Below are 144,179 nucleotides of genomic sequence, written 5' to 3'. Positions count from 1 at the left end.
TTTTTTGGATAAAAGTTCTTTGCATCTTATATTCTGTAACCAGTGTGACTTTCAGCTACTAGTGACTTTCTCTCAGGCTGCATCTCAAAAAGACAATAGTCTAATCTTTAAAACAAGACCAGGATTGTGGTACTAGCTGTGAAACATCCAGAGATACAATCTCGAGAAACTAGGTTGGGAGTGAGATCTGCAGCGGGGAAGCAGATTGGAAACGTGTGAGGCATATGTGAGTATAAAGTAATACAAACCAGCGGCTCAACCTATAGACCGAGTGGATGTGGGTGCTCACCTCTCGGTCCACCCAGATCGCACGGTAGACAAAATTAGAAAGTAGAAATAGTGAGTAAACTTCCCCCCAAGTAACTACAAGTGACCGAGAATCTCCTATTGAGGTGGCGCTTACAAGGAAAAACAAGTACGTCAACCTTTGCCTCAGCCGGGGAGTCACGTGAGACGTCACGTTTAGACTCCATACCAAGTGGGACGCCGCGTTGAGCTGCGATTGGCTGTCTTTGACTCACCGCATTGAATCCAGGCAGAGGGTAAGAGACGTTCTGATACATTTTGTTACAAACACATGAAAAGAGACTCTCCTTAGGATTGGAAGCAATTTTGCCCTCCTACATTGAAAGTTGCAGTTGGAGAGTGTGCTATACCTGCTATTTGATGCTGCAGACACTGCCATTTGGAGCCATATTTAGGTGGATTTGCACCTGCTGGGACTGATCCTATTGTGGGGAGTGTTCACACTTATGAACTCTTGAACCTCTACCACCATCCAGTGTTTCTCTAGGACCCTGATCCTTGGACTTGTGCTTATATATAGATTTTATAGATATTTGTTATTTTAATGTGATTTTATATGGACATATGTGAGTATAGCTAACTTTTTATGGACAGGATAACCACTTTGAACTGAGGTCTGTGAGATTAAAATGCAACAAAAATGTATTAAAAGGCACATAAGTTTTGCACATTTTGGTCTGTCTTAAAGTCAGGATAAATGATGTCAAATTATGCATTTGTGTTCTGCAAAAAAATTAAAAAGAACATGACATAAAGGTCAAATGGATTTAAAAGTTTAATCTTTGGACTTGGATTGCCTCGTAACCCCCTGAGGGATATGTCTGAATGCTGTGCTCAGGTAGTCATATGTATTTCCTGACAGAAAGCTCAGCTGACAGCAGAAACATAGTGTGAATCCAGCCTTAGGCCAATTTCACGCGAGGGTATTCTGAGCGAGAAATACGTTTTGTGTGTCACAGGTACATCCTGTCGTGAATGCTGCTCCTATGACATGGACCCACAGACCTGTTCTTAGAGTAGGCATTTTTACAGTAGGGTGGGACGTGCAGAACTGGAAAATGTGGGATACACACGGCCAGTATCCGTGGTTTGTGGACCGCAAAACAGAAAATGTTATGCACAGGTTTCAGAGAGTATTTTTTGCCACGTGTGAAAGCACCGTAAGAGCCCCTTCACACAAAAATTTGCAATGGCATTTTTTGCTCACCAAAAAAAAAACACCCTAGAAAATGGGTTGCATTTTTATACATATATACAGACAGGCACCCAAAAAAGCCATCAAATTAACAAAACCCCATAAATAGGGGAAAAAAAGATCCTGTGTTTCATAATGGATGTTTTACTGCAAAATTACCCACCAAAAAGTGCAGATGATAAAAACTCCATTAACATGTAAAAGTGCACAAACATGTAATTAAAACCTCTCGAGTAAACATTTGACTGCAGAGTTGTAGCTATGAAAAAATAAAATTAGACAGCAAAATCGCTGACTTTGTGTGAAAGTGCCCTTTGACCACTTGCATTTTTGGTGCAGATTTTGTTAGAATTTATTTCTAGTCTAATATAGCTGCTGTTGAAGAGCAAAGCTTTCCACGTTTCCTCCGAGAGCAGATAGAACTGTGAAATGAAGTAGTTAAAATCTGACCTACTTTATAGATTCAAGTTTCACCCATTAATCACCAGCAAGACTATGTCCTGTAGATAAAGCCTGAACACAACAGATTGAGCAGCAGATAGGTCCTGCACATCTAACTAGAGTTTCAGGAAGTTCACCGATGCCTTACATTTTAATTTCTATAGTAAAAATTATTTCTAGTGAATATTAATTTGCACTTATGAGAGAATTATCTTAAAAAAAAAAAAAAAAAAAAAAGGCAAAATCCAACATTAAAAAAAAATTGTTCAGAAAAAAGGCATGTTCACATTTCCTGGAGTTTTCCCTCAAAGTTGTAAAAAACTTCTAGCTGCATTTTAGTTATATCAGGGCTACCACTCTGCTAAATCTGGAATAAAGGGGTTGTCCGGGAATAGAATACTGATCAGTGAGGTTCCAACTTCCGGCACCCCACTGAACAGCTGTTTGAAGAGGCAGCAGAGCTCCAATGAGCGTTGAGGCCTCTTCCTAGGCCAATGACGTTACTTTTATCGGTCATGTGGGCTAGACGCAACTCAATCCCATGTGATTGAAAGGACTTGAGCTGCAATACAAAGCTCAGCCGCTGTACAATGGAGGCTTACCGGAACAACCAGGCCCTTCAAACATCTGATCTGTGGGGATGCCAGGAGTTGGACCTCCACCAATCAATATTGATGACCTATACTGGTATACTACTCATATTCTACTCCAGGAAAACCCCTTCAATGAGTTGAAGATCTTTAGTTTTCAACTGTGTCTGTCTTTGTATTCTATATTACAGTCCATGTGCTAGCAGCTAAGGATGGTACCAGGAGGTCCAGCAGACATGACATAAAGGTTACAGGAGGAAGAAATCCTAGCACATCATTCTTGTTTTCCTATAAGGGTGAGGTCACATATTGTAATCAATACGACCACAACATTTGAAAAGTTACCCTCATGATGCCTAGAACAAAGGGGAACCTTCTCCTTCAAATTATTTTAAAAAAATGCCACCTGTGAACAGGTGTTGTGTGGATAGTGGTACTATATTAGAATAACACAGAATGATCTGTGGCCCATTTGTTCTAGGTATGATGGAGGTCCTGGGTGTCTAACCGCATGATAAAACGTCAATCACACAAAGTTATAAACAAACAAAAAGTCCTACCTAGATATGGATATCATTATTCCAGTTCTGGGCAGTGGTGACCATTTTACTTTCTCTTTTGTTCTGGAGTTGTAGAATATATGGTCAAAACTCTCAGACTGTAATTACATAGGGAAATAGTCTAGAGGACTGGTGTTCTCTAAGAAGATGCCCAGTATACAAAGTACCATCATACCACTAAAACTCTGTCTCAAAAAATACGGTCTAGATAAAGTGGTCTTCTTAAATAGGTGGTCGTTTGGAGAAGTTACACTCTATATACACTGACCTGCAATAACATTAAAACTATTGAAAGGTGAAGTTCAAGTACATAACTGTGATCATCTCGTGACACAGGCACCTGTCAAGTGGTGGGATCCATGAGGCAGCAAGTGTACAGTCAGTTCTTGAAACGGATGTGTTAGAAGCAAGAAAAATGAGCAAGTGTAAGGACTGGAGTGACTCTCACCAAAATTGTGATGGCTAGGCGACTAGGTCAGGGAATCTTTAGAGGTACCTGCATCCGATGCAGATTACCAGCTGATTTTCGTGCAGCAAAACCGCAACGTAATACAATACAACCAAAGAGTATGAGATTAGACACATCTCATGTACACATTGCTTTTTTCAGTGCAGAAATTGTGGATTCTAAAATCCAAAGCATGTCAATCGCAAAAAATTTTTTGTGTGTGCAGATTTCACCCGTTGCAATGCAAGGTTAATATTTGCATTAACACTGCGGCTTTTGGTGCGGAAACGTGTGGGTATCCTAAAACACCATCCTTAGGATGTTCCCCATATGCAGTGGTTAGAAGCTACAACAGGTTGTCCAAGGAAGGAGAACTGGTGAACCATTAAATGATTGAAGTACACCTTATGCCTTCTTCACATTTCAGTTTTAAAATTATGTGCTATCTGAATTTTCCAGACAGCACAAGAAGCTATTAATTTTAAAGTGTTTGTTCACACATCAGTAGTTTTTCAAAAAATCACGGAGACATGCAGTACCTTGGTCCGTGATGCAGAAGTCTAAGGGTCTGTGAAAAACCACTGACAACACAGATGACATGGTGTTTGATCAGTTTTTAACTACAGGTAGGAGATGCTCCGGAAATCAAATTTTCAGGTGAGCTGTGTTCATGGAATATGGATGACAGACAGAGGGAAAAAAATGGACACCTGGACCAAACATGGATCCTTCATGGACCTCTTCACGGATGAAACACAGATGGCTTTATCCACTGACATCAAACGGACATGGAACTGTGGCTTAATGCTGGCTTCGGTATAAAGGTTTCAGAAGACACAGGGCATCGACGGCTTGATGAGTATGGGACTGCATAGTTCGGTGTCCTCTCAGTTATTGTGGGTTACCCTACGTCATATAGTCATGTCCTCTTCTGCTTTGTACAGTACAGTTTATCTTTTGGAACAGTGTATTACGGTCCTACAATGAGCTCCTAGCAGAGAAGGGGTCAAAGCTGCTGTCTGACTACCAATCTCATCGGCTCTCACTGCTGGTAGTCAGTAACATCGCTGTTCTTAGGGATGTCTGCTATGACTGTATAGGACGTCCATCATTTCTGCTCGGATTCCTACTGATGTTCCTCATGATATTGACACATTCCAGTTTTGATTAAACACATTTCTTACGTTGGATATGTTCTACTCTAGTTCTTTTGCAATATGTATTTTATGACTGCGCAGTATTTTATTTCCTCGGTTTGCAAATTTATGGCAATTACACGTTCAGAAATGAGCATTCCTATAATTTCTTCCAGACAATCAATCAATTTCTACTGCAGTTATGTCTTGTTCATGATGGAAAACACTTTCAATGTAATAAAGTAAAATAAAAAAATAAAAAAGACCATCTATATAAAATAACACAAAATACTATTTCTGCCACAACACAAGCAAACTTGTATAATTGCTTAGAGCTGTATTAAGGGAGATTTAATTTCATCATGAAAAGTTCTGCAACCTTCTGACAGACCTTGGTCCAGATTTACTAATGTATCTGCACACCTCGAATCTGTCTAAAAAGTAATGCAAATTGGAGCAACTGGGGATTCTCCAATTTTTCAGACTAGTCCCAAAAGAGGGAGGATTAGCGGGAAGGGGACAGGGACTAAGATGAAACATTTTGCCCCCAAATTGGGCCTCAATTCTGGAAAAAAAATGGTTTTGGTATAGAGCAAGACAAGCATGCTTCTTGTTTAGCCATACCTCACATTTATCATCCAGCCTGAGCCCCTTTAATAGATTGGGTGCAGGTTCGGAGAGCCTTTGTAAGGCAACATCATCTATAGGATTAGTAAATCTGGACCCTTGTGTCTTAATTCCTCTGCTTGTTGTCAGGGAACAAACATATCAGAAGCTGAAAATTAACATAGTCCTTTTGACTACAACTGCAGTTTATTACACTGTAGTTGTAACACTTTAGAACTTTTTAGTAACCCCATGACAATCAGCACAGTACACATACAGTGGAAGTCGTCACCGCTCGCAAACAGCCGAGGCTGAGAGCTAATGTCTGCAATCGGCGAGAACACCAATTGCAGACATTTCACCCTTCAGATGCAGTGGTCAAATGTGAGCCACGCGCTCCTGATCCGGTAACAGCTTCCCCAAGCTGAGAGCGGGAAGGCCGTTACCATGTAGTGATAGGTCGGAGTCTGCTTGAGGCTCTGATGCTTATTACTGGTATCTTCCAATACAGGCCTGCAGTTAACAAGAATGCATTGGAATATACAGAATTCTGTCTTCTGTAATGGATAAAAATGAATTACAAAATACAAATGGCAATCTAATGATTTTAACATAAAAATAAAGACTACTATTTGTTCCAGCTTCATCATGCTCGAGCAATGCATGGGCTGAAAGCTGCAGAAGACCTGTTACAATTACGAAAGTAATGGCACTGAAAAAAAAAAAGCCAATTTTGAGAGATTTTTGTAGTGGCATATTTCAGCCAGATCTGCTACAGAAAATTTGCAGTCGACTTGCCACGTGTGGCCATACTCTCATATATCTTAGACATCTTGGCTATCACAGGTGGTCAGTCTGTCCTTCTTCAGTCCTACAGAACTACAAGACCTGTCTTTTTGCCTCAATATAGCAAGGTTTCTAGGGTTTGCGGTTTCACGATGGCAGAGGACCTGAGGACACAGGATTTGTCACCCTGTCATAGCTCCATCCTAAGGAATGTTTTGAGGATGACGGAAGATTTCCCTCTGTCATGTCTCCAATGATTCCTCAGGAAACATGCAGCTTGTTTTCCTAGTTAGATGAGCATTTTGCATGACTAAGTTACATGTTCTTTGTTCCCTCGCTGCTAAGAAAAAAAAAAAATCATTGCCACGCAGCTCATATATTTATGACCACGACCAAAGTTCAAAGCCAACAGACTTGTTTGGGCCAAAGTTCATATTTAGTAATAAGGCCAGATTTTTCTAGTTTCTTTATAATCCATGAGAGATGAGATAAAGCTTCTTCTTTACAGCCTCTCAGATAAATGGCACTAAAACAGTTTGTCCACTTACTAAGTCTCTTCCCCGACCTTATTATGGTAACCATAACCAGTATGTGCTACTGATAAAAGGTCTCTGAGTCAGCATTATTATATGACTTTTAACTATCTGTAGGTATCACATGCTCCAGCCATGGATAAGAATCAATGAAGCATTAGATTGACCATGGATGACTGTAGACAACTTCTACATTGGTACTATTCATCATAAAGGATACTTTCTGAACAGGTTTTACAGCTCGATAAATAATTTATTTTTAAGGTACGGCTTTTAATGGAGGGCTCGTTGCCATACGAGTGTATAGGAAGGAGTCGGCCCATAGAAATAAAGCCGCTGCAATGTCAAAGGCAAGCTTGTAAAGAATGAAGGGAAGGCTGCTCTCGCATGGAGTGTGGCCTTCTCTTCAACCAGCTGATCCGCTGGGGTGCCGGTTGTTGGAACCCCCCGCCGATTTGTTATTGATGACCTTTCCTGAGGATAGGTCATCAATATTAAAATCCCAGAAAACACCATTAAGCATCAGATCGTTACATACCCAGCTGGTGGCCCTGAAGAAGGCTTCGGTGACCTCCTGGGCATCGGCTCGCTGGTAAATTTCCCTGTAGGTTCTATGGCCATTCCTCCCCTGCATAAATATTCCAATCACCACATACGTCTATACCACCACTGTTTAACCCCTTAAAGGGGTATTCCCATCACAGACAATGGGGGTATATCACTAGGATATGCCCCCATTGTCTGATAGGTGCGGGTCCCACCTCTAGGACCCGCACCTACAACGAGAACAGAGCGGGGAGAGTTGTGGCCGGAGAACCCTGGCCACCACATAGCGCTGCTCTCATACAAGTGAATGGGAGCACACCGCACATGCGCGGCCCCCGCTCCCATTGATTTCTATAGGGCCAACGGAAATAGCCAATGCTATCAGAAATAGCAGGCTCTGCCCCATAGAAATGAATGGAGGGCGGCTGCGCATGCGCAGTGCACCCTCCACTACTTTCTCCGTCCCTTTCTCCAAGTAGGGGCGGGTCCCAGAGGTGGGACCCACACCTATCAGACAATGGGGGCATATCCTAGCGAATGCGATATTACCCTATTGTCTGTGATGGGAATACCCCTTTAAGGATAAAGGCTATTTTGGCCTAAAGGACGGAGCCCTGTTTTTCAAACCAATGTGTCACGTTAGCTGGTAATAGCTTTGGAAAGCTTCTACATATCCAAGCAATTCTGACACTGTTTTTTGTGACATATTATACTTCAGGTTGGTGGCAAATTTGGTTTCCTATGATTTGTGTTTTTGTTTAAAAAAAAAAAAAATTAACAAAAATTTGGAAAAAATATGAATTTTGAAGATCTGAAACTGTATGCTTTTAAGGCTAGTTACAGACAAGCACATTATATGTGGGAAGCTCCTGAATTGTTCTGACATTATGCCAACAGTGTAGTTCAATAGATACAGGTCTAGCAGGGTCACACAGCATTATAAATCATTATAATGCCATTTGATCCTGTCAGGGGAGCAGAGGACAGAAAATGGTAATCAGGCTGCCACACACAGAGTGTTTCTCGCATTGAACTTGCTCATCCGTAACTAGCCCAAGACAGATACCACACCAAATAGTTATTTTTAACATTTTCCATGTGCCTATTTTATGTTGGAATTATTTTTGAAAAGTACTTTTATTTTTTGGGGGGCCATCAGAGGGCTTATAAATTTAGCAGCAATTTTACAAATTTTAAAGATAATTTCCAAATCCTATTTTTCTAAGGACCAATTCAGTTCTGAAGTGTGTTTGAGAGGCCCACACATAATAACCCCCATAAAAATCACTTATTTAAAAAAAAACTACACCCCGCAAGTATTAAAAATGGCTTTTAGAACGTTTGTTAACCCTTTAGGTGTTTCATGGGAATTAATATAAAATGGAGGGGAAATTTAAAAATTTCATTTTAATTTGCAGATTTTCAATTTTAAGGCTAGACAGGCACGAGTGAGTTGAACTCGAGGAGCTTGCAGTGTGTCAGTGAAAGCTCCCATTCTGACCTCCCCCTCCTCTCACAGGATCCCACGGTGTTAGGGCTCATGCACACAAACCTATATTTTTTTTCTGCATCTGATCTGCATTTTTTGCGGATTGGATGCAGACCCATTCACTCCTGCAAAATAATAGACCAACAAAAAAACTGAACATGTCCTATTCTTGTCCGTTTTACGGACAAGGATAGGACAGTTCTATTCTGGCATGGGCATTTTGCGGAATGCACATGGCCAGTATCCGTGTTTTGCCGAATTTGCAATTTACTGACTGCAAAAACGGCTATGGCCGGGAGCCAATATACTGATTTATAATGCTGTGTGACCCTGAGAGTCCTGAAATCTATTTTATAACACTGACAACATAATGTCAGTGTAAGCCCTCATACAAACGAATGTTGTTTGGGTCCGCATCCAAGCCGCATTTTCTGCGGCTTGGATGCAGACCCATTCACTTCAAGGGGGCTGTAAAAGATGCGTTTGCTGTCCACATCCGTTGCTGTGTTCCGTGGCCCCGTTTGGTGGACAAGAATAGGCATTTCTATTATGAGCGGCCCATTCCATATTCCATTCCGCAAATGTGTGACATCCATATTTTGCAGATCTGCAATTTGTGGACCACAAAACGCAGAACGGTTGTGTGCATGAGGCCTAATTCAGTAGATTTTAGGACTCTAATAGTGGATTTACACATGCCAATAGTCGGCCAGATTATCGAGGACAAACATTCCTGCGATCTCTCGTTCCCGAAATCTGCCCATCTAAAAGGTGCGGCCGATCACCCGATAAACGAGAGAAACACTCGTTCATTGTGTGAAACTAATTCGTGCAGGCACTTAAATTATCGTTTCTGGGCAGCAGATCATGCTGTATAAACAGCACTCTGCTGCCCAGAAACAATGCAGCTGTATGAGGACGAGCGATCGTAATAGCAAAGTCAATGCAGTGCTTCACTCCTAACTGAACGAGCAGCCAGTTGTCGCGAAGGAACAGCAAAATTGCCTACTTCTCGGCATGTGTAAATCCACCATAAGCGTTACACAGCATTAGAAATTATTATAATGCTGTGCGGTCCTGTCATAGGAGGGGAGGTTAGAACGGGACCTCGCCACTGACACACAGTGTGAGTTCCTCGCATTAAACTCATTTATGTGTGTCCAGCCTAATACATTTTTTGGAACACAGGAGGTGGAACAAAGCAGGCCAAAATGGAACTAATAATAGTAGCAGTGAGCATTCTAACCCCACAGGTGTTTCACAGAATTTATTACAATTGGGGCATGAAAATCAAAAATTGCATGTTAACAATAATATGAAGTTTTAGCTCAAATTTTTTTATTTTTACAAGGGTTAACAAGAGAAAAAGCACATCAAGAATTGTTACACCATGTCTTCCAAGTATGGCAATACCCCATATGTGGTCGGAACTAGGGCTAAAACGATGACTCAATTGAATTGAGTAATTTGACACAAAAAAAATCCTTGATGCTAATTTTTGGCATCGAGGATTCGTTTGGGTCATGTGACCACGAAGCGGGAGTGAAGCACTTGCTATTACTTACCGCTCCATGGTCACCCGCCGGCCCTTACCGCACTGCACTGGTTCGTGACACATCGTCAGGTCATAATGCATATAAGCGCGCACTATGACCCGACCCTGTGTGATGTCAGGTTCCAGTGCAGAGCGCGGAGAAGAAGAGGAAGGAGCTGTGAAGCGGCGCCCCTAAAGGAAAGGTAAGTATTTTATTTCACTGGCGCTGGGGACCTGGCACTGAAGGGTGACAGCCGGCAATGGATGGCACGGAGGGCAGATGGCAGTGGGGGACATGGAGGGGCTGATCTGATGGCACTGGAGGAGTGGGGGACATGGATGGGCTGATCTGATGGCACTGGGGGAGTGGGGGACATGGCAATGGATGGCATGGAGGGGCACGGCACTGGGGGAGTGGAGCTGAACGCATTGGGGGAACGGAGCTGATGGCACTGGGGTGGGGGGGAGCTGATGACACTGTGGGAACTGATGCACTGATGCTGATCACACAGGAGGGAATGAAGGGTGTTGGGTACTGATGGCAGGGGGTCTGATGAGATTTTATCAAGGAAAACAGTCTATTAATTAATTTTTTCTTATTAGATTACTCGATTAATCGTAAGAAATATTCAATAGAATACTCGATTACTGGAATAATCCTTTACTGCAGCCCTAGTTGGAACTTGCTGTTTAGGACACACAGCTGGGATCAGAAGAAAGGAACGCCATGTTGAACTTGCAGCAACCCTGAGGTGCAATTTCTCCTGACTACAGATATACTCCATATGTGGTCATAAACCGCTGTGGGGGAACGGGAGCCCTCAGAAGGGAAGAAGCGACATCTGCAGTTCTAACATGGAACTTGCTGAAAGAGTTTTTAAGAACCATAACTTTTTTTATCTTTTGTTTTGGCTCCTTTAACACTCCTTTAATCAGTGTTTCCGTAAAAACCTTCAGTTTTTCTTACAAAAGTGCATCAACATCCATTCCGTGTTTCCTCAAAAATAAAAAAGGAAGGAGGAATAGATGCTACTAGGGTACCACAAAAAAAAAAAAAAGATGTTAAAAAGGAAGGAGGAATAGATGTTGCTAGGGTACCACCAAAAAAGATGTTAAGCCTCTTGCACATGGTCCACAATGCATGGGCACCGACCGTGGGAAAGTCGCATGCGGATTGTGAAACCATTCACTTGACGATCCGCATCCAACGGTCCAAAAAATAGTTTCGATTAGGGACTCACAAGAGATTGAGGACCCTTGACGTGGGCTTGTGAGGTATTGTGTAAAATCCAATAAAAAAAAAATAATTGGTGTAAATACCTTCTAATACCTCATTTTTAATTACGTCAATTAACATTTTTTATATATTGTGCGGCCGTTCCGTGTATTGAGGACCGCAAATTGTGGTCCCCAATGCACGGAACAGATTCACAACTTTCTTGTACATGAGGCCTTATTTAATAATAATGACCTAGTTACATAATATGTAATCAATATTAAAAACAAACATAATTTTAAATTAAAAAATTAGAACTTTTTTTATTAATAATTTGTAATAAAAGATTAAAAGTATATATTTTTTTATTATTAACAAAAAAATGTTTTTTAAAGGTCATACAATTCCCTCATAAAAGGGCCCGGTGCTTGCATAATTGGTGGATCAGGGCGATGACAGGAAGGAAGATTAAACTGTTCTCTTCTAGATGTATTGAGATATTCTTCCAGGTGATGTGGCTCCTGGGGGGCATCGAACCGATCAAGAACTTGAACCATAGCAGAAATGCACCGTGCATGCCGCTCTTCTGGCACACAACGCAAAAGGTAACCTAGGCTTTTTAACAAAGTTTCCTCTTTGGCTTCAGAGCGATTCCGGGTTAGATATTCCATCACCATTGTATCCACCTGGGTTCGAAGATCTACACCGGGATCATTCTGTTGCTGTTGCTGTCGTCTGCCAGAACGACACACCGGATCATTAGCTGCTACAGGAGTTACTTGTTCTGGACGAGGAATTTCTTCTGGTATTTCCTCGATTACTACTGAAGGCTGCAGTGGTGGATCTTGTTCTGTAGCCTCCTGGTTATCCTCTCCAATTATTTCCTCCATATCGGCAGACATTTGTTCAGATCCGTGTGCTTCTGACAGAGCATGAGATTCTGAAAGAGCTTGAGATCCATGAGCTTCTGACTGAGCTTCAGATCCAGTAGCTTCTGACACTGCTTGATGAGATCTCGTAGCTTAGGAAAGATTGTCCACGGTTCTGTTTAAAAAATATTATAATTAATACATTTTATATTACAATTTTTAGGGCTCATTCACATGACCATTGGTGTTCCGTTCCCGTTTTGCAGATAGCATTTGCGATTCTGCAATACACGGCCACCGTTCCATTGTTGCTCCGCATCATGGATGTGGACCTATTCATTTCAAATCCGGAGATGCAGGACGGAAGCACGGAACGGAACCCTACGGAAGCGGTATGGAGTGCATTCTGGGGTTCTGTTCTGTGCCTGGGAACATGCTCTATCTTTTTGCAGAGTTGAGGGATCGGGAACCTATTCAAGTGAATGGGTCTGCGATCCCAATGCGGCTGGGCCACGGAAGTTGCCCGTACATTGTGGACCGCAATTTGCGGTCCACAGCAAGGGCTTCACACGGTTGTGTGGACAAGCCCTTTTTATGTAATGTTTAACATTCTTAAATAAACTTTACTTACGCTCTCATTTCCATTATTGGCTTTAAAAATCCAAGAAGTCGGGGTATACATGTGTGGTTTCTTGTTTTTTAAACCTTCTTCACTCTTTTGTTTAGCATTTATTTCTCGCCGGTATTGGTCCCGGCTGGTGTTCCACCGCTTTTTTAGTTGCTGTACTATAAAAAAAAAAAAAGAGAAATATTATAAATAAAATTTTTTAAAAATAATTAAGTGTGGGTTCACACTAGCGTTAGGGATTCCGTTATGGCTTTCCGTTATAACATAACGGAAAATAACGGAATTCCCACACATAATGCAAAACAGAAGCCTTTAAAAGGCATTCCGTTTTGCATTCTGTGTGGGGGAATTCCATTATGTTATAACGGAAAGCCATAACGGAATCCCTAACGCTAGTGTGAACCCACACTTACAAAACAACATATGTATTGAAAGTCAAAAGGCAATGATATTTATAAAAAAAAAATTTTTTATACCTTGCCCCAAATAAAGTGTAATATAAAGTAACCAAAAATAGTACCTACAAAATTGCAACCTCATCCCGTAAATTCCAAAATGGAGTCACTTTTCTAAAGTTTTTTACTGTAGGGGTGCATCAGGGGGGCTTAAAATGTGACAAGGTGTCATAAAACCAGTACAGCAAAATCTGAATTCCAAAAACAATATGGCGTTCATTTACTTCAGTCCCTGCTGTTTGGCCAAACAGCAGTTTACAACAACATATGGGGTGTTTCTGTATCAGGGCAATTTACGTCGTTTTATTTGGCTGTTAACCCTTGCTTTGTTACAGTATAAAATTCATTAAAAATGTTAAAATGTAGCTGTTTTCACACCATTTTTGTATTTACAACGTTCACCTGACAGGTTAGATTATCTGTAATTTTTATAGAGACTTTTTTTAATTTATTTTAATTTAAATAAGAAAGCATTTTTGAAAAAAAAAATGTGTTCATTTCTCAACATTAATAAAGCCAATTTTTTTGTGGGGGGCAACTGCCTCATAGGAGCTCATTTTTTGTGGGATGAGTTGAAGGTTAGATTGTTAATATTTTTGGGTGCACACAAATGATGCATAGCAACTAATGACGCCGTGCACTCCTGCACTCAGCAGCATGGCAGGCCGGGTTTTCCGGAGCCAGCATCACGGAAGTGCGGATGCGGACAGCAAATCCGCATCTTTTACTGCCCCATTGAAATGAATGGAATCGCACCCGTTCTGAAAAATTTCAGAACGGATGCGGATTGAAAATTGCGGACGTATGAATAGAGCCTTACTGAGCAGTGTGGGGGTCATTTTTGTGGTAGTTTTGATTGGTATCATTTTTTAATACATTTTTTTTTTTATTACTTTTTATTTCATTCTTTTGGGCGGTGAGGTGGGCTGATTCTGTCATAGTTTTATTTAAAAAAATTTATGCGGTTTCCCATGCAGTATTTATGATAGGGTTTAAAGGATCATGGTGATACCAGATTTAAGAAAAACAGTTTTTCCATGTTTTACTACTTTTGCATCATAAAATCACTTTTTTTAATTTGAAAATCTGTTAATTTTTTTTTTTCATATACTAACATCCACAACATTTTTATTCTTCCATCAACATAGCTGTCTGAGGGCTTTTTTATTTTTTACTGGACAAGCTTTAGTTTTTATTGGTATCATTTTGGGGTGCATATGACTTTTTGATCTCTTTTTATATTATTTTTGTGGGAGATGAGGTGACGAAAACAGCAATTCGGTCATTTTTTTTACAGGCAAGATAAGTAACAATCTTTTTACAGGGCATTTTTTTTATTACGTTAAGGCCTCATGCACACGGCCATTGTTTTGGTCCGCATTCACTTCAATGGGGTCGCAAAAGATGCGGACAGCACTCCGTGTGCTGTCCGCATCCGTTGCTCCGTTCTGTGGCCCTGCTAAAAAAAATAACATGTCCTATTCTTGTCCGCGCTTTGCGGACAAGAATACACATTTATATTGAAGGCTGTCCGTGCCGTTCAGCAAATTGCCAACGCAAAACACACCACAGTCGTGTGCATGAGGCCTAATTTTTATTTATTTATTTTTACTTTTTTTTCCCACTTGTGGGATCATGTGTATAATACACGACAACAGTCATCTATTGCAGTGTATTGTACTGTAATTTTTTTTCACTGATATTTTGTCACACCAAGCACTGCCTCTGGCAGGGCCTGGCACGATTACATAAATGCAGAGGCCTTTGTAAGGCCTTAAGCCGCCATGGCAACCATTAGGACCCTGCGATTGCATCACAGGGGCCCATGGGGGAGAGAGGCAGATTGCCCCCTCTGTAAACCCCTTATAAATGCAGGGCCTGGTGTGGTATTGTTCAGCTTGCCATGCCATACATTTATGGCACGGAGCCACAAGGGGTCATACTGTACTGAGTTGGAAGTAGTTATTGTTGTACTTAGGATATGGATCCACAGGAGGTGTCCAAGACAACATATCTGAAATGTTGTCAGTTTTTCAGTAGTGCAGCCTTAGGCTTAGGTCTCATGCACACGACCGTTGTGTGCATCCGTGGCCGTTGTGCCGTTTTCAGTTTTTTTTCGCGGACCCATTGACTTTCAATGGGTCCGTGGAAAAATCTGAAAATGCACCGTTTTGCAGCCGAGACCGTGATCTGTGTATCCTGTCTGTCAAAAAAATATGACCTGTCCTATTTTTTTGACGGACAATGGTTCACGGACTCATTCAAGTAAATGGGTCCGTGAAAGAACACGGATGCACACAATATTGGCATCCGTGTCCGTGATCCGTGGCCGTAGGTTAATTTCATACAGAAGGATCCGAAGATCCGTCTGCATAAAAGCTTTTTCAGAGCTGAGTTTTCACTTCGTGAAAACTCAGATCCGACAGTATATTCTAACACAGAGGCGTTCCCATAGTGATGGGGACGCTTCAGGTTAGAATATACTGAAAAACTGTATACATGACTGCCCCCTGCTGCCTGGCAGGTGCTGCCAGGCAGCAGGGGGCAGACCCCCCCCCCTATTTTTAACTCATTGGTGGCCAGTGCGGCCGGCCCCCCCTCCCCCTGTAGTTAACTCATTGGTGGCCAGTGGGCCCCCCTCCCTCCCCTGTAGTTAACTCGTCGGTGGCCAGTGCCCCCCTCCCTCCCCTGTAGTTAACTCATTTGTAGCCAGTGGGCCCCCCCCTCCCTCCCCTGCAGTTAACTCGTTGGTGGCCAGTGGGCCCTCTCCCCTCCCTCCCCCTCCTAATTAAAATCTCCCCCCCCCTATCATTGGTGGCAGTGGAGAGTACCGATCGGAGTCCCAGTTTAATCGCTGGGGCTCCGATCGGTAACCATGGCAACCGGGACGCTACTGCAGTCCCGGTTGCCATGGTTACTTAGCAATTTGTAGAAGCATCATACTTACCTGCGAGCAGCGATGTCTGTGACCGGCCGGGAGCTCCTCCTACTGGTAAGTGACAGATCATTAGGCAATGCACCGCACAGACCTGTCACTTACCAGTAGGAGGAGCTCCCGGCCGGACACAGACATCGCAGCTCGCAGGTAAATATGATGCTTCTACAAATTGCTAAGTAACCATGGCAACCGGGACTGCAGTAGCGTCCCGGTTGCCATGGTTACCGATCGGAGCCCCAGCGATTAAACTGGGACTCCGATCGGTACTCTCTACTGCCACCAATGATAGGGGGGGCGATTTTAATTAGGAGGGGGAGGGAGGGGAGAGGGCCCACTGGCCACCAACGAGTTAACTACAGGGGAGGGAGGGGGGGGCCCACTGGCCACCAATGAGTTAACTACAGGGGAGGGAGGGGGGCCCACTAATGAGTTAACTACAGGGGAGGGAGGGGGGGGGGCCCACTGGCCACCAATGAGTTAACTACAGGGGAGGGAGGGGGGGCCCACTAGCTACAAATGAGTTAACTACAGGGGAGGGAGGGGGGGCTGGCTACCAACGAGTTAACTACAGGGGAGGGAGGGGGGCCCACTGGCCACCAATGAGTTAACTACAGGGGGGGAGGGGGGGGGGCCGGCCGCACTGGCCACCAATGAGTTAACAACAGGGGGGGGGGTCTGCCCCCTGCTGCCTGGCAGCACCTGCCAGGCAGCAGGGGGCAGTCATGTACACAGTTTTTTTGTATATTCTAACCTGAAGCGTCCCCATCACCATGGGAACGCCTCTGTGTTAGAATATACTGTCGGATCTGAGTTTCACGATGTAACTCATATCCGACAGTATATTCTAACATAGAGGCGTTCCCATGGTGATGGGGACGCTTCAAGTTAAAATATACCATCGGATTGGAGAAAACTCCGATGGTATAAAGGGACTCCTGTCTTTACATTGAAAGTCAATGGGGACGGATCCGTTTGCAATTGCACCATATTGTGTCAACGTCAAACGGATCCGTCCCCATTGACTTGCATTGTAATTCAGGACGGATCCGTTTGGCTCCGCACGGCCAGGCGGACACCAAAACTACTTTTTTTTCATGTCCGTGGATCCTCCAAAAATCAAGGAAGACCCACGGACCAAAAAACGGTCACGGATCACGGACCCCGTTTTTGCGGACCGTGAAAAAATACTGTTGTGTGCATGAGGCCTTAGTTCACACTTGGTCAGTGATTTCCATCAGTGATTGTGAGCCAAAACCAGGAATGGAGTCTACACATAGATAAGGTATAATGAAAGATATTCACCAGTTCTTTGTTTTTGACCAGCACCTGTTTTTGGCTCAAAGTCTCTAATGGAAATCTCTGATCAAATCACCGAAGTGTGAACTGGACCTTAGGCTGCTTTCAGACAAGCAATCTGGGAATTGTCCATGTTCTGGCTACAAAAACAGACGATTCTTCAAACAGACCACACACAATGATGTCCACGTGTTGTCCGTTTTTCTCATAAACCTCTTTGTTTTTATGGGCAAGTCTGGCATGAAAATGGGACCAAAATACTAGAGATGTGAATTGGTCCAATGACTATACTGTGTCAGTGTGCTGTCCGTTCTACACTTAAAGTTCACAGACGTGAACATTCCTTGTCTGAAAGTAGTCTCATGCACACGGCCATAGTTTTGGTCCGCATCTGATCCTCGTTTTTTGTTTTGCGGATCTGATGAGGATCCATTCATCTTAATAAGGCTGCTGTACTGTCAGCATCCATAAGTCATTTCCGCGGCCCCGCAAAAAATTGCGGACAAAAATAGGAAATTTGTGAAGTAACACAAAAAAATGGCAGCAGGCTCTCAGTTGGTATCTGTGTTTTGCGGACAGCAAAATTGGATACGGTCCTGTGCAGGAGCCCATCCCAAACCACAATGTAGTCATGGATCTGTCAAATGATGGATCCTCTAAATGTCTGGCAACCCTGATGGAAAATGGGCGCTGCATGCACAGCTATTTTTATTTTCAAAAGGGACATAATCTGTGTCAAATCTGATGGAATCTTCTTCCTCCTGTAGCAATTTTTTTTTTTTTTAATAACTACATTTGGCAATTTGTTAGTTTTCACACTAGCGCTAAACCGTTCCGGCAGGGGAACAGCCTGGTGGAAATCATAGTATCAGGCATAGCTGGATAATACCTTTCCCCGCTGGCGTTTATTTTGCCCTGTGCATCGACTGATAATTTGTGTCCAAAAAAAAATTCTCTGTGAAATCAATGGCAGGCCTAAAAATTACATCAAAATCTGTATGCATAAAAAAATGCATAAAAAATAGCACAGAAAATACAGATTCCACACCTAGGTTTTCAATGTGCTAATGTAACAGTGTGAATATACCCATACAGTACCAAAAAAGTAGACGAGATAAAAATCCACAAGTAACATCTACAGGTTTTGCGGCTATATAAAGGTTTTTAGTGTACGGACCCTCAAGTGGAAAAAAAAAAGTGCTTAGCGAGCTTAGTGAGCGAAGAGGAGAAAATGCGCCAGAAAGGTTCCCCATTGTGTTATGTTACATCCACCACCAGTCGGGGTGAATTCCCTTATAGAAAAGGCTGTCTGTATAGAAATGCATAGAATTGCTAATCATTAACATAAGCAACTGGAATGGGAATGAGAAGAAAAACACAGTAGTAGGGCATGTGCGCTCAGCGCTGGCAGAACACATTTATTGTATAGACAATAACCCTTTAAATATTTGCTGTGATAATCTCTGTCCTCCCATGATCCCACGAGTTTGTTTTTCTACATACCAGTAAAGTGGCATTACACCATTACTAGTGATGAGCGAGCATGCTCGGCCGAATAGCGGTTCGGCTCGAGCATCGCTATGCTCGGCACATGGCCGAGTACAGCATGTGCTTGAGCGCCATGCTCGAGTCTCCTCCCCGCACGTTTCGCGGCTGCTAAGCAGCCAATAAACGTTCTGGTAAGTACTACCATCACTAATGCCGTAGCCATGTTGGCTGCTGGCATTACAGTGATTGGCTGGCCGGAACGAGTCATCGGATGCTATATATCAGTCATAGTCAGGGAGAGCAGAGCGTAGGAAGGAAAGGCAGTGTAGGGAGCAAAATTCACAGTTATTATTCTAAGAAAGCCTTTCAAAGTCCCCAAACTCCTTTTAAGGACTAGTGTGTGTGTGTGTGTGTGTTTGACATCAGCAAGATATTTTTCTTTAATACCTATTACTGACATACAGTTGCAAGAAAAAGTATGTGAACCCTTTGGAATGATATGGATTTCTGCACAAATTGGTCATAAAATGTGACCTGATCTTCATCTAAGTCACAACAATAGACAATCACAGTGCGCTGAAACTAATAGCACACAAAGAATTAAATGTTACCATGTTTTTATTGAACACACCATGTAAACATTCACAGTGCAGGTGGAAAAAGTATGTGAACCTCTAGACTAATGACATCTCCAAGAGCTAAATGGAGTGAGGTGGAGGTGTTTGTTACATATGCCCTGCCCTATAAAAAACACACACCAGTTCTGGGTTTGCTTTTCACAAGCATTGCCTGATGTGAATGATGCCTCGCACAAAAGAGCTCTCAGAAGACCTACGATTAAGAATTGCTGACTTGCATAAAGCTGGAAAGAGTTATAAAAGTATCTCCAAAAGTCTTGCTGTTCATCAGTCCACGGTAAGACAAATTGTCTATAAATGGAGAAACGTCAGCACTGCTGCTGCTCTCCCTAGGAGTGGCCGTCCTGTAAAGATGACTGCAAGAGCACAGCGCAGACTGCTCAATGAGGTGAAGAAGAATCCTAGAGTGTCAGCTAAAGACTTACAAAAGTCTCTTGCATATGCTAACATCCCTGTTAGCGAATCTACGATAAGTAAAACACTAAACAAGAATGGATTTCATTGGGAGGATACCACTGAGGAAGCCACTGCTGTCCAAAAAAACCATTGCTGTACGTTTACAGTTTGCACAAGAGCACCTGGATGTTCCACAGCAGTACTGGCAAAATATTCTGTGGACAGATGAAACCAAAGTTGAGTTGTTTGGAAGAAACACACAACACTATGTGTGGAGAAAAAGAGGCACAGCACACCAACATCAAAACCTCATCCCAACTGTGAAGTATGGTGGTGGGGGCATCATGGTTTGGGGCTACTTTGCTGCGTCACGGCCTGGACAGATTGCTATCATCAAAGGAAAAATAAATTCCCAAGTTTACCAAGACATTTTGCAGGAGAACTTAAGGCCATCTGTCCACCAGCTGAAGCTCAACAGAAGATGGGTGTTGCAACAGGACAACGACCCAAAGCACCGAAGTAAATCAACAACAGAATGGCTTAAACAGAAGAAAATACACCTTCTGGAGTGGCCCTGTCAGAGTCTTGACCTCAACCCGATTGAGATGCTGTGGCATGACCTCAAGAAAGCGATTCACACCAGACATCCCAAGAATATTGTTAAACTGAAACAGTTCTGTAAAGAGGAATGGTCAAGAATTACTCCTGACCGTTGTGCACGTCTGATCTGCAACTACAGGAAACGTTTGGTTGAAGTTATTGCTGCCAAAGGAGGTTCAACCAGTTATTAAAGGGAGTCTGTCGCCAGCATTTCACTTTTTTAACCCTTCCCACAGCTCCCTAGCATGCTTACAGTTAATAAAAACGTTACCTCTGGCATCAATCCTGGACTTATAGAACCATCAAAAATGATCTTTATAAGATATGCTAATGAGGGCTCGCAAGTGCCCAGGGGCGGCGTTACTCTCTTAGGTGCCCTGCTTGCTCAGCCTTTTCATTGCGTCCCCCCGCCCCTTCCTACCCTCCGCCCGCCTATCCTTTCCCTCTGACCGCCTTTCTACTAACTTGTTATTCTGCCGATATCCTGCGCCTGCGCACTCATTCCTTTGGCCGGCGCATGCGCACTGCGATGCCCATTCCTTGTACGCCATCACAGTAACTATTGCGCATGTGCCGGCTAACTACGCAAAAACACAACAAAGGAGGCGGTCCATCGGCGCATGCGCATTAATTACTGTGATGCCATACAAGGAATGGGCATCGCAGTGCGCATGCGCTGGTCAAAGGAATAAGTGCGCAGGCGCGGGATATCGGCAGAATAACAAGTTACTAGAAAGGCGGTCAGAGGGAAAGGATGGGCGGGCGGAGGGTAGGAAGGCGGGGGGACGCAATGAAAAGGCTGAGCAAGCAGGGCACCTACGAGGGTAACGCCGCCCCTGGGCACTTGCAAGCCCTCATTTGCATATCTTATAAAGATTGTTTTTGATGGTTCTATAAGTCCAGGATTGATGCCAGAGGTAACGTTTTTATTAACTGTAAGCGTGCTAGGGAGCTGTGGGAAGGGTTAAAAAAGTGAAATGCTGGTGACAGACTCCCTTTAAATCCAAGGGTTCACATACTTTTTCCACCTGCACTGTGAATGTTTACATGGTGTGTTCAATAAAAACATGGTAACATTTAATTCTTTGTGTGTTATTAGTTTAAGCAGACTGTGATTGTCTATTGTTGTGACTTAGATGAAGATCAGATCACATTGTATGACCAATTTGTGCAGAAATCCATATCATTCTAAAGGGTTTACATACTTTTTCTTGCAACAGTATACTGTACATCATCCGCAGACTGTCTTTTTGCGTAAATTCAAATAATCAGTGCCACATTTATTGTCTATAGTGTGCTTATCATACACATCCGTGACATATACAGTACTCTATCCGAAAACCGTTTCTTTACCGTAAATTCCAATAATCTGGGCCTAATCTAGTGTTCATAGTGTGTTGTTTTCTGTGACATATACAGTACGCTATCCGAAAACTGTTTCTTTAGGGCAAATTTAACTAATCTGGGCCTAAGGCTTTCTGTGATATATACAGTACGCCATCCGAAAACTGTTTCTTTAGGGAAAATTCCAACAATCTGGGTCTAATATAGTGTCCATATTCTGTGGGTTTCTGTGACATATATACTGTCCTGCTATCGAAAACTGCGTCTTTAGCGGACTGTAAAACAATCTGCGCCACATCTAGTGACAAAACCATTAATATGAAGAAGGCGAGCACTAAGGGACAGGGAAGTGGGCGTGATGCTGATGCTGCACGTAGAGGCCGTGGCCCTGGGCGCAATGAAACTGTGCCTGCTGCCAGTGCACCAGAAAAAAATTATAAAAAACTTCCACCATACCCAGCTTCATGTCCAACTTAGCTGGGCGGCGCAGGACAACACTGTCCAAGTCGGACCAGTGTGAACAGTTGGTCGGTTGGATTGCTGAAGATAATGCTTCCAGTCGGTTAAGCACCACCCACTCTTCCACTAAGTCCGGTCTCTGTAGCCAAGAGTCTGGTCAACCGAATCCTCAGTCTGATCATCCTTCCTCCCACCATGGAGAGGCTTGCCAAACGAGTGATCCCACGCCGAGGAGTTCTTTCCAACACCTTTATTACATTTGGCCCTCGCGCCCAGCACGCTTGAAAAGGGACCCGAGATATTGTGTCCTGATTCCCAACCTCTTGAGCCTTCACAGTCTCAAGAAGATGAGGGTGGTGAACGGCAATCATTTGTTCATGAGGTGGATGATGAGACACAGTTGTCAATCACTGAGGTTGTGGTTAGGTCAAGTCAGGAGGATGAGCAGAGTGAGGAAATGGAAGAGGAGGTGGTTGACGATGAGGACACTGACCCAACATGGGAAGGTAAAAAGCCGAGCAAGGACAGCAGTACAGAGGGGGAGGAATCCGCAGCACCACAACAGGCTGGAAGAGGCAGTGGGGTTGCAAAAGGGAGAAGTCGGCCCACACCAAACAGGCCTGCAACCGTTACACCGAGCACCCCTATGCGTAAATCTACCTTGCCAAGAGGTAAGTGTTCCGCAGTATGGCGCTTTTTTGATGAAAGTGCAGACGACAAAAGAGTGGTAGTTTGCAACCTGTGCCGTACCAAAATGAGGCGGGGCGTGAACACTAGCAACCTCAGCACCACCAGCATGATCCACCACCTGGCATCCAAGCACCCTAATAAGTGGGCCGAACGCATGGGTCCACAATCTGGGTCAGCGGGCCACACCACTGCCTCCTCTTCCCCTGTGTTACGCACTGCTGGCCAATCCCCTGTCGAAGGTGCAGGCCCGGATGCCCCTCGCCCTGCACCTGGACCTTCAGCAAAAACATCCACTTCCCTGTCCCAGTGCAGCGTACAAATGTCCATAACACAGTCATTTGAACACAAGCGCAAATACCCACCCACAGGCCATAGCACTAAATGCGCAACTTTCCAAATTATGGCCTTTGAAATGTTGCCATTTAGGCTTGTGGACACTGAGGTATTCCGCAGCCTGATGTCGGCGGCCGCCCCTCGGTACACAGTCCCCAGCCGCCACTATTTTTCACGGTGTGCCGTGCCCGCCTTACACTAGCATGTCCTAGAACATCACCCGTGCCCTGACCAACGCAGTTATTGGGAAGGTCCACTTAACCACGAACACATGGACAAGTGCTGGTGGCCAGGGACGCCACATTTCCCTGACCGCACACTGGGTGAATGTTGTGGAGGCCGGGAGTGAGTCGTACCCTGGGATGGCACAGGTGCTACCCACGCCCAGGATTGCAGGCCCTACATCCATCCGGGTCTCCGCCAGCAGCTATGTTACTGGCTCCAACCCCCACTTCTCCTCCTCCTCCGCCGCCTCCTCCTCTACTTTCACCTCCAGCAGCAGTCAGCCATCAGTCGCTTGCTGGAAGCAGTGTAGCACTACTGTGGTTAAGCGTCAACAGGCCGTGCTGAAGTTGATCTGCTTAGGGGACAAACAGCACACCGCCACAGAGCTGTGGCAGGGTATAAGGGACCAGACCGAGCTGTGTCTCTCGCCATCAACCTACAAATCCGTTTGAAGATGCCACAATATGGCTCAATCTTCAGGCGGATCCGTCCCCCATTGACTTTACATTGAAAGTCTGGACGGATCCGTCCGAGGCTATTTTCACACTTAGCTGTTATATGCTAAAATAATGCAGACGGATCCGTTCTGAACGGAGCCTCCGTCTGCATTATTATGATCGGATCCGTTCAGAACGGATCCGATCGAACGCTAGTGTGAAAGTAGCCTAATATACGAGATAGACTCAGTATATGCAAAGTGACATATTTTAAACCTTTATTTGTTATAATTTGGATGATTATGGCTTATAGCTTATTAAAATCCCAAAGTCACAATTTTCAGGTACCCTTTGCTCAGGGGATATGGATTAATTAGCTGACTAGAGTTTGAGCTTTGAGCCTAGAATATTGAACCTTTTCACAAAATTCTAATTTTAAGCTGCATTAATGCAATTCCTTTTAAGTTGCATTACTGAAATAAATTGACTTTTGCACGATATTCTAATTTTTCGAGTTTCACCTGTATATGGTTGAATCTTGTTTTCTCCTCCTCCTCATCCAGATTGTATATATTCCCTCCACTCTAATTTTTTTAATAGGGTCAGCTCATCTGCAGGCCCTCAACTCAATTTTTTTTATAGGGTCAGCTAGGGTTGGGCGATATACCGGTGTTCACGATATACCGCGGTATTAAAAAAACGGCGATATGGCGATATCGCCGTTTCCTAATTACCGCGGTATTTTGTGACGTCATTGAAGCGGTCATGTGCGCTGACCGCTTCAAAAACTGCATCCGCGCCCGCCCTCCCCTGCATCATTACATACCAACTGCTTCCCGCAGCGGCCGACCAGGCTGCTCCTCGCTTGCTCCCGTGGTGCAGTCTCCACCCACCGACGTCTAACATCGGAATCAGCTGACGCCCAGGCTGAGCAGTGCAGTACAGGAGCGAGTGGCGGGAAAGTCAGTTAGAACTTAGTCCCACTCCGTCCGACCCCCACAGAATTCACTTCGCCTGCGGAGAGAGACCCTATATATCACAGCTGCCGGACGGGCAGCTATTAAAGGTGTAATGTCTCTGCCTATCAGATCATCCCAATTATATGTCTTCTGTCCAACCTTGGCCTACTCAGTCCTTCATGCCTGCCTGCCTGCAACTAGCTGCATGCTCCGCATTGCACACTGAAATAGCAGCCAGCAGGCAGGCAGGGAATGAGCCATCATGAGTCCCTCCCTCCCCCATGACATGACCAACAAGAAGGAATTACTGTATGGTAGTGGCAGGCAGGTCACACAGGTGGCCATAAGACATGGGGGGGGGGGGGCAGCACCTTGTGTCTGCTGCCCTCACTGTAATGCGTCCTTGTGGCTGTGCTGCTGCCCCCATACTGTATTGTCTCCTTGTGGCTGCTGCCCCGGCGAACACTGCCATACAGTGTGACAATTAATGTCTCCAAGTTGTTGCTGCCTGGCCGCTACACCAAGCCAATGTCTCCTTGTGGCCCCCATTATCCCCATAAAGTATAATGTCTCCTTGGGGCTGCCCTCATATGTCTCCTTGTGGCCCCCATACAGTATAACGTCTCCTTGTGGCCAGCCATACAGTATAATGTCTCCTGCTGGCTGCCCTATACAGTATAATGTCTCCTTGTGGCTGCCCCCATACGGTATAACGTCTCCTTGTGGCAGAGTTTTATCGCCAGTCGCAAAGACTGCCATAGGTGCGCCCCGGTGACAGGTTCCCTTTAATGATCCCTCTGTCATTTTCCCTACTTCCTTAGGGGAGGGACAACAAGGCTTCCTTTCATGGCTGTCCACTTTAAGGGCTCATGCACACGACCACTGGGTGTTTTGCAGTCCGCAAATTGCGTTCCACATATGGACAGCAAAAAAAAATAAAAAATGGAACATACATGGAAAAAAAAAATGTTCGTGTGCATGAGCCTTAACTCGAATGCACCAGCAAAAACGAAATAACGGTCAAGAGTGCATGGAAACTAGTAAATGTAAAACGCTAAAGTGGAGCTTAACCCCTTCAAGACTAAGCTAGTTTTCACCATAAGGACCAAGCCACATTTTGCAAATCTGACATGTTTCACTTTATGTGAGATTGTTTTCTCGTGACATATTGTGCTGGTGGTAACTTTGAGTCAATATGTTTCACCTTTATTTATTTTAAAAAAAAACTCCACTCCCTTACTGAAAATTTTGAAAAATTCACAATTTTTTTAATTTTGTCTCTGCTTTTAAAGTAGTTTTCAAATAGTTGTTACTATACATTTCCCAGATGTCTCTTTCATGTTGGCATCATTTTGTAAATGTCATTTTATTTTTTTAGGACGTCAGAAGGCTTCGAATTTTAGAAACATTTTCAAAACCCACTTTTTAACCCCTTAAGGACACAGCCCTATTTCACCTTAAGGACCAGGCCATTTTTTGCAAATCTGACCACTGTCACTTTAAGTGCTGATAACTTTAAAACGCTTTGACTTACCCAGGCTGTTCTGAGATTGTTTTTTCGTCGCATATTGTACTTCATGACACTGCTAAAATTGGGTCAAAAAAGTTAATTTTTTTGCATAAAAAAATACCATATTTACCAAAAATTTTGAAAAATTTGCAAATTTCAAAGTTTCAGTTTCTCTACTTCTGCAATACATAGTAATACCCCCAAAAATTGTGATGACTTTACATTCCCCATATGTCTACTTCATGTTTGTAGCATTTTGGGAATGATATTTTATTTTTTGGGGATGTTACAAGGCTTAGAAGTTTAGAAGCAAATTTTGAAATTTTCGGAAATCTTCAAAATCCCACTTTTTATGGACCAGTTCAGGTTTGAAGTCACTTTGTGAGGCTTACATAATAGAAACCACCCAAAAATGACCCCATTCTAGAAACTACACCCCTCAAGGTATTCAAAACTGTTTTTACAAACTTTGTTAACCCTTTAGGTCTTCCACAACACTTCATGGCAAATGGACATACATTTTTAGAATTTAGATTTTTTGGAAAATTTTCCAATATAATCAATTTTTTCCTGGAAAAAAACAAGGGTTAACTGCCAAACAAAACTCAAAATGGGTTGCCCTGATTCTGTAGTTTGCAGAAACACCCCATATGTGGTCGTAAACTACTGTTTGGCCGAACGGGAGGACATAGAAGGAGGGGAACACCATATGGGTTTTGGAAGGCAGATTTGGCAGGACTGGTTTTGTTTATACCATGTCCCATTTGAAGCCCCCTGTTGCACCCCTAGAATAGAAATTTCAAAAAAGTGACTCCATCTAAGAAAGTACACCCCTCAAGGTATTCAAAACTGGGTTTACAAACTTTGTTAACCCTTTAGGTGTTCCACAAGAGTTATTGGCAGATGGAGAAACAATTTAGAAATTTCTATTTTTTGGAAAATTTTCCAATATAATCAATTTTTTCCAGGAGTAAAACAAGGGTTAACTGCCAAACAAAACTCAAAATGGGTTGCCCTGATTCTGTAGTTTGCAAAAACACCCCATATGTGGTCGTAAACTACTGTTTGGCCGAACGGGAGGACATAGAAGGAGGGGAACACCATATGGGTTTTGGAAGGCAGATTTGGCAGGACTGGTTTTGTTTATACCATGTCCCATTTGAAGCCCCCTGTTGCACCCCTAGAATAGAAATTTCAAAAAAGTGACTCCATCTAAGAAAGTACACCCCTCAAGGTATTCAAAACTGGGTTTACAAACTTTGTTAACCCTTTAGGTGTTCCACAAGAGTTATTGGCAGATGGAGAAACAATTTAGAAATTTCTATTTTTTGGAAAATTTTCCAATATAATACATTTTTTCCAGGAGTAAAACAAGGGTTAACTGCCAAACAAAACTCAAAATGGGTTGCCCTGATTCTGTAGTTTGCAAAAACACCCCATATGTGGTCGTAAACTACTGTTTGGCCGAACGGGAGGACATAGAAGGAGGGGAACACCATATGGGTTTTGGAAGGCAGATTTTGCAGGACTGGTTTTGTTTATACCATGTCCCATTTGAAGCCCCCTGTTGTACCCCTAGAATAAAAATTTCAAAAAAAGTGACTCCATCTAAGAAAGTACACCCCTCAAGGTATTCAAAACTGGGTTTACAAACTTTGTTAACCCTTTAGGTGTTCCACAAGAGTTAATGGCAGATGGAGAAACAATTTAGAAATTTCTATTTTTTGGAAAATTTTCCATTTTAACCCATTTTTTCCAGCAATAAAGTAAGGGTTAACAGCCAAACAAAACTCAATATGGGTTGCCCTGATTCTGTAGTTTGCAAAAACACCCCATATGTGGTCGTAAACTACTGTTTGGCCAAACGGGAGCACGTAGAAAGAGGGGAACGCCATATGGGTTTTGGAAGGCAGATTTTGCAGGACTGGTTTTGTTTATACCATGTCCCATTTGAAGCCCCCTGTTGCACCCCTAGAATAGAAATTTCAAAAAAGTGACTCCATCTAAGAAAGTACACCCCTCAAGGTATTCAAAACTGGGTTTACAAACTTTGTTAACCCTTTAGGTGTTCCACAAGAGTTAATGGCAGATGGAGAAACAATTTAGAAATTTCTATTTTTTGGAAAATTTTCCATTTTAACCCTTACTTTATTACTGAAAAAAATGGGTTAACAGCCAAACAAAACTCAAAATGGGTTGCCCTGATTCTGTAGTTTGCAGAAACACCCCAAATGTGGTCGTAAACTACTATTTGGCTAAACGGCAGGACATAGAAGAAGGGGAACGCCATACGGTTTTTGGAAGGCAGATTTTGCTGGACTGGTTTATTTACACCATGTACCCTTTCAAGCCCCCTGATGCACCCCTAGAGTAGAAACTCCATAAAAGTGACCCCATCTAGGAAACTACGGGATAAGGTGGTTGTTGATTTGGTACTATTTTAGGGGTAAATATGATTTTTGGTTGCTCTATATTACACTTTTTTGAGGCAAGGTAACAAAAAAATTAAATTCTAAAATTTTTCTACATTTGCTATTTAGTTTTGTGGAACACCTAAAGGGTTAACAAAGTTTATAAAGTAACTTTTGAATACCTTGAGGGGTGTAGTTTCTTAGATGGGGTCACTTTTTTGGAGTTTCTAGTCTAGGCTACATCAGGGGGGGCTTCTAATGGGACGTGGTGTCAAAAAAAAAAACTGTCCATCAAAATCTGCCTTCCAGAAACCATATGGAGTTCCCTTCGTTCTATGCCCTGCCGTGCGGCTATATAGCCATTTACGACCACATATGGGGTGTTTCTGCAAACTACAGAATCAGGGCCATAAATATTGAGTTTTTTTTGGCTGTTAACCCTTGCTTTATTACTGGAAAAAAAGGATTCAAATGGAAATTTTGCCCAAAAATGGGTGTTTTGGCACCGTTTTTATTTTATATTTTTAACACCGTTCATCCGAGGGGTTTGGTCAAATGTTATTTTTATAGCGACGACTTTTACGCACGCGACGATGCCCAATATGTATGGCTCTCAGACTTTGGAGACACTAAGCAGGCATCCTAAAACTGCGGCCCTCCAGATGTTGTAAAACTACAATTCCCACCATGCCCTGCTGATGGCTGTAGGTTGTCTGGGCATGCTGGGAGTTATAGTTTTACAACATCTGGAGGGCCGCAGTTTGAGGATGCCTGCACTAAAACTAATATTTTTTGGGGGAAAAAAAATTGTTTCTGTGTCTCCAAAGTCTGAGAGTCATAGTGTTTTATGTTCTCTAGGGGACTGTTGGAGATTATAAAAATTTAGTACTCCATGGAAGTGTGATACTCCCTGAAGCAATCGATAATGCAGAGGCCCGGATGATCGGGGCAAGTGTCACACTGAGTAGTGGTGTCCTTCCGTATCCCCCTCTTGTGACACACTCTGCATCTTTTTTGGGTTCGTCCCTTCTTTCCAGTATGGGGGACCACACCTGGAAAGTGTTGGCCAGGGACGATCCGGGCGCCTCCAGTTCCCGAGGTACTCCGGCCTGCTCTTTCCCGGTCCGAAAAGATCAGGTCTTTGAGGACTGCCTCATAGAATTGGAGGAATGTCCCTGTGCTGCCAGCGTTTCGGGATAGTACAAAAGAGTTGTACATGGCAACCTGCACCATGTAGACCGCAACTTTTTTGTACCATGCCCGGGTTTTGCGCATGGCATTATATGGCTTGAGGACTTGATCAGAGAGATCAACTCCTCCCATATACCGATTGTAGGCGACGATACAATCGGGCTTGAGGACCGTTGCCGTGGTACCTCGCACAGAGACTGGGGTGGTGCTGTTACCGTGGATTGTGGACAGCATAAGGACATCCCTCTTGTCCTTATACCTGACCAGCAACAGGTTTCCACTGGTAAGTGCACGGGTCTCACCCCTGGGGATAGGTACCTGGAGGGGGTGGGCAGGGAGGCCGCGTTGATTTTTCCGCACGGTCCCACAAGCGAACGTGGATCTGGCGGCAAGGGACCTGAACAAGGGAATGCTGGTATAAAAGTTGTCCACGTACAAGTGGTAACCCTTATCCAGCAGTGGGTACATAAGGTCCCACACGAGTTTCCCGGTAACACCCAGAGTGGGGGGACATTCTGGTGGTTGAATCCGGGAATCTCGCCCCTCGTACACACGAAATTTGTAAGTGTACCCTGAGGTACTCTCACAAATTTTGTATAGCTTCACGCCATACCTCGCCCGCTTTGTGGGAATGTATTGGCGGAAACTGAGTCTCCCCTTGAACGCAACGAGAGACTCATCAACCGCGACCTCCCTTCCAGGTACGTAGGCCTGCTGAAATGTGGCCCCAAAGTGATCGATGACCGGCCGTATCTTGTACAGCCGGTCATAGGCAGGATCACTTCGGGGGGGACATGCTGCATTATCGGAATAATGCAGACATTTCCGGATGGCCTCAAACCGGGAGCGTGTCATGGCCGTACTGTACAGTGGGGTCTGGTATAGGACGTCCCCACTCCAGTACAGCCTGACACTGGGTTTTTGCACTAGACCCATATGCAGCACGAGGCCCCAAAATGTCCTCATCTCGGCTGCACTGACCGGCGTCCAGCCACCGGGTCTAGCCAAAAATGAGCCCGGGTTTTGAGCGACGAACTGTTGGGCGTACAGATTCGTCTGCTCCACCATCAGATTCACCAGTGGGTTACTGAAAAAAAAACTAAAAAAGTCTATTTCAGTAAACCCCACTGTGGGAATCTGGATTCCAGGATTGCCAGCGAAATCCGGAATCTCAGGCTCAAAGTCCACTGGGGGACACCAGCTAAGTTCATCGGCAGGGGGCTCCGGTGAACTTATTTGGTGGGCCGGGAAACCAGTACGAACCCCAGGGCGGCTCGTACTAGGGTGGGCCACAGGATCCCTAGCATGTGTGGCCCCTGGCTCCGCCTGGCGGCGTCTCCGCTGCCTTGGTGGCTCATCGTCATCCGATGATGATGAGGAGGATGCGGATGACAAAAGGAACGTGGGGTCATCCTCATCCTCACTGGGGCTCTCAGAGTCGGAGGCAATCTGGGCATATGAAAAAGAATCTGGGCATATGCCTCCTCGGCCGAGAACACCCGGCGGGCCATGGGTGTGTGTGTGTGCGTGTGTATGTGCGTGCGTGTAAACCTTTATTCTATGTGCGTGTGTGTGGGGGCACGGGTGTTCACGTACTAAAAGTCCAGGCAAAAAAAATGGGCAAGTGTTAGAAAAAAAAAAAAAAAAAGTTCAAACTTGCTGATCAGCGGTTCAACGCTGATCAGCGGTCGGTGGGGTGGTGGGGCGGTGGGGCGGGCGATGCGCTAACAGTGGACGGACGCTAAAAAGTGCCGGCCAGTCAGCGCACGCAGAAAAAAAAAAGTGGTGGTGGGGGGGTCTGGTGGGGGGGGGGGGGGGCGGGTGGGCGGGGGGGGCTGGTGGTGAGGGGGGGGCTGGTGGTGGGGGGGATGCGGGGGGGGGGCAAGTGGCAGGGGGGTCTGGGGTCTGGTAGCTGAAAAAAAAAAGTTTGGAATAAATGTGATTTTTTTTTTTTTTTCTAACTTTTCCCTTCTATCCCTGCCTAAAGGTGCCTCTCCCTCACTGACCCTAACCTACCTGGGTGGCGATGGGTGCAGGAGGGTGATGGATGGCGATTAGGGGGACACAGGAGCTGGTGCTGGACGATGCTGCCGGGTGCTCGTGCAGAACAGGAAGAGGAGGGGAGAGAGGAGCGCAGGAAGTTTGAATCTCGCGCCTCTCTCCCCTGCACCAATCAGCACCCTGGACAGCGGCGTTCAGCATCAGGGCCAGCTCCGCCTCTGCAAATCCTCGGACTGCGATTGGTGGTGTAAAATTACGCCACCGATCGCAGTCTTTTTCCGGTTCATCGGGTCACAGGACACCCGAATGGACCGGAAACGCAGAAAACCGCAGGTCTGAATTGACCTGCGGTTTTCTGCGATCGTCGATGCGGGGGGGTCAAATGACCCCCCCCTGCATTGTTACAGGATGCCGGCTGAATGATTTCAGCCGGCATCCCGTTCCGATTAACCCCCGCGGCGCCGGCATCGCTATTTAAAGCCATGACGTACCGGTACGTCATGTGTCCTTAAGGACTCGGGAAACATGCCGTACCGGTACGTCATGTGTCCTTAAGGGGTTAAGGACCAGTTCAGGTCTGGAGTCACTTTGTGGGGCTTACATAGTAGAAACCACCCATAAATGACCTCATTTTAGAAACTACACACTTCAAGTTATTCAAAACTGATTTGAAAAACTTTGTTAACCCTTTAGGTGTTCCACAAGAATGAAAGGAAACTGGAGGTGAAATTTCAAAATTTCCCTTTTTTTGCAGATTTTCCATTTTTATCTATTTTTCCCTGTAACACAGCAAGGGTTAACAGCCAAAGAAAACTCAATATTTATTACCCTGATTCTGCAGTTAACAGAAACACCCCATATGTGGTCGCAAACTGCTGTATGGGCACACAGCAGGGCGCAGAGGGAAAGGAGCGCCTTATGGATTTTGGAAGGCAGATGTCGCTGGGATAATTTTAAGTTGCCATGTCACATTTGAAGAGCCCCTGATGCACCCCTAGAGTAGAAACTTCCAAAAAGTGACCCCATTTTGTAAACTATGGGATGAAGTGACAGTTTTATTGGTACTATTTTTGGGTACATGATTTTTGTTTGCTCGATATTACTCTTTTTGTTAGTCTCAGGTAACCAAAAAATGGCACAGTTATTATTTTTAGTTTATTACAGAGTTCTCTTGACAGGATAGATCATGTGTTGCTTTTATAGATCAGGTTGATACAGACGCGACAATACCAAATATGTGTATTTTTTTGTTGTTTCAGTTTTGCAGGGGCTCTTTTTTTGCAGGAAGAGCTGACATTTTTATTGGTACTATTTTTGGGTACATATGATTTTTTTGATCATTCATTATGACACTTTTTGGGGGCAAGGTGATCAAAAAAAGACTATTTTGGCACAGTTTTTATTTATTATTTTTTTAACAACGTTCAACTGTGGGGGTAGATTATGTGATATTTTTATAGGGCAGGTCATTACGGACATAGCAATACCTAATATGTCTATTTTTATTTTATACAATAAAAGCATTTGTGTCACCATTTTCTGAAAGCTATATATTTTTCTGCTGATCGCCTTGTGTGGGGGCTCATTTTTTGCGGAAAGAGTTGACGTTTTTAAAGGTAGCATTTTTGGGTACATATGATTTTTTTTAACACTCAATATTACACTTTATGTGGCAAAGTGACCAAAACTAAGATTTAGACTTACCGGTAAATGGTTTTCCAGAAGTCCGACATGACGGCCCGATTGGACAGGTACTGTCATGTCGGACTCCTGGAAAACCATTTACCGGTAAGACTAAATCTTAGACTCCAGGAAGTCCCTCCATGACAGCACCACTGGAGAACTATCAAATTAAACAGAACTAGGGGGGACCACTGCCTGGAGGACTTTCCGTCCAAATGCCAGGTCTTGGTTGGCTAGTACGTCTAGCCTATAATGTTTAGCAAAAGTAAAACTAGACTAAGTAGCTGCCTTGCAGATTTGGTAAACAGAGGCCTCAGCTTTCTCTGCCTATGAGGCGGCCATGGCTCTGGTCGAATGGGCTCTCACAGTCAAAAGGCAGGATACACCCTGAAGTCTGTAGGATTCCATGATTGTCTCTTTTATCCATCTAGCCAAGGTCTGTTTCGATTAGCCGATTTCCCCCAGGATTCTGTTCTCTCAAGATATGCCAGGATTATTTTTCTGATGTCTAGACAATGGAAACGCTCCTCCTGCACCTTTTTTTTTTTGGGGGGGGGGGGGGGGGGGGGCACAAAAAGAAGGAAGAATTATTTCCTTTTCTCTATGAAAAGGAGAGACCACCTTTGGTAAGAAAGACGGATCCAGCCTTAGTATTATACGGTTCTCTAAGATCTTCAAGTATGGTTCAGCAATCGACAAGGCCTAAATCTCTCCTATTCTACGGGCCGTAGTTATAGCTACCAGGAACGAGGCTTTGAGGAACAAAAGCTTATCAGATATATGTTCTACTGGTTCAAACAGTGTATTACAAAGGACATTTAGGACTACATTTAAATCCCACGCTGGAACCATTTGTCTAAATGTAGGTCTCATCCTAGACACTGCCTTTACAAATCTTTTTATTCATCTACTTTCTGCCAACGGAGTGTCCAGAAAACAGGCTAACGCCGAAATCTGAACTTTTAGGGTACTAGGTTTTAGCCCCATATCTAATCCCATCTGAAGAAAATCCAGAATGTTACCTATTGAGGGGAAAGCATTATCTGGACGATTAAGAGACAGCCATGATTTAAACTTCTTCCAAAGGGATTTCCCACTGGTCCGCCAGTGCCAAATGTTTTAAACTGGGGAACCAGCTCCTCTTGGACCAGAGGGGAGTTATCAGGATTATTGTGGCGGTCTCTCTTTGGATCTTCTGAATTATCCGGGGGATAAGGGGTATTGGAGGGAACGCGTATGCTAGCTTCCAATTCCAGCTTATTGAAAAAGCGTCTACTGCCCAAGGCTTGTCCCTTGGATTTAGGGAACAAAAGAGATCTACTTGGGCATTTTCTTTTGAAGCAAATAGATCTATTTCTGGGAGGCCCCATCTGGAGACTATCCTCCGGAAGATGCCTCTGTTTAGAGACCACTCTATTGCCTCTATTCTTCTCCTGCTGAGGTAGTCTGCCTCTATGTTCTCCGAACCTTTTAAGTGGATTGCAGATAATGATAGGGAATTTTCTTCTGCCCAGGTGAGAATCTTCCTTGCTATTTCTTCTAATGGGGTAGATCTTGTACCCCCTTGGTGTTTTAGATAGCTACTGTTACGTTGTCGGACAGAACTTTCAGATGCTAACCTCTTAAAAGCCAATCCCCTTTCTTTAGAGACATGAGGACCTGAAGTTGGAGGAACTTCTCTTTATGTTTTCTGGCCAGGTGCCCTGAAAGAAACAGATGCTTGCATCTGTTATCAATTAAACTTCTGTCTGTCTGAACCAACTCACTCCCTGGAGCAGTGGAAACTCCTTCTGAGTTTCCACCAATCGAGATCGGAGTTCACCCGCTGAGGTATCTGGATCTTCCTGTCCAAATCCAACTGGCTCCTGTTCCATTCTTTCAGGATCAAACTTTGAGTTATTCTTGAGTGTGCCTGGCTCCAAGGGACAGAAATTAAACAGGCCATTAAATTCCCTAGCAGACTCATTGCTTCTCTTATTGAACATTTGTGAGCTTTTTGAAATCTTAAATTTTTTGGGATAAGACCTTCTGCTTTGTCCGGTGGTAGGATGGTTTTTTGAGAGTCCGAATGTAATTCTACTCCAAGGAATCTTATCCTTTTTGATGGAGTGAGGGAAGACTTCTTTTAGGTTTATAATCCAACCCAATAATTGAAAGGATGTTTAGGAATCTTTGGGTTGCTGCAATATTCCCTTCCTTTCATCGGGCGATAATCAGGAAGTCGTCGAGGTAGGGAATAATGATTAAACCTTCTTTGCGAAGGTAAGCGACCATTTCTACTACTAGATTCGTGAATATTCCGGGAGCGGAGGAGATGCTGAATGGAAGGGCAACATACTGGAAGTGATGTAAGGTGCCTCTTGGATCCTTTATTGTAAAATAGAGGAATTTTCGTGAGGGATGGTGGATGGGAATGTGATAGTAGGCATCTTTGAGGTCTATTGAAGACATGAATGCCCCTTTCGGAATGAGTGGTATTGTAGATCTGATGGATTCAATTTTGAATCTTCTGTACAGAACAGATCTGTTTAGCGGTTTTAGGTTTATAATGGTACGATAGGACAGGTCTGGCTTTTTTTTACTAGGAAAAGGTTTGAATAGAATACAACCCTTTTTCTAGATCTGGGACTTTTTGAACTATGCCTGAGCTACTGAATCCCCTTCCATAACTTGAGTAAGTCTGACCTGTCCCAAGGCGAGCTAAGGAATCTGAGGGGAACTGAAGAGAATTCTATCTTGTATCCCTGTGCAATAATATTTAATGCCGAGGGATTTGATGTGATCTGCTCCCATAAAGATAGAAACCCCAACAGTCTGCCCCCCACTTTGCTGTCATTGCTTATTAAGCTGTCTGTTTTGAGGGTAAAGGATGAAACCCCTAACTCTCCCCCATTTGGGGTATCTCCATCTGCCCCTTTACCTTTTCCCCTATAGGATCTCTGCTGGGGTTGAAACTGACGAAAGGGCTTTTTCTTTAAATAGCTATCTTCCGGAAAACCTTTTTTCTTGTTCGCTGCCTTCTCCCAAATTTTGTCTAAGGTAGGGCCAAAAACAAACTCTCCTGAGAAGGGGATTGAACACAACGTAGCTTTAGAAGCTTTGTCACCGGACCAGGCTTTCATCCATAAAGCCCTATGGGTGGCATGTGATAGTGCTCCCTCTTTAGCGGAGAAACAAATGGTTTCTGCAGAGGCGTCAGCTAAGAAGGCAGTCGCAGATTTAAGTAAAGGGATTGCATCTCTTATGTCTTCTCTTGGCGTTTTGTTTTTAAGATGTTCATCCAGCTCCCCTAACCAGATATACATGGCCCTAGCAACATATGTTGCAGCTATGTTGGCCTTAACGCTAAACATGGATGATTCCCAGGCCTTTTTTAATAAGCCATCAGCTTTGCGGTCCATGGGATCGCCTAGTTGGGAGGAGTCCTCAAATGGAAGTACAGTTCTTTTAACTACTTTCGCCACTTGAATATCTACCTTAGGGGTCTCATTAAAGATTTTACACTCAGACTGGTCGAAACAAAGCCTGTTTCTAAATTCTTTAGAGACACCCAGCCTCTTCTCTGGATCTAGCCACTCGTCCATGATCATCTCTCTAATGTTCTCATTTATCAGGGAAACAATAGATTTTTCTTTATCTAAGACCTCCTTCCTGGACCGTGCTTGGTTTAGGCGTGTCCTCTATCCCCATAGTTGATCTAACGGATCTTAAAAGTTCGTCCATTTGATCGGATGAGAAAAAACACTTCTTATCCTCCTCTATAACTTCTCCCTCAGATAAGGGATCTTCCTCCATAATCTGTTTAGATGAGACCGAGATCTCCTCTGCCTGATCTGCGTCAGATGAGGACTGGACAGAAAGTTTACGCTTTTTGGGCGGATGAAGGGGGCCCTCGGGCGCGGATATAGAGGCTAAGGAGGACTTTATTTCATCCTGAATAAAGGATTTCATCTCAGAAAAAATACTTGGTTGTCCCTCCTTCCATAACTCAGAAAGATACGACTTGCAAAGTTTTTTTCTTGTAATTCTCAGGAAGCTTTTTAGAGCAGGCATTACATTTTAGTATCCTAGACTTTGATCTAGGTTCCTTTGTGCCCTGGAAACAAGGAACAACCAAGCATACACCAATTAATACCGCTAGAACGTCTGTCTACAAAAGAGGAATCTAGCATTAAAAAACCCCCGCAGGGAACTCACAGTACATGTGCTTGTAGAGGGGTCCCGGACCTCTTGACGGGGAGTAGGTGTCTCCGACATCATGGATGATCTGCAGGCAAGTGCTGAGAGGAGCCCGCGATCTTTTCAAATTTCCGGCGTCTTACGTCATCAAACTGCGCCTCGGCTGCCGGCTCGTTCATGCGCCGCATTGCCCTCAGCCTCAGCGCTTCATGCGCCACACCTGCTCCCCTCACTGGTCACTTGTTGTAATAAGAGGACGCCGCACTCGCGCGCGCGTGCCTCTCAGTGAGTCCGGCGCAGCTGACTGCTTCCTCCAGAGGAAGGAGGTCTGTTGAAAAGGAAGGACCGCAGGCCCCAGCATAAGCCGGAACGAGGTTCCTCGATGCTCCAGCTGCCCAGCCTAAGCCCCTGCCGCGGGAGGACAGCCGGAGATCCGGTAAAGGAGTGGAATTTATTTTCTTCTTCCCTCCATCAGGAGGGCTCTCTCCATGTGTTAACCCCCGTAGGGGCAGGAAAACACTGAGAGGGTCGAGGGGTGGGGGGAAGTTAAACTCTCTCTGTGTGTTCCTGCCCCTACAGAGATCAAGGGTTAATCTAATTGTGGCTGTCATGGTGGATGAGGTGGAAAGATTCATTGCTCTGGCTACTGTTGTGTTGTTAGACACAGCCGAGGATTCCCACGCTTTCCTCAATAATCCATCTATCTTACGACCCATTGGATCCCTAATCCGAGGCGAGTCTTCAAAGGGAATCGTGGCTTTCTTTGCCACCTTTGCTACTTGAATGTCGGCTTTAGGGATCTCTTCCCATATTTTTGTCTCTTCCGGATTGAATAGAAATATGCATTTAAATTCACGCGGTAAATACAGTTTCTTTTCCGCATCTTTCCACTCCTCCTTTATTAATTCTTTCAAATTTGAGTTTACTGGAAAGAATTTCTTCTTTTTCGCTCTCAGGCCTCCGAACATCTCATCCCAAATAGTTCAGGCCTGTTCCTCATCTTCTACCGCCATAGTTTGTCTTACTGAGGTTAGAAAGGGATCTACCGTAGATCCTCGCAGGAAAAGAGGTACCTCCTAGATTCTTCTGAAAAGGAGGAAGGGAAAAGCTGATCATCTTCCTCCAATTCTCCTTCTGAATACTATAAGCCATCGTCTTAAGAGTCGGAACCCATTTGAACCCTGGGTCTTTTAGAGGGTGGCGAGGAGGGAACTGGGGATGGAACCAGGTTAGACACAGACGCCTGAACTTCCTCTCTTATCATAACTGTCAAGTCCGACAAAAAAAAGGCTGCTCCTCTTTAAGAATTTTTATAAGGCAGTCAGGGCATAATTTCTTCTAGTAAGACTTCAGAAGCCTTTTAGAACAGGTCACACATTTTCTTCTTTCTTATTTCTACATGGGACTTCTGTCCTATCTTTTTCTCAACCTAAAGGGGGGAGAGAGAGAAAGAACAAGAGATTCCTATAGTCCATACATTATGCCGGACAAACAGGACAGGGAAAGTAACTTACATAACCCTGGGCAAGGGAATCTGTACTAGCCTCCTGCTTTCCAGATACCTGGACCTCCATGATGCACAGACTGAACCCCTCAGCTGCTGTCATATAATTGGACTTACCCAATTATGTCCGCCCCCCTGCCCCTCCTCCTCTTCCTGGGGGACTCATTCCATAGGGAAGAGTCGACCCCCCCATGCAAGACCTCACTAAAGCAAGGCCTCCAGCATGCAACGACGGGCGCCACCATCTTCTTCCGTCGCATGCGCCTGCTCTTCTGCACACGTGACCTGCGCGCACAGATGAGACGAAGGAGCCGCAGCCAAGCCCTGAGCTCCCTCAAGAGGAGAGGCAATGGCTTACCCGCTACTGCGTCTTCCTCCAAAGAGATGATGCAGAGGTTTTGGATCGGACACTTCACCAAGCTCCCTACAAGTATCAGGGTAGAGCTAGGGGACCCCTTCCCAGAGGGGTGCTAGCTCAGGCTACCGGAGACTGTGAGGAGAGGCATAAACCCCCCGACCCAGCCTCAGCCTTCTTTTCCTAAATAGGGTACTTCTTCTCTGCTTCCCTATCCCTGTAGGGACAGGAAGAACACTGGAGAGTGGGGACGGGGAGGGGCATTTTAATCTCTCTTGCTTCCTATTCCTACAGATATCAATAGGGCGTCATCTAGTGGTGCTGTCCTGGAAAAATTGGTTGTTTTGGCAGAGTTTATGAATAATATTTTTTTATGGAATTCACCTTAGATCATGTGATATTTTTATAGAGTAGGTTGTTATGGATGCGGCGATACCTAATATGTCAACTTTTTTATGTATTTCAGTTTTACACAATAAAAGCATTTTTGAAAAAAAAATCATGTTTTAGCAACTCTATATTCTGAGAGCCATATTTTTATTATTTTTTGGGCGATTGTCTTTTTTGCAAGAGATGAGATGACGGTTTGATTGGTACTATTTTGGGTTGCATATGACTTTTTGATCACTTGGTATTACACTTGGCATTTTTGGCACAGTTTTTTTTATGGTGTTCACCTTAGGGGGTAAGTCATAATATTTTTATAGAGCAGGTCATTACGGACGTGGAGATAAGCAATACGTCTACTTTTTTTGAAATTTATTTCAGTTTAACACTATAAAAGCATTTTTGAAGGGAAAAAAAATAAATCATGTTTTAGTGTCTCCATTTTCTGAAAACCATTTTTTTTAAACTTTTGGGCGATTGTCTTATGTAGGAGCTCATTTATTGCAGAAAGAGATGACGGTTTGATTGGTACAATTTTGGGGTGTGTAGGATTTTTTAATTGCATGGAATTCCACTTTTTGTGATGAAGGTGACCAAAAATAAATAATAAGGCATTTTTGGCACCGTTTATTTCACTGCGTTCACCGGAGGGGGTAGATCATGTGTTATTTTTATAGAGCAGGTTGTTACAGTTGCAGTGATACCTAATATATTTTGTACATCTATTTCAGTTTTACATTATAAATGCATTTTTGAAGACAAAACAAATCCATGTTTTAGTGTCTCCATTTTCTGAAATTATTTTATCTTTTGGGCGATTGTCTTAGGTAGGGTCTCAATTTTTGCGGGATGAGAAGACGGTTTGATTGGTATGATTTTGGGGTGCGTATGACTTTTTGATCGTTTGGAATTGCACTTAATTTTTTACAGAGTTCATCTGAGGTGGTAGATTACAGTATGTGACATTTTTATAGAGCATGTCGTTACGGATGTGGCGATACCTAATATGTCTGTTTTATGGTCAGGGGGCTATTTTTTTTTTTTTACTTGAAACTCAGATTTTTTTTTATTATAGAAAAACACTTTTTTTTGCATTTATTGTTGTCCCACTGTGGGATTTCACCTTTTCAGGGTTTTATCCCTGTTTCAATTCAGTACAATACATTATGTATTGTACTGAATTGTACTGTCAGCGTCTTACACAATAAGATGCTGACAGTCGCCTAGGAGGCCAAACATGCAGGCTGGATCTCCTGGGCTTCCGTAGCAGGCAGGCTCCGATGCCTGTGTAAGGCATCGGAGCTGCCATGGCAACCATCGGTCCCCTGTCACCGCAGCATGGAGGGCCCATGGAGTCAGAGGGAGCCCCCTCCCTCTGCAAACCCCGCTGTCAGCGCTGACCGCGGCATGTGAAAGGTATGTGGTGATGCCGGCAGATGGAGCAGGGGTATGGCTATCAGTAACATCCGGGTCCGTGCTGCTGATCAGGAGGGTGCAGCTACTGTACACATGCATATACGTATGCACGCACGCGAGGATGCGGAAATAAGCATGAAGGGGTTAAAGGGGTTGTCTCACTTAAGTAAATGACATTTATCATGTAGAGAAAGCTAATACAAGGCCCTTACTAATGTATTGTGATTGTCCATATTGCCTCCTTTGCTGGATAGATTCATTTTTCCATCACATTATACACTGCTCGTTTCCATGGTTACGACCAACCTGCAATCCATCAGTGGTGGCCGTGCTTGCACACTATAGGAAAAACACCAGCCTATATGCACTCCCATGGTCCTGGCCACTAGAGAGGCTGGCACTTTTTCCTATAGTGTGCCCGCAAGACCACCACTGCTGGATTGCACGGTGGTCGTAACCATGGAAACGAGCAGTGTATAATGTGATGGAAAAATGAATCCATCCAGCAAAGGAAGCAATATGGATAATAACAATACATTAGTAACTGCCTTGTATTAACTTTCTCTACATGATTAGTAGTTAAAGGCTGACATGTCAGCCTGCATTTGTGGGAGGGGCGTAGGCTCGCTTAAAAGGGAGCACGCCCCCTCCTTCACTTGCGTGCGTTTTCGGTGCTTTTCCCGCCCTGAAGCGTCACGCCTCTTGCTGCCGCACTGCTCGTTAGGTAAGTGTCTCCCTGCTCCCCCGAGGCTCGCCTGCCCATCCGGCTGTTACGGGTAAGTAATCTGCGTCTCTTTTTCAGCGCTGCTGTCACAGCCCCCCCCCCGGCTTGCCTGCCCGCCCGCTCCATCACCTCCGCTGTTCCTCCTCGCCGCTTCGGCCCTCGGCCCGGCGGCCGGCGCTGTCTCCACTCCCGGCGCCGGTCACGTGGGTCGTCATACGGGTTCGCGGCTCAGCGTCCTCGTTGCCGCGCAACAGCCGGCGTCTCTGTCAGCTCCCGCGGGTCTCTCTTCGCTTCCTGTTTGGCCGGGGTCACGTGGGAGCTGGGGGGCGTTTCTCCCATCAAGGCGCCGGTGCATTCCATGGCCCGGCGACCTTGGCATGGGGGTCGGAGCCGGCGTGGAAATGAGGCGCTCATGCGGCCGCGCCTCCGGTCCCCGCCTGTTCTCACGCCGGGGGCGGCGTTCCGGCCAGGCAGGCTCGGGGGTGGGCAGGCTGATTCTCCAGGCGGAGGCTTCGTTGCCTCGCCACCCTGCCCCGCGGCATGCTTGAAGCGCCCCCTCCTGGCTGGCAGGCGTCATGTCTGAAAAAAAAAAAAAAAAAAAAATTTCTAATAGATTTAAAGGAGGCTTGTTGTTGGTAATTGGGTGGACGCGTGCAGGTCCACGGTTCTCCCCCTCACGGCTTCTAATTCTTTCCCACACCACAGGTGCCACGCGTTTTCGGTGCGCATTAACCCCTTTTTTGCTCTCACTCGATCCAGTCCGAGCCGTCCGTCGCTCTGTCACTTCACGTTCCACGGAGTTTTGGTAAAATACCGTTATTTTGTTGGTTTTCATAATCTGTTGCCGGTTACGCTTCAGGCTTACGTTGTTATTCATAAATCTGCAGCCTGGTACGCTTCAGGCTTACGTTTTTCTTCCAGGTTGGGTGCCGTCCCGGTACAAAAAAAAAAAAAAAAAAAAATTGTGTATTTGTTATCTGTTGCCTGTTACGCTTCAGGCTTACGGTTGTTTTTTTCATAATCTGCGGCCTGTTACGCTTCAGGCTTACGTTTTTTCTTCCAGGTTGGGTGCCGTCCCGGTACAAAAAAAAAAAAAAAAAAAAATATATATTTGTTATCTGTTGCCTGTTACGCTTCAGGCTTACGGTTGTTTTTTCATAATCTGCGGCCTGTTACGCTTCAGGCTTACGTTTTTTCTTCCAGGTTGGGTGCCGTTCTCGGTTCAAAAAAAAAAAAAAAAAAAAATTAAGTTAAAATGTGTATTTGTTATCTGTTGCCTGTTACGTTTCAGGCTTACGGTTGTTTTTCATAAACTGCGGCCTGTTACGCTTCAGGCTTACGTTTTCCTTTCCAGGTGGGCCATCTGTCTCGTTTCAGGGTTAAGATAACTTGTTTCCGTTACCTGTCACGCTGCAGGTTATGTTTTACATTTATCATCATCATCTACTACCTATTACATTCAGGCACAGGTACCAAAACCCCGCGATTTCTATCTCGCTCTCGGGTCAGGCTCTCATGGCTAACGTACCATGTCTGTCATCTGTCTTGTGCCCGTTCTGCACCAGGCTTACGTTCATGTTTTGTGTTTGGCAAACTGTTGCGTTTCAGCATTGCTTCGTTATTTACCAATTCTGTCGCTTTTACGTTTCAGACTCGTTCCAATTGTCTCGTCGGTACTAATCCAGGTTTGATGTTTTATAAAAAAAAAAAAAAAAAATTTTTATAACAAAAGGGGTTAATTTCACGGCCTGGTAGCTGGTACGCCACTGCACACCTTAGTCGGGCAGGGTCCCCCACGGTAACGCCGTTTGTAGTACTAGGCACTAGCCACCTTAAACTCCTCATCCACCAGTCACGCCTCGGGTGTCGCCTGTCAGTACGGGGCCTCCAGCTCAGCTCCTTGTTCCTTTTGTTTTGGTTGTCACCCCACAGCTGCAGCATGTCGCATATCTCCAACATCGAGGAGGCCTCATCCATCCCCGAGACGCCCGCATCCGAGCAGCCCAGCTCCTCATCTCTAAGGAGTTGGACTATTGCAAAATTGGTCGCAGAGTTGAACAGAAGAGGGATTCAACACCCGGCTTCCGCCCGAAAAGCCGAATTATATAGGCTGCTCATGGCAGAACCGGCTGCCCCGGACTTGGAGCAAGTCTCTATGTCCACGTTGCAGGTGTCATTGACGCAGCTGCACGCCATGATGAACACTATTGCCTCCTCAGTCTCGGACGTGCAGTCCAGGCTCCTGGCTGTCGAGTCTCATCAGGGGCTGGCATCCGTCCATCCAGGGTCTCCTTTGCCTGTAGCCTCCACTTCCGGGCTCGTTCCCCCAGGTAGGGTCCCTTGCGCTCCCGAGGTAGCTCCGGCATACTTCATCCCCGGCAGCATCAAAAAGGACATTCTAGAGGGCAAGGACGTCAATCTGGCGTCCATCCTAATAGCTACTCATGACACAATAGAGAGCAAGACCATAGCCTGCGGCGACATGTCAATTGTTCTCAAAGCTAGGGATCCCCGCCTCAACAGGAAGCTATCCATCACGGAGTTCGTCCTGGCCTTTAGCTTGTTCAGGGATGTCATCTGTTCTGTCCATCCTGAGAGGCGGGAGGAGCTAGATACTTATCTTTACAGGGTCACGGACTTGGGCCACAGGTACGGGGGGCACGCCTTCTACGATTACCATCGCTCCTTTTCGGCCAAAGCGGCAGCCGCGCTGGTTCAATTCAAGCATATCACGAATTGGGCCGCTATGGACATGGAGCTCTTTTGCCGGCATTTCGCTGGGCTCAGGGCCCCAGCGTGCGCCTCCTGCCAATCAATTGCCCACTCCGCAGAGTGGTGCCCCAACTCAGGTCCCTCCACGTCCCAGGGCAGGTCCCTCCCCGGCAGCTCGGGGGCCCCTCAGCGGGCTGGCCCATCCACAGACAAGCTAGGGCGGCCGATAGTGTTCCTGGGCAACAGCCAGGTTTGTAATAACTTTAATCAGAACGCGTGTTATTACAATAAATGCAGGGCCCTTCACGTTTGCGCGGGCTGTTTCAGGGCTCACCCCCAGTTGGCTTGTCCTCAAAGGTCCAGGCCTTCCTGACTAAGCAGCGTCAATGTGGTTCTTCTAGCATCCCTGCTACAGAACCATCACAACCCTCAGTTCGTTCAGTTCCTGGTTTCCGGGTTCACAGCAGGGTTCCACACAGGCCTGATAGCTCTCCCTCAAGCTTCTTGGGAAGGGCCCAACCTGCTGTCGGCAACCAGTGAGCCTGAGCCGGTGGGTGCGCTGATCAGGTCTGAAGTAGAAAAGGGGTTCCTCATCGGCCCCTTTTCCTTCATACCCTTTGACCTTTGGAGGATAAACCCCGTGGGCATCGTGTCCAAACAGTTTTCTAATAAAAAGCGCTTAATTTACGATTTGTCCGCTCCACATGGCTCCAGCACACCCAGTCTGAATTCTTTGGTGCCCTCCGAGGAGTTTTCAATGAGCTACGCCACCATAGATGAAGCCATTCAGTTGATCCTCAAAGTAGGTCGGGGGGCGTGGTTGGCGAAGGCGGACATCGCCGACGCTTTTAAATTACTGCCCATTCATCCACAGCTCTGGAGGTTCTACGGCATCCGGTGGGAAGATCAGTTTTTCTTTGCCAATCGCCTAACGTTCGGGTCCAAGAGCAGCCCCTGGCTGTTCGACCAGTTCGCTCAGGCATTGCATTGGATCCTGGTCAACCACTGCGGTTGCCCTCTGGTCATCCATTACTTGGATGACTTTCTGTTAATTGAAAGCCCAGACTGCCGGCCAAGCAAGCTCCAGGCGCTGCTTCAGCTGTTCGACCAACTCAACGTTCCGGTGGCATCCTCCAAAACAGAAGGCCCGGCGACGGTAATCACTTTCCTGGGCATAATCCTGGATACAGGGAGGATGGAAGCTAGGTTGCCAGCCGTAAAGTTGGAAAAAATCAGGGAAGCCATTGCCAGGTCAGCGGGTAGCAGGACTTGCACCAAGGTAGAGTTGCAGTCCCTGCTCGGCATGCTCAATTTCGCCACCAGAGTCAGGCCCCAGGGCAGGGCCTTCATGTCCAGACTCCTGCAGCTACTCCCTTCTGCCCCCGAGCAAGACAGCCTCGTCACCTTGGACACCCAAGCCTTGGCCGACCTGGCCATGTGGCAGGACTTCATGGCCTCATGAAATGGGGTCTCCTTGTTCATACCTCAGCCGGGCCCAGCTTCCACATTGGTTTTTTCGGACGCCGCCGCCTCTAGAGGTTTCGCGGCTATCTGTGGAAACCAATGGTTCGCGGGTACCTGGCCAGCAGAGGTGTCATCCGCTAGAGCCGCATTGAAATCTTCCCCCTTGCTGGAAGTGTACCCGATTGTAGCAGCGGCCCAGGTTTGGGGCAGTACGTGGGCCAACTCTTCAGTAGTGTTTGTAACCGACAGTCAGGCAGTGGTGGACATAGTCGCCAGGGGCAGATCCCAGTCTCCCCAGATCATGTCCTTCGTCCGCAGGTTAGTCTGGCTTTCATTGGAACATAACTTCCATGTGGCTTGCAGACACATTCAAGGAGTGCATAATGTGGCCGCGGACGCCTTGTCACGCTTTAATTTCGACACTTTCTTTCAGGTCATGCCGGAGGCAGACCGGGTGGGGCTATCTCCTCCGTTGTACCAAAACCTGGTGATGGATTAAACTTTCTCATTAATTCAGCTAAATCTCTGATGCAGGAGTCTTTATCTCGTAACACCGCCAGAAACTACAGGACCGCATTGAACACCTTCAACAGGTTCACGGGTCTGCATCCGAGACGAGACACCGATATGACCACGTACATCACAGCTTTCATCGCCTACTGTCACCAGGATCTCAAGCTATCCTTCAACACTATCAAATTGTACTTATCCGGGGTCCAACATTTCGCCATGTTAGAAGACCCCGAAAGCAGGTCGGTTTTCCTTTCCCAGGCAGTCAGGGCAACCCTCAGGGGCGTTCAGAAAAACAACCTCGTGACCATCCCGTCCAGGCAGCCGGTGTCAGGGGATTTGTTCAGAAGGCTTTCCTCCTCCCTAGACGCCTTTCCTTTTGGGCTCCTTTCCAGCACAGTCATCAAGGCAGCAATGTACCTCGGTTTTTACGGGTTCTTAAGACCCGGTGAATTCACCCGTAGTTCAGCCAGGGCCAAGGGTTTAACCAGGGGTCAGCTGGCCTGGCATGACGACCATTTCTCCTTGTACCTCCTTACGTCCAAAACCATGCAGGTAGGTCCACCGGTGGAGGTACGCTTCTTCCAATCGGCCAACGCTTGGTGCCCGGTCCAGGTGCTGGGGAATCTGCTAGCAGCCTTGGGAGACGTGGGCCCGGACAGCCCGTTGCTCCCGTTCAAGGCCTTGCCCCTCACGACCTCCCAGTTCGTCTCGCACGTGCGCACTCTGGCTTCGGGTTTGGGTTTCGACCCAAAGGCCATTTCAGGGCACTCCTTCCGTATTGGAGCAGCATCCGCGGCTTCCAAGCATAACGTGCCCGGCCACGTCATCCGGAGAATGGGCCGCTGGCGCTCCTCTTGCTTCACTCGCTACATACCGAACCCCCAAGCTGAGATTTCACGGGCTTTTCATAGTTTGGTACTGTAATTGGTCATCACAATAAAAGGTCTCCCCTCCTACTCAGGTGTGGTTTTTGCCCCCTTTTAGGTCTACCCTCGGCATGGCTAAGGGCACACCTCCAGCCATTTTAGTCAGGTAACAGGTTCCTCTCTGACAGGTTCCCGGTTCGTCATAGCACTGGCTCTCGGCTGTAGCCTCGACCACAAGTAGTTAAAGGCTGACATGTCAGCCTGCATTTGTGGGAGGGGCGTAGGCTCGCTTAAAAGGGAGCACGCCCCCTCCTTCACTTGCGTGCGTTTTCGGTGCCCCACCCTCCCTCTCCTTTTCTCTCCTTGTTCATCAGGGTATGCCCCCTTTTAGGTCTACCCTCGGCATGGCTAAGGGCACACCTCCAGCCATTTTAGTCAGGTAACAGGTTCCTCTCTGACAGGTTCCCGGTTCGTCATAGCACTGGCTCTCGGCTGTAGCCTCGACCACAAATGCTATTAGCTGAAGTGAGACAACCCCTTTAATCTTCACCTTAAAGACCAAGTAGAAAAACAACTGTGATGATCCAAACAGACATATTACTCTCGGAGCAACAAACTCCCACAGCTCCCACCTTCCTAGATAATTAAAAAACCCTTATAACAATACACCCCTGTAACGTTACACATTGCTACTCCTGGAAATCTCTTAAAAGGGTTGTGTCACAAAACATATCCTACATTTTTCAAACCAGCACCTGAATGCAAATAATTTTGCAATTGCATGGAATTAAAAATTCAGTACAGCAAGTGAGATATTCACTGAAATCTATCTGTATAGCGCCACCTGCTGTTTGTTCTTGCCCATCTCACTGAGCTGATAAAACGTGCTCAGGTCAAATCTTCAACGGTGGCAGTTACAGGGAGAGAGCTGCAGCGGAAAGGACACGACCCATGAGCTGCCAGGCTAAAGATAATCTAGCAGAGCAACTGGAGAAATGAAGGTGGAGATCTCTGGATCCATGTGATTAGAGCTTTGTTGGAAAACTATTGTCGTGTACTATATGATACCTGATTTTTGATTTTTTACATCAATATTGGCATAACCCCATTAGTCAGTGGCACCGCCCCCCCCCCCCCTTATCCCTACAAACAAATATAGCAATGGTGCCAAAACATAAGCTGCCGACTACAGGCCCATATCAGTGCTGAATGTGGACATACTGTAACATGACCGGTAAAAACCTTAGCCGCCCCTGACCACATACCTGGGGTTATTCATTGACCCACATAGATGAGAGCAGAAGTCCTGGACGTAGGTTTCTCTCTAGATATCCATAAATCTTCAGACATAAATGTATATACTACGTAAATGAAATATCCGCCAGCGCTTCCTCTTCCACAAGGATGCGAGCACCGTACAATAGATCCGCAATCCTATATGAACACCATGATCCGGTCAGGGCAGTAGCAGTCGGCCCGGGAGATGAGGTCCTGTTTCCCGGGCCGATAACGGTCATGTGAATCAATAATCTGTTATCTCTTTCTCTCCATCCCTCACATAATAAGGCCTCATTTACATGACTGTCCAGCATCCATTCTGCATTTTTTGCATATAAGATGGGGGCCCATTCATTTCAAAGGGACCCAAAAAAAGCAGACCGCACACCGCGTGCTGTCCGCATCCGTATGTCCGTCCCGTGGCCCCGCTAAAAAGATAGAGCATGTCCTATTCTTATCCATTTTGCGCACAAGAACAGGCATTGTTACAGGAGTCCATAAAAAAACAAAACAAAAAAACGAATGCAACGTGGACGTCATCCGTGTTTTTTTGCAGACCACAAAGTACATACAGTTGTGTGAATGCACCCTAAACTTTCCGCTCAGAAAAATGATGATTTCTTCAGTTGACCCGTCTCAGTGCCTTGCAAAAGTATTCACCCCCCTTGACTTTTTTCGTGTTTTGTTACATTACAGCCTTAAAGGGAACCTGTCACCGGGATTTTGTGTATAGAGCTGAGGACATGGGTTGCTAGATGGCCGCTAGTACCTATAGCTCTGTGTGCTTTTATTGTGTAAAAAACCCAATTTGATACATATGCAAATTAACCTGAGATAAGTCCTGTCCCTAAGAATAAGTCCAGCGTGAGGGAGCGCAGCATCACCCCGCATCCTCAGAATCTCCTCCTTGCTCCCCGACGTCACAAAGCTAGAGTGCCATAATCTCACGATGCGCGAGCTAGCGCATGCGCTGTGTCAGCATAGTGTTCCTTCCCTGTGCTGGCATCAGCATCAGGGAATGAACTGCGCATGCGATAGATTACGGCGCTCTAGCTTTCTGACGTCGGGAAGCAAGGAGGAGATTCTGAGGATGCGGGGCGATGCTGGGCTCCTTCACGTTGGACTCATTTCACGTACAGGACACATCTCAGGGTAATTTGCATATGTATCAAATCGGGGTTTACATAATAAAAGCACACAGAGCTATGGGGACTGGGTATTGCGGATGTGCTAGCGGCGATCTAGCAACCCATGTCCTCAGCTCTATACCCAAAATCCCGGTGACAGGTTCCCTTTACGTTCAATGTTTTGTAAATCAGAATTTTATGTGACGGATCAGAACACAATGGTCTAAGTTGGTGAAGTGAAATGAGAAAAATATATAAATAAAACTATTGTTTAGAATTAGAAAACAGAAAATTGGCATGTGCGTATGTATTCACCCCCTTTGTTAGGAAGCCCATAAAAGGCTCTAGTGCAACCAATTACTTTCAGAAGTCACATAATTAGGGAAATGATGTCCACCTGTGCGCAATCTAAGTGTTACATGATCTGTCATTACATATACACACTTTTTTTGAAAGGCCCCAGAGGCTGCAACACCTAAGCAAGAGGCATCACTAACCAAACACTGCCATGAAGACCAAGGAACTCTCCAAACAAGTAAGGGACAATGTTGTTGACAAGTACAAGTCAGGGTTAGGCTATAAAAAAATATGCAAATCTTTGATGATCCCCAGGAGCACAATCAAATCTATCATAACCAAATGGAAAGAACATGGCACAACAGCAAACCTGCCAAGAGACGGCCGCCCACCAAAACTCCCGGACCGGGCAAGGAGGGCATTAATCAGAGAGGCAGCACAGAGACCTAAGGTAATCCTGGAGGAGCTGCAGAGTTCCACGGAAGAGACTGCAGTATCTGTACATAGGACGACAATAAGCCGTACGCTCCATAGAGTTGGGCTTTATGGCAGAGTGGCCAGGAGAAAGCCATTACTTTCAGCTAAAAACAAAAAGGCACGTTGTGAGTTTGCGAAAAGGCCTGTGGGAGACTCCCAAAATGTATGGAGGAAGGTGCTCTGGTCTGATGAGACTAAAATTGAACTTTTCAGCCAAAGAAAACGCTATGTCTGGTGCAAACCCAACACATCACATCACCCAAAGAACACCATCCCCACAGTGAAACATGGTGGTGGCAGCATCATACTGGGGGATGGGACTGGGAAACTGGTCAGAGTTGAGGGAAAGATGGATGGTGCTAAATACAGGGATATTCTTGAGCAAAACCTGTACCACTCTGTGCGTGATCTGAGGCTAGGACGGAGATTCACCTTCCAGCAGAACAATGGCCCCAAACACACGGCTAAAGCAACACTTGAGTGGTTTAAGGGGAAACATGTAAATGTGTTGGAATGGCCTAGTCAAAGCCCAGATCTCAATCCAATAGAACAGGGGTGGCCAACCTGTGGCTCTTGAGCCGCATGTGGCTCTTTGCTTCTTCAAGTGCGGCTCCAGCTGTGGTGCCGGGAAGCAGTCAGGCCGGCTCACTCTCCACCCCATGCTCATCTCTTTTCCTGATCGGGCACTGTTGCTACTTTGCAGCTCCATCTCACTCCCCAGTACATCCTGATGCACACAGTGTGAGAACGTAGTATGTGGGGACACGCACTATGACCTGACGTTGTGCTCATCGGGTCACAGTAGAAAGCGTGCCAGACCTGCAGAGTAGCAGGTGCCCAAGCAGGAGACCAGTGCCTGATCAGGAGAGGGAAGAGATTTTTTAAAATCATAGAACTGAGCATGGGGGGTTCTGATCTGAGCATGGGGGGTCCTGGTCTGGGCAATGGGGGTCCTGATCTAAGCAATGGGGATCTGATCTGAGCAATAGGGATCTGATCTGAGCAATGGGGGTCAGATCTGAGCATTGGGGATCAGATCTGAGCTTGGGGGGTCAGATCTAAACATGGGGGGGAGATCTGAGCATGGGGGGAGATCTGAGCATGGGGGGAGATCTGACACTGGGAGTCTGATTTGTGTTGCCCGATCCGAGCATTGGGGGTCTGATTTGGAGGTCTGATGAGGTTTGGGGATCTTATTTTAGGTCAGATGAGGATTGGGGATCTAATTTAGGAGTCTGATCTGAGGTCTGATAAAAAAAATATATTTTTTCTTTTTTTCTCTGCTAATGAAAAATAAGAAACAAATATTTTTTATCAGACCTCAGATCAGATGAAAAAAAATTTCTTTCTCTTATTTTTCTTTGTTAAAACCTAGGTGCATCTTGTAGGGCAAAATATATGGTGACTTGTGTGTAAATGTATAGCTTGTGGCTCCTGGTAGTCATACGTTTTTCTGTGGGGGCTCTTTGTGTCTGTAAGGTTGGCCACCCCTGCAATAGAACATCTGTGGCCAGAGTTAAAGATTGCTGTTCACAAGCGCAAACCATCCAACCTGAAGGAGCTGGAGCAGTTTTGCAAGGAGGAATGGGCAAAAATCCCAGTGGTAAGATGTGGCAACTGCTCATAGAGACTTAGCCAATACGACTGGGAGCTGTCATTGCCGCAAAAGGTGGCTCTACAAAGTATTGACTTTAGGGGGGTGAATAGTTATGCACATTGACTTTTTCTGTTATTTTGTCCTATTTGTTGTTTGCTTCACAATAAAAAACAAACAAAAACATCTTCAGTTGTGGGCAATCCATGTTCTGTAAATGACATGATGCAAATCCTCAAACAATCCATGTTAATTCCAGGCACTAAAATACGAAAAAAAAGTCAAGGGGGGTGAATACTTTTGCAAGGCACTGTACTTGTACCCCCCATGTAGTAATTCAGGAGCATCTATTCTTATGACTCTATGTTGTACCATTCCTGTATTATTCCTGCTATAAGTTTACAAATACATTTCCAGCAGTCCGCAGTAAGGGTACCGCTGGGTGTTACCAATAGGGGGGGTGTTCTGACTCTGTCCAATCAGTGATGCTGGTGTCAGCCCCAACTGGTTACACCTATCTGGACCTTTATTGCAAGCTGCTGACAATTCATTCATAAGAGTAGAGGCTCCAGAATTGCTATTACATGGGGAATGCAAGTAGTTACTAAACCAGTGTTTCCCAACCAGTGTGCCTCCAGCTGTTGCAAAACTACAACTCCCAGCATGCCCGGACAGCATTTGGCTGTGCGGGCATGCTGGGAGTTGTAGTTTTGTAACAGCTGGAGGCACACTGGTTGGGAAACACTGTACTAAACAGCCTTGTCTTGAGAGGTGAAAGGTTCTCTAACCCATTCCGGGCATGTTATACACAGCAGAGGCCCAGTGCTAATGTCTGTGATCGGCGATAATGTTGATTGTGGACATTTAACCTCTCAGATACTGTGGTCAAATGTGACCACGGAATCTGAGAGCTCTAAAACTGGGAGTTGCCTCGTTGCCAGCCCGGGTCACCTTCCCCCTGACTGAGATCAGGGAAGGCTATCTGTACAAGGCTTGGACCTTGGATAAACACACATCTATCCTAAGATTAAAAACAAATCTATAAATAAATAATCAGATCAGACTAGTACCAGGTGGTCATTTTCTGCCGTCGATCTTCTGTTTTTCTAGGGGCCCATTTCTGTTCGGAAAGGATGCGGACCCATTAAAGGGGTTAACCTCTATAATGCCCCCCCCCCCGCCCCAAATGCCCGATGCCCTTGTATAGATTATACTTAACCCGCTCCCTGGCACCTGTGTCGCTCCTGATCCCTGCATCCCTCAATGACGGGTAACGCCAGGGAGATGCAGCGGGGGCCGTGTAGAGATCAGGAGCGACACAGGTGCCAGGGAGCGGGTTAAGTATAATCTATACAAGGGGACCGGGCACTGGGGGGGGGGGGGGGGATCATTATAGGATTTAGAACTCCCCTTTAAGGCTACTTTCACACTCGCGTTTGGTGCGGATCCGTTCAGATAATACAACCGTCTGCATCGGTTGAGAACGGATCCGTTTGTATTATCTGTAACATAGCCAAGACAGATCCGTCTTGAACACCAATGAAAGTCAATAGAGGACGGATCCGTTTTCTATTGTGCCAGATTGCGTCATAGAAAATGGATCCGTCCCCATTGACTTACATTGTGTGTCAGGACGGATCCGTTTGGCTCAGCTTTGTCAGACGGACACCAAAACGCTGCAAGCAACGCTTTGGTGTCCGTCTCCAGAGCGGAATGGAGACGAAACGGAGGCAAACTGACGCATTCTGAGCGGATCCTTTTCCATTTAGAATGCATTAGGGGCAAAACTGATCCGTTTTGGACCGCGTGTGAGACCCCAAGATTGATCTCACAAACGTAAACCAAAACGCCAGTGTGAAAGTAGCCTACGTTCAAGAATACCGCAAAAGATGCGGACGGCACACCGTGTCCTGTCCACATCCGGAATTCTGTTCCATGGCCCTGGAAAAAAAATGGAACATGTCCTATTCTTGTCTGTTTTGTGGACACGGATAGGACATTTCTGCAGGCTAGGCTGGGATCCGTGTTTTGTGGATCCGTGATTTCCGGACCGCACAACACTTACAGCTGCATCCGTGAGCCCTTATCGTCTGCTTGGATTTTAGTCGTTCTCTTTCCCTTTTCCATCTAAAATGTAGCCTAGAAAAAAGGTAAAACCCTCGCCACGTGAAGCCTGGAACACAATACACCGACGAACAACAATGGTGCCACATGGACTCTCCTATCGCACAGGGGCCAGCGGACACAACCACGGACATTGCCTTTCTCTAAGTAGAATCTCTCTCGGAGCCGTCAGCCAGATCCAACAAAAATAAAATCTACAGTAGGTGGAACTTCTTTGTGGATTCAAGCAATTTACGGATTGTTTATAATAAGGTTTTATTATTTATTTGCTATGAAATCAGACATTAATAAAACATATATGCTGCAATTTATTATGGCATACGACGCGTTTCATGCCTGCATGGGCACAAAACACATAGTACGGCTCCTGTAGATACCAGGTGGGGCTCCAGCAAGTGTAAACCATCCCCTCCCCCGAATAACAAGAAGGAATCTGCTCCAGCCATAGGAAAGCAGGAGGAGGGTATTTATAATGTCCTGGCCAGAGATGACCCCATGTATACGGCATTACCGCCAGAGATGACCCCATGTATACGGCATTACAGCCAGAGATGACCCCTATGTATACGGCATTACAGCCAGAGATGACCCCTATGTATACGGCATTACCGCCAGAGATAACCCCCATGTATACGGCATTACAGCCAGAGATTACCCCTATGTATACGGCATTACAGCCAGAGATAACCCCCATGTATACGGCATTACAGCCAGAGATGACCCCTATGTATACGGCATTACAGCCAGAGATGACCCCTATGTATACAGCATTACAGCCAGAGATGACCCCTATGTATACGGCATTACAGCCAGAGATTACCTCTATGTATACGGCATTACAGCCAGAGATGACCCCTATGTATACGGCATTACAGCCAGAGATGACCCCATGTATACGGCATTACAGCCAGAGATGACCCCTATGTATACGGCATTACAGCCAGAGATGACCCCTATGTATACGGCATTACAGCCAGAGATTACCTCTATGTATACGGCATTACAGCCAGAGATGACCCCTATGTATACGGCATTACAGCCAGAGATGACCCCATGTATACGGCATTACCGCCAGAGATGACCCCATGTATACGGCATTACAGCCAGAGATCACCCCTATGTATACGGCATTACCGCCAGAGATGACCCCTATGTATACGGCATTACAGCCAGAGATGACCCCTATGTATACGGCATTACAGCCAGAGATGACCCCTATGTATACGGCATTACAGCCAGAGATGACCCCTATGTATACGGCATTACAGCCAGAGATCACCCCTATGTATACGGCATTACAGCCAGAGATTACCCCTATGTATACGGCATTACAGCCAGAGATGACCCCTATGTATACGGCATTACAGCCAGAGATAACCCCTATGTATACGGCATTACAGCCAGAGATGACCCCTATGTATACGGCATTTCAGCCAGAGATTACCCCTATGTATACGGCATTACAGCCAGAGATAACCCCTATGTATACGGCATTACAGCCAGAGATGACCCCTATGTATACGGCATTTCAGCCAGAGATGACCCCTATGTATACGGCATTACAGCCAGAGATGACCCCTATGTATACGGCATTACAGCCAGAGATTACCTCTATGTATACGGCATTACAGCCAGAGATGACCCCTATGTATACGGCATTACAGCCAGAGATGACCCCATGTATACGGCATTACCGCCAGAGATGACCCCATGTATACGGCATTACAGCCAGAGATCACCCCTATGTATACGGCATTACCGCCAGAGATGACCCCTATGTATACGGCATTACAGCCAGAGATGACCCCTATGTATACGGCATTACAGCCAGAGATGACCCCTATGTATACGGCATTACAGCCAGAGATGACCCCTATGTATACGGCATTACAGCCAGAGATCACCCCTATGTATACGGCATTACAGCCAGAGATTACCCCTATGTATACGGCATTACAGCCAGAGATGACCCCTATGTATACGGCATTACAGCCAGAGATAACCCCTATGTATACGGCATTACAGCCAGAGATGACCCCTATGTATACGGCATTTCAGCCAGAGATTACCCCTATGTATACGGCATTACAGCTAGAGATGACCCCTATGTATACGGCATTACAGCCAGAGATAACCCCTATGTATACGGCATTACAGCCAGAGATGACCCCTATGTATACGGCATTTCAGCCAGAGATGACCCCTATGTATACGGCATTACAGCCAGAGATGACCCCTATGTATACAGCATTTCAGCCAGAGATTACCCCTATGTATACGGCATTTCAGCCAGAGATTACCCCTATGTATACGGCATTACAGCTAGAGATGACCCCTATGTATACGGCATTACCGCCAGAGATGACCCCTATGTATACGGCATTACAGCCAGAGATGACCCCTATGTATACGGCATTACAGCCAGAGATGACCCCTATGTATACGGCATTACAGCCAGAGATGACCCCTATGTATACGGCATTACAGCCAGAAATTACCTCTATGTATATGGCATTACAGCCAGAGATGACCCCTATGTATACGGCATTACAGCCAGAGATCACCCCTATGTATACGGCATTACAGCCAGAGATAACCCCTATGTATACGGCATTACAGCCAGAGATGACCCCTATGTATACGGCATTACAGCCAGAGATGACCCCTATGTATACGGCATTACCGCCAGAGATGACCCCTATGTATACGGCATTACAGCCAGAGATGACCCCTATGTATACGGCATTACAGCCAGAGATAACCCCTATGTATACGGCATTACAGCCAGAGATGACCCCTATGTATACGGCATTACAGCCAGAGATAACCCCTATGTATACGGCATTACAGCCAGAGATGACCCCTATGTATACGGCATTACAGCCAGAGATGACCCCTATGTATACGGCATTACCGCCAGAGATGACCCCTATGTATACGGCATTACAGCCAGAGATCACCCCTATGTATACGGCATTACAGCCAGAGATCACCCCTATGTATACGGCATTACAGCCAGAGATCACCCCCATGTATACGGCATTACAGCCAGAGATCACCCCCATGTATACGGCATTACAGCCAGAGATTACCCCATGTATACGGCATTACAGCCAGAGATGACCCCTATGTATACGGCATTACCGCCAGAGATGACCCCTATGTATACGGCATTACAGCCAGAGATGACCCCTATGTATACGGCATTACAGCCAGAGATTACCCCTATGTAAACGGCATTACAGCCAGAGATGACCCCTATGTATACGGCATTACAGCCAGAGATGACCCCTATGTATACGGCATTACAGCCAGAGATGACCCCTATGTATACGGCATTACAGCCAGAGATCACCTCTATGTATACCGCATTACAGCCAGAGATGACCCCTATGTATACGGCATTACCGCCAGAGATGACCCCATGTATACGGCATTACAGCCAGAGATGACCCCTATGTATACGGCATTACAGCCAGAGATGACCCCTATGTATACGGCATTACAGCCAGTGATGACCCCTATGTATACGGCATTACCGCTAGAGATGACCCCTATGTATACGGCATTACAGCCAGAGATGACCCCTATGTATACGGCATTACAGCCAGAGATTACCTCTATGTATACGGCATTACAGCCAGAGATTACCCCTATGTATACGGCATTACAGCCAGAGATGACCCCTATGTATACAGCATTACAGCCAGAGATCACCCCTATGTATACGGCATTACCGCCAGAGATTACCCCTATGTATACGGCATTACAGCCAGAGATGACCCCTATGTATACGGCATTACAGCCAGAGATGACCCCTATGTATATGGCATTACAGCCAGAGATGACCCCTATGTATACGGCATTACCGCCAGAGATGACCCCTATGTATACGGCATTACAGCCAGAGATGACCCCTATGTATACGGCATTACAGCCAGAGATTACCTCTATGTATACGGCATTACAGCCAGAGATTACCCCTATGTATACGGCATTACAGCCAGAGATGACCCCTATGTATACGGCATTACAGCCAGAGATCACCCCTATGTATACGGCATTACCGCCAGAGATTACCCCTATGTATACGGCATTACAGCCAGAGATGACCCCTATGTATACGGCATTACAGCCAGAGATGACCCCTATGTATATGGCATTACAGCCAGAGATCACCCCTATGTATACGGCATTACCGCCAGAGATCACCCCTATGTATACGGCATTACCGCCAGAGATGACCTCTATGTATACGGCATTACAGCCAGAGATTACCTCTATGTATACGGCATTACAGCCAGAGATCACCCCTATGTATACGGCATTACAGCCAGAGATAACCCCTATGTATACGGCATTACAGCCAGAGATCACCCCTATGTATACGGCATTACCGCCAGAGATGACCCCTATGTATACGGCATTACCGCCAGAGATGACCCCTATGTATACGGCATTACCGCCAGAGATTACCCCTATGTATACGGCATTACAGCCAGAGATAACCCCTATGTATACGGCATTACAGCCAGAGATAACCCCTATGTATACGGCATTACAGCCAGAGATTACCCCTATGTATACGGCATTACAGCCAGAGATAACCCCTATGTATACGGCATTACCGCCAGAGATGACCCCTATGTATACGGCATTACCGCCAGAGATGACCCCTATGTATACGGCATTACAGCCAGAGATTACCTCTATGTATACGGCATTACAGCCAGAGATGACCCCTATGTATACGGCATTACAGCCAGAGATGACCCCTATGTATACGGCATTACAGCCAGAGATGACCCCTATGTATACGGCATTACCGCCAGAGATCACCCCTATGTATACGGCATTACCGCCAGAGATGACCCCATGTATACGGCATTACAGCCAGAGATTACCTCTATGTATACGGCATTACAGCCAGAGATGACCCCTATGTATACGGCATTACCGCCAGAGATCACCCCTATGTATACGGCATTACCGCCAGAGATGACCCCATGTATACGGCATTACAGTCAGAGATCACCCCTATGTATACGGCATTACAGCCAGAGATTACCCCTATGTATACGGCATTACCGCCAGAGATGACCCCTATGTATACGGCATTACCGCCAGAGATGACCCCTATGTATACGGCATTACCGCCAGAGATCACCCCTATGTATACGGCATTACCGCCAGAGATGACCCCTCAGTGGTCGCTGGTTGCAGCTCCCTTATTACAGAGCGGATGATCTCCCCGGCCCCTGCGTCACGACGTTCTGTGTGGGCGGAGCTTCCTGCCCCTGACTGCTGGCTCCGCCCTCCGGCCTGGGCTGTCACGTGCAGAGTCGGGGACTCTCTCCCCTCCATCACTGCCCGGTGAGTCAGTCCGTCCGGCCGCACCGTCCAGAGGAGGAGCCCCCATGGGCTGACACTGGTCGTGGGTGTTTAGGGAGAGAGGTGAGCAGTCCAGCGCTGGGGACTACCTCCTCTAGGCCGTACATGTACGATCACTTGCTATGGAGGGGTCTTTCCCGTCAGTGACCAGTCAGGAGACATTGTGCGCATGTTACTGAGGGTAAGGGTTCACACTGAGGTTTTTCAGCTAAAGCCAGAAGTGGGATCTGAAGGAATGGGACATAAGGGAAGGCCTTCCTTCTACTTCCTCTGGACCCACTTCTGGCTTTGCAGGAAATTCTTCCTCAAAACCTCCTCCAAAAGACTATGTGAACCTCAGGGCGCAACCATACAGGTGAGGTCATGTGGTGTCCGGGACGCGGCCGTGCTGCCGTCAGGAACCGCACCGCCTTAGGCCTCTTTCACACGACCGTGTCCGTGCTGCTGACTGCAAAATGCACGGACCGTGGGGCAGCCGCATGCGTATCGCAAACTCATTCACTTGAATGGGTCTGCGTTCCGCAAAAAGATAGAACAAGTTCAATTTTTTTTTTTTTTTGCGGAACGGAAGCACGGAACCACTCCGTAGTGCCTCCATGGGTTTCCGTTCCGTGCTTCCGTTCCGCACCGCATGTCCGGATTTGCATCGGTGATGCGGAATGCACACGGCCGGCGCCCCGTGTATTGCGGAACCGCCGTATACGGCCAGCACGTGGTCGTGTGAAAGAGGCTTTAATCAAACTAACGAGGCGGCGCTGTTCAGCCGGTCGGCCATGTTGCTGGTGCTGACCTTCGGATGTTACACCTGAAGTCGCTCCTTTATGATACTGTGCGGAGATCCGTCTCTGTACAGTGCTAGAATGTATGGGCTCCGATGAGCCGAAGTCAGTTATTCACTTCGTGACTTTGTTGAATAACTTCAGTAATTGATTTTTAAAGTGCACTTGGAACCGAACTCGGCCTCGGTTCTGACCGGTACCTCGGAACCGATGAAGCGTTTGGTTTCCAAGTGGTTTTCCACTTTAAAAATAAATTACTGAAGTTATTCAACGAAGTCACGAAGTGAATAACTAACTTCGGCTCATCGGAGCCCATACGGTCTAATACCGTACGGAGACGGATCTCTGTATGCTGCTATTCCGAAATTTTGAACGAATGAAACATCTGCAGCTCGCTTCGCTCCACACCAGTAACGGCCCCTGAGATACAGCGCGACCGTAAACAATGCAGGGCAGCTGAGACAGTGCGCGGTCATTAGTTCACCTAGCGCCTGAGCGGCCACACCGTCAGTAGCACCACGTTCGTACGCTAAGAGCTCATGCACATGGGCGTTGGTGTTTTGCGGTCCGCAAATTACGGCCGTGTTCATTCGGCGTTTTACGGAACGGCCGGCTACAAATGGAACTGGTCCTATACTTGTCCGTAATGCAGAGCATGATAGGACGAGTTCTATTTTTTGCGGAGCAGACATATGGAAACGGAATGCACACATTCAGTTTTTTTTGCGGCCCCGTTAAAGTTAATGGTTCTGCGTATAGGGCCACAGAATAAAAATAAAAAAAACGAACGGACATGAACAAAAAAAATACGTTTGTGTGCGTGAACCCCAAGTGCACAGTCACACGCGGCGGGTCCGCTGCAGATTTTATGTAATTTAAAAGGAATCTGTCACCAGATACGTCGTAAATCCACCTTATAGTTCCGGAGACAGCGCACACCGAGAGGCGTCAGGACTAAAAGTACTGCATGCGTGTGCTGCCGCCGAAACTATAGTCAATGGGGACATAGCGGCAGTCCGGGGGCACACGTGAACTAGCGGCAGGACGGATACAACAGGCTGTTCACCCGCCAGAACAGCCTGACAGGATTCCTTGCCGCTTGTGTGAAAGTAGCCTAAGGTAGTAATTAATCAAACCGTTGTAAAGTAGAACTGGCTTAGTTGCCCATAGCAACCAATCAGATTTCACCTTTCGTTTTTGACAGCTTCTGAAATGAAAGAAGGAATCTGGTTGCTAGGGGCAACTAAGCCAGTTCTACTTTACACCGGTTTGATAAATGACCCCCTAAGGCTAGGTGCGGATCCGTCTGGTATCGGCACAGACGGATCCGCACCTATAAATGCAAACAATGGTATCCGTTCAGTGCGGATCCGTCTGCATAACAGCTTTTTCAGATCTGAGTTTTCACCATGGGGGAACGCCTCTATGTTATAATATACCTTCGGATTTGAGTTATTCGGATTTTATCGTGAAAAAAAACTCTGATCCGACAGTATATTCTAACACAGAGGCGTTCCCATGGTGATGGGGACGCTTCAAGTTAGAGTATACTAAGAACTGTGTACATGACTGCTGCCTGGCACCACCCGATCTCTTACAGGGGGCTGTGATCCGCACAGGGGTTAATTGTGCGGATCTCAGCCCCCTGATCGTGTGCTGCCAGGCAGCAGGGGCCAGACCCCCCCTCCTTCCCCAGTATTCAAAACATTGGTGGTCAGTGCGGGCTCCCTCCCCAGTATTAAAAGCATTGGTGGCCAGTGCGGCCCCCCCTCCCTCCCCAGTATTAAAAGCATTGGTGGCAGTGGCCACAGGCTAACAACCCACCCCCCATCATTGGTGGCAGCGGAGCGGCATTTCCAATCGGAGTCCCAGTTTAATCGCTGGGGCTCTGATCGGTTACCATGGCAGCCAGGACACTACTGCAGTCTTGGCTGCCATGGTTACTTAGCTTATACTTGCCTGCACTATCTGTGGTCAGCCGGCGCTCCTCCTACTGGTAAGTGACAGGTCTGTGCCACTCCGCTGCCACCAATGATGGGGGGGTTAGCCTGTGGCCACTGCCACCAATGCTTTTAATACTGGGGAGGGAGGGGAGTGCGGCACCTGAGGGATTAATTGTGCGGATCACAGCCCCCTGTAAGAGATCGGATGCTGCCAGGCAGCAGGGGGCAGTCATGTCCACAGTTCTTAGTATATTCTAACTTGAAGCGTCCCCATCACCATAGGAACGCCTCTGTGTTAGAATATACTGTCGGATCTGAGTTTTTTCCACTATCTAACTCAAATCCGAAGTTATATTCTAACATAGAGGCGTTCCTATGGTGATGGGGACGTTTCAAGTTAAAATATACCATCAGATTGGAGAAAACTCCGATGGTATATTAATAGGGACTCCTGACTTTACATTGAAAGTCAATGGGGGACGGATCCGTTTGCAATTGAGCCATATTGTGTCAACGTCAAACGGATCCGTCCCCATTGTCTTCCATTGTAAGTCAGGACGGATCCGTTTGGCTCCGCATGGCCAGGCGGACACCCGAACGCTGCAAGCTGCGTTTTGGTGTCCGCCTCCAGAGCGGAATGGAGGCGGAATGGAGCCAAACTGATGCATTCTGAGAGGATCCGCATCCATTCAGAATGCATTGGGGTTGAACGGATCCGTTCGGGGCCGCTTGTGAGAGCCTTCAAACGGAACTCACAAGTGGAACTCCAAACGCAAGTGTGAAAGTAGCCTAAGACTGGTAGAATTAGTATACGCATAGAAATGTGGCGCATGTGAGCTGAGAATAGCCGCACGTTTCCTTGAAAGTGCGACTTCTTGTGCAAAATGTGGCTCAACTTACCGCTCAAAACGGACGAAGAAAAATACACCAGCCCTGTAGTGGAGTAGAAATTAGACGGTTTTTGAGACTAAAACAGGCATAAAAAAAAACGTACCTACGTAAAAAAGAATAGGTGAACGAGGCTCGGAAGCCTCCAAAACAGATGCAATTTCAGTAGTAAAAACATAAAACTGTCTAACTCCTAAAATCAGGTGCAGACACCATAGTAGATGTGCCCCAGCGCCCCCTCGTTTCATTGTAGTTGAGCGGCCCCTTTCACTAGTGGGATCATTTGTGTAGTTACCGTGCAGTAAGGACCGCACTAAGCAGACTGGGCCCCATAGCACATTTCTGCACCAGATCTGCCACATGTGAATTTGTCCCCTTCATCTGAACGGGGTATGCAGGAATCCATGCCCAGCGGGGGATGTGCCCACTGACCTGTCACCTGACCTTGCCGGCAGGGCCACCAACCAGAAATTTTCTTTCTTCTGGACAACTTATTCCAAAATCACAGACGGACAAAAAGAATTTCTGGACAAACTGGAAAACCATAATGAGTGATAAAGATAAGTAACTAGCAGAAGGACCCGGCTTAGGTCGGGTATATTCCTCTATTTCATGTAATGTTTGTGTGATATCCACAGTATCCCCCCCTAACAGTGACCTGTACAGTACCCGCCCCACTGTCTGCTGAGCTGTGTATCTAATCCTATCCTGTGTGATACTGTCTGCTGAGCTGTGTATCTAATCCTATCCTGTGTGATACTGTCTGCCGAGCTGTGTATCTAATCCTATCCTGTGTGATACTGTCCGCTGAGCTGTGTATCTAATCTTATGTTGTGTGATACTGTCTGCTGAGCTGTGTATCTAATCCTATCCTGTGTGATACTGTCTGCTGAGCTGTGTATCTAATCCTATCCTGTGTGATACTGTCTGCTGAGCTGTGTATCTAATCCTATCCTGTGTGATACTGTCTGCTGAGCTGTGTATCTAATCCTATCCTGTGTGATACTGTCTGCTGAGCTGTGTATCTAATCCTATCCTGTGTGATACTGTCTGCTGAGCTGTGTATCTAATCCTCTCCTGTGTGATACTGTCTGCTGAGCTGTGTATCTAATCCTATCCTGTGTGATACTGTCTGCTGAGCTGTGTATCTAATCCTCTCCTGTGTGATACTGTCTGCTGAGCTGTGTATCTAATCCTATCCTGTGTGATACTGTCTGCTGAGCTGTGTATCTAATCCTATCCTGTGTGATACTGTCTGCTGAGCTGTGTATCTAATCCTCTCCTGTGTGATACTGTCTGCTGAGCTGTGTATCTAATCCTATCCTGTGTGATACTGTCTGCTGAGCTGTGTATCTAATCCTCTCCTGTGTGATACTGTCTGCTGAGCTGTGTATCTAATCCTATCCTGTGTGATACTGTCTGCTGAGCTGTGTATCTAATCCTATCCTGTGTGATACTGTCTGCTGAGCTGTGTATCTAATCTTATGTTGTGTGATACTGTCTGCTGAGCTGTGTATCTAATCCTATCCTGTGTGATACTGTCTGCTGAGCTGTGTATCTAATCCTGACACGTCGTATGACTGAATATTTAAGGACCTGTGAACTGCTAAAACCTGTGATCAGTTGTTATGGAAACCTGGAGTAGGACCTGCGAGCTTCTATTGGCTGATAAGGGACATGTGACCGTGTGTATGGCAGTTGGCATATCAAGAGAAACACTTGCAGGCTTTTTATTAGCTAATGCAGGTAATATCTTAGGAACGGTAGGTCCTAGAGAGCTAAGACCCGGTCTGAAACCTTCCCGGACACATCATGTACCTGTGTGCTAAATTTGGTGAAGATCGGTTCAGTCGTTTGGTCGCGCATAAAGAACGTCTAGACAGATAGACAGACAGAAACTAATTTTTATATATATGAGACTAGTAGAAGGACCCAGCTTCGCACACGTATATTTAATCTATTTCATTTCATGTTTCTGTGTGTCGTAAAAAGATATCAACAGTTTCCCCCTTTAACAGTGACCTCCGCGGTGCCCGCCCCTTTAACAGTGAAATTCACAGCGGCCATCCATTTAATAGTAGCCTCTTACCCCCCCCTCCCCCCGTGCATGTAGCAGTGTAGTTTTGCCGTCATACGACTGAATATTTAAGGACCTGCAAACTGCTAAAACCTGTGATCAGTTGTTATGGTAACCTGGAGTAGGACCTGCGATCTTCTATTGGCTAATAAGGGACATGTGACCGTGTAAATGGCAGTTCAAATTTGAGTGAAAGGCTTGCTGGCTTCTATTGGCCAATGCAGGTAATAATCTCAGGATCGGTAAGTCTTAGAGAGCTGACACCCGGTCTAAAACCTTCCCGGACACCTCATGTACCTGTGTGCCAAATTTGGTGAAGATCGGTCCAGTCGTTTTGGTCGTGCATAAAGAACGTCTAGACAGACAGACAGACAGAAACTAATTTTTAGAATATATGAGACTAGCACAGGTATATTTCATCTATTTCATTTAACGTTTCCTTGTGTCGTTAAAAGATATTGACGGTATCCCCCATAACAGCGACCTCTACAGTACCACAGCCCCTTAACACTGACCCCCCCCCCAGTTTCCTGCCTCCTTAAAATGGGACCTCCACAGCAGCCCATCCCCTTTAACAGTGAGTTTCACAGCAGCCCACTCCCTTTAAGGCCTCATTTCACGGTCCGCAATAACGGGGTCCGTAGGTCCGTGATCCGAGACCGTTTTTACGTCCGTGGGTCTTCCTTGATTTTTGGAGGATCCACGGACATGAAAAACATGAAAAAAAAGTTGTTTTGGTGTCCGCCTGGCCGTGCGGAGCCAAACGGATCCGTCCTGAATTACAATGCAAGTCAATGGGGACGGATCCGTTTGACGTTGACACAATATAGTGCCATTTCAAACGGATCCGTCCCCATTGACTTTCAATGTAAAGTCTGGAGTTCTTTTAATATATGAGCTAGATCGTGAAACTCAGATCAGACAGTATATTCTAACACAGAGGCGTTCCCATGGTGATGGGGACGCTTCAGGTTAGAATATACTGAAAAACTGTACATGACTGCCCCCTGCTGCCTGGCAGGTGCTGCCAGGCAGCAGGGGGCAGACCCCCCTCCCTCCCCTGTAGTTAACTCATTGGTGTCCAGTGGGCCCCCCCTCCCTCCCCTGTAGATAACTCATTGGTGTCCAGTGGGCCCCCCCTCCCTCCCCTGTAGTTAACTCATTGGTGTCCAGTGGGCCCCCCCTCCCTCCCCTGTAGTTAACTCATTGGTGTCCAGTGGACCCCCCCTCCCTCCCCTGTAGTTAACTCGTTGGTGGCCAGTGGGCCCTCTCCCCTCCCTCCCCCTCCTAATTAAAATCGCCCCCCCTATCATTGGTGGCAGTGGAGAGTACCGATCGGAGTCCCAGTGTAATCGCTGGGGCTCCGATCGGTAACCATGGCAACCAGGACGCTACTGCAGTCCTGGTTGCCATGGTAGCTTAGCAATTTGTAGAAGCTTCATACTTACCTGCGAGCTGCGATGTCTGTGTCCGGCCGGGAGCTCCTCCTACTGGTAAGTGACAGATCATTAGGCAATGAGCCGCACAGACCTGTCACTTACCAGTAGGAGGAGCTCCCGGCCGGACACAGACATCGCTGCTCACAGGTAAGTATGAAGCTTCTACAAATTGCTAAGCTACCATGGCAACCGGTACTGCAGTAGCGTCCTGGTTGCCATGGTTACCGATCGGAGCCCCAGCGATTACACTGGGACTCCGATCGGTACTCACCACTGCCACCAATGATAGGGGGGGCGATTTTAATTAGGAGGGGGAGGGAGGGGAGAGGGCCCACTGGCCACCAACGAGTTATCTACAGGGGAGGGAGGGGGGCCCACTGGACACCAACGAGTTAACTACAGGGGAGGGAGGGGCCCACTGGACACCAATGAGTTAACTACAGGGGAGGGAGGGGCCCACTGGACACCAATGAGTTAACTACAGGGGAGGGGGGGGGGGCCCACTGGACACCAATGAGTTAACTACAGGGGAGGGGGGGGCGGCGGCACTGGCCACCAATGAGTTAACTACAGGGGAGGGAGGGGGGGGGGGCGCCGCACTTTGCCACCAATGAGTTAACTACAGGGGAGGGGGGGGGGGCCGCCGCACTGGCCACCAATGAGTTAAAAAGCAGGTGACATCTACATTATATGTACTCAGAGCTATCATTGTGTTATCTGTGGTGTTACATAGGACTGCAGGTAACGTCTCCCCCCTTTTCCTGCTACCTCTACATTGCTGTGTCCCTCAATTTATCATCTTGCTGCTTTCTTAACACATTAATTCCTTTTAGAATTTGGAGCGTATATGTTTGATAAATGGGGGCCCAGAGCCCCCGCCGATCATCACACTGAAGGTAACATGGCGCTCCTGTGAGTCCTGCGCCCCCTTCACCCATGTACTTATGGCTGGATCTGTGTGTTTTCACTTTAAAGGAATCTGTCACCAGGTTTATGCTGCCCGATTCAGTCAGCGCGTGCCAATGAGTCCTGATATTCATGAGCTCACGGCTCTCCCCGCCCAGCTGTCTCTGACAGATTTTTCCAAGTGAATCGGCAACAGGTGGGCGGGGAGAGCCCAGAGCTCATGGATATCAGGACTCATTGGCACGCGCTGGTGCTTTTCAATACAAGTTTTTAGCAAAACACTTTGTGTGAATTAAAAAGTGACCCAGCATTTTCCTAAGGGTATCTGTCAGTAGTTTATGCTGTTCTTAGTTAGGACACCGTAAAACTGCTGTCAGTTTCCCTATAAGAGGACAAGATGCAGTGTTCGGCACAGTCCTCATATGGAGGAGCCACTGGGGGACAATTATTAAAACTGGTGTAAGGATATCTGGCTTAGTTGCCCATAGCAACCAATCAGATCCCACCTTTCATTTTTCAGGGGTTAACTGGCGCGGTTCAGCTGATCGCAGCGCCCTGTCATAGAGGCCGGGTATGTGATACGACCGGCACCCACAGCCTACATTTGTATTTTAAGGTTAATCATATGGATCAGTGGCACAGTGGCCTCCCCCCTCAGTATTATAAACATGTTAATTATCTTTATTGGTGGCAGTGGCCACAAGGTCCCCCCCCCCTCAGTATGTTCATTGGTGGCAGCTTCTGATCGGAGCCCCAGCAGTGAAATTGCGGGGTTTCTATCGGTTACCATGGCAGCCCGGATGGTACTGAAGCCATCTATGGCTGCCATGGTAAGCTCCCTACTGCTGTGTGCACAAAGCCCCGGGCAGCAGGGACAGTGTGAGGTCCTATTCACCCTAAAATATGGATTGCTTTTTAGGCGTTTTATTTTTGTCGCATAGTATCGACTCGAGTATCTCAATACTTTTTTATGGGATTGAAATAGAATAAAAATGTTGGTATCATGACAACCCTATTAGTAAGAGCCTTGTATTAACATCCTCCACATAGTAAATGCTATTTGCTGAAGTGAGACAACCCCTTTAAGGCCTCATGCACACGACCCTAGTGCCTTCCGCAATTTGCAGAACTGAACGATCGGGCCATTGTAGAAATGCCTATTTTCATGTACATCAGTGCTGTCCGCATCTTTTGCGGCCCTATTAAAGTGAATGGGTCCGCACCCGAGCCACAAAAACTGTGGCTTGGATGCGGACCCGAAAAAACGGTCGTGTGCATGAGGCCTAAGGAGCTGACTAGCCTGTGCCCACCATATGGTGTTCATTGTGCGGTTTCTTTTTTGCTGCTGTAAGGCCATTTAATATCTGTCCTGGATAACTGTTAGCCAGATCTTCTAGTCTGGTCCTAAAGCTCCTCTTCGCTATCTAACAGCCGTCAGTGCGAGAGATGAGGCTGGAGACTGTCAGTGACATCCAGGCGTCTGGCAGAGATGACTCTAACGTCATTTTGTGCTCCTTGAATTTAGTCCAGCCCTGATGTGTGTGCACCCCTGATATTCCTCAGGGCCCTTCTGTTAGACCTTCTAGCCATCATCTGCCGTGGTCTGCACTGGCCTCAATAAAGGGGTCTTTGATGTCCATGTGGCCTAATAAGTCATAAAGACACAAGTTTTCTACTCCCTCCTTGAATTCACCAATCAAAAGCATTTAAAAGTTTTCCAGGATTTCCATATTGGGATATGTCATCAATATGAGATCAGCGGGGGTCCGATGCCCAGCACCCATGCCGATCAGCTGTTTGAGGAAGCAGCGGCACTTACCGGAGCTCTGGTGAGCGCTGCAGCCTCCTTGCAACTCGCCAAGCACAGTGCCGTCCATTGGATAGTGGCCGTGCTTTGTATTGCAGCTCAGCCCTGTTTACTGAAATGGAACTGAGTGGCGTTTAGGTCATTTGACCGATGAATGTGACATTAAAAGTCTAGGAAGACGCTACAGCGCATACGGCTGATCAGTCAGGAGTCAGACCACTGCTGATCTTATATTAATGACACATCATGAGGGTTGGCCATCTATATGAAAATCCCAGAATACACCTGTAAAAGTTATGGACACCTTTGATAATTACCTTTTACTCATTTTGGGCTAAAATCATTTTTTTAATTGGTCTTTATTAAAAATGTTCAGCCGTTTCTGAGATACAAGGGTTAAAATTCAGTCTATTTGCAAGCTTGTCATTGTGTTTTCTTTCAATCCCGTCATCTGATGGCTCACATGTAGCTCTTACCTCCTGACCTCATAAACACTCATTATAGCGCAATTCGTATCACACTGATAAGAATACGGCTTAAAGGGAACCTGTCACCGGGATTTTGTGTATAGAGCTGAGGACATGGGCTGCTAGATGGCCACTAGCACATCCGCAATACCCAGTCCCCATAGCTTTGTGTGCTTTTATTGTGTAAAAAACCTGATTTGATACATATGCAAATTAACCTGAGATGAGTCCTCTATGTGAGATGAGTCAGGGACAGGACTCATCCCAGGTTCATTTGCATATGTATCAAATCGTTTTTTTTACACAATAAAAGCACACAGAGCTATGGGGACTGGGTATTGCGGATGTGCTAGTGGCCATCTAGCAACCCATGTCCTCAGCTCTATACCCAAAATCCAGGTGACGGGTTCCCTTTAAATAAGTGTTTGAGGTCAGGAGATCACAGATGAAAGCTACACGTGAGCTGTCAGATGATGGGATTCTCAGAAACAGCTGAATGTTTTAAATAAAGTCCAATAGAAAAATAAATAAAATTGTAGCCCTAAATGAGTAAAATGCAATCATCAAAAAATGCCCCTGAAGGTGTGCATAGCCTTAAAGGAGTTGTCTCATGAAGGCCACCCCTGTCCTTATGTCCCATTTTTAAAGACCACCTGTCAGCAGGATAACCCTTATTAAACGAGCACACAGCCTTGACAGGGTTTATCCTGCTGATTAAAATGATACCTGGCCATAACTTCCCCAGCAAAATAATCTATTTACCGGGGGATCAGGAACCTGGGCGATCAGGTGATCACCTCGACAGCCACTTTTTGAATGTGTTGCCAATTTGCTGTGTTGAGAAGACTTACGGTCGTGCTTCCTCTACTGTAAGGTCATTTGCCGTGCCTTAATACGCGATACCATCCAGCTCTATTCTGAGGTATAACCCTCAGCATGTTCTCCTGTAGGTGGACATACACATCCATACAGAAAGTTCCTAACTACTCTGATAAAGCTACATCCAGGTGATGGTGAACCATAGGAGACCACTGAGTGTGATTTGTTCTTTAGATTTATATCCATTTTTATCCAGGTCACTAATGTACAGCGGCGCAGCCCGAGGATGTATGCCAGAACCTTTACGTGGTGACACAGCAATTACTCATTGACTATTTTAACCAAAGCAGTCGCTGCCGCACTCATGATTCATTGATATTTAACAATAAATAGAAATGTTGTTGTGCAGGGGTTTTTCTGGGGAAATTCTCCTGAATGTCAAGCCCTTCGGCGAGCACAGTAAATTACCAGCGCTTTCTTACAAACATTAAGTGCTTTTGAAACAATGGGATGTGTTTTTTTGCTAATGACTCCAGGTACAGTCGCCTCGAATTTGTTTTCTCACTTCAGGAATAATGGATTGCTAAATACAAAAGTTTCTTAAAGCCTTCTTTTCCGCACCACTTAACAGTTTATATATAGGCACAGTCTACGTCAGGCATGCTCAACCTGCGGCCCTCCAGCTGTTGCAAAACTACAACTCCCAGCATGCCTGAACAGCCTACAGCAGGGCATTGTGGGAGTTGTAGTTTTACAACAGCTGGAGGGCCGCAGGGGTTGTCAGGGTTAAAAGTTTATTACACTAATCTGCTGTGGGGTCACCACCTTCACCCACCCCACTCATCCAGCACTGCTGCTTCTTCCTCACCCCCGGGCTGCAGCAGTAATATCCTGTATACCGCTGCAGCCAATCCCTGCTCCAAGTGATGTACCGCTCACCAAGACTGCTGAGGCCAACGATCGGCTGTAGCAGCATACAGGCTGTCACCACTGCAGCCTGGGGAAAAGGAATATATATCGGCGCTGGATCGGAGTAGCTGGTAAAGGTAAGGCTACTTTCACACTAGCGGCACGGACCTCCGGAATGCGGTTTTGTCGGGTGAACAGCCTGTCGGATCCATCCTGCCGCTAGTGAACATGTGCACCCGGACTGCCGCTCCGTCCCCATTGACTATAGCGGAGGCGGAGTTCCAGCAGAGGCACGGTGAGAGGCTGCAGGAATAAAACTACGACATGTTCGACATTTATTCCGCCGGAACACCGCCCGCCCCCATTATAGTCAATGGGGACAGAGCTGCAGTCCGGGGGCACACGTTCACTAGCGGCAGGACGGATCTGACAGCCTGCCGGAGGTCCGTGCCGCTAGTGTGAAAGTAGCCTAAGGGAAGTTTATTTTATCATTTTACCACTCCCAAATGAGATTAGTTTGATAAGATTGTAACGCGGAGAACCCCTTTTACAAGGATTGTCCTCAAATGAAATAAACTCCTTAACGGGGTTTTCTGAGACTTTTATACTCATGACCTATCCTTCGGATAGGTTATCAATCTGATCGTTGGGGGTCTGACATCCAGAACCCCTGCCGATCAGCTGTTTGAGAAGGCACCAGAGCTCACAATAGCGCCGTGGCCTTCTCTTAGCTCACCACGCACAGCGCCGTACATTGTATAGTGGCTGTGCTTGGTATTGCAGTTTGGCTCCATTCACTTCAGTGGGACTGAGCTGCGCCTAGGCCATGTGACCGATGAAGGTGAAGTCACATGGCCTAGGCAAAGCTGCGAGAAGGCCGCGACACTACTAGTGCCTTCTGAAACAGCAGATCGGTGGGGGTCCTGGGTGTTGGACCCACACCGATCAGATTCTGATGACTTATCAAGAGGATAGGTCATCAGTATAAAAGTCTTGAAAACCCCTTTAAGCCTCCGTGATGTCATGGATCGGCTTGTCGCAGGATCCCTGCTTTGACTGACAGCTAGGTTCCCGCTGTAACAACCGGGATCAGAAATAACTAACGACCGTGGCATCTAGATGATTAGACAGAATGCAAGATTTTGATTGTTGCCATGGCAGCCAAGGGTCTTCCCAAATGCCCCCTGGCCTGCCACAGCTGTATGTCTGTGAGGGCACGCCCTAATAAGATCTATTTATTTTTTTTGCGGTGCAGAGGCACGAAGAGAAACCCCATGGAATGCTTCTGTGCCTCCGTTCCACGCCGGATTGCGGACCCATTCAAGTGAAATACGGGCTGGTACGTGGCCGTCCAGATGAGCCCTTAAACTGACAGACAATAATGCTTCGGGACACTACGCTAAAGCATTATAAAAAATTATACGCTGGACACTACAGGGCCTTACGCTAGACAGGGAAGAGCAGGGGCTCAGCTTTCCTATGACAGCTGAATGCCTGCTCTATAGGCCAGATCGACAGGACTGCCAGTCTGATGTCAGGCAGGGACACACAGCTTTATAAAGCTGTAACATTACGAGAGCAGAGAGCGCGGAGCTTGTATCTAGCAGTCGGCTCGTCTGTTGAAACTGGCCTAAGAAATGCAAAAACTGCAGGAATGCACCAACCAACTTTTGCATTCAAGTATTAGAATTCTGTAGTGTATAATTTCCCATCGCCTGTACAAACAGTAATACCAAGTAAGGGCTCTTTCACATCCGCGTTAATTATTACCATTATTCAGCTCTGTCATAGGAGCAGAACAACTAAAATAACGGATGTGCCAGATTCGGCACATTACTGAAGCAAACAGACCCCATTGAGTATAATGAGATCTGGGGTTTTTTTTCCACTCGGGAGAACACTTTTTTAGCAGAGGAAAAAGTCCTGGATGCAGGACTATTTTTCTGTGCTATTTTTAACTAATTCTGTGATGGAGGCCCAAACGGTGTGAACATAGCCTAACAATGCAAAATTCCTAAAATGACACACATCTGAATACTGTTGTGTGTTTTTTTTTTTTTACTATATAAATTGAAAATGCTCATTTATTGTGACCTTAAATAAGCATTTGTCAGAAATAGATTAAATTCCTCTATTTTACTCTATAGATCCCCATAGGTGACAGTCTTGATGGGTGAAGGGGTTTAATAACATGCACAGAAGTCCATGTTTCCCTCCCACAGGGAGATCTACATTTACACAGGGATAGACACTGTCTCTTAGGCTAGGTCTACACGACGAAATTTGTCGCGCAACAAAAAGTCGCGCGACAGATAGGGCGCAACAGTTGTCGCGCGACATTTTGTTGCACCAATGTCGCGCGACAATTTTTATAATGGCGGTCTATGGTGTCGCACTGCAACATGCGACATGTTGCGACTGCGACGCGACAGTCGCAGAAAAATCCATCTTGAATGGATTTTCTGCGACTGTCGCGTCGCAGTCGCAGCATGTCGCATGTTGCAGTGCGACACCATAGACTGCCATTATAAAAATTGTCGTGCAACAAAATGTCGCGCGACAAATGTCGTCGTGTAGACCTAGCCTTACTGTGCAGCCTCTCAGCACCACTGGCCTTTCCTCTCCTCTTGCACACTGGCTGACAGCTCAGCTGGCTGAAGGGGGGGGGGGGGTGATTTCTATTGGTTTATGTTTGGCGGTTTCAAGCCAAGGCTTGTTTTAAAGACGACAATCTTAGCTTCAAAACAAGACCAAGATCACCAGTTACAGCTCTTAGAAATCGACTCAGGAACGACGGGTGCAGGTATCTTATTGATTAGAAAAGATATGACTTTTCATGGTAGACATAGCTGCGTTGCTCAGGTGTTTACATGGCCCCTCATCACTCTCTGTGCAATGTACAGGACGCCCAAGAAAGGGTGTCCCTGGTGCGGGTGTGTCATATGAAAGTTTGACTAGCCTACAGCAGGGCAGCCTTTTGTGTGAAATGCATGGGTGACCAGTACTTGGCACAGAGAGTGAGAGGGGCAACACCTGAGCAGCACTGCTATGTTTACATCTAGCAGCTTCAGGTCAGCGGGTGTAGGAGGAAAGTTTTTTTTTTTTTTATGGGAAAAAAACCATTCGCCACTTGATTGCGGCTAGTTACGCTTAATGAGAAATTTCTTGGGGTTTATATTAGGACTAAATTTTCAACCGTTCTTTATCCTTGTTGAAGGCTAATATTTCTGGTAGTAGTTTGATGGCTTGACGCCAGGATATTGGGGGTTGTCCTTGGTTAATAAATAATGGCTGTGTGAGTTTATATCAAACATTTCCAGGTACAGACAGTTTGAAGTGAATACCGAAGGGAACAGACCTGCGATGATAACATTTTGATGTCTCAACCGCTGGCACTGTACCAGTATAAAGCTGGGGCGATAACCTGGTGCACGATGAGGGTTGTGGGGGCTGACCACTCTGGTTCACTCGCTGTGTTTATAAACAGACGAACGTTTAATGATTCATTTTTTCATTTTCTGGTTGAATGCGCAAAGAAAATGCTGTGAACGAGCACGGTGAGCTCCTGTCGCTGCTGCTCCGGCCGGGCAACATGATCACTTTTGATGTCGCACCCTCTGCACTTTGACAGGTGCAGATGGTGAAAAAATCACACCTAGCCACAATAATCAAAGTGCAGAGGGTGGCGGCAGTTGCACAGATAGAAGAGCCTCTAGGTGCAACGTCCTGCTTGCTCCTAAAGGCTTTGTGGGTGTTCCTGTTGATTTCACATGCACAAGCGCTGCTGCCCCTCCCCCACATCCTGTTGATTTCACATGCACAAGCTCTGCTGCCCCTCCCCCACATCCTGTTACACAGCACAGCTTTAATGCCCCTCCCCCACATCCTGTTACACAGCACAGCTTTAATGCTCCGCCCCCACATCCTGTTACACAGCACAGCTCTGCAGCCCTGCCCCCACATCCTGTTGCACAGCTCTGCTGCCCCGCCCCCACATCCTGTTGCACAGCTCTGCTGCCCCGCCCCCACATCCTGTTGCACAGCTCTGCTGCCCCGCCCCCACATCCTGTTGCACAGCTCTGCTGCCCCGCCCCCACATCCTGTTGCACAGCTCTGCTGCCCCGCCCCCACATCCTGTTGCACAGCTCTGCTGCCCCGCCCCCACATCCTGTTGCACAGCTCTGCTGCCCCGCCCCCACATCCTGTTGCACAGCTCTGCTGCCCCGCCCCCACATCCTGTTGCACAGCTCTGCTGCCCCGCCCCACATCCTGTTGCACAGCTCTGCTGCTCCGCCCCCACATCCTGTTGCACAGCTCTGCTGCCCCGCCCCACATCCTGTTACACAGCACAGCTTTAATGCCCCTCCCCCACATCCTGTTACACAGCACAGCTTTAATGCTCCGCCCCCACATCCTGTTACACAGCACAGCTCTGCAGCCCCGCCCCCACATCCTGTTGCACAGCTCTGCCGCCCCGCCACCACATCCTGTTGCACAGCTCTGCTGCCCCGCCCCCACATCCTGTTGCACAGCTCTGCTGCCCCGCCCCCACATCCTGTTGCACAGCTCTGCTGCCCCGCCCCCACATCCTGTTGCACAGCTCTGCTGCCCCGCCCCACATCCTGTTGCACTGCACAGCTCTGCTGCCCCGCCCCCACATCTATCAGCTACTTACATACAGACTGCTTGTAATCAGCAGATCTATTTCTCACTTTCCATTCTGTAGAAAGTTCATAATTTGTAGGCAGCAATAGATATTTCTGCATAACTAGAGATGAGCAAATTTCATATTTTGAAGAGTCCTCTCCTGCATAACGGAAATTGGACGTATCCATTATACAGGCCATAGACTTTTATTATGACAGAATGAATAAGGGAAAGCCTCTAAAGGCATTCTGTCATGGAATTGCGTTATGGATTCCGTTACCACGGACCATAACGCAATTCACTAAATACCCCAAAATGAACCGCAAAAAATTTCAAAATGATATCATTAGTGCAGCGATCTACAGTTAGAACCGTGGCGTTATAAGCAGGATATAGATCTCACCACTGACGCTCTCCCTACCTGCACTCTTCTGAATACAGTATTGTGCTCACTTGTCCCACACAGATCAGTACAGTGTGATGACACACAATGCCATGTACACATAGAAGTACACGGGGGGATTTAATAAAAATTAGTGCAAAGGAAAACTGGCTTGGTTGCCCATAGCAACCAATAAGATTCCTCCTTTCATTTTCCAATGAAGCTGTGAAAAATGAAAGGTTGAATCTGATTGGATGCTATGGGCAACTAAGCCAGGACTACTTTACACCAGTTTGAAAAATGACTATATAGAAAGAAAAAAATGTCCGCACTCTCAAATACTATTCACCCCTGTGGTCGCACTGTTTTCAGCTCATTCGCAGCTTTTTTAATTTTTTTTCAAGCTATGAGCTAAAAAGTTGCGACTAGTGTTGAGTGAACATGTGTTTCAAGTTCGGCGTACAAGGCTCAGGTTATCTAAGAATTCCGCTACCACGGACCAGAAGTTATGGTCCGTGGTAGCAAAATCAATAGCTGAGTTCTTAGATACCCTGAACCTTGTACCCCGAACTTGAAATCACAAGTTCACTCTTCACTAATTGCGACCACAGGGGTGAATAAAGTGTTTTCTCGCCCATATTCATTGGGGGACACAGAAACCGTGGGTATAGCTATGTCCTCTAGGAGGCGCTGAAACTAGTAAAAGCTGTTAGCTCCTCCCCTGGCAGCTACACCCCCTCCAGCCTGGAGAGAGAGCTTCAGTTTTTTCTAGTGTCAATAGGAGGCAAGAGCTCCCTGCTCTGCAGGGATCTTCAGAAGATTTCTTATTTTAGTTTTATTATTTTTTTTCCTTCTTTTTTTCAGATGGGACAACAGTGGTCGCCTCGCCTCCCTGTTTTCCCGGGGTCGAGTTGCGCCAGTGCCGGTCATCCGCACTGCTGCCTCCCCCACAGAAGACAAGGTGGACCAGGGCAGCCTCGCTCCCCTGCCTCCTGCCAGCCAAGGGGTCCCGTCCAAGCCCCTCTTTCAGCTTCCTGCCACTGGACCAGAGGAAGGGTGAAGATGGCGGCTGGACAGAAGATGAGGTGAGTACACGGGACTAGGTGAGTATTAACCTCTTCCCCCTCCCTACCTCCCTCTTGGCTTAGTTTTCCCCTGGTGCCCTCAAGAGAAGGGGACACAGCAAGGCACAAGGTGCCTGGGAACCCCTCATCTTAACCCTGAACAAAAGGGATAATTTTCCTGGTCTTTTTATCCAAGAGAGGAGTGCTTAATTCAGTCCCTCACACTCCCCCTCTGGGGTATGGGGTTAATGGATGGGGATAATTGTTTCACACTCAGCGGGAGAGAGAGGAGCGCAACGGCTCCCTCTCCCCGCTATCCAGCTCATATTCCACCCCTGTCGGGAGCGGGCTCCATGCGCGCCGCTCCGAAGGGGTTAATAGCGGAAGTAAAGATAGGCCCCGGCTTGCGGTATATCGCGGACGCCTCGTGTGCCGCAAAATGAGTCGGCTGCGGGGGTGACTACCTGAGGGAATCACTTTCCTCACTGCCCGACTGATTCTGCGGCAGTTTCCTGCTCCTCCCGGGGGCGGGCACCCCAGGCCGGTGGGGGCGATCGCCGATGGGGGCCATCTGGGCACCGCCCCCAGAGGCCATCTGGGCACCTTTGTCTTAGCCACTTTTTAACCCTTCCTGGCCAGCCATTGTCTTGGGCTGGCGCCTGGCCTTCAAGGGGTTACATAAAAGTGCTGTTGCTTACTATAAAAAGTAACCCTTCATTTTCTTCAGTTAAAAAAATAAATAAAATTAAATAAAAGGGGAAAGAAAAGAGGAGCATTTCATACGGGCCTGCCCCCCTCAGCACACATCATAACCGCGCTGTACAGACGGGGCCCGTACCCTGTCCATGTCAGGAGGAGTCCCAATCCGCCCTACACGGCTGCTTGGTTGATACTTCTGCATGCACCTGCGCAATACAGGGAACCCTGAGGGATTCCCAATTCGGTCTCCGGGGTTGTTGGCTGACAATCCTCCACCTGCGGGGTCGTTTGGTCGATATTCTCCACCTGCACAATTTAATTGAGGACCTCTGACTTCCCAATCCACCCTTTTGGGTCGTTTGGTTGATAGTTCTCCACTAGCGCAATTCAATAGAGGACCCCTGACATTCCCAATCCGCCCTCCGTGTCGTTTGGTTGATATTTCTCCACCAGCACATTCACTAAAGGACCTCTGATATTCCCAATCCACCCTCCCTGGTCGTTGGGTTGATAATTCTCCACCAGCGCAATTCAATAAGGGATCTCTGGCACTCCCATCCACCCTCATGGGTCGTTTTGGTTGATAATTCCCTACCTGCGCAATCGAGTAGGGGTCCGCTAGAACTCCTAGTCCACCCTCTGTGGTCGTTTGGTTGATGTTTCTTCGCCGGCGCCATTCAGTTAAGGCCCTCTGACATTCCCAATCCACCCTCCCAGGTCGTTTGGGGGATATTTCTCTACCTATGCTTCCACACTGGAGTCGCTTGATTGATACTGCACCGCCTGCGAAATCCGGTAGACAGACCTATTCAAGTTCCCATCCCACCCCCTGGGTGGTTTGGCTGATAAGTCCCCGCCACGCAGTCCACTCCTGCCAGGGGCGAGATTCTGAGGAGTACACCTATGCGCGAGCGGAACACAGTACATCTTTTTCCTTGCAACCCCACCCTTCCTCCCTGGGTCACACTCAGACACACCCTCCCTCACTGGGGAGGGTCCGTCCGGAGGAGGGGGGAGAATCACTGATTCAGACCCTGACGTGAATCCAACGCAATCTCTTAAGATTGCGTCTAAGGTGGCCTGTAGTACTTGGAATGCATTAACCCTTCCTTAGGTGGAGTAATTGCCTTATACATTATCCCCTGCCATAGATGGACTCAGTACAATGACATGAGTTTCGGGACCTGCTCTGCATATCCATTCATGGCACGATGACGTTATCACTGGTACATAGTGCGCTGTATGCATTACCCCCTTAATTAGGTGCAACAATTGCACTCCCATGGGGTGCAGGACTCTCCATATGCACTAGTTTTGCCGTGGGCATTCGCCCACGTCATAGGTGAAGTATTCTCCCTAGTACTTGCCGTATGCATCCACCTTCCTTAGGTAGCTTGCACTACCATTATATACGGTTCCGACTGTCGCACTATCCTTCCATAGACGGAATGTTGCACATCACCGTGATTTCTGTCGCATTTCCCCCTTCCGCTAGTGCTCCACTAGCGGGGAAAAACTAAACATCTTCGGATGCTGCAATTCTGCGGCGCCACTGCTCGAGGTGCCTTCACTTATTTCCTTGGGGGGCGTGGCAACAGCCGGTACTCGCAGGTGCCCAGCACTCTTACCCTAGTGCTATATGGGTGCCACCAGTTGACACGGTGTCTATTCCTTCCTTTGGTGCTGGTTTCGTGCTTGGTTATAACATCTTCTGTCTTCTCAGGGGGTTCCTAGCATCACTTATGTCCTAGAGTACCTCCATCTCCATGGGCCTACGTTGTTCCAGTCGGTCATGATATTGTCTGCATCAATACGTAGTACGTACTCCATTGCACATATATGGTGAGTACGTTCCAGCGAGTCGAGTGTTTCACTTACTCGGTATTCTCTATCCACCAATTCCCCTTCTCTGGGAAAGTGGTTATGCTGGCACTCAGGTTTAGCTCCTACAGCTTGTTCTACTCCACAGATGCAGATTTTCGTTAATGCTTGAGTTCGTGGTCACTCCAGTGGGACATCCCCTTCAGGTAGGGGTCCTACCCTGGAGCTAGCTTGGCAGTTACGCCTGTTCAGCGCTCTTCCGGGTAGAGTTTTGAGGTTAGCTCTACTTCACTGGGGCAGTGTGGTACGTGGCTTCTACGGATAGTCTTAGGCCTCCCCCTCGGTTTCGCGCTGACTGGGCAAGCGCTGGCTATTACTGTGGGAACAGTGTTGCTTACCACTACATGCTTGGTTCTTACTGCACAGCTCTTTCGTCAGGCGGTGGACTCTTTAACACTGAATTCGGTGGCCTCCACGGGGGCCCCCTCCTCTGCTGGGGTATAGGGCTAGCAATACAGTGTGTCTCCTCTTGCTTGGCTTCCTCCTCAGGCTGTGTTTTTGCACAGCCATTTTGTCCTAGGCTACTTTGGTACGGTGCCGGTCTCAGACGGGGAATGGGCTCAAACCTAGCCTATTCTTATCCTGTCTTTCCCCCCCCTGGCTCAGGGTTCATAGCCGTCCCGCATGCCTTGGTAGTTCCTACGTTGCTACTTTCCCTCGTCTGCATTTGCACAGGGTATTAGTTTGGTGGACTTCCTTTCCAGGCTCGATCCGGTCCAGACTGGTGGACTGTGGCGCCCTCCACATTCCTCCTTCTACGGGGACTCTTCCATTGGTCCGGGTGAGCTAACGGTATCTACACGAAAGCTTCCCACCTTTTTTCTCCAGAGCCAGAGTTCTGGAAGTGTGCGACGGGACGCCCTGATTCTCCTTGGTGGGAGTTCTCCCTCCTTACGTGCTTCTTCTCTCCCTTCCCAGGGTTCTACGGAGGATTCAGATGGAGGACATTCCGACAAATCCTGGTCACTCCAAGTTGACTCCGTAGCGTGTGGTATGCTGACCTCGTTCTCCTTCCTGGAGACGTCACTGCCACTCAGAGACGCTCTTCTTTCACGGGGTCCGGTCTTACATCTGCATTTCAATGTCGGCGTGGCTATTGAAACCTCCGTTCTGATGTGAAGAGGGTTTTCGGCGGATGTCTTCCGCACTATGATTCAGGCAGGAAGTCTGCATCGCCCAGGGTCTATTGGGGGACCTGGAGGTCCTTCCTGGGCTTCTGCAAATGCCGAGACATCCCCTTCCTTCCTGTTTTTTCTCTCCCCACGGTCCTATCCTTCTATATTCAGGGTTGGACCTTCGTTTAGCCCTTAGTTCCTTGATGGGTCAGGTGTTGGCGCTTCTGTCCTGGGGCAGCTTCCAGCGTACTCTGGGTTCCCTGGTGCCTATGGAAACCTTCCTTCAGGGGCGGCTCATACGGTTACTCTGTACCGTCCTTACAGCCTTGGGATCTATATGTAGTTGTCTCAGCCTTCCAGTCTTCTCCACTCGGGCCCTTTCCTGTCCTGGATGGTAGTTTTTCTTGTGGCTATCACATCCATCAGGCGGATGTCTTAGTTGGGGGTGCTCTGTTGCAAGATCCCCTTCCTGGTTCTTCTCAGGGATACGGCAGTTCTCCAGCCCATTCCTTCTTCTCCCGAAGGTGGTCTCTGACTTCCATATCAATGAAGTAATTGTCCTTCCTTCCCTTTCCTTCGCACCCTACGGAAGGGAGTTACATTATTGGACGTTGTCAGAGTTCTACTCCTTGTTAGCAGCCTCCAGTCCCTCTCGGTGTACGAACCCCCATTTCGCTCCGAAAGGGCCTCGCTAGGGGTTGGCGGCCTCCAAAGGGCGATTGCGCGTTGTATTCGGTCTGCAAGTGCCGACGTATACCGCGCCCGGAGCAGGGTTCCACCCTTAGGTGTCATGGCTCGCTTCTTGGGCTCTGGGGCATCGCGCCTCAACTTCACAGTTGTGTAACGAGACTACCGTTCCTCCTTACACACATTCACAAAGTTTTTTCCAGGTGCATTCTTATGCATCGGCTGCCGCTGCTTAGCCCACAAGGTCTTGCAGGCGGCAGTTTCCTAGCTACCAGCAGGGACGCTTGCTTCCATGGGTCTGTGGTTTTTCCCTCCCCGTGGACTGCTCTGTAACGTCCCACGGTATCTGTGTCCGCCAATGAATATGGGCGAGAAAAGGAGATTTTTGTATAACTTACCAGTAAAATCTATTTCTCGCTCTTCATTGGGGGACACAGCACCCACCCGGTATTGTTGTCCGGCCACAGTGTGGCTGTTGCTGGTTTGGGCTCCGTTAGGTCCTTTGACATGGTTGGTTTTCCACGTGTTTTCTCTTTGGTTGGCTTGCTTCTCACAAACTGAAGCTCTCTCTCCAGGCTGGAGAGGGTATAGCTGCCAGGGGAGGAGCTAACAGCTTTTACTAGTGTCAACGCCTCCTAGAGGGCATAGCTTTACCCACGGTTTCTGTGTCCCCAAATGAAGAGCGAGAAAGAGATTTTACTGGTAAGTTATACAAAAATCATCTTTTTCTCTTCGCTAATTTTTTGTGAGTGCTGCCATATTTTTTTTTTTATTCTTATATTGTCTTATATTTGTTGCCAGATCCATTGGCCTGCTCCTCCATATTTATATTTGGCCTGATGCGCTGCCATTGTTATATATAGATATATAATTATTTGTTTCTGGGAAAAAAAAAAAAATATATATATATATATATATATATATATATATATATATAAATGAAGAAAAATGGCGGCACTGGCTCCCAAGTGAGAAAACGGGTGCACGTCCCAAAGGGAATGGACTGACTTCCCTGATGAATATTCTAGGAAAAATGAGCGGCACTCCAGAAGTTATATAATCACTGTCATTTGAGTTGTTTCTTTGCTTGAGGAAGGCTCGCGATCTGAGCCGAAACGTTGCACCACTGGTGTGAATAAAGGGTTCACCACTTTTACTTCTGGAGTGCCGCTCATTTTTCCTAGTGTATATATATATATATATATATATATATATATATATATATATATATATATATATAGCTAAAAAAGGGCAGCATTCCAAAAAATGTAAAGAAAACTATTTATTCACCCTGTGGTACATCAACGTTTCAGCTCAACAATAGAGCCTTTCTCAGGCTCTATTGTTGAGCTGAAATGTCGCTGTACCATTGGGTGAATAAATAGTTTTCTTTAAATTTTTTGGAGTGCTGCCCTTTTTCGCTTTTTATGTGTGGGTAATTGCTTATTGCCATTGGGCCTTGCACCTGTGTGCCATTAATGTTTATGCTGCCATTTTTTCTTTTGTGTGTGTGTATATGTGTATAATATATATATATATATATATATATATATATATTATATAATATTATATTAGGGATGTCACGATACCAGTATCAGGACCGATACCGGACATTTGCACGAGTACTTGTACTCGTGCAAATGTTCCCGATACCTGGTGGCCGTACAGTGGCGGGTCCAGTGTCATCTTGCCGTGATTCCGCCTCCCTTACTCACCGCCTTCATTTTGCAGACTGCGCATGTGCTGTTCAGTTCCATCGCGCTCGCGCCCGGCCGTTGCTACTCGTCTTTAGTATGAGCGTGATCACTGGCTTCAGGTGCTGGAGAACGCAAGCCAGTGATCACACTCATGCTAAAGATGAGAAGCGCCGGGCGTGAGCGCGATGGAACTGAACAGCGCGGTCTGCAAAATGAAGGCGGTGAGTGAGGGAGTCGGGATCGCGCTGTAACAGACGGCGCAAGCGCGAGAAGAGCGTGGTCCTGGCATCACGGCAAGATGTCCATCACAATGTAGAAAGGAGGGGTAAGGGGCTGACTTATCGTGCTTTAAAGCAAGGAGGCCGCCGCCCCCTTGACTTCAAGACTGACTTGGAGAAGGAGCCAACAGACATTAAAACTGCGATTTTAACAAATATGAGGAGACAGAATGAGGAAAGAAAATCCTGATTAGCAACACACTGGGGGATACTTTAAGGTACTGTGGTTGGTTTAATATGTGTTTTCCAGGTGACGGGTTCCCTTTAAAGCCACTTCCTCCCAGTACTCTGGTGCATCCGCATGGGAAGGATTACAGCAGGCCAGGTGGGTACGGTGCATGAAATGGAGGAGAAATCCAGTTATTCTCTCCATTTTATGTTCAAATAGTGAATATAAAATAAGGTGGTGGGGGGGGGGGGGGGAAGGGCATATAATAGTGATTCCGAACCAGTGTGCCTCCAGCTGTTGCAAAACTACACCTCCCAGCATGCCCGGACAGCATGCTGGGAGTTGTAGTTTGGCAACAGCTAGAGGCACGCTGGTTGGGAATCACTATTATATGCCCATTTATTAACCCTTGTACAAAGGAAAAGTAAAGCAGTTGTCCATAGCAACCAAATCCCAGCTTAAATTTTTTTCATTGCAATCGGCAACTGCGCCGCTGTTATAATTGGTATCGGTGAGTACTTAAAAAAAAAGTATCGGTACTCGGTCTTAAAAAATTGTATTGGGACACTATATATATGCGGAACGAAATTGCGGACGTGTGAATGGAGCCTAATTTGTGTAACTTGACGCCTCAGCCTCTGATCACACCAGAGTGGCGTTTGTCTGCAACTTTTGTGCTCTCCAACTCCCGCTCATTTCTCATGGACACACAGAAGACTTTTCTTGCAAAGACCGATATGTGGCACTTACCATATATATGTGAACACAGCACGTGTTCTCCATGACAGATTCATGACTGTATCTCAGATGTTCTCTGTGGAAGATCGGGGCGCAGATCACATGTAAGCACTATAATAGGGTGTGTCTAGATCTGATGGTCCAAGGGGCACCTTATCGTAATGACCACGGCTTGTGTTAAAAAATGACACTCAGCCAGGTCCAGTTCACTAGTCCTATGAACATTTTATTAGAATTAGAATGTTTTCTTACAAAATGACAAATGCAAAATCTTTTTTTTTTTTTTTTTTGGTAGTGTGAGGTCCTGCCGTGTCCCCACCACATTGTGTCCTGGACCACCAGCCACAAAAGAGGTAAGAGCTTTCTAGAGAGGCTGCAACTACAGTTAGGTATTTGGTTTTGGATGCAGCCAGCCCACTTACATTTTTAATTACCGTATATACTCGAGTATAAGACGAGTTTTTTGGCACATATTTTTGTGCTCAAAAAGCCCCCTCGTCTTATACTCGAGTCTAGGTCTGTATTTTCTTGATTGCGAAAATTCGCAAAAAAAAATCGCATTCAAATTTTCGCATAAAAATTTGCATGAACTGGTATTTTCCCAGAAATCGAATATTCGCTTTAGTTGGTTTTTGTACTGTTAAAGTTATTGTTGATACCATATTGTTTTTCTTTGAAATAAATATTCAAAAACCTTTAACCTACTGATGCCTCAATTAATGTAATTTTATTGGTACGGTATCTATTTTTATTTTTCAAATTTACCAGTAGCTGCTGCATTTCCCACCCTAGTCTTATACTCGAGTCAATAATTTTTCCCATTTTTTGGGGGTAAAATTAGGTGCCTCGGCTTATACTCTAGTATATACGGTATTTATTTTTTGCAGGTACATTGCTCAGTAAGTGACCATACACAATAATAATACTAATCTTTATTTATATAGCGCCAACATATTCCTCAGCGCCTTAAAGTTCAGGGGTTTATGTCAAATAACATAGCAACAGACAAGTCGATTACTACAACAAGAGGAATGAGGACCCTGCTCGCAAGACCTTACAATCTATGAGGGGATAGGGGTGACACAAAAGGTAGAAGTGCTTGTTATGTATGATAGTCCAGCCATCTTTGTGGACGAGCAAATTGAATTGGATTCTATAGTGTATGGGTAGCGAGTGCAATGACTGACACAGGGCGGAGGCATCAGGGTAGCGGCTGCTGCATTAAGAATAGATTGGAGAGGGGAGAGTCTGGTGAGGGGGAGGCCAATTAATAGTGAGTTGCAGTAATCAAGGCAGGAGTGGATCAGGGCAACAGTGAGAGTTTTCTGTTTCCATAGTGAGAAAGGGGCGGATACTAGAGATGTTTTTGAGGTGCCGGCGGCATGAGCAGGAGAGCGATTGAATATAGGGGGTGAAAGAAAGATCAGTGTCAAAAGTCACCCCGAGACAGCGGGCGTGCTGCCTAGGAGTGATGACGGTGTTGCACACCGAGAGGCAGATATCAGGTTTAGGTAGGTTAGTAGATGCAGAGAACACAAGAAGTTTAGTTACACAATGTGACAATACGCAATGCTTTTAGAAGTTATTGCTTCCATTTTTTGTAAAAAGAAACGCAAGAAAAAACCTGTGTGTTAAACCAGAGCTACATTGTGGTCTTATTGGTGTTATGCTGTCACACCTGTGACAGGTGTTAGAAGGTCTGAAAGACTGACTGCACATTAGTGATCTGACAGCCTCTTTTGGTTTCACTTTGTCTATGTTTTGCTGGTATGTCCACACCTCCTGTTCAGGTGTGGATCATGTGACCTTTACCTATCCCTATTTAGTCTGACATTACCCAGCACTCCTTGCTCTGGATAGCTTCAGTTGGTCTTGGAAGAGCTGGAGTGTGGAGCTCATAGAAGTCCTGTTCATCCATCATCCTTAGAAGTTGTGTTCCGCTTGTTGTGTTTTGTCTTCTCCCCCTGGTTGTTGTTGTTTACTAGGCCTCAGCAAGACGCTGGTTCCTTCACCTGGGAAGGAGCTGGTTGTCTCTGCCCTGTCATTACCTTAAGGGCATTCGAGGGTCTTCAGGGTTTTCTAGGTTACAGTGTATGGGCATCTCTACTATCGAGGGGTGCCCATACGGATAGGTGTTAGGGCCAGGAACAGGGTTTTATAGGTGGTGACCCTTTTCCTTCCCTAGCGGTTAGGCCTAGTGTCTTTCACCTTCCCTCTTGTTGTTTTATTGGTGTTTCTCCCCTACTACATCCGTGACACATGCTTCCCATCATTTTGACACTGATCCTGGATACTACTGTGTGCATGAGGATTAAAATGTTTTCTCCTTCTCTTCTGTGTATCGCTGACCGAATATAGTACAGCACTAGCTAGAAAGCTAAACCATGGGACTAATTGATCTTCCAAATCTTGCCTCTTTGCAAACACTCTAGAACAAATGTTGCTTCATGTGGCGGTTTTCCAGCATCTCGAGCAAATAGGTGCAAAGTACAATCAGGCATCAGACAAATATCTTCTGTGTAATTGTTTTGTTAGGTTTTAGGAAATTGATTGTAAGGTATAGAAAATAATTTAAAAAGATCCCGAACAGCAGTTCACATGTGGTTCTCAGTCCAAAAAAGGTTTAGCGGTGGGAGACTTTTTGATCAGGTTCACAAGGGTCGGGTTGGTGCTGTTTTTGGTGTATTTACATTTAATTATTTAACTGTATCCAAATGCCCAACATAAATTTATGCTGGGGGTCGATTGTTTAAATATGGCTGCCGGGTACCTGCTGTTTGAAAAGGGCTTATGTATGCAATCAATGACTTGAATGGGTCCACAATCCAGAAGGAGCGCTTCTGCAGGGTTTCTCTTTGTGCCATGTTAAATTTTTTGGGTGGTGCGGACGGATCACAGACCATTTAAAAAATTGCGGTCCTCCATGCACAGAACGGCCGACCAACGGCCGTCTGGTTAAGCCCTAAGGGCCCATGCACATGAATGTCTTTTCTTTCCGTGTACGGAAGTTACTCTGGGTGCATTCTATGTCAGTTTCCGTATGTCTCCGTTCCGCAAAACAATAGAACATGTCCTATTATTGTCCACATTAGGGTTGCACCTGTGTGGAGGAGGGGAGGGGCTGTGGCCACTGCACCACCAATGAAGATAATTAACCTGTTAGTACAGGTATTGGATGCGGCTGCCGGCGGTATCACATACCTGGCACCTGCCCTCTATGACGAGGTGCTGCAATCCGCCAGACCGTAGCAATTAACTCCTCAGGTGCTGCATCTGAGGGGTTAATTGATGAAGTTCTCAGCACCTTGTCATAGAGGCCGGGTATGTGATACCGCCAGCACTCTCATCCCACATTTGTATTATCTTCATTGGTGGCGCAGTGCACCCCCCCAGTATTATAGTCATTGGTGGCAGTGGCCACAGGATCCCCTCCTCTTTGGTGGCAGTGGCAGCTTCAGATCGGAGCCCAGCAGTGAAATTGCGGGGCTCGGAATGGTTACCATCAACTTGCTCATGTGTGTCTGACCTAAGGGAGGAAAAGCAAGGTCTCGTTCATGGGCCTTAGGCCCCTTTCACACTGGCGAGTTTTCCGCGCAGGTGCAATGCGTGAAGGGAACGCATTGCACCCGCACTGAATCCGGACCCATTCACTTCTATGGGGCTGTGCACATGAGCGGTGATTTTCACGCATCACTTGTGCGTTGCGAGAAAATCGCAGCAGGCTCTATATTGTGCGTTTTTCACACAACGCAGGCCCCATAGAAGTGGGGCCCCATTGTGCGATTTTCACTCACGGTTGCTAGCCGACAATAGGCATGGGGACCCGATCATTATTATTTTCCCTTATAACATGGTTATAAGGGAAAATAATAGCATTCTTAACCACCTCCGGACCGCCTAACGCACATGTGCGTTCCGGAGGTGGCAGGCTGGCGCACAGTCACGCATATACGCGTCATCTCGCGATACGCAAGATTTCCTGTGAACGCGCGCACACAGGCGCGCGCGCTCACAGGAACGGAAGGTAAGCGAGTGGATCTCCAGCATGCCAGCGGCGATCGTTCGCTGGCAGGCTGGAGATCCGAATTTTTTAACCCCTAACAGGTATATTAGACGCTGTTTTCATAACAGCGTCTAATATACCTCCTACCTGGTCCTCTGGTGGTCCCTTTTGTTAGGATCGACCACCAGAGGACTCAGGTAGGTCAGTACAGTCGCACCAAACACCACACTACACTACACCCCCCCCCCCCCCCCCGTCACTTATTAACCCCTTATAAACCCCTGATCACCCATGATCACCCCATATAAACTCCCTGATCACCCCCCTGTCATTGATCACCGCCCTGTCATTGATCACCCCCCTGTCATTGATCACCCCCCTGTCAGGCTCCGTTCAGACGTCCGTATGATTTTTACGGATCCACGGATGCATGGATCGGATCCGCAAAACGCATACGGACGTCTAAATGGAGCCTTACAGGGGGGTGATCAATGACAGGCGGGTGATCACACATATACACTCCCTGATCACCCCCCTGTCATTGATCACCCCCCTGTCATTGATCACCCCCCTGTAAGGCTCCATTCAGACGTCCGCATGATTTTTACGGATCCATGGATACATGGATCGGATCCGCAAAACACATGCGGACGTCTGAATGGAGCCTTACAGGGGGGTGATCACCCATATACACTCCCTGATCACCCCCTGTCATTGATCACCCCCCTGTAAGGCTCCATTCAGACGTCCGCATGATTTTTACGGATCCATGGATACATGGATCGGATCCGCAAAACACATGCGGACGTCTGAATGGAGCCTTACAGGGGGTGATCAATGACAGGCGGGTGATCACCCATATACACTCCCTGATCACCCCCCTGTCATTGATCACCCCCCTGTAAGGCTCCATTCAGACGTCCGCATTTTTTTTGTGGATCCGTACAGGAGCCTTACAGGGGGGGTGATCAGTGACAGGGGGGTGATCACCCTGATCACCCTGATCACCCCCTGTCATTGATAACCCCCCTGTAAGGCTCCATTCAGACGTCCGCATGTTTTTTGTGGATCCGATCCATGTATCCATGGATCCGTAAAAAATCATGCGGATGTCTGAATGGAGCCTTACAGGGGGGGTGATCAGTGACAGGGGGGTGATCACCCTGATCACCCCCTGTCATTGATAACCCCCCTGTAAGGCTCCATTCAGACGTCCGCATGTTTTTTGTGGATCCGATCCATGTATCCATGGATCCGTAAAAAATCATGCGGATGTCTGAATGGAGCCTTACAGGGGGGGTGATCAGTGACAGGGGGGTGATCACCCCCTGTCATTGATAACCCCCCTGTAAGGCTCCATTCAGACGTCCGCATGTTTTTTGTGGATCCGATCCATGTATCCATGGATCCGTAAAAAATCATGCGGATGTCTGAATGGAGCCTTACAGGGGGGGGTGATCAGTGACAGGGGGGTGATCACCCCCTGTCATTGATAACCCCCCTGTAAGGCTCCATTCAGACGTCCGCATGTTTTTTGTGGATCCGATCCATGTATCCATGGATCCGTAAAAAATCATGCGGATGTCTGAATGGAGCCTTACAGGGGGGGTGATCAGTGACAGGGGGGTGATCACCCTGATCACCCTGATCACCCCCTGTCATTGATAACCCCCCTGTAAGGCTCCATTCAGACGTCCGCATGTTTTTTGTGGATCCGATCCATGTATCCATGGATCCGTAAAAAATCATGCGGATGTCTGAATGGAGCCCTACAGGGGGGGTGATCAGTGACAGGGGGGTGATCACCCTGATTACCCTGATCACCCCCTGTCATTGATAACCCCCCCCTGTAAGGCTCCATTCAGACGTCCGCATGTTTTTTGTGGATCCGATCCATGTATCCATGGATCCGTAAAAAATCATGCGGATGTCTGAATGGAACCTTACAGGGGGGGTGATCAGTGACAGGGGGGTGATCACCCCCTGTCATTGATCACCCCCCTGTAAGGCTCCATTCAGACGTCCGCATGTTTTTTGTGGATCCGATCCATGTATCCATGGATCCGTAAAAAATCATGCGGATGTCTGAATGGAGCCTTACAGGGGGGGTGATCAGTGACAGGGGGGTGATCACCCTGATCACCCCCTGTCATTGATAACCCCCCTGTAAGGCTCCATTCAGACGTCCGCATGTGTTTTGCGGATCCGATCCATGTATCCATGGATCCGTAAAAAATCATGCGGATGTCTGAATGGAGCCTTACAGGGGGGGTGATCAGTGACAGGGGGGTGATCCGGGAGTCTATATGGGTGATTACCCCCCTGTCATTGATCACCCCCCTGTCATTGATCACCCCCCCTGTCATTGATCACCCCCCCTGTAAGGCTCCATTCAGACATTTTTTTTGGCACAAGTTAGCAGAATTTTTTTTTTTGTTTTTGTTTTTTCTTACTAAGTCTCATATTCTACTAACTTGTGTCAAAAAATAAAATCTCACATGAACTCGCCGTACCCCTCACGGAATCCAAATGCGTAAACATTTTTAGACATTTATATTCCAGACTTCTTCTCACGCTTTAGGGCCCCTAAAAAGCCAGGGCAGTATAAATACCCCACATGTGACCCCATTTCGGAAAGAAGACACCCCAAGGTATTCGCTGAGGGGCATATTGAGTCCATGAAAGATTGAAATTTTTGTCCTAAGTTAGCGGAAAGTGAGACTTTGTGAGAAAAAAACCAAAAAAATCAATTTCCGCTAACTTATGCAAAAAATAAAAAATTTCTAGGAACTCGCCAGGCCCCTCATTGAATACCTTGGGGTGTCTTCTTTCCAAAGTGGGGTCACATGTGGGGTATTTATACTGCCCTGGCTTTTTAGGGGCCCGAAAGTGTGAGAAGAAGTCTGGGATCCAAATGTCTAAAAATGCCCTCCTAAAAGGAATTTGGGCCCCTTTGCGCATCTAGGCTGCAAAAAAGTGTGACATATCTGGTATCGCCGTACTCAGGAGAAGTTGGGGAATGTGTTTTGGGGTGTCATTTTACATATACCCATGCTGGGTGAGAAAAATATCTTGGTCAAATGCCAACTTTGTATAAAAAAAATAGGAAAAGTTGTCTTTTGCCAAGATATTTCTCTCACCCAGCATGGTTATATGTAAAATGGCACCCCAAAACACATTCCCCAACTTCTCCTGAGTACGGCGATACCACATGTGTGACACTTTTTTGCAGCCAAGGTGGGCAAAGGGGCACACATTCCAAAGTGCACCTTTCGGATTTCACAGGCCATTTATTACAGATTTTGATTGCAAGGTACTTCTTACACATTTGGGCCCCTAAATTGCCAGGGCAGTATAACTACGCCACAAGTGACCCCATTTTGGAAAGAAGACACCCCAAGGTATTCCGTGAGGGGCATGGCGAGTTCCTAGAATTTTTTATTTTTTGTCACAAGTTAGCGGAAAATGATGATTTTTCTTTTTTTTTCTTTTTTCCTTACAAAGTCTCATATTCCACTAACTTGCGACAAAAAAAAAAAAAATCTAGGAACTGGCCATGCCCCTCACAGAATACCTTGGGGTGTCTTCTTTCCAAAATGGGGTCACTTGTGGCGTAGTTATACTGCCCTGGCAATTTAGGGGCCCAAATGTGTGAGAAGAACTTTGCAATCAAAACGTGTAAAAAATGGCCTGCGAAATCCGAAAGGTGCACTTTGGAATATGTGCCCCTTTGCCCACCTTGGCAGCAAAAAAGTGTCACACATCTGGTATCGCCGTACTCAGGAGAAGCTGGGGAATGTGTTTTGGGGTCTCATTTTACATATACCCATGCTGGGTGAGAAAAATATCTTGGTCAAATGCCAACTTTGTATAAAAAAATGGGAAAAGTTGTCTTTTGCCAAGATATTTCTCTCATCCAGCATGGGTATATGTAAAATGACACCCCAAAACACATTCCCCAACTTCTCCTGAGTACGGCGATACCAGATGTGTCACACTTTTTTGCTGCCAAGGTGGGCAAAGGGGCACATATTCCAAAGTGCACCTTTCAGATTTTGCAGGCCATTTTTTACAGATTTTGATTGCAAGGTACTTCTTACACATTTGGGCCCCTAAATTGCCAGGGCAGTATAACTACGCCACAAGTGACCCCATTTTGGAAAGAAGACACCCCAAGGTATTCCGTGAGGGGCATGGCGAGTTCCTAGAATTTTTTATTTTTTGTCGCAAGTTAGTGAAATATGAGACTTTGTAAGGAAAAAAGAGAAAAAAAATAAAAATCATCATCATTTTCCGCTAACTTGTGACAAAAAATAAAAAGTTCTATGAACTCACTATGCCCATCAGCGAATACCTTAGGGTGTCTACTTTCCGAAATGGGGTCATTTGTGGGGTGTTTCTACTGTCTGGGCATTGTAGAACCTCTGGAATCATGACAGGTGCTCAGAAAGTCAGAGCTGTTTCAAAAAGCGGAAATTCACATTTTTGTACCATAGTTTGTAAATGCTATAACTTTTACCCAAACCATTTTTTTTTTGCCCAAACATTTTTTTTTTATCAAAGACATGTAGAACAATAAATTTGGCGAAAAATTTATATATGGATGTCGTTTTTTTTGCAAAATTTTACAGCTGAAAGTGAAAAATGTCATTTTTTTGCAAAAAAATCGTTACATTTTGATTAATAACAAAAAAAGTAAAAATGTCAGCAGCAATAAAATACCACCAAATGAAAGCTCCATTAGTGAGAAGAAAAGGAGGTAAAATTCATTTGGGTGGTAAGTTGCATGACCGAGCGATAAACGGTGAAAGGAGTGTAGTGCCGAAGTGTAAAAAGTGCTCTGGTCATGAAGGGGGTTTCACCTAGCGGGGCTGAAGTGGTCATACAGAATGCTTAGTACAATAGGGCTGGAGGGGTTAAAAAATAATAATAAAAAATTTAACTCTCCTTAATCCACTTGTTCACGCAGCCGGCATCTCTTCTGTCTTCTTTGAGGAAAAGGACCTGTGGTGACGTCACTGCGCTCATCACATGGTCCATCACATGATCCATCACCATAGGGGCTGCGTGAACAAGTGGATTAAGGCGAGTTAAATTTTTTTTATTTTTTTTTAACCCCTCCATCCTTATTGTACTATGCATTCTGTATTAACATTTTCACATCCAATGCTGCATCCAGTAACTGGCTTCAGCAGTGACATGACCCAGCAGTAACATGCCACTTGGGGGTATGTCACTGCTGAATCCGGTCCATAAACTGGGAACCGGAAGATGGCCAAGATTCACCTTCCTGCCCAGGCCTATTTTTCCAAATCCGACTTCACTTTAAGTGGTAAAACTTTGGAATACTTTCTCAGAATCTGTTAGATAAGTAATAGTTTTGTTGTGATACATTGTACTTCATGTTAGTGGTAAAATTGGGTCAATATTTTTTTCCTTTACTTAAAAAATAATAATCCAATTTCGATGAGCCGAAATTAGTTATTTGCCAAGTCGCGTGTGACTTCGTTAAATAACTTTGTTAGTTGATTTTTAAAGTGGAAAACTAGTTTAAAACTTTAAACTGAACTCTATTTCGGTTCCGAGTTACCGAGTTCAGTTTCAAGTGTTGTAGTGGTTTTTAACTTAAAAAATCAACTACCGACGTTATTCAATGAAGTCACGCGCGACTTTGCGAATAACTAATTTCAGCTTATCGGAGCCCATACATTTTAATACTGTACGGAGACAGATCTCCATACAGCATTAAAGGGGTTATCCCGTCTTGGACAATGGGGGCATATCGCTTGGATATGCCACCATTGTCTGATAGGTGCAGGTCCCATCTCTGGGACCCGCACCTACAAGGAGAATGGAGCGGAGAAATTTGAGGCGGGCGCACTGCGCATACGCAGCCGCCCTCCATTCATTTCTATGGAGCCGACGAAAACAGCCGGCTATTTTAGTCGGCCCCATAGAAATGAATGGGATCGGTGGCCGCGCATGAGCACTGCGCTTCCATTCACAGCAAAGGGAGAGGCGAGGAGCTGCACCTGGTGGACGGACCTGGGGTCATCCAGCCACAACTCTCCCCGGCTCCGTTCTCCTTGTAGGTTCGGGTCCCAACGGTGAAACCCGCACCTATCAGATAATGGGGGCATATTTTAGTCGGCCCCATAGAAATGAATGGGAGCGGTGGCCGCGCATGAGCACTGCGCTTCCATTCACAGCAAAGGGAGAGGTGGGGAGCTGCACCTGGTGGACGGACCTGGGGTCATCCAGCCACAACTCTCCCCGGCTCCGTTCTCCTTGTAGGTTCGGGTCCCAACGGTGAAACCCGCACCTATCAGATAATGGGGGCATATTTTAGTCGGCCCCATAGAAATGAATGGGAGCGGTGGCCGCGCATGAGCACTGCGCTTCCATTCACAGCAAAGGGAGAGGTGGGGAGCTGCACCTGGTGGACGGACCTGGGGTCATCCAGCCACAACTCTCCCCGGCTCCGTTCTCCTTGTAGGTTCGGGTCCCAACGGTGAAACCCGCACCTATCAGATAATGGGGGCATATCCTAGCGATATGCCCCCATTGTTTAAGGTGGGATAACCCCTTTAGGCCTCATGCACACGACCGTTGTGTGCATCCGTGGCCGTTGTGCCGTTTTCCGTTTTTTTTCACGGACCCATTGACTTTCAATGGGTCCGTGGAAAAATCGGAAAATGCACCGTTTGGCAGCCGCATCCGTGAGCTGTGTTTCCTGGCCGTGAAAAAAATATGACCTGTCCTATTTTTTTCACGGCCAACGGTTCACGGGCCCATTCAAGTCAATGGGTCCGTGAAAGAACACGGATGCACACAAGATTGGCATCCGTGTCCGTGATCCGTGGCCGTAGGTTTTAGTTTCATACAGACGGATCCGAAGATCAGTCTGCATAAAAGCTTTTTCAGAGCTGAGTTTTCACTTCGTGAAAACTCAGATCCGACAGTATATTCTAACACAGAGGCGTTCCCATGGTGATGGGACGCTTCTAGTTAGAATACACTACAAACTGTGTACAAGACTGCCCCCTGCTGCCTGGCAGCACCCGATCTCTTACAGGGGGATATGATAGTACAATTAACCCCATCAGGTGCGGCACCTGAAGGGGTTAATTGTACTATCATATCCCCCTGTAAGAGATCAGGGCTGCCAGGCAGCAGGGGGCAGACCCCCCCCCCCCCCCTCCCCAGTTTGAATATCATTGTGCGGCCCCCCCCCCTCCCCTGTTGTTAACTCGTTGGTGGCCAGTGTGCGCACCCCCCTCCCTCCCTCTATTGTTTTAATACATTGGGGCCAGTGTGCGCACCCCCCCAACCCCCCCCCCCCCCTCCCTCCCTCCCTCCCTCTATTGTAATAATAGCATTGGGGCCAGTGTGCAGTTGAACTCAATGGCTTAATATCTTCATAATCGAGACGGGACTCATCGCTACATTAGCCATTCACTGGGTTCAGAGCGTAAAGGTGCATCAGGAGGCGCGCTCACCCCCCCCCCCCCCCCGGCAGAGACAGACCCCAGGGCTGCACTGGTACCTGGGCATCAGCGTTACTTGCTTTACATCGCATCGGTGGCAGCGGAGTAGAAGATTTTCATACTTACCTGGTTGCTGGCTGCTGCGATGTCTGCGTCCGGCCGGGAGCTCCTCCTACTGGTAAGTGACAGCAATGCGCCGCACAGACCTGTCACTTACCAGTAGGAGGAGCTCCCGGCCGGACACAGAGATCGCAGCAGCCAGCAGCCAGGTAAGTATGAATCTTCTACTCCGCTGCCACCGATGATCGGGGGGGGGGGGGGGGGGGGCACACTGGCCCCAATGCTATTATTACAATAGAGGGAGGGAGGGAGGGGGTGCCGCACACGGGCCACCAACGAGTTAACAACAGGGGAGGGGGGGCCCACTGGCCACCAATGAGTTAAAAACAGGGGGGGGGGTCTGCCCCCTGCTGCCTGGCAGCACCTGCCAGGCAGCAGGGGACAGTCATGTACACAGTTTTTTTGTATATTCTAACCTGAAGCGTCTCCATCACCATGGGAACGCCTCTGTGTTAGAATATACTGTCGGAAATGAGTTTCACGATGTAGCTCATATCCGACAGTATATTCTAACATAGAGGCGTTCCCATGGTGATGGGGACGCTACAAGTTAAAATATACCATCGGATTGGAGAAAACTCCAATCCGATGGTATAACAGAACTCCAGACTTTACATTGAAAAGTCAATGGGGACGGATCCGTTTGAAATGGCACCATATTGTGTCAACATCAAACGGATCCGTCCCCATTGACTTGCATTGTAATTCAGGATGGATCCGTTTGGCTCCGCACGGCCAGGCGGACACCAAAATGACTTTTTTTTCATGTCCGTGGATCCTCCAAAAATCAAGGAAGACCCACGGACGGAAAAACGGTCACGGATCACGGACCAACGGAACCCCGTTTTGCGGACCGTGAAAAAAAACGTCCGTGTGCATGAGGCCTTAATCTGAAGTTGGGAACGAAGCAACTTCAGGTGTATCATCTGAAGCTCTCTTCGTTCCTCACCAATTACAATCCCGGAAAACCCCTTTAAAAGTTGTTTATTTTTCATGGACGATAAATTGCGCCAGTGTCTAGCTGTCGTCATCTTAAAGATGTTCTAATGATTCTTTATTTGGATGATTTCCTGATTTCTGCAGATTCGTGAGAGAATCTTCGTTTTCATCTCAACTGATCCAGCAGACACCAACTGGGGTGGTTAATGAATCTGGAGAATTTGGACCTGTGTCCTAGCAGGTGAATAATCTTCTTGGGTGTACGTAGTTGCTCATAATTAGAGATGGGCGAATCAAAGCTGACTATATGGAATTAGATCCGAATTTCAGGAAAAATTAAATTTGCAATAAATGCGAATTTCCTTGTGCTTCGTGGTAACAAATCACATTTTTCCTAAATTGGCTGTTGCATGTGTGATGACATGGAGAAAGGAAGTATGGGAAGGCGGGATCACCCAGACTGACATGCATGATGCAGCCAATCAGCAGCAAGCCAGCCCTGTGTTGTCACAGCCCTATAAATACGGCGGCCATCTTAGATTCAGACATTTTCCAGCGTTCTAAGTGCAGGGACAGATGTGAGAAGACACTAGGAACAGCAATAGGAAAAACCTCATTGTGAAAAAAACTGAAAAAACGATTTATAAGTGCAGGGAAAGGATTAAGAAGGAATCATTTCACAGCATCTTGGTGCAGGGAGAGACGTCAGAAGGCGCTAGGGATAGTGCTAGAAAAGCGATTTACAAGTGCGGGGAAAGATTATTTGGGGATCCAATTAGCCATTATACAGCTCTGTCATTCCAGCAATTAGTTTCTGCTATTGGGGTGCAAGTTCTATGTTGAAAAGCCTTTAGTGGCCTATTTTAGTACAGAAAGAAAAATATATACGCACTTCACTTCGGCGGTTATATGTATCGAAAGCATGGCTGGGAGTCAGCAGGACTTTGGCGGTTATATGTATTGAAAGCATGGCTGGGAGTTAGCAGGGTGGCAGCAGTGCGAGGTCAGGAGCCAAACGTGCCCGGGGTAGACCACCTGCTTCGCAGCAGTCTACCTGCCCGGGAAGTAGTGGTGCAGGGGTTCACGGAAGCAGCGGCGGTAGCAGTCAGTCAGTGCGGACTGTTGGGAGGGGAAATCACCTACTTGGTGGTGTGGCAGTTTTTTGTTAAACCGCCGGAGAAGGTTAACATGGCCATATGTAGAATATGTGGGCAGAAGGTGAAGTGTGGCCAGGGTGCCAATGTTGGCACCACAGCCCTGTGTCAACATATGCAGCGTCACCATATGTGGTATGCTGCTGCTACTGCCATCTCCACACTGTCACCTTGCCACTCTGTGGTATCCTCCTGATGCTGCTGTCGCCACCTCCAGACTCTGTCATTGGCCACTCTGTGGTCTCCTCATGCTGCTGCCAACTCCAGACTCTGACACCTCCACAATCTTTCATCGTCGTGCCACTCTGTGGCCTCCTGATGCTGCTGCCCCTTCACTACTATGTCATAGGTCCACTCTGTGAACTTCTAATGCTGTTCCAACACTCTCCATTTCATGACTGGGCCACTATTTTGCCTTTCGGCCTGGCTGACATCATTTATTTGACCTTTCTTCTGACCTGTCAGAAGGAAGGAAAAATGAGACACACAATGAATCCTGCCTGTGTAGCAGCTGTAAGGCCTGTATGGTCCTATCAGAATTGGCTTGTGATTTGGTAGCCAAAAGCAGGAGTGGGTACAAAACATAGAAGACATGCAAAAATTCTATTCACGTGTCATCTCTGTTTTATATCCACTCCTGTTTTTTGGGGGCATTAGCAATACTGATGTATTACTGACCAAATGCTGAGAGAAGGCTTATGCTCCACAGACGGGATCTGTTTTTTGTGGGTTATTATTCTGACTGATCAGAGGAAAGGCAAAATAATCAGTGATGTCAACACAAACTTACTGCTGACACCCTCTCCACTCTGTTGGGGGGGCTCTATTTGTATAAGCGTTTAATAGAACAGGTTCTGTAGACATCTATGTGGAATCGGCTGACGACGGTGTAAAAGGAGTGTGCTTCTTCTTGGCTCTAACGTTGACCTGTAAGGCTGAGTTCACACTTGAGTTATTTGGTCATTTTTGACCCAGTGACTGCACAAATAAGTGAAGTGTGCAGTGATTCTAAGAGCGACACCTGTCATCTGCATGTCATACTGACTCACAGTATTATTTCACTACCAGAACAGACTCCCTATGCGTGTTAGTGCAAGGCACAGTGTTCTACACCGCTATTACGGCTCTCTGCAGCCAGGAAATAGCCGTTTTTTTTTAATGTAATTTGCCGGGAATATATTCGTATAGAACCACATTTTTCCCAAAAAATTAGGCGAACTTTTGAAAAATTCACTCATCTCTATCCATAATCCATAGAATATCTTCCTTCCTGTTCAGTTTCCGTCAGAGACGTCATTACCATTCTGACATCAATCATTTCCGCTTTCAAGTGAGCTCAAGCTCACAGGTGAAGATCCCTCACCATTTTAATAACTTTTCTGTTGATGGCTGATCAAGGGAGAACAGGGGGTACAGTGCCGGCATTAAAAATCAGGTGGCCACAGATGCCAGTATCAATTTTTTTTGCTGCATATTCAAATGAGTCCTATGTTATTACGGGTTCAGGTAAGGACGAGGATGTTCAAATTGCTGTTCTCAATTTATTTTCTTGTCCCTAGGGAGGCAGGGATACCCTAGGGTAGTAATGGCTAATGCGATTGTGGAGGCTATTGGAAAAGAAAATTACCTGTAAGATAAATTGTCATCATTTCTCATCCGTATCATTGGAAGGCACAGGCTTGACCATAAGTATAGCTGCTGCCACTAGGAGGCGGACACTAAGCACAAAAGTGTGAGTTCCTCCCTCCAGCTATACCGTTCCTACAGGGACTAGGGTAAAACCGTTTTAGCCGAGGAAGTCTTAGCACGGCTGTGTGTCTCTTCTCTCCCTTCAGGGACGGGATGGAGCGGACCTGCCGCATCCACACGTGATCCCCAGGCCGACATTCGTTCATGGGGATGGGGCATGAGGTGCATCCCCCCCCCTTCCTTCAGTCCATCTTCTTCTGGTGCGAATTCTTGGCGCTCTTTTCTGCACTCCGCCCGCCTCCTGCTTAAAAAGGACCTCTGCAGGACTCTAACACTCATCCTCTCCACATGGCGCTCTGAACAAGCTACATTAAGGGACACAGGCCAGGTAAGCTACTCTCCCCTTCCTACAGGGTATAGCCTACCCCCTCATCCTCCTACTTGTCACTGCAGGGCAAGCACTATGTCCGAGCCCAGGCCCCAAAACAGGAGGCAACTTCTGCGCGCCATTTTCCATGTGCTTCTTGTCGCTCTAAATTCCCATGAGGTCAGTTAGATCCCCTCTGCGCGTCGTGCTTTGCCCCACCACCAAGTAGCTCTGACCCTGACCCAGTCGCCCATCCTGCTCAGCCCATAGTAGAACCGGAGTGGGCACGTTCCCTGTCAAAGATAGTACAGGACTTCACCCATACCAGCAAAGCCATCGTGGAAATACTGGGGCGTTTGTCCGCTAGGCAGTCCTCTGATCAGTCTGACTCTGAAGATCCTGTTGCTAATGCCCATCGTGGTCGCCCTGCAAAACGGGCCAGACCATCCTCCACCAGAAGGATGACTGCATCCCCCGTTTCTTCTGTCTCATCACCGCCTCCCAGAGAGTTTCGCTCGGATGTGTCCTCCCTGGAAGAGGCTTGTTCCAGGGAGAAATTTTTAGATGCTGACTTGGTCTCCTGAGGACCAGTCTTCAAAACTGTCCTCTATGGTAGACAATCTCATTTCAGCGGTTGTAGAAACCTTACAGGTTGAGGACCCTGCATCCTTATCGTCCGGCTCCAGTTTTTTCTTCAGGCGTTCCTGTCGCTCGCCAAAATGTTTCCTCTTCCACCAGCAGTTTGATTCCTCTCTTTCCAAGGAGTAGAATTTCCTTGACAGACTTTTTACACTTAGACTTCTTATACCCTTTTCAGGAAGATTTGACAAAGAAGTAGTTGTCCTCCCCTATTGTGGACCCTCCTGCATCCCGCTTGGCTAAACATACCACCTTGCCTATGGCGGACAGGGCTTTCTTTTCCGACCACAGGGATCAAACATTGGAATCTTTTGTGAAGTTATCCTTTGAAGCAGTGGGCACAGCACTTATTCCAGTTTTTGCCTCTACATGGGTGAGCAAAGCTATGGGTGAGTGGGCAAATAAACTATGCCAGGGCCTCTCCTCTGGGGACCACTCGGAAGAACTTTCTGAGATTGCCCTGCAGCTTTCCCAGGCCAGTCCTTAAGTTTGTGAAACCTCTCTAGACGTGCACAGACTTATGGCCTGCTCATCAACTTTCTTGGTGGCTATTCTTTGTACCCTTTGGCTCTCCTGTTGGGCGGCAGATAATGCATCAAAATAAGCCTTGACGGCCCTCCCCTTTGCCGGCTGCAGACTTTTTGGCAAACGCCTGGATGAAATCATCTCTAACGCTACAGCACTCATTTAGCACTTTTTTACCACCAAACAGGACACGCTTCAACAGATCAAAAAACGTAGGCATCTTTTTCCAGTCCTAAGCGGCCAGCCGACAAGGCTACCCCAGCCCTGGTGTCTCCGCCAACAGGGCTCCAAGTCCTATACCCCCAAGACTTCCTTGGGGATGACAGGCGGCTTTCAACTCTCCCCAATCGGGTGGGAGCCCACTTTCATCTGTTTCGTCATGTCTGGCTGGCTCACATCTCGGATGCAGGGTGAGAGAAGTCATCTCAGAGGGTTACAAGCTGGAGTTCAGCTCCCCCCTCCACCACGATTCTTCAGCTCATCTCCCTCAACCTCTCCCTTTGCTGCCCATTCCTTTTTTTTTTTTTTTTCAGGCTATTCTCACCCTTCTGCGTCAGGGAGTGATCATCCCATTTCCTGCTCAAGACTGTTTTCGCGGGTTTCACTCCAATCTCTTTGTGGTCCCCTAAAAGGAAGGTACATTCCGTGGCCATCCTGGTCCTCAAAGCCCTCAACCGCTTTCTTTGGATCCGCCTCTTCCGGATGGAGTTCTTGAGATCGTTCATCGCGTCTATGGAACTGGGGGAGTTCCTGGCCTCAATAGACATGAAGGATGCTTACGTATATATCTCCATTTGTCAGTCACCAGAAATTTCACCGATTCGCAGTGGGTCCTTTTCACTACCAGTTTGTGGCTCTCCCGTTCGGGCTGGCCACAGCTCCCAGAGTCTTTACAAAGGTTCTGGCCTCGGTCATGGCTCTGCTCCATGCCAGGGGAATAGTAGCAATTCCATACTTGGATGAAATCCTCATAAAGGGTCTATCATTCCGGGCAACGGCGGACAGCCTGCACATTGTCCCGGACACCCTGGAACGCTTCGGATGGGTTCTGAACCGGCCAAAGTCATGTCTCCATCCATCTCAGAGGCTTACTTTTCTGGGCATGTTATTCGATACCTTTTACCTTTCAGGCCAAGGTATTCTTGCCCCCGGAGAAGCTATCCACTCTCTGGCTTCAGATTCTTCCCCTGTTGCGGCCCTATCCTCTCCCAATTCGGGGTGGGGCGGGGGCTGACGACAACTACAATATCTCTGTTCAGGGCACCTGGTTGCGCGAGGAACGCTTTCTTCCGATCAATATTCTGGATTTGCTGGCAATTCATCTCTCTCTGCTTCATTGGACGGGACTGTCTCCAGGGACATCCAGTTCGAGTTCAGTCCTACAACTCCACGGCAGTCTCATACCTCAACCACCAAGGCGGCACACCGAGCCCCGCAGCCATGTCAGAAGCGGCGCTTATTTTTTACTGGGCGGAGAACCATGTTCCCGATCTGTCGGCAGTTCACAATTCCAGCGTCAACTTCTGGATCGCCAACTTTCTCAGCCGGGAGACTCTCCCGGCAAATGGGCTCTGCATCCGCAGGTCTTTCCTTGCGATTTGTGAGCGGTAAGGTCACCTGGATGTGGATCTCATGGCCTCCCACTTCGTCGCCAGGTCGAAGGATCCTCTGGCTCTGGCATCGGACACCCTAGTAATTCCGTAGTCAGTTCACATTTCCCTACGTGTTCTCTCCTCTTCCACTTATTCCTCATCTTCTTCGGTCTGCCCGTCATTCTCGTGGCACCGGACTGGCCACGTCGAGTGTGGCACGCATCCCTGGTCTCCCTCCTTGCTGACGAACCCTGGCTTCTTCCCCTTCAGGAGGACCTCTTGTCGCAGGGACTGATCTTTCACCCAAATTTAAGGTCTCTACATTTAACGGCATGGCTGTTGAAGCCGCCGTACTAAGGACTCAGGGTTTCTCGGATGCTGTTGTCCAGACCATAATTTGTGCCAGAAAGACGTCATCCTCCCAGATCTACCACCAGACCTGGAAATCCTACTCTAGTTGGCGCGAACGCCACTAGCTGTCTCCCATTTGTTTCCTGCAGTCGGGCATGGACTTGGGGCTGGCTATCAGTTCTCTCAAAGGGCAAGTTTACTCTTTCCTTTATATTACAGTGGAACTTGGCTTCGCTTTCTGCTGTTCGGACCTTTTTGCAGGGGGTTGCGCACACTGCGCCCTATTACCGTCCTCCGTTGAATCCTTGGGACCTTAATTGGATGCTCAGTGCTCTCCAGTCTTCACTGTTTGAGCCTTCGCAGCAGGTGTCCCTTCGCTTCCTGTCCTACAAGGTAGAAAATGAAAGTACGCTGGACCTTATAGGTCGAACGTATGGACAGCAAGAGGTGCACTTTTACAACCAGTTGTTTAGCAATTTTCTGTTTATTTGTAGACAACGCGTTTCGGGGTGCTACTGACCCCTCTATCAAGTTTAAAAAATACCAATAATAAATATGCAAAATACACAACACTGTATGTGTGGGAGTATAAATAAAAGATGTATAACATATAAATATACATATACAAATACGACTATGTTATAAAAAGTCTGATGATGTAAAAACATGGGGGGGGGGTTGATTATAATCAATCATAAGATTATTTTGTTTAGATAAAAATTCATTTGGTTCCAAAAATTAATCTGAATAAATCTTATATAATGTATAAGAAAATATATAAAAACACACATGTGTATGTATATGTCCCAAGGAGACATAAACTCATGATGGTCCGATAACGGTAAAAATATATAAAAAATAAGATTAGGGGTATTGGTTGATTCGCTGTTAATAGTGAATAAGAGTCTTAGTGTAATTTAAATATAGTCAATGGATAACAGTGAATAAGGAGGGGAATCTTGGTTACCTGAAGCTGATCTGCAGAGCGGATAGCACGGCTGGTGTGCGGCAGCAGGTGGAGAACGCTGACTTACACAGTGCGTGCTCGCTACTGCGATAGAAGAGGAGTGGTGATCGTGCTCATTGGAGGAGCGTATGTGGCGGGTCTAGAACGGCTGCTCGTGAAGCAGCGGGGGAGAGAGAATCATATAAAAGTAGCATATCGCTACATACCAGGTGCTAGGGGAATAGGGGCCACTGATATGGGTGAAGGACTTGATGGGAAGCTAATAACACAAAAGTGTCTACCGGGGGAGTATACGTCCTGACACACTACTTAATAAATATGTGGTTAGATACATGATGGCTATCTTTTGGTGAACTGGAAATTGGGGATGATGGATATTGCTATGGATGAATAGGGGGTATTGGTGAATTAAAGGGATTCTGTCACCTCCCCTCAGCCAAAAAACGATTTAAAAGCAGCCATGCAGCACAGCTTACCTGGATTAGGCTGTGCTGTTTTATCTTGAAATCCGTCCAGCAGTTACTTCAAAAAACGACTTTGATCAATAAGGAAATGCGTCCTGAAGGTGCCCAGAGGGGCGTTTTTTTCTTCCTAGTGAGCCCAGTACCGCCCCTCTTTCAGTGCCCAGCCCGCCTTCCTTGTATTTTCTAACCGCCGCCCCCAGCCTGCCACAGCCTCCCCTCCCTCTCCTCCCCCTCCCTCACGCCGAACGAAGTCTCGCACAGGCGCAGTACCCACTGAGGGCTGCGCCTGTGCGATCATCAGGAGACTGAGGGCGGCAGCTTCATCTTCGTCACTGGGCATGCGCCGAGCCCAGTGACGTCCGATGCTCGCTCTTCCCTCAGTCAGCAGGGAAGAGCGAGCATCGGACGTCACTGGGCTCGGCGCATGCCCAGTGACGAAGATGAAGCTGCCGCCCTCAGTCTCCTGATGATCGCACAGGCGCAGCCCTCAGTGGGTACTGCGCCTGTGCGAGACTTCGTTCGGCGTGAGGGAGAGGGAGGGGAGGCTGTGGCAGGCTGGGGGCGGCGGTTAGAAAATACAAGGAAGGCGGGCTGGGCACTGAAAGAGGGGCGGTACTGGGCTCACTAGGAAGAAAAAAACGCCCCTCTGGGCACCTTCAGGACGCATTTCCTTATTGATCAAAGTCGTTTTTTGCAGTAACTGCTGGACGGATTTCAAGATAAAACAGCACAGCTTAATCCAGGTAAGCTGTGCTGCATGGCTGCTTTTAAATCGTTTTTTGGCTGAGGGGAGGTGACAGAATCCCTTTAAGGATGGGGTGAATGTGTAAGATGGAGGTTTTGATGGGAAAATGATAAATTGGATAATGGGGATAACATTCCCCTATTGCTCGTCTGTAGATGTCAAGATGGGTAATGAAGGGAGGGGGGGATATACGGGATCTATTGGATATATTGATAGGTGCTATATGTAATTATTACTATAGGAAGTAGCGACGCGGTTCGTCACATATAGTATAGCTGATAGAAGCGAGCGGTGGAGGGCAATTGCTGTGTGTGTAAGTGAGGGTAATTGGTGATGGGGAATAAGAGGGGGGGGGGGGGGGGCCCAAATTGGAATCGGAAATATTTTCAGAGAGGGTCAAACACTTGCTTTCTAGATTTTAATTTAATCCATAGAGTTCCAGAGTTTGCAGCTTGAAGATCCAGAACATTTCCCCTTTTTGTAACGTTCTGAATCTATCTGAGACAGTTTCAGTGACGCATTCGATGGGTGTGATTGTCAGTTTTTAGAAGGGTCCTTCTTATGGATGGAAAGAAAATGTCAGGAGACACTGTGCTTGAGATACTCCCGCATAATATTCCAACGGTGTTTATTCAATCTTTCTCTTAGGGACTGGATGGTGCGACCCACACATACTGCTTTTCTTTATTCTAAGTCCCTTTTAGAGACCCTCTGGATATTTCTTACAATACAAAAACGGTCTGTAGGACCAATAATCCCTTTAGGGGTCCCTAACTGATATTTTAAAATTCTTATCTTTATTTAATTAATCATAGACATACAAACAATAAAGAAACCTATGTAAAATTATCAGGGTCCAGTGAGATAGTATTAGGCAATTTGTATTGTTACTGTTTACTCTCAGTAGCCTTATATATACTCATTTATGCCTATCGGGTGCATTGTTTTGGGCATATTACAGTCCGTCCTATTAGGGATCCATTATAAGCTTCACTGTGGGGCAATTTGGTCGATCAGTATATTCAACCTTTATATTTAGGTTGTTGTGTGTCACTTTAATTGCTATATTGCTGTCCATCTACTTGAGTGCTATTGATTGTAACACATTTCCCATGTGTTAGGCCTCTTTCACACTTGCGTTGTCCGGATCCGGCGTGTACTCCACTTGCCGGAATTAGACGCCGGATCCGGAAAAACGCAAGTGTACTGAAAGCATTTGAAGACTGATCCGTCTTCAAAATGCTTTCAGTGTTACTATGGCACCCAGGACGCTATTAAAGTCCTGGTTGCCATAGTAGTAGTGGGGAGCGGGGGAGCAGCATACTTACCATCCGTGCGGCTCCCGGGGCGCTCCAGAATGACGTCAGAGCGCCCCATGCGCATGGATGACGTGTCCATGCGATCACGTGATCCATGCGCTTGGGGCGCCCTGACGTCACTCTAGAGCGCCCCAGGAGCCGCACGGACGGTAAGTATGCTGCTCCCCGCTACACTTTACCATGGCTGCCAGGACTTTAGCGTCCCGGCAGCCATGGTAACCATTGAGAAAAAGCTAAACGTCGCATCCGGCAATGCGCCGAAACGACGTTTAGCTTAAGGCCGGATCCGGATCAATGCCTTTCAATGGGCATTCATTCCGGATCCGGCCTTGCGGCAAGTGTTCCGGATTTTTGGCCGGAGCAAAAAGCGCAGCATGCTGCGCTATTTGCTGCGGCCAAAAAACGTTCCGTTCCGGAACGGAAGACATCCTGATGCATCCTGAAGGACGGACTGTCCATTCAGAATGCATTAGGAAAATCCTGATCAGTAGTCTTCCGGCATAGAGCCCCGACGACGGAACTCTATGCCGGAAGACTATAACGCAGGTGTGAAAGAGCCCTTACAAACGTTTCGATCTGTCGGAGCAGCTCCTGTATATATCTCATATGGTCCCTAACTGAGGGTTCCGTTATTGGCAACAGTGTACTGACTACTCAAATTTCTATTAGATGCTCCACTGATCGGCACTTGACACAGGGGTGTACTACACACTCCTATTGTTGGCTGCAATTTGGACCCTAGAGGGTACTGGGTGTTATTACATATACCACGGTCGATTTTCCCTCACTAGCTATGCCACCATCAATGCTCCCTTTGCTGCTCACTTGCCCTGTCTAAAAAGCACGCTACACTAAAACACCCCTCCCGACATGTTTCGCCACATGCGTGGCTTCGTCAGGGGAAGTGGGGTATAGACGTGCGCGCGCTCAAAATGATCTCCTTTTATGCATCGCTAGGTTCCACCCATCCCTCCGCTACTACCAATAATGTATCATCCTTTCCCATTGACCTCGGCGATATCCAATCAGAGCAAGGCGCGTCTTCTGACGCGTATACCATGCGCTCCTAACTCTACACTCCATCATAGGTTCCCGCCTGTAGGGGCGCGTCCTATTACGTATGCACTCCTGCATCTGAATGGTAAGGCCGATATCCTGAAAGCCACCCCTTTTAGATGACGTATCACCTCCTAATGACAACAATCTTAACCCGTTCTTGCCGCTTACTAAGGGCACCTAAGGTATCCATAGATTAATATTACACAGCACTCCAAGGATAACCCAGTATCTTTTTCATGGCGATTAAAAATAGCCTATTCCTTACGATCTATGGATGCCGTGTTGTTATTGATCAATTTAGTTCTTTGATTAGATAATTCGTCATCTTTTATGAAGGGATCATTTATATGGGACGAACATAGATTGTACAATAGCCGATGTCCATAGACACTCGCCAGTGCACGGATGATCTATCATAAACGTATACATTATAATTGCTTTTGCAATAAAGATGGGATATGCTAGCCTCACCTATAATTTTGGGTCTGGTGACGTTATCTCTTTTTTGTCAGTTTTTTCAACAATCTTACATTTATATATTATTTTACTATGTTAGATGAAGGCCATGAATGAGAATCCTTCATTAAGGCCTCTTGGGCTCAAAGTCTGTAATTTGTGTATCCACTTAGCTTCTTCCTGCAGGAGTTTCTGGTCTAGGTTGCCACCTCTTGGTCCTAGGGTCATTTTGGTCAGTCCCCAGAATTTTGATACCTCAAGATTCCCACCATGTACATGGGTAATATGCCTATAGAGTGACGTGTCTTTGCCAGTGTTGATGGCACTTATGTGTCCTGATATCCTCCGCCTTAGCTCTTGCGTGGTTTTACCCACATATAGTTTTTCGTAGTTACATGAGGCGACATGGATAATGCCGCTACTCCAACAATTGAAAAAAATCTCTTTTTATTATATACTCGCGTCCATCTAATGCAGTGGTGGCGAACCTATGGCACGGGCGCCGGAGGCGGCACTCAAAGCCCTCTCTGTGGGCACCCATGCCCTGGAAAAAGTCTAAGGCATTCCTCTATTTCTTGCCATTCATCAACGCAGGGCAGCACATTCAATGCAGTCAGGCTATATAGCTAAATGACAAAGTGCATGGAACATATACTATATTGAACTGTAGTATTCAGGTTAAATTGCTGTGTTGGCACTTTGCGATAAATAAGTTGGTTTTGTGTTGCAGTTTGGGCACTCAGTCTCTAAAAGGTTCGCCATCACTGATCTATTGGGTTTTTAAAAAAAATTTCCACTCTGGGTAGATACCTACAAAACGTACAATTGCCACATGGGAAGGAACCAATGATACTAGATCTTAACCAGTTTGTGTTCGTTATCTCTCTTCTAGGAAGGAAGCTGTGGACAAGTTTATCCATCAGGTTTTGTCCCCTTCTATACGTGACGTTGGGATATGGTGACAATACACTACTCAGCTCATCATCACTGGTGAGTACCTTCCAGTGTTTTTTAGGATCTTCATTACCTGTTGATTGTTAGTCGTAAGTTCCAATGCATCTTATCCTTTTTTCCTCCTGTGTCTGATCTTTACCACATTTTTTAGATATTAGATCTTCCCTGTTGGCACTTTTGACACGATTAAACGCTTTTTTAAGGCATTTTCGTGGGTAGCCTCTGGCTCCAAATCGTTTGAAGAGCTAGTCTGCTTCCTTTTTGAAGGATTCTTCTGTGGTACAGTTTCTACTTGCTCTCAAGTACTGCCCCACAGGTATCCCCTTCTTTAGAGCCGTTGGGTGCCAACTCGTCCAGTAAAGCAGACTATTTGTGGAGGTCGGCTTGCGATAGATTTGTTAAAATCTGCCCATCCACACCTTTCTGGATCATTAAATCCAAAAAGCAGATTTGACTTTAATGGATTTCAAAGGTGAAGTGCATCCCTATCTCATTTTGATTGTGTGTCAACGAAATTAATGAATTCCTGTTTTCCACCCTCCCAGAATAACAAAATATCATCAATAAACCTCCCCCAAAATAATATGTGACTTGTGAATTGTGCAAATGTGTCAGAAAAAACTATAGTGTTCTCCCACCACCCCAAAAATAAATTTGCAAAGGTCAATGCGCAGGGGGTCCCCATAGCGGTACCCTTCATCTGACGATAGAAAGCATAGGAAATAATTGTGAGTAAGACTTAATCTTAACAAACAAATTACTAAATCATTGTGCTCGTGAAAACTAGTGCTTTTCATATCCAGGAAATATTTAGTAGCTTTTATGCCCAGCTCATGATCAATATTGCTGTATAAGGCCTCCACATCCAGGCTAGCCAGGTATGTGGATGGTGACAGTGAGATTTCCTTAATTTTAGTCAGTACTTCGGTGGTATCCTTTATATGTGAAGATAGTGATGTCACAAAAGGTCTCAGTATCTCATCCACATATTCACTAGCTGGTTGACTCAGGGAGTCATTCCCTGATACTATCGGGCGCCCAGGTATTGGGTTCTTCCTTTTATGCACTTTTGGCAGTGCATAGAATGTAGGGATAGTGGGGCTTTTATTATACAGAAAATCAAATTCTTCTTTAGATATCAAACACTGGTCTCTCGCAGACTTCAAGATTTCTTTGAGGTCCTCCAGATATCTCTTGGTTAGATTTTCTTGTAAGGCAGTGCTCCAGACTAAAAAAAAATACCTAGTAGCCATTGGCGCCAAGTCAAATTTTTAGTCGCCAAATCGAAACCGAATCAAAATTTTGGTATCGTGACAACGCTACGCCGATCAGATCGGAGTAGGGTTGTTTTGATACCAAAATTTGGATTCGCTTTCGTCACCATAAAAAAGTATTGCGATACTCAATAATGCGCAAAAAAAATCCTATTTTTTTGGGGTGACAAGGTGACTAAAAAATGGCGAATGCTCACCGCATAGGAGATATTTTTTAATAATTTAATAGTTTGGACAGCGCTGTGTAATATGTTTATTTATTGTTTATATATTTTATATGTAAAATTGGGAAAGGGGGGATTTAAACATAATATTTTAGGGCACTTTCACACTAGCGGTTTTCTTTTCCGGCATAGAGTTCCATCCTAGGGGCTCAATACCAGAAAAGAACTGATCAGTTTTATCACCATGCATTCTGAATGGAGAGCAATCCGTTCAGGATGTCTTCAGTTCAGTCATTTTGACTGATCAGGCAAAAGATAAAACCGCAGCATGCTGCGGTTTTAGCTCCGGCGAAAAAAAAAACCGTAAGATTTGCCTGAATGCCGGACCCAGCATTTTTCCCCAAAGGAATGTATTAGTGCCAGATCCGGCATTCAAAATACCGGAATGCACCCGCACTAAATCCGGACCCATTCACTTTTATGGGGCTGTGCACATGAGCGGTGATTTTCACACATCACTTGTGCGTTGCGTGAAAATCGCAGCATGCTCTGTTGTGCGTTTTTCACGCAACGCAGGCCCCATAGAAGTTAATGGGGCTGCGTGAAAATTGCAAGCAAGTGCGGATGCAGTGCGATTTTCACGCATGGTTGCTAGGATGAAAGTCTATTCACTGTATTATTTTCCCTTAACATTGTTATAAGGGAAAATAATAGCATTCTGAATACAGAATGCATAGTAGAAGGTCAATATAATAAACATTGGTGGCGCAGTGCACCCCCCAACACCCCAGTATAATAAACATTGGTGGCGCAGTGCGCCCCCCCCCCCCCAATATAATAAACATTGGTGGCGCAGTGCACCCCCCAACACCCCAGTATAATAAACATTGGTGGAGCAGTGCGCCCCCCACCAATATAATAAACATTGGTGGCGCAGTGCGCCCCCCAATATAATAAACATTGGTGGCGCAGTGGGCAGTGCCAATGAGGGTTAAAAAATAAATAAATAAATAATTAACTCTCCTCCTCCAATTGATCGTCTCCTGTTCTTTCTTCAGGACCTGTCAAAGGACCTGTGGTGACATCACTGTGCTCATCACATGATACATCACATGATCCATCACAATGGTAATTGACCATGTGATGAGCTCAGTGACTTCACCACAGGTCCTGAAGAAAGAACAGGAGACCGGCAGCTACGCGGTCAACTGGAGGAGGCGAGTAAATTTTTTAACCCTCATTGGCACTTCCCACTGAGCCACCAATGTTTCTTATACTGGGGTGTTGGGGGAGGCGCACTGTGCCACCAATGTTTCTTATACTGGGGTGTTGGGGGGCGCACTGTGCCACCAATGTTTTATACTGGGGTGTTGGGGGGCGCACTGTGCCACCAATGTTTCTTATACAAATACAGGAGGCGGGTGCCGGAATCAAATAGCCGGCACCCGACCTCTATGACAGGGAGCTGCGATCAGCGGCAGTTAACCCCCCAGGTACCGCACCTGAAGGGTTAACTCAACTGCAGCTGATCGCAGCTCCCGGTCATAGAGGTCGGGTGTCGGCTATTTGATTCCAGCACCCGCCTCCTGTATTTGTATTAACAGGTCAGTTATCTTCATTGGTGGCGCAGTGGCCACAGCCCCTCCTCCTCCCGTCTCTCTCCTTATTGGGGGCGGAATCAGCACAGGGGGGAGGGAGAGACTCCTTCTCCACTGCGCTGCTGAGAATTCTAGAGTCTGACTCACGGTTCTTTTAACTCAAAGAATCGAATGAGTCTCTAACTAAGTCGGATCTTTAGATTCTTTTAACCTGTGACTCATTCAATTCTTAGACTCCCTGTACTGTGTGTGACTCAGACTCAGAGCTGCTAGTGCTTGCCTTGCCTCAGCTCTGATTGGTTGGTGGGCGGGGAGGGGAGGGGCTGGCAGCAGCAGCTTCCACTCTAGGATCAGATTACACTCCTCCCAGCCCCTCCCCTCCCTGCTGCCAGCGGCTCTGCTATTGTGTGCTGTGACAGAGCTGACAGACTGAGAAGAACATCGGCGGCGGCGGGGCAGAGAACTATCATCTCCTGTGCCCGCCGCTGTTCAACGGCAGAGCTGCGGTGGCGGGTCTAGTCGCAAATAGCGACAAGACTAAAAAGTCTTGTCGCCATTTGTAAATTCTAAGTCGCATTGGCGACCATTTTGGTTGCTATCTGGAGCCCTGTAAGGTCTGATATATTTTCCTATCCATCAACAGCCTATTTACCATTCCTTCATAGTCATCCCTATCTTGGATCACTATGTTACCCCCTTTATCACTTGGTTTTAGAATTATGTCCTTGTTTGTTCTCAATTCCTCCAATGCAATGATTTCCTCCTCTGTAAGGTTTTCAGGGATAGTATCCTTATTTGTTTTTAACTTATTGATATCTTGAGCTACCAATTGTACAAAGGCCTCTATTTGTCTGAGCTGTGAAATAGGTTTCTTTATTGTTTGTATGTCTATGATTAATTAAATAAAGATATCAGTTAGGGACCCCTAAAGGGATTATTGGTCCTACAGACCGTTTTTGTATTGCCACACATACTGCAACCCACATTCGCATTCCATCAGATACACAATATAAGAAGACGAGCAATTCAAAAAACATTATCTCCCTGCCTGCCGCCGTTCCCTCAAAATAAAGACTTTTATAATATGCTAATGAGCCTCTAGGTGCTAGTGGGGCGTTGCTGCAGCACCTAGAGGCTCCTTCTTCTCACCCTTTGGCACGCCCATGTCCAGTTGATTGACGTCCTAGTTCTCCTCTGTGCCCGTAAAATCCTGCGCCTGCACCGTCCCATTTAGTATTCGGCGCAGTGAGTGAAGGATGCTCTCCTGCTGCCGGCTTCACTCACTGCGCCTGCGCCGAATACTAAACGGGACGGCACAGGCGCAGAAACCCTTTAAACTTCTGCACACAATTTGAAATGCTACTGCAACACTTATATGTTGCAACCTATGGCTGCATTTATAGCTGCCAGTATAATTTGGATGACACATCGTATTGGTTGGAGCTAAAGCGACTTTCTTGTTTTTCAATTTGCTCGGTGCAAGTATATTCTTTAGCGTTCCTGCCCTCCTAAAAGTGATCTGTGGTTTGGATGGTATAATGTCTTTTTGATACAGATAATTTTTTAGTATATGCCAGTATTTCATTACGATGGTTCTTAGAGCCTCGTGGTTGGAGTTGTCAGTAGTGATAAATGAGGTTTTGTATTTTTTGGGTATTCCCCGTTTCTACGGGTTTACTCTTCTCTCTGGTGTTTAGGCATTCTTCCTGGCTTTGACTGCTTGCTCTCATGAAGGCGTTTTCTATAATCCTCCTGGGATATTTTTTTTTGTTTTGTGAATCTGGAACGTAATATCTCACTCTGAGAGAGGAAGTCGCTGTTATCAGTACAATTTCTTCTGATTCGTTTGAACTGGCTAAACGAGATGTTGTCCTTCCATTTCTTTTAGTGGGCACTTCTATAGTCGAGGTAACTATTACCATCAACCTTTTTAAAATATGTCTTGGATCTGAAGATCAAATCTAAATATTCAGTAGATGAGGCTGTCAGATTGGAAGTAAAAGAGAGATTCCATGAGTTCCTATTGAGGTGGGACACAAATGCCTGGGCTTCTTCATTGGAGCCGTTCCAGATCGAGATCAAATCATAAATATATTGTTTATAAAAGATGATACGGTCTTTCCAGCAATGACTGTCGTAAACAAATTCATCTTCAAAGCGGCCCATATATAGGTTTGCGAAACATGTCCCCATCGTGGTTCCGTTCTGTTGCCTGTAGATCTTCCCCTCAAATGAAAACACATTGTGTGTAAGAATAAAATTAATTGCATCCCCAAAAAACTTTTTATGATTGAGAGAAAGGCGGTTATCGGTTTCCAGATAATGGCTCGCAGTTTTTAAAACCTGCTGCATGTGGAATGTCGGAATAGAGGGCTGTTGCGTCCATTGTCGGAATAGAGGGCTGTTGCGTCCAGTGTCGGACTAGAGGGCTGCTACGTCCAGTGTCGGACTAGAGGGCTGCTACGTCCAGTGTCGGACTAGAGGGCTGCTACGTCCAGTGTCGGACTAGAGGGCTGCTACGTCCAGTGTCGGACTAGAGGGCTGCTACGTCCAGTGTCGGACTAGAGGGCTGCTACGTCCAGTGTCGGACTAGAGGGCTGCTACGTCCAGTGTCGGACTAGAGGGCTGCTACGTCCAGTGTCGGACTAGAGGGCTGCTACGTCCAGTGTCGGACTAGAGGGCTGCCACGTCCAGTGTCGGAATAGAGGGCTGAGTGTCGGACTAGAGGGCTGCTACGTCCAGTGTCGGACTAGAGGGCTGCTACGTCCAGTGTCGGACTAGAGGGCTGCTACGTCCAGTGTCGGACTAGAGGGCTGCTACGTCCAGTGTCGGAATAGAGGGCTGCCCTCTATTCCAACATTCCACATGCAGCAAGTATCAAAACTGCAAGCCATTATCTGGAAACAGATAGCTGCCTTTCCCCCCCGTGCGGCCGCGTGCGTGAGGTCTTAGTCAGTGTTCTCCACGTGCTGCCGCACACCAGCCGTTCTATCCGTTCTGCTGATCAGCTTCAGATAACCAAGATTCCCCTCCTTATTCACCGTTATCCATGGACTATATTTGAATTACACTAAGACTCTCCTAACAGGGAATCAACCAATACCCCTAATCTTATTTTTTTTTTATATATTTTTACTTTTATCGGACCATCATGAGTTTGTCTCCTTGGGACATATACATACACAAGTGTGTTTTTATATATTTTCTTATACTTTATACATTATATAAGATTTATTCAGATTCATTTTTGTAACCAAATTAATTTTTGTTATAAAAGTCAAAGGTTTGAGCAGCTCTCACCTGCCGAGGATTCCACTGGTATAGCACGGAACAACTCCTTCACCCGATTCAGGAGAAATACGTAAGTATGAAGAAAAATAGGTTTTGTCCAGCTTGTGTTTGTGGTAATCCAAAGGCTTTTATTCAATAATCGATAAAATCCAGGTACAGAAATGCAGGTCTACATGTTTCGGGCACAATTCGATTTTAGCTAGGGAGTAAGGGCTAAAATCGAATTGTGCCCGAAACATGTAGACCTGCATTTCTGTACCTGGATTTTATCGATTATTGAATAAAAGCCTTTGGATTACCACAAACACAAGCTGGACAAAACCTCTTTTTCTTCAAATTAATTTTTATCTAATCAAAATAAGCTTTTATTGAACCCCCCCCCCCCCCATGTTTTTACATCATCTGACTTTTTATAACCTAGTCGTATATTTATGTGATACATCTTTTATTTATACTTCCACACATACAGTGTTGTTTATTTTGCATATTTATTATTATTGGTATTTTTTAGACTTGTCAAAGGGGTCAGTAGCACCCCAAAACGCGTTGTCTACAAATAAACTGAAAATTGCTAAACAACCGGTTGTGAAAGTACGCCTCTTGCTGTCCATACGTTCGACCTATAAGGTCCAGCATCCTTTCATTTTCCTCTGTCTGACCCGAGTGGTAGGGTGGCTCCCGCCCAAGTTCATTGGACCAATCCAGCCTGCACCAACAGTCAACCATCTCTACTTGGCCTTCATTGTGGTTGCGTCCAAATTGGTGCCACCCCAATAGGTGAGCAAACCATTTTCTAATTGTGGATATTTCATTTATCAAACATACTCGTCCTATGAGCGCCTTCTATATCCTTCGGCCACTATTTGCTGTCCTACAAGGTGGCCTTTTTGGTGGCAATCCCTTCCATCATTCGGGTGTCGGAACTTGTGGCTCTTTCCTGTCGGTCGCCCTTCCTGATCCTTCATCAGGACAAAGTTGTTCTTCGCCCTGTTCAGTCCTTCCTTCCGAAGGTTGTGTCAGCATTCCATCTCAATGTAGAGATCCTTCTACGTTCTTTTGTCCTGCCCTGTATCATCCTCGTGAGCAGTAGCTCCACACTCTGGATTTGGTACAAGCCGTTTGCATCTATCTGTCTCAGACGTCATCTTTCCGACGGGCTGATTCTCTGTTCGTTCATTTAAGAGGGGCCGAGACGAAATCTGGCTGCGTCCAAAGCTTCCATTTCCAGATGGATTAGTTTGGCCATTGTGGAAGCGTACCACATCAGTAACTGGGCCCCACAATTCTGGGTTACTTATTCTGCTTGGGCAGTGCATCATAGGGCTTCAGCCCTTTAGGTATGCAAGGCGGCTACCTGTCGTCTTTGCACACTTTTTCAAAATTTTATAGAGTACACACCTTTTGTGTCTTCTGACACTTCTCTGGGGTGTAGAGTTTTGCAGATAGCGGTTCTCTGATTGGCCGGAGGGCTTCTTAGTTTATGACCCACTTTTTGGGACTGCTCTGTAACGTCCCATGGTCAAGCCTTTGTCCCCCAATGATACGGATGAGAAAACGAGATTTTTGTACTTACCATATAATCTGTTTCTCTTCTGTTCATTGGGGGGGACAGCTTCCACCCGTTATCTTTTTTCATGGGCCTCTTTGTGGCCTGCATGGTTCTGGATTTGTACATTGTTTGGTTTTCCAGTTTTTTTTCTCTTGCTTCTCCTACTGCTTTTGCACAAACTGTTTTAGCTTGGTGCCTGTAGGAAGGGTATAGCTGGAGGGAGGAGCTCACACTCTTGTCCTTAGTGTCCTCCTCCTAGTGGCAGCAGCTATACCCATGGTCGAGACCCCCCCTCCCCTCCCCCAATAAACAGAGTAGAAACAGATTTTACGTCATAGTCTGGAGACTCTGACGCTTCATATGGCATCACTCGCCCTCCACTCCCTGTTAGGGTCTGCGTATTACCTTGAAGTTTGAACCCCATTTCTTTCTTACATGTGCATTCATGTCAATTCGTTACTTTATACATACAAATTGTAGGGGGCAATTATGATTATATAAAGAATTGCTCTGCATGCATTCCCTTATGCTAAATTTTGTCTTCACATTATGTTAGGCTGCATTCACGTTTCAGAGATCCGCTGCCTGATCCGGCGCAAGTGCCGGCTGTTAGTCAGACAAAAACAAAACCCCTGAGACTGTTTTTGTCCATCCCAACCCTGGCATTTATGCCATTAACCGGCCGGACCTCATTGTAGTCAGTGCCAGAACAGCCTGCCGGATCTCCTAATGGAGAATGTGAAGGAAGCTTTAGAGGGGTTCTCCGGGAATTAAGAAAATAAATACTTTAGTATTACTTTATTATAAACCTACTAGACATTAAGCCCGTTACAATAACAAGCGCTAGAACATTAGTAGGAACAGTCTATATTAAATGGCATTGACTGGTGGCAGAGACTGCTGGCGCTGTGGCTGATGGCACTGACGGCTGAGACTGCTGGCACTGACTGATGGCTGAGACGGCTGGCACCATGACTGGGGGCACTGACTGATGGCTGAGACTGCTGGCACTGACTGGACCCCGGGTATCTGTCAGCACAGGGGGCACATGTTAGTCCCCGCAGCGGCCGCATCCTCCTCCCTCCTATTTCGTCCTAACCCCGCCCACCAAAGTCAGGAAATGGCCGCACAGTAGCAAGTGAGGGAAGCTATCACAGGCAGGGAGCATTACACACGTATTACGCTCCAAGCCCCATCATAATTCTTCACCCTCTAAGCCCAGTAACGCCCCCCTGCAGTGCCTAGACCGCCTTTATTTAGAGCCCAAGCACGCCGCCTCCTCGCTATGCAGTATCGTCCCACAGCCTAGTTTAACAGTGCCGCCCCCTCAGCTACGTCAGCTAATTTATTCAAGCCACGCACCTGGAATCTTCAGTTCGTCGGGCTGGAATCTCGCGCAGGCGCAGTACCTGCGCCTGTGTGATCCAACCGCGCCTGAGGGCAATAGCGATTAAAAGACATCACTGGGCTCGGCGCATGACCCATGACCAGTGACACTTTTGAGACTGTTGCCCTTAGGAGCGGTGGAATCGCACAGGCAATAGGCGGGCCTGCGCGAGATTCCGGCCGGACGAACTGAAGATTCCAGGTGCGTGGCTTGAATGAATTAGCTGACGTAGCTGAGGGGGCGGCGCCGTTAAACTAGGCTGTGGGACGATACTGCATAGCGAGGAGGCGGCGTGCTTGGGCTCTAAATAAAGGCGATCTAGGCACTGCAGGGGGGCGTTACTGGGCTTAGAGGGTGAAGAATTACGCCCCTCTGGGCACCTTCAGGGTTTATTTGCATAATACAAAGATCGCTTTTTTAGCAAAATGAAAGCATGAATATAAGAAAGAAAACCACTGCAGGAGATGAGGTATTTTATTACACATGGCAATGGTGAGAGCTTAATATGGTCAAACCAGGTGACAGATTCCCTTTAAAAATCACCACCGCTGTTGGATTATCTCACCCGACAACCACTTTAATTTTGGTGTACTTCAGTTGTCGGTTAAATATTCCCCTTGCACCAGAAATAGGGGTCCATGTTTGAGTTGATGTGGGGTACAATAGGTATTCAATATGAGTTTGCCCTTCTTAAAGAGAAACGGTCACAGGGATTTTAGGTATAGAGCTGAGGACATGGGTTGCTAGATGGCCACTAGCACGTCCGCAATACCCAGTCCCCATAGCTCTGTGTGCTTTTATTGTGTTAAAAAAAACAGATTTGATACATATGTAAATTAACATAAGAGTCATATATTACTTGTGTGACCAGAGAAGAGTCATATTTTCAAGCTCTGACTCATCTCAGGTTAATTTGCACATGTATCAAATAGTTTTTTTTTTACACAATAAAAGCACACAGAGCTATGGGGACTGGGTATTGCAGATGTGCTAGCGGCCATCTAGCAACCCATGTCCTCAGCTCTATACCCAAAATCCCGGTGACAGGTTCCCTTTTAAAGCAATTTTTCCCATCTGCTTTTCAAGATCATGGCAATATCATGGAGGCGGGCTCCCCACTTGGCAAACCCTCTATTTGGCCAGACCTGTAAAGGAAAGATTTCTTGCCTGCTTCCTAGTGCTGGCACCCCGCTCCTTCTGCTCCAGCCCTGCAATGCTCTTCTTGGCACCCTCGATGTCAACATCCAGTTTGAAATCGCTGCAGCCAATCACCGGCCGCGGCAGGAGACCTGTTCCTGATGTGCGGAAATGTCAATCCCGATGGTTAATATTGAGGGAACCCAGTGGAGCATCGCATGACTGGAGGAGCAGGGAGCTAGTATCGGGAAGCAGGTAAGTCATCTTTCCTTCACAGGCCAAGTGTGTAAGCATATTAGAAAAATATAGTCCTAATTGATAAATCTTTGTACTGTATATGTCGTTATTTTAAAGCATTCTTGTGGAGCTTTTATTTTACATTGGAGTAACTGCTTATATTTCTTTTTCAGATATAATGGACTATATGGCTTTAACAGAAAAGTGTGACTTGGAAATGCACTTGAAGATCTCATCTATCAGTTGCCAACCTGGAGATGTCCTGCTAAAATTCCAAGGAACATATATCTCTGATTCTGAATTTGACTATCATATACTACAGAAAGAAATACAACTAGTTCCAAAAAACCATGAGGACATTGATATTGGGCAGTTTTGCTTGGCACAAGATAAACCTCTTGGAATATGGCACAGAGGAAAAGTTTTGGATAAAGTCAATCAAAAATTTGAAGTTGTGCTAATAGATCAAGGCAATGTCCTCAAAGTTCCTGCTCAACAAATTGCTTCCGCTACTGGTGAATTATTCACTCTCCCTCCTAAGGTGGTCAGCGGAATAATTTCCAATTTACTTCCACTTGAAAAGAAGTGGACTTCACGAGCCGTAAATTATTTTTCCTCCTTGGTCGGTCAGCAGCTTCATGGAAACGTGAAAACCTTCTTACCTCATCAAGTTCTTTTAGAAATACCAAAAATCATTAGCTATGCCATTGAGCTCAGTTTAGCAAAATATATCGATTCGGAGTCCTTTTGCCTTCTCGTAGAAATTTTACACAAGTTCCCAGCAAACTCTCACTGCAAACAAATGCCGGACTTGCTGCAACAAAAGGAAATAGGCTCTGATGTCACGTTTACAACTTCTGACAGTCTTCCACGTTTTCAAAAGATGCTAGATCACCTGAGACCTGAATTGTGTGCCGGTACCATGGAAAAAATTAAAATTTCTGCTGCCATAAGCCCAGATCGTTTTTTTTGTCATATCCTGTCATGGGAGATAGAGTTGGGTAAATTGACCTCTTCTATGTGCTCTTATTATGAGACTGCAGTAACAGGACCAAGTTCCACACTTGGTAGTTTTGGTGTACTCTGCTCTGCCAAGCGGAGAGATGGCTTATGGTATAGAGGAGTTATCCAGAAATTAATCTCTTGTAATGACGTGAAGGTCTGGTTTATTGATATTGGTTGTAGTGAAATCATACAATCCACCAACGTGCAGAGGCTGCAGCAAGAATTCTTGTCTTTACCCATGATGGCTATCCCATGTGCATTATCTCGGGACAATGACCATATAGAAGGTGTTGGAAATTTGCAGCTAGCTCTTTTTAAAGAAGCCCTGATGGGACATGTTGTCATTGGTCACATAAAAGACTTTTGCAGTGAAGATCGTTTGTATTATTTATCATTACACGCAAAAGAGTTCGAATTCAGTGCAGACTGTCATTTGACGAACAAGGAAGTTCCATTTTTTTCTCCGCGTTCATGTACAGGCAATACAAATTCAGTCGTTAATGAGAGCTGTCAAAGCACCTCTTCTCCTGAGACCTTCACAACCATGGAGATGGAATACATTGAAACCGTTTCTTACAAATCAGTGAAGATGGACTTAGATGCAGTCCACATAGTCTATGTTGAGTATGTAGTAAACCCCTCAAATTTTTGGATAAGAGTTGACGAGTATCAAAAGGAGTTTACTGACATGATGGCTGAGATTGCAAAAAAATACAATAAATGTGAGCTTATGGAGATGGTTTTGCAAGATCCCAAACCTGGTCAACTTTGCTGTGCCCTTTACGCTTTAGACGGACATTATTACAGGGCTATCATCACTGATGTGCTTAGTCCGCAAATTACAGTTTTCTTTTTTGACTTTGGGAATACAGAGACCATTCCTTTCTACGATGTAAAGGTGTTGTTGCCGGAGTTAAGCGTCTTGCCTGCATTTGCAATGTGCTGCTCTCTAGCATATGCCTATCCTGTCGATGACGTGTGGGTTAAGAGTGCAAATGCCTTTTTTAAAGAAACCATAGACGGGAAAGCTCTTCTTTGCCATGTTCTTGCAAAACAAAAGTCCAAGTACGTGGTGGAAATGCGGCTGTCTGAGAGCTCTTCAGATATTGTCAGTCTTTTGGTTCAAGCTGGATTTGCAGAATTCTGGAAAGTGGACTTAAATTCTAACTCGCTAAACCTGGGCTGCCAGTCCCCAGACAACGATACAAAAAATAGCAAAAACGTTGCCAAACCTAAAGGAACCATTGCTCATTCCATACGTGCAGATGCACACTTATCCTTGGGTACTCTGGCCATGAAACTCAAACCAGTGCAGCGGACCTCTCCATTTTGTACACCAGCCAACAGTTTGCAAACACCTGGATTTACCCCAATTTGTTACAAACAATATATGTTCAAACCTGGGGCTATTATGGATGTAGAATGTTCTTATGTGGACTCGCCAGCCTGTTTCTGGTGTCAAATGCCAGAAAATACCTCCAAACTATCAACCTTAATGAAAGAAATGCAGAAATGTTATAGTTGTTGTGACAACAGATACCAACATGGACAAGTTGCCTGTGCTGCAAAGTCCTCCAGCAGTGGCAAGTATGTTCGAGCAGTCGTTTCAAAATATGTTTCGGCTGATGAAGTTGAGGTTATTTCAATTGACTTTGGGAATACCGAAAAAGTGTTTATTTCCGAACTTCGTGCAATTGAACCTCAGTTTCTTAAACTGGAAGGCCAAGCTTTTCGATGCTGTTTGAGTCAATTGTTTTCTCCCCCATACGTTCACTATGAATGGTCTGCTAAAGCGGTTGAAGATTTTCAAAGTCTTGTTCGGTCTGCTTCCAATGTAATGAAATGCACCGTGATTTCTGTGTTCATTAATAGTTTTGGGGATCTGTGTAATGTTGTAAACTTGGAAACAAGTCTTGGTAATGCAAACAAAATATTGACTGACAAGGGTCATCTAGTTTTAAGAAAACACATTCCCTCTCTCCATTTGCATACATTTTGCTACTCCAGTTTTGACCTTAAAGTAGGAAGCGTAGAAGAGGTCTACGTGACTTTCATATATAAAACTGGAAGGTTTTACTGCCATCTTGCAAGAAATGAAAACCTCTTTGAGATATTGATGAAGAAAGTAGCTAAGATAGGTGATCAGTTAAAGCCAGCGATGAAACCAAATGAGCTCTGCATTGTTAAATACGTTGATGGCAATTTTTACAGGGCATTAATATTCCCCATGGATTCCTCGTCTCTCTTTCTAGCATTTTTTGTAGATTTTGGAGATAGCCAGCAGGTGGAAAAGAGTGAATTGATTGCTATTCCAGAAGATGCTTATGATATTTTACTTGAACCAATGCAAGCTATTCCATGCTATCTGGCCGGCATGAAAGAATCCCCTCTTACAGTGGAGGCCAAGGCCTGGTTTGAAGAGGAATACCTTGGTGAACCATTAAGGGCTGTTGTAGTGGATAAAGACCACGAAGGACATTTGGAGCTGGAATTATATAGTGGAAGTATCTCCATAAACCAAAAAATTGCATTATTGTTAGGGGTTAAATCCATTCCAAGCAAAGCTAAACAATCGGAGACAAAAAATCTGCATCGTGTAGACAGTCTTGATTCTTTACCTAAAAGCACATTGCAAAAAAAGACTGATAGAACTGTAGTAAAATCTGTAGACCCTATCAATGACAAGAACATTTCTTGCAATACAAAGTTTTTAAAAGCTGTTGATCTTCCTCAAACATCTATAGATCCAGATACCACTTGTCTTGTTTATGCTTCCCACATAGACAGTCCCTCAAGTTTTTTTGTGCAACTTGTCAAACAAGAGAAAGAGGTCATTCACCTGGTTGAAGAGCTGAATAAAATGTCATTCCAAGTCATTGATAAACAAAACTTTGAGAAAGGTCTTCTAGTTGTCGCTCAGTATCCGGATGATGATGCATACTATCGAGCAGAAATTAAAGACTTTCTCCAAGACCGTTTTTGTGTCGAGTTTATTGATTATGGTAATGTAGCCAGTGTGGATTCTTCATGCATTTTCATTCTTCCTGAAAGGTTCTCAAATATACCCAGATTAAGTGTCCCTGTCTTCCTCACTGGGGTACAGAAACTACAAGGCCATACTGAGTGGAGTAAAAGTGTTACTAAAATGTTTTCTGAGAAAGTTAAAAGTGAACCATTCAATTGCAAGTTCATTTGCAAACATGGCCTTCAGTGGGAGGTCGGTATAACCTTAGGACAGTCACTTTCAGAAGAACTTCTTAGAAGCTTTGAGTGTTCTTCCAAAATACCTTCTGCAGTTACCAAAGACAGTGTTCCAAAATCGGACCCGAGCCCTTTTAATAGCTCATGTGAAAGCACACAAGGGGAAGCTGCTGCCGATAAAAACAATGGCAGATTTTGTATCAAGACAGTAAAGCCTGGCCTAATGGAAGAAGTAAAAAACATACATATTTCCGAGTTTGGAACACTTTTTGTCACCTTAGTCAATTTTCCTGAGGAATCCGAATTAAATTCACACATTGCTGCCACTGTCAAGCAAGTTGGCAACCGACTTTTAGTCAAGGATATATCTGAGGGAATGATCTGTTTGGCAAAATCTGAAAAGATGCAAATTTGGCTCCGAGCCTGTGTTGAAAAACTCATCCCAAACACAAGGAAGATGCTAGTATTATTTGTTGACCATGGTGCACATGAAATAATTAGCATGCACAATGCCAAAAAGCTCTCTTTGGAAGGGATTTCTATTCCTAGGCAAGCACTAGTGTGTAAATGGCCTGGGACTGAACAAATTGGTGAAAATGTGATTGCAGCACAATTAAAATCAATTTTGCAGAGAAAAATTAAAATAATATTTCTTGAATTTGTGGAATCTATCAGTGCATGGAAAGTGGAGATATTAATTGATGGACTTCTTCTATTGCATTACCTTCAAAGTGTTCAGAGCTCAGCTGATGTACAGCTTGATAGGCCAAAGTCTCAATCAGAGGCCAGTGTTTCTTTATCACAAATTCCAAGGAAGGATCTTAAATCTTTAGAGGTTTATCCCGGATTTGTTACTTCATTTCATGACCCCTCCAGTTTTTTTGTTCAGCGCACATGCTCTCTTGATACGATGGACACTTTATCACAGTTGATGCAACTACCAGATGACCTTACCCCTCTAGCTGGTGATCTAGTAAAACCAGGTTCTCCATGTCTTGTACAGTCATTTGATGAAAAAGAGTGGTGCAGGGCAGAAATAAGGAGCATTAACAGGAATTTTATTTTATTGTACCTGCTTGACTATGGAGTTGACAAAGTCATTCCTTACTCAGATTATGGAAAGCTGAAAAGGATTCCCGCAGAACTTTCTTGCCTCCCAGCACTGACCTACCATTGCACACTACATGGTGTGAGGCCAGATAATGGAAACTGTTGGTCCCAAGATGCCATTAGATATTGCATCAGTTTTGTTCAAAACCAGGACTTGATCATTTTGCCTGTTAAAAAGCTTGGAAATAGCAATTTGGAAGTATCTGTTTATGGCCAAAAAAATCTGGCCTTTGATTTAGTTAAAAGGGGTCTTGCTAAGGTTGCTGAAGACAGTGAAAAATCGGAAATAATGTGCAATTCTCCCTCATTTGTCTCAAAAGCTAATCAGAATTTAGAAAATGTTGACCACGGTGGACATTCAACCAACTTTGAGCGCTCTTCATGCAAAGAAAAACGGGGTCCTCCAAGACTAAATGTATATAAAGAGTTGAGACAGGATAGTAAGGCTGATGCTCAACTTCAGCAGAACTTCAGGAATAATGCTAGTCATCTTTCCCCAAAGAAAATTTGTAAGTATTTCATGTATTCTTTAATAAACCTTTCACTTGAAGAGTAGAACATTTCTGATATACAGATCTTTCCTCTCTCAGCATATGTCTGAACCAGACATATTCCAGGATGTATGATATGAGATTTTGAAAGGAATGTGTCATCAGAAAATGACCTATTTGTTAAATTACTTTTTTGTGTTGAACTTTTTTTATTTTTTGTTATTTTACTGTGTTTTCATTTTCCACGTCACTATATTTTAATGTACAGTTTGGACACACCTTCTCATTCAAAGAGTTTTTTTCTTTATTTTCATGACTATGAAAATTGTAGATTCACACTGAAGGCATCAAAACTATGAATTAACACATGTGGAATTATATACATAACAAAAAAGTGTGAAACTGGAAATATGTCATATTCTAGGTTCTTCAAAGTAGCCACCTTTTGCCTTGATTACTGCTTTGCACACTCTTGGCATTCTCTTGATGAGCTTCAAGAGGTAGTCACATGAAATGGTTTCCACTTCACAGGTGTGCCCTGTCAGGTTTAACAAGTGGGATTTCTTGCCTTATAAATGGGGTTGGAACCATCAGTTGCGTTGTGGAGAAGTCAGGTGGATACACAGCTGATAGTCCTACTGAATAGACTGTTAGAATTTGTATTATGGCAAGAAAAAAGCAGCTAAGTAAAGAAAAACGAGTGGCCATCATTACTTTAAGAAATGAAGGTCAGTCAGTCTGAAAAATTGGGAAAACTTTGAAAGTGTCCCCAAGTGCAGTCACAAAAACCATCAAGCGCTACAAAGAAACTGGCTGACATGCGGACCGCCCCAGGAAAGGAAGACCAAGAGTCACCTCTGCTGCGGAGGATAAGTTCATCCGAGTCACCAGCCTCAGAAATCGCAGGTTAACAGCTGCTCAGATTAGAGACCAGGTCAATGCCACACAGAGTTCTAGGAGCAGACACATCTCTAGAACAACTGTTAGGAGACTGTGTGAATCAGGCCTTAATGGTAGAATATCTGCTAGGAAACCACTGCTAAGGACAGGCAACAAGCAGAAGAGACTTGTTTGGACTAAAGAACACAAGGAATGGACATTAGACCAGTGGAAATCTGTGCTTTGGTCTGATGAGTCCAAATTTGAGATCTTTGGTTCCAACCACCGAGTCTTTGTGCGACGCAGAAAAGGTGAACGGATGGACTCTACATGCCTAGTTCCCACCGTGAAGCATGGAGGAGGAGGTGTGAATGTGTGGGGGTGCTTTGCTGGTGACACTGTTGGGGATTTATTCAAAATTGAAGGCATACTGAACCAGCATGGCTACCAGAGCATCTTGCAGCGGCATGCTATTCCATCCGGTTTGCGTTTAGTTGGACCATCATTTATTTTTCCACAGGACAATGACCCCAAACACACCTCAAGGCTGTGTAAGGGCTATTTGACTATGAAGGAGAGTGATGGGGTGCTTCGCCAGATGACCTGGCCTCCACAGTCACCGGACCTGAACCCAATCGAGATGGTTTGGGGTGAGCTGGACCGCAGAGTGAAGGCAAAAGGGCCAACAAGTGCTAAGCATCTCTGGGAACTCCTTCAAGACTGTTGGAAGACCATTTCAGGTGACTACCTCTTGAAGCTCATCAAGAGAATGCCAAGAGTGTGCAAAGCAGTAATCGAAGTAAAAGGTGGCTACTTTGAAGAACCTAGAATATGACATATTTTCAGTTGTTTCATACTTTTATATAATTCCACATGTGTTAATTCATAGTTTTGATGCCTTCAGTGTGAATCTACAATTTTTATAGTCATGAAAATAAAGAAAACTCTTTGAATGAGAAGGTGTCCAAACTTTTGGTCTGTACTGTATATACCGTAATCCTAGTTTGTGGGAAAAGATCCAGAGTAACTATATAACACCGTTTGCATTCTCTACTTGTTCCGAACTTAGGAGTCCAATGGGTGGTTTCACTAAATGGCTGACATACTTTCCTTTTCCTAAAAACAAACAAAAAAAGTGTCTGCTCAAGTCCTTCTGCTCTGTAACATTATACTTTCAGATCAGACTGCTTGATTGTTGTGACGCGTTTCCATGAAAGGGTTTATCCAACACTAACAAATGCTCCCCCATATGCTGGGCCCCTCACATTGATTCTACTTACCTACTGTAACTCCTCGCGCCTCTCCTGGTCCCCGCACCGCCGCTGCTGCTCCTCCCCGTGCATGGATGAAAACATCAGGTTTTGAGAGGCGGTGACGGGGACGAGCCTCCCTAGCGTCACCGGCGATACTAGGGAAGCTCGTCACCGCCTGACATTGGCTGCTCCCCCCTCCCAACACACAGGGAGAAGCAGCGGCAGGTGTGGGCAACAGGTGAGGCGCAGGGAGCCAGGTAAGTAGAATCATTGTGTCGGATAAGGTTGTCCACATCATTATCTTATATTTTCATTTTATTGCTTAAAAGAAAATATATCCAATTGACATAGATAAGTGTCCTGCATCATGGTCAGTAGACTAAAGGCCAAAATATGAAAAATAGATTGATACAAGAAGGAAAGGACTATGTATGAAAAGTAGTGCTCACCACAGGCAGTGCATAACTGTCCATATATACTGTATAGCAGCTTGCCAATGCCTGTAGTGAGCGCTTACCGCTCGGTTAGGCACCGCTCCCGGCGGCTGGTTCATTACCCAGCACGCCGGAGGTACAGGGGGGAAGCTCACTGGCGGCGCTGGCCATGCTGGTCAGTGAGCATAAACTTAGTGTAGAAGTCCTTTTTTCTCGTGCTTTTTTCCATTGGGGGACACAGACCATGGGTATAGCTTAGAGGTATTAGTAGGAGGGACACTATGCAAATGAAAGAGCTCCTCCTCCTCGGGCTATACCCCCAGACTCCACCAGGAGGAACTCAGTCTTTGCTTAGTGTCTGGTGAAGGAGGTTGACACTCTCTGATTCTACTCCTTTTTGTTATTTTTATTCTAGATGGGGACACAGGTCGGCATGGCGCCTTCCTGGTCCCCCGTGGAGTGCCCGCCGCCGTCTTTGGGACGTTGCCTGGCTGCCTCCATTTCCCCCCAAGAAGATAAGTGGATCCGGGCTCGACCTGTTAGCTCCGGCATCCCACCAGCTGCTGGGACGCCTGCTGCCTACCCTCCTCCAGAGCACTGTTCTCCTGGATTGGAGTCAGAAGTCTGAAGAGGCGCATCCCTGCTGGTCTGGACATCGAGGGAGCATGCTGAGCAGATAAGTGTTGCCCAATCCCTCCCCCTCCCTCTGTGTCTATTTGTCTGTGGCTACCTGGGTGAGCTTGAAGAAGGATCCTGATGGGGCACTTTCTTCATTTTGGCACTGGAGTACTGGCATCTCTTCCCCCTTAAACTGTGGGCTTCAGCGCTTCTCTCGTCGGGCCTTGGCTGCTGCGCTCCCTCAGCGCCCGCCGGCAGGCCGCTCCTCCACGTGGTGTTTGTTTAAATCACGCGCGCGCTTATTTCCGCGCGCGTGCGCTTATTTTCGCGCATATTTTAGCGCGTGCGCTTATTTTCGCGCTTATTTTTCGTGCGCGTGCTTATTTTCGCACGCTTTTTTCGCGCCATAATGACGCGTTCGGGGAGGCGGAGCCTCGGCATGCCGCTCTGACTCTCCTTGCACCGGAGACTCTGTTTGCTCATGGCCGTGCAGCTCCTCATCACTCTACTCCGTTTTGTGCCAGGCAAGCTGGTAGCTCAGTGGTACTGCTGCTGCTGCCCCATGTCCAGGCTTTCTGAGTTCAAAGCCCCTTTCAGCCTTCAAAAATTGTTTATATTATTCTAGATGGGGACACAGGTCGGCATGGCGCCTTCCTGGTCCCCCGTGGAATGCCCGCTGCCGTCCTTGGACGCTGCCTGGCTGCCTCCATTGCCCCCCAAAGAAGACAAGTGGATCCGGGCTCGACCTGCAGCTCCGGTATCCCACCAGCTACTGGGTCTCCTGCTGCCACCCTCCACCAGAACACTGCACTCCTGGACAAGGAGTCAGAAGCCTGATGAGGTGCATCCCTGCTGGTCCTGGAGTCGAGGGAGAAGTTCTGCAGGAGCAGATAAGTATTACCTGCATCCCTGCCTTACCCCCCTCCTCCACCCCTCCTCCACGTCCCTGGGGGCCTGCGGTCCCCGCTTGGGCATCTGCCATGTCCAGCGCGGCCGCTAAATTGGTCTTAGTCGCCAAGGCAACCATGTCCTTTAATCCTGTGGCGCTAACGACTCCATCTCTCTCAGTGGTCCCCACAGTGGGTGACTGACTACGAAGAGGCAGCGTGAGCGGCAGCATCCCACCTCGGATGTCTCCGTCTCTCCACCCCCCTCACCTCGCCGGTGGCGCTTGCGGACTGCTCTTCCCCCTCCCTAGGGAGAGTAATCCGAAGGAGAATTATCCGGCTCGGACGAGCCAGGTCCTTTTTGGACTATAGGGCATTTTCAAATCCTGTGACGCCAACCACCTCTCTAAGTGGTTTTCCACAGAAGACGCCCGACTACTAACAGGGAGCGTGAGCAGCAGCATCCCTCCTCGGATGGCTCTGGCTCTCCCCCCCCCCCCCCCCCCCCCCTCGTCTAGAGGCGCGTTCGGGCGACTCTCCCCTCCCTTAGGGAGCGCAAGTCTGAAGGAGAATTTCCGGCTCTGATTAGGTCATGGAGCGGGACCCCTCGCCTAAGCTCTCCACCAGGGTGGCTGACTTAGTGGTGACTGTCCGAGACACCTTTATTCTCCAAGGGGATTCTCCTCCTTCCACTGGTCAGGAGTTCCCCCTTTTTCCGTCCAGGCAGTCGGAGACTACCATGTTCCGGTCCATGAGGGATTTTTCCGCGGTCATGTCCAGGGCCTGGGGTGGTCTTAATAGGGTTCTCGACCACCCAGCGCATGAATATACTTTCCTTTCCCTGCTGACGGCGAGGAGAGGTGTCTCCTCCCCCTAAGGTGGATCCTCCGGTGGCCGGATTAGCCAATTATGTGGCCCTTCCTGTCTTAGTCAGTTCCTCTTTCCAGGATGCTGTAGACAGACGCATAGACTCTCTTCCAGGTCCTTTTTTCGCTGGCAGCGCGTCCCTGTGACCTACCTTTCACTCAGCAGGGGTAGCCAGTGCTCTCTCGGTGTGGTTACAACACCACCACCAGGAACTGGCGGTACGAGATGCGGCTACTAACACACTGGAGTTGGTTCTCCAGATGTCTCAGACTTCTAAGATTCTTTGCGAAGCTTCTAGGGACATTGTTTCCCTCTTTGCCCGCAGGTTGGCCATCTCTGTCACTCAGCGCGAAGAGATCTGATTGAAGGTGTGGGACGCTGACGCCTCCACCAAGCGTTCCCTTGCTAATCTCCCCTTTGGGGTTTCCAGACCTTATGGGGATCAGCTGGACGAGTTCATCTCTGCATGCCTTTTGCCGTTTCTCATCTGGTAGGCCGTCGCCTGCTTCCTCCGCCGGGGGTCTCAGGTCGCCCGCAAAGAGGCCTTCCTTTGCACCAGCCTTCCCGGCACTAGAGGGCCCAGTCAGCCCGCCCTGCTGCTCCTAGGCCTATCACATGTCCCGATTGCGGAATCCCACCATCGATTCCTGCGCTTCGCCATTATGGGTCGACACTGTCAGTTTGTCGCCCTTCCTTCGGGTTGGCGACCACCCCGCGGGTCCTTGCCACGGTCCTGGACCGCTCATGGCGCTTCTTCGTACCAGGGGCATTCCTTTGCTGCCCTATCGGGACGATATCCGGATAGAGGCCCCCCTCTCTACCGCAGACCACGGACAGCGTCCGGATCACTGTTCAGACCCTGGAACGGTTCGGCTGGCTGGTAACTTTCCCAAACTCCTGCCTCTTCCCGTCCCAGAGGCTCTCCTTCCGGAGGGTGATTTTGGACACCTCGGCTGCCAAAGTATTCTACCAGCCTTCAAGTCCTCCCAGGTCCAGGGGGCAGTGTCGCATCTGCTGCGCTCCCCGTGCCTCTCCATTCGGGAATACTTGCAGGTCCTGGGTCTTATGGTAGCCTCTTTCGAGGCCTTCCATATGCCCAGTTTCACACTCGCCTGGCGCAACAGGAGATCCTTTACTTTTCAGCGGGTTCGGGCAGCTCTCCCTTGGTGGCTGTTCCCAAAGAACCTGAGGTCGGGGAGTTCCTTTCTTGCATTCTCCTGGACGATCGCCGCCACCGATGCCAGCATCCTGGGTTGGGGGGGCGTTTTCCAGTCTCGCACGGTTCAAGGAATTTGGTCGGCGGCAGAGTCTCGCCTTCCAATCAACTTTCTGGAACTGAGGGCGATTTTTTCCGCTCTCTCTCTCCTATTGGACCTCTCTCCTTGCGGGCCTCCCAGTGCGGGTTCAAACGGGCAATGCCGCGGCCGTGGCCTATATCGACCATCAGGGCGGGACCCGCAGCCGGATGGTGATGCAGGAGGTGAAGAGAATTCTGACGTGGGCGGAGACGCACGTTCCGGTGTTGTCAGCAGTTTGCATTCCAGGAGTGGACAACTGGACAGCGGACTTTCTAAGCCACAACACGGTGGATCCAAGCGAGTGGTCTCTGCATCCAGAAGGGTTCGAAGAAATCTGCCACAGATGGGACCGTCCGGATGTGGACTTAATTGCGTCCGGGTTCAACAACAAGATCCCAGTGGTCCTGGCTCGCGCCCGAGATCCGGAGGCGTACGGATGGATGCGCAGGTGTCTCCGTGGCAGGACTTCAGCCTCCTCTGTTTTCCTCTCCTACCAAAGGGTCTACGCCAGTTCGAGGCGGAAGGGACTCCGACCGTTCTCATCACCCCAGAGTGGCCTCGCCGCGCGTGGTTTTTTCGGACGTGGCTCGGTTGCTGGCGGACGCCCCATGGCCTCTTCCCGACGGACAGGACCTACTGTCTCAGGGCCCGTTCTTCCACCGGAATTTGCGGTCTCTTCGTTTACCGGCGTGACTGTTGAAACCGCCATCCTGATAAAGATGGGGTTCTCGGATTCAGTGGTTAGGACCATGATCAGTCCGGGGAAGTCTTCTTCCTCCCGGATTTACTATCGTACCTGGATGGCCTTCCTATCCTTTTTTGAGGGTTCGGGGTTCCCTCCCCTTCGGTTTTCCATCTTGATGGTACTGTCTTTTCTTCAGTCTGGGCTTGTGCAGGGACTGTCGCTTAGTTCCCTGTAAGGTCAGGTTTCGGCGCGGGCCGTCAGAGGTCCCTTGCTCTTAAGGGTCCGGTGGTGACCTTTCTTCGGGGGTGGCGCATTCGGTTCCCCGTATGTTCCCCCTTTGTCTCCTTGGGATCTCAATTTGGTTCTGCGCGCTCTGCAGTCGGCCCCCTTCGAGCCTTTGAGGAGGGTCTCTCTGACTGTTCTCATCTGGACTTCCTTGTGACCATAGCTTCTGATACAGCTACATAGCGTAGTGATTAAAGTTCTGGGCTATTATGCAGTGGCTGTGAGTTCACGTCCCATCACGAGCTTTTAAGTCAGACTGGTGTCGGAGCTGGCCGCTCTTTCCTGTCAGGAGCCTTTCTGGTTTTCCACCAGGATTAGGTTGTGCTCCGTCCAGTCCCCTTCTTTTTGCCCAGGGTGGTCTCTCCCTTCCACCTTGATGAGGATCTTGTCCTGCCTTCCTTTTGTCCTTCTCCGGCTAACCCCAAGGAACGCACTCTGCATTCCCTGGATGTTGTATGGGTCCTGAAGGTGTGTCTCGCGGCTACTGCTTCCGTCCGCCGTTCTTGGCGCTCTGGATCTGCTTGGCTATTTCCGCGGCTTGTCACGCTTGTGGTGGAGTTCCCCCGGCTAGAATTGCCGCTCACTCCTTTGGGGCGGAGGGGGCTTCCTGGGCAAGACGCAGTCGTGCCTCTGCGTCTCAGCTGTGTACGGCGGCCACCTGGTCGTCCTTGCATACCTTTGCAAATTTTTGTCAGTTGCATTCACTGGCTTCGGCTGATGCGGCTTTGGCCGCAGGGTTTTGCAGGCTGTGGTTCCTGTTTGACCGTTGGGGCGTTCCTCCTGGCGGTGCTGATATTTTTTCCCACCCCATGGACTGCTTTTGGACGTCCCATGGTCTGTGTCCCCCAATGGAAAAAAGCACGAGAAAAGGAGATTTTTGTGAAACTCACCTGTAAAATCTTTTTCTCGTCTTTTCCATTGGGGGACACAGCTCCCACCCATTATTCCTGTTGCAGGAGGGGTCTTTAGTTCAGTTTTTCTGTTTCTGGTTGGACCTTATGGCTTGGTCCGATGGTTTCCATGATTTTTTCTTGCTCCTTCTCCTACTGCTTGTGCAACGCCTGAGTTCCTCCTGGTGGAGTCTGGGGGTATAGCCCGAGGAGGAGGAGCTCTTTCATTTGCATAGTGTCCCTCCTACTAATACCTCTAAGCTATACCCATGGTCTGTGTCCCCCAATGGAAAAGACGAGAAAAAGATTTTACAGGTGAGTTTCACAAAAATCTCCTTTTAATAAGTGTGTAAACCAGGCTGTGAGGGAGCAATGCAGGCAGTGGCCTGCGCTCCCGTCACAGCCCGTCTTCCTAGTCAGTACAGTACTATGCTGATAGACGGATGGCCCTCAGCAATGCTCATTTGAGAGCACGCTGCTAAGGGACTTTTCAGCCCAAGTTTTCTACCATAAATAAACATTTTCCCTAAATAAAGTATAATGCGCAAATGTTCTTCGTCACTGTCCCTACACATTAGAAAAAAATAAAACAGCAGTTGCACTTAACAACACCAAATGTGAAAGAGATCGCTTTTGGCTCAGCAACGGCCAGAGTAGCGGTGTAGTATACATCACATGACCACTGAAGCCAGTTGCTCAGCAGTTTAACATTGAGGACAGTGATTGGCTGCAGTGGTCACTTGCCATACAGGGTTGGTGACGTGCAGGTGTTCGGCACATAACCTTTGCTGCCAATTAGTTATACCTTGTATCTACTGCACCTGAATGAACCTGAGCTGTGGTACCCTGTAGGTGAATGGGTTTCTGATATGCCCTATGCCTCCTGAACTTCTAGAACCCCCTTCCCTTCTTCCTTTTTTCATAATTACAGTATTTTTCACCCTATAAGACACACACTTTTTTTTCCCCCACAAAAAAGTCGGGGGGGAAATGTCAGTGCGTCTTACAGGGCAAATACTAATGAAAGCTTTAATTATAGAAGTGCTCATTAGTACAAATGGGATCGGGAAGTGGTGAATACAGCACTCCTTGTGCTAGCTTTGTTCACACTGCTCCCTGGTCTTCTGCCGGCTGCCGCACCCTGTGCTGCGACCTGCACATAATGTAAGGATGTAGGCGTGCTCTGTGACCTCACACTGTAACATTTTAGGTCACAGTGTGGAAGGCAGAGCACTGGATCTCAGGAGGGACACTGCCGTTTGGAACAGGAGAGGGGAGTTGATTTTATTTTTTTTATATTTTTTTTTTTAATCCAATGCCTGATTAATATTGGAGGTCTGATCTGAGGTTTGGTTGGGGGTCTGATTAACATTGGGGTCTCTGATCCAGAGTCAGAGCTGGGGTGTAATTAACATTGATGGTCTCATCTGAGGTCTGTTTGAGGGTCTAACGGAACGGAAAGCCAAAACGCGAGTGTGAAAGTAGCCTTACTTTGACAGTTGTAAAGCATTTTGGGTTTTCTGGAGGCTATATTATTTTGAATCGCCATTATTGACCTGCATGTGAAAAAAGGTTTAAGTACATAAGACAGAAAAACAAGTACAATAAACATTATAGACTATTTCACTGGCATCTTATGCCCAGTGCTGGGCTCAGCCAGTCCCACTGTTTACTTGATGGTCAGGGTCCACTCATCTTCTTTCCTCTCTGTGGTAGACCTGGCTGCCGGAGTCTTCGATGTATACTGCAGGATGTGGCCTGCATTCTCTTGGGAAGGCCTCCAGGCCTGTTACAGGTCCATCTGAAGCAGTCTTGGCACCAGTGCCTCCTCCTCTAGCTGTACTTACTGGAGCTTCTGGCTGTCGTTTATTATGAAGGTGACCTCAAGTCGTGTCGAGGATTCATAATTCAGTGCACAGTTCACTTAAAATTGCTGTCCTAGCAATTCTCCACAGACTAGGCCTTTATGATTTACCATTTGTCAGGAGAAGCTCTAGCCCTGGCAAACCCATTGTGGGAGAGGAGTGATCCGATTCTGAATAATCTTCAAGAATTTCTGTATACGTTTCAGAGTTTTTGAGAAACCTGAGCGAACTTTTTCCGCTGCCTCTTCTCTACTGAGAGGGGGGGGGGGTACTGTCAATTAAAATTAAAGTTGGTTAGTTGTGACATTCCATCTACTTTGGAAGCCTTGATTTCCCTTGCTACCTGCACTGACCTACAGTTCTGGGAGCGTGCCAGAGAGGCAGGTCGTGAGATTAGACATTTTCGTCTGGCACCTACATTTCAGAGACAGCAGTCACCTTCTTCTGTTTCTGCTGCTGCACCAGAGCCTATGCAGGTGAACAGCGTTGGATTGATGAAGAAAAAGCATATGTTCAGGCGTTCCAACAACATGTGTATGTAATGTGCAGATAAGGAGCACTATGCCCATACATGTCTTCTCAAGCCAAGAAACTTCAAAGCCTGGGTGAAGATCATTCCTCTGCTAGGTTGACATTACCCGGCTTTTCTGGATTCTTGTTCGGCAGGAAACTTCCTGCATCAGGCCTTGAGAAGCCGTGCCTGGTGAATTCTCTCGATGGGAGGGCTCTCACTGAGTCCTTACAGTTTGTCACCGTGCCTTTGGTTTTACAAATAGGTGCACTCTACTTAGAAAAGATCTCCATGCTTGTTCTTCTGAAGTGTCAATTGCTCTGTTACTGGGACTAACCTGGCTCCGCCTGTGTTGCCCTGTCCAGGATTGGAATTCTGGACATATTCTACATTGGAGATCAGCCTGTCATTCTGGATGTATGACTTCTGTACCGCCTGCATGACTTCCTCCAGTACCCCAAAACCTGCAAGAGTTACCAGCCTCTTCCCATTGTCCTTACGATTGTCCAGTCGATTTAGTTCCTGGGACCACACCTCAGCGAGTTTGTGTATATCTGTTATCCTTGCCTGAAACTCAAGCCATGTCTGATTGCATCAAAGAAACTCTAGAGAGCGGATTCATCCTCAAATCTTCATCACTAGCTGGAGCTGAATTCTTCTTTGTTAAAAAGGATGGGTCACTCTGAGCCTGCATAGACTATTGTAACTTAAAAAAAAAATAACTGAAAAAAACAAAACAAATATTCTCAGCTGTTGATCCCAGAGTTTTGAGGTGCCAGGATCTTCTCTAAGTTGGATCTGTGTGGAGCCTACAATCTGATCCGTATCTGCAAAGTCAGTGATTGGAAAACTTATTTCAATACTCATGATCTCATGATGGCCACTATAAGTATTTAGTTATTCCCTTTGCTCCAGCAGTCCTCAAGGAGTTTGGGTATGACATCTTCCGGGATCTTCTGTATATTTGTATTGTAGCATAACTGGATGACCTCTTGATTTTTCTCTCCTGATCTAATATCTCATTGTAAGCATGTCCATACTCCAGCATTTAAAGGAAAATAGACTAGCAAAATTTGAAGTGTGTTTTTAAGAGGATCTCTCTTCCCTTCCTTTGTTATATTATTAGATCCTGAAAAATGATCTGCTGTGTAGTTCTCAGCCGTCTTGCACATAATCCAACGATTCTTGGGCTTTGCAAACTATTATAGACAGTTTATTCCCCACTTTTCCATAAATGTAAAAATCACCTCTCTAAACCGCAAGGGATCTGATGCCATAAAATGGACACCAGAGACAGATTTTGCTTTTCAAACCATGAAACAAGCTTTTACCTCTTCCCCTGTACTTCATTGTCAAGATATTACAAAAAATGCTTTCTGGAGGTGGATGCATCCTCCACAGAAGCAGGAGCAGTAATAATGCAGAGATCTCCTTTTTTTTTTTATAACTCCAGAACATAATTATTCCATTGGAGAGAGACAATTCTTGGCCATTAAGCTGGCCTTGGTGATGGGGCAAAATTGTTCATGAAACTGATCTTCCTTCTCCATGAGTTTCTTTGTCATATTGTTTCCGATGGGGGAGTGCAATTTACTTTGCTGTTCTGGAGAGCAATCTGTAAACTTCTCTGCTTACCATCCTCAGACCAATGGACAAGTGGAGCGCATCAATTAGATTTTAACTACCTGCACAATTTTACTAATTCTCATCAGGATGACTGGATCTCTTTGCTTTCATGGCCAGAATTCTCTCACTGTAACCATGCGAGTGAGTCTACAGGAATTTTTTTTTTGTGTTCTATATGACTTCCAAATCAGGGTTCCTTTTCCTGTTTCTGTTGCCTTTGGGGTACTGGCAGCCGACTCTTTAGTTGATAGTTTTTCTCAGATCTGGCAAGAGACCATGAGTAGGGTTGAGCAAACCCAAACTGCAAAGTTCGGGAACCCGAACCCGGGCTTTTTCATTGAAGTTCGTGTTTGGGTGATTTTTATTATTTTCCATTATAACATGGTTATAACGGAAAATAGCATTCTTAAGACAGATTGCTAAATAAAATAGCCATTGAGTGGTTCAATAAAAAAATACAAAAAAAAAATCCTCATCCACTTGATCACATAGCCAGTAATACTCTGCTTTCTGCAGGACCTGCGATGATGTCATCGTTATAACGAAAAATAATAAAGTAAAGTTCGGGTCCCCATTGACTTTAACCGCCTCCGGACCGCCTAACGCAGGATCACGTTTCGGAGGCGGTCGATTTGTTCCTCGGTGAGGCATCTGTGCGTCATCACGCGAGATTACGCACACAGCCGGCCCGCGCATGCGCATTGCGGGCCGTCAAAAGTTAAAGGAGTATTTCGTCACCAGCCTGCCAGCCAATGATCATCGCTGTCAGGCTGGTGATTTTCAAAAAAATGAATCAAAAGCCTTTTAACACCTTATATTTATAAATATAAGGTGTTAAATGGCTTCTGTGCTCCTCTGCTGGTCCTTTTCGTCGCTTGGTCCCAGAAGAGGAGCACAAATCACTGTAAGTACACCAAACACTACACTTAGCCCCAAATCACCCCGATTAACCCCTTGATCACCCCTGTCAATCACTAGTGAAAGGGAAAAAAGTGATCAGTGTAAACTGTCACATTTTTTTCCCACTAGTATTGACTGTTAGGTTTTAGGATAGTGTAGGCCCCTTTGTTAGGTGGTTAGCACCCAGCCCACCACACCGCAGTCGCTGATTAGCGTATCGCTAATCAGCACTGGTACTTTTATAGTATCTGTAAGTGATCAGAACTGATCACAGTCAGATCTATAATAGTATTAGTGTCACCTTAGCTCGCCCTCCACCCAAAACGCAGTGTTTGCCCGATCAGACCTGATCGGCTGCCCACACGTGCGTTCACCCACACCCGCCCCGCCGCAGTGACAAAATTTTATTTTAGTTTTTAGCACTGCACAATCACTTTTACACGCGCTGTGGCGATAAAAAAATCAGTTTTGATATTTTTTATCAATCGCAGCGTCTTCCAGTACTTCGCTAGCCTCCCATTTGTAAGACAGGCTTGCTTTTTTTCTTGGGTAGTCTCAGGGAATACCCCCTAAATTTAGTTGACCAAATGGCAAGTAAGGGGTATTCTTCTAAAGAGGCCTACAGGCTTCTGACCCAGTCGGATGAGGAATGGGAACCCTCATCTGACGAATCCAGCGGGTCAGAATGCGAACCTGTAGAAAGCAGTGGCAGTCTGACCCAAAGTTCGGACGATCAGGTTGAGGTCCCTGATACCACCAGGTGTACCCGGCCCCGTGTTGCTAGACCACAGGTTGCGCAGGATCCGCTTCAAGGGCAGCAGAGTGTGGCTGGCGCTGTCGGATTACGTGGTGAGGCATACACCAGCAGCGCAGCCCATCCTGGACCTAGTACCAGCACTTGCCATACAACATGGTGAAGTGGCGAGCACCAGAAGGGCAGTTGAAGCTGGTACGGTGGCACGTGCAGTAGTTCCCCCGTCGCAGCCACCACACAGACAGGCCCGTAGAGCCCCTAGAATCCCTGAGGTGCTGGCAAACCCTGATTGGCAGCCCCCAACTTCAGCCGCACCAGTAGTTCCCCCTTTCACCGCCTAGTCTGGAGTTCGGGTTAAGACAGATCGGATCGGCACTGGGATTTTTTGAGCTGTTCTTGACTGCAGAGCTCTTGGACTTAGTCGTGGCAGTAACAAATCGGTAAAAGGGTGAATACCAGTGGACCCCCAGGACATCACCCATAGGTTTAGCTAAACTGGTTTGTTGGAACAGTGGGTCCAGGCCCTCTGTTCGTAACAAAGACAGACTGATATAGAGCGAAAACCCTGCCCACAAGAACTTAGTCTGCAGTGTATTAGGAAAGGAGACCAGAGGCAAGCGTTGAAGTTTCTCAGATGATTGTGTAGTAGCAGCAGGGATATTGTAGGTTGCAAACTTTTCAGTAGAGAATGGTCTGACACCTACTGCTTGGGTACTTACTGTATTTTTCACCCCATAAGACATTTTTTTTTTTCCCCTGCGTCTTATGGGGTAAATACTAATGATGGCTTCCATTATGGAAGCGCTCATTAGGACTAGGAAGCGCTGAGGGCTCTGTACTCACTGCTTCCTGGTCCTCAGCTGTCAGCTGTGCTGTGGCTGTGCACAGTGTGAGGGTGCTCTGTATCGTTCACAGCACAGCCGACGGCAGGAAGAGTGCTGGAGGAGAGGAGCGGCAGCGTCTGGAGCAGGAGAGGTAAGTATTTTTTTTTTTTTGGTGGCTGACAAGAGGCATGAGGGCTGATATTAGGGCTAATGAGAGACATGGGGGCTGATGAGAGGCAGAGGCTGATATGAGGCAAGGGGGTCTTATCTGAGGTCTGATTGGGGGTCATTCACATTGGGATCTGATCTGTGGTCTTATTGGGGTCTTATTAACATTGTGGGTCTGATTGGTGGTCTGACCTGAGGTCTAATGATTAAATATTTTTTTCTTATTGTCTCCTCTAAAACCTAGGTGCGTCTTAGGCCCCTTTCATACGGGCGGGTATGATGCGCGAGTTGAACGCATTGCACCCGCACTGAATCCCGACCCATTCATTTCTATGGGGCTGTTCACATGAGCGGTGATTTTCACGCATCACTTATGCGTTGCATGAAAATCGCAGCAAGCTCTATTGTGCGTTTTTCACATAACGCAGGCCCCATAGAAATGAATGGGGTTGCGTGAAAATCGCAAGCATCCGCAAGCAAGTGCGGATGCGGTGCGATTTTCACGCACGGTTGCTATGAGACTATTATTATTTTATAACATGGTTATAAGGGAAAATAATAGCATTCTGAATACAGAATGCATAGTAAAATAGTTGTGATGGGGTTAAAAAAAAAATATATAATTTAACTCACCTTAGTCCACTTGCTCGCGCAGGCCGCATCTCCCCCTGTCTTCATCTTAGCTGCGTGCAGTAACAGGACCTGTGGTGACATCACTCCGGTAATCACATGGTCCATCACCATGGTAAAAGATCATTTGATGGATCATGTGATGACCGGAGTGATGTCACCACAGGTCCTGTTCCTACACAGCTAAGATGAAGACAGAAGGAGACGCCGGGCTGCGCGATCAATTGGATTAAGGTGAGTTAAATTATTATTATTTTTTTTTTTTAACCCCTCCAGCGCTATTTTACTATGCATTCTGTATTCAGAATGTATTATTTTCCCTTATAACATGGTTATAAGGGAAAATAATAGCAATCTACAGAACACCGATCCCAAGCCCGAACTTCTGTGAAGAAGTTCAGGTTTGGGTACCAAACATGCACGATTTTTCTCACGCATTACAATGTTTTGCACTCGCGCTGAAAAATTGTGCGTGTTCCCGCAACGCACCCACACATTTTCCCGCAATGCCCGTGTGAAAGAGGCCTTACAGGGTGAAAAATATGGTATACCCTATTTGCTTGTCTCTAATGAACATAAAGTAAGGATTCAGTACATTATAATGTAATGAACTTTAGTGCTAGGTAATTAGTAGGTAATTATTAATAAAGTAATATGAATTCAGATTTTCAAGAAGCTAGTCTTTGCAGGTAAAGCTTTGCTCATCTAATGTGTTGTCTTTTTATATTTCGTCATTTTTTCATATTTTTTTTTATACATGTAAGGCTGTTCACACCAGCGTTCAGCCTTTCCGTTCTCCTGCATGCAGGACTTTTGTCTCCGCTCCCATTATAGTCTATGGGGTCCGTAGGCTCCGCTCGCCTCAGTTATGTGCCCAATCCGTCCTTTCCATTCTCCTGCTCCTATAACGGAGCAGGAGAACGGAAAGGCTGAACGCTGATGTGAACGAGGCCTAACTTTTGTGTTTTTTTTTTTGTTTGTTTGTTTTTTTATCAACAATTCATGAAATTTGTGGTTTGTTTCAGGAATTTCCGGAGACTGTCAAAGAAGTTATTACACAAGTTAATTTAATATGAATGTTTCTGTAAAGGAAAGAGTGGAGTGATTGACGGGGCATACAGTGAAACAAATACTCGATTCCTTTCCAATTTTTTGCTGTTGATTATATGATGGACTAAGGTCACACATACATTTTTGCAGTTTAGTTTTGTCATGTAGTGTCTATGATCTTCAGTATTACTTCTGTTCAGCGTTTGTTAATAAATTGAAAATGTAATTGGCATGTAATAAGTTGCTTGTAATAAAGCTTATTATGCCCTAATTATTAAATGACTTACTTGGTTAGTGTGCTGTTTTACATAGGGACAAATGATTGTGTTCATTGTCTGGTAATTTACTAAGTTTAATGCCCCATGCCCACTATACCAAGTCTGTATGGCAGCACATAGACCACCACATGGTAAGATACAGGTTATGTAGGATGCCATATGTGTGGTGCACTCTACAATGTTCCATCTAATTGAGTATTGCACAATTTCATATTTCTTTTTTATTGTTACAGAATCTATCAGAAAAAAGCACGTAATCCTACCCATGATCAGAAGTTCTATTACTTCACCCTACAAGATGGTACTGTAATATGACTATGCGAATAAGACCTTAAAAGGGTTGTCCACAATTTTCTAAATGTGCCTAAGAGTAGGGAATGGGACAAAATAAAACAAAGCCGTATTTACATGGCCTGATGTTTCCGCCAATTATTTGAAATGCTGGTCGTTACGAAAACTCGATACCC

General features: G+C 46.5%; 1 protein-coding gene across 1 annotated transcript; it reads left to right on the top strand.

Annotated features, from left to right (window-relative positions):
- The first annotated feature begins 78,470 nt into the window (after positions 1 to 78,470).
- Positions 78,471 to 143,623, top strand: TDRD15 (tudor domain containing 15). Its single transcript, XM_044289324.1, has 6 exons — positions 78,471 to 78,493; positions 103,292 to 103,439; positions 103,507 to 103,795; positions 121,377 to 123,491; positions 123,549 to 127,028; positions 143,410 to 143,623. Coding segments are annotated over exons 1-6 (6,057 nt in total). The 3' UTR covers positions 143,412 to 143,623.
- Positions 143,624 to 144,179: the final 556 nt, after the last annotated feature.

Source organism: Bufo gargarizans, chromosome 4 (assembly GCF_014858855.1).
Source record: "Bufo gargarizans isolate SCDJY-AF-19 chromosome 4, ASM1485885v1, whole genome shotgun sequence".
NCBI classification, from domain to species: Eukaryota; Metazoa; Chordata; class Amphibia; order Anura; family Bufonidae; genus Bufo; species Bufo gargarizans.
This window is presented reverse-complemented; position numbering and strand designations above follow the sequence as displayed.

What these genes read in the sequence shown, in the direction of transcription:
- TDRD15 (XM_044289324.1), top strand. Translation starts at nt 78,471, where the DNA reads ATGGCGGCTGGACAGAAGATGAG. An exon ending in CTTTTACCTTTCAGGCCAAG is followed by an intron (nt 103,796 to 121,376) that starts GTATTCTTGCCC and finishes TTTCTTTTTCAG; the next exon opens with ATATAATGGACTATATGGCT. An exon ending in AGATGCACACTTATCCTTGG is followed by an intron (nt 123,492 to 123,548) that starts GTACTCTGGCCA and finishes TTTGTACACCAG; the next exon opens with CCAACAGTTTGCAAACACCT.